This window comes from Pungitius pungitius, chromosome 17 (assembly GCF_949316345.1).
Source record: "Pungitius pungitius chromosome 17, fPunPun2.1, whole genome shotgun sequence".
Taxonomy (NCBI): domain Eukaryota; kingdom Metazoa; phylum Chordata; class Actinopteri; order Perciformes; family Gasterosteidae; genus Pungitius; species Pungitius pungitius.
The window spans coordinates 7,335,385-7,479,228 of record NC_084916.1 but is presented as its reverse complement, the minus strand read 5'-3'; the positions used below and the strand labels follow the sequence as shown (position 1 = coordinate 7,479,228).

Sequence of the window (143,844 nt, the reverse complement as noted above, 5' to 3'; positions counted from 1 at the left end):
TATTGAAGATAGAGACACAAAAAGAAATACAGAAGTTGAACGGTAATCTATCAACATGGCGGTAAGTGTAAAAAAAAAAAAGCCAGGAGGTGACACAGCCCTCAGAATTCCATTCATTGCTGTCCGCAGAGATCACTTAGACAGGAATGTACAGGCCAACTCCGAGCTAGTTTGCCCCAAAGCAGTGAGAGGTTATGTTCAACGCAACTGTACCCGTCTGACAACTTGTGTATGTAAATGCCGCAGAGCAAACAGCAGTTCGTACTGGTGAGAAAAACACACTCTAGATAGGGATAGAGTATTTGCTTGGGTGAGTATCATAAGTGCATATGACACACTCCAGACAAGCAAAATGTTGCAAGCACATTCGGGAAATTAGGCCATGTTGTCTCATCATACCAGGAGAGCTCAGAACCTGTAAAGCACGTCCATTAATGAATTCATCCTCTCTCAGAATTTACTCCCCAACCTAATGACCTCCAACGGCTTCCTCTGACCGGTTCCCAATACAACCCATATGTCGTAGCAGTAGAGTAATCAGAGCACATGGGATTGATTGATTTGTCTAACTGATATCAGCCTATAGGCGACTTCTTCCTTCACCGGTGACACACCTTCCTCAGCCAGAGTAAACAAGGGCCTTAACGGCTCTCGGTGAGTCCTGTCCATAAATACACTGCAAAGGCTTCTCTTCTATTCTTAGATGAACGTTTCTCACATTCATTATTTATCTATGTGCCCATTCTCAAGGAGGGGTTACCCTAACCGGGACAGAGTCCCCACGTCCCCACACGCACCCTCATTCCGACCAATGAATTGCATCATCCGTGCCACCGAACGGTGACACGCTAATCCCAGTTATTTGTTTTAGAAGGGCCCCAAATAACATAATTAAATATACAGGCCTACAACCACAGGTTTCCCATTTCCCAACCAGAGCACAACCGAGATGGGTGTATTGCGTTTCCAAATGGGCGAATTTGATACGGTATGCGCGCAGAGTAATGACAATGCTGCCGCTCGTGTGCGGCATAAAATATTAACAGAGGAACAATTTAGGTTATGGCTGTAAATTGCGCTACTGCATAGTCAAATAGAAAACACTGTACAATTGGACGCTGAACGTTGCGCAACACCATCCACAAAGTGTGCTCACGTCAGGGCTCATCAGCGTCAATACTATGTGGGGTTATACATATTTAACGGTGAAATCCTCGCAAACGGCACAGCGCCAAGAAAAGAAACCTGGACAAGACAAGCTGACAAGTCCGTTGGGTTTTCTATGCATCAAAGCCCCATTGCGGGCGAACAACTGTTGATTTGGCGCACACCCGCGCTCTTGCGCGCAAACCCGGATGCTCACTGGATAGACCACGTAAGCTCGATACTCGCTCACCTCGAGTCACTGCAAGTTTTCATGAGCTGTTCTGCAATTGATCGGCCACCTGACAACTGATCTAGCATCAAAATATCAAATATCTTTCCGATAGACACGCAGAGAGCGGCTGCCAATCAAACAGCGCCAATAAAAGCGTCTCTAGGAGCAGAATAACCAGCGGCCGTCGCCGCATAATCTACTTTGAAAGAAGAAAAAAATAGCACAACGTGAGCCTAAAGGTCTGCGGGCTGGAGTCATTGAATCCGTCCTGCCAAGTTTCATTAGAGGGCTCATTGCAAGAGTACCGAAACGTGGCAAAAGGCGACGCACAAGCACGATGCGTCCATGGAAGAGAAACTTAGAAGAATCCAAAAAAAAGTCGCATTTAACTCACCGTGTAAAGGACAACTGAAGTGTGTAAATGTGCGCAAACTTTCTGCTCTTTTCTCCTGCCTTTTCTACGCCTCTCTGAGCCCAGGGAACTTGGTCAAACTAGTAGGACAGCACAATCTCTTCCGTGATTTTTTTTTCTTTCTCTCTCCCTAAAACTTTTCCCCCCTGACAAGTCAAAGGGCGTGTACCTGGAAGAGTGAGATGGAGTAGTGCGAACGTGGAAGAGCGCGCGGCGCTAAGGCTCAGCAACAAGGGAACCAAAGTGTGTCAAAGCACGTATACGCTCAGATTTCATCGGAATTATCTTTGGTCCTGTGGGATTTGCACAGTTTCACGCCAGCCAAGCCGGGTTGTGGTTTAAGAGAGGCTTCATCCGCGAGGGACGAGGAGACGGGGCGGGGGATTACTTCATCTGAAAGGCTCGGTGGTATTTTACTAATAAAGAGTCCACGCAGAAACAAAGGGAAAAAAAGAAGTTTATGTTCATCGTCCACACAATTCCGGAAAGTTGTTTTCGGGCCCAGTTTCTCCCAATTTAAACTTTCTGAGAGCTCTCAAGAGTAAAAGAAAGAAAGGGAGTAAAACAATAGTGAAAATACTAAAGCCAGTGGCAAAGGTACTGCAAGAGGTGAATCATTAAAAGACTTTCAGGTTTAATTGAATAGTTTCACCACTGGCGCTTCCTTCTGTAAATAAGTGAGATAAAACGCCTAAGGTATCTTGGAAAACTCTTGACATGGCCACTAAAAATACTTCCCAGCACAGACACAATATACGCCTTCACTCGTGGATGACCTGCTTTCATTGTCTCTCACTTTAATGCCGCTGACTCATTTCCCCATCAGCACTCCACCCACACCGGCACCTGAGCAATGTGTAGTTTGGATACAAAGGTCACATTGTCTTATCTGTAGAAAGATCTGTGTTTCTAAAATTGAGTGTGGGGCATCGCCACTCATTTGCAGCTTTAAAACGTCTGTGTGGGCTTCTACGATCCAGCACAACTCTATCTGTAACATTACAAATAGACAAGGACAACACTAATTAAACTTCTTAGCTCCACACGTTCCCCATGTAATTGGTCCACAAATCCCCAATACACACTCGACTGAGGCCTCAGGGACAGACAGTGAAAACCTTAGATGGTGTATTTGGGCCCGCAGTAACACAGGCCACCTAAATAAAGGCTGTAATATATTCCCTTTGCTCAAATTTGGGGGCCTGGACATATAACGTGGTGAATAAATGACAGAAGACAGTGTCGGTGGCTGTGGGTTGGAGACAATGAAGCCTTTAATTCAAGCACTAGTGGGGCGATGAAAGCATTCAAATACATTTGATTTTACAGTTTGACAGCTTCAATGTGGGCTTCGTCGGTGTTGCACAATCCTCCCAAAGCCCACACTCAACGGACGGAGGCGGGCTCACTACTGACTGAAGCCGCCCTGTTTGCTCGCCAGCTTTCCAATCAGCTGCCAGAACTCTGAGAAACTCAGCTCTCCGTCGTTGTTTTCGTCCAGCGAGCCCATGAGCTGCTCGATGGCCCCGGGGTCGCTGGCGTTCTGCGGGTGAGAGGAAGAGCCAGATCACAGTGAGATCCCTGTGAGCTGCAACATCCACCAGCCTGCTCTGCCAATACTGTTCTGCCATCTAATGGTTGAATATAGTAATCAATATAACTAAATTACAAACTTAATTACAGACTTACCTAGTTGATGATGAATGTACATGTTTTTTTTGTATGGTTGTACATGTACATTTTTGTATGGTTACATTTATACTGTATTATACTGTATATTAGGGGACAACACTGGAGTAATCTCAATTTGTTAAACTGTAAAAATGTGAAACTGTATTATTTTGCATTGGGTCTATCTTATTATTTCCATTGCACTTACATAGAGGTGCAAGCAGACATTATGCTGATATTTATTCGTGATTAATGTGATGTTCAGTTAATCATTTAAGTGATTAGTCTAGTAAAACTATTAAAGGTTTGTCACTTATAGCACATTAAATATTTATGGCTCATTGAATAGCTAATCAAATATGTTTATTACATTAACTAAATAATGGAAAATAATACCTAGTTGATCAACATAGACATTAGACATTGAGCTGCAGCCCTAGCACACAGTTTTAAAGTAGTGACGTAGCATTGGACCTTATGATGACATGTCATGCATTAACAAACAGCGTAAAAACGAGCCACTGAATCAAACACAGGGTGAATAAATGATATACTTTACATGAGGAGGATGTTGTTAAGAGAAAGTAGCCAATGAAACTGCTAAGGAGGAGGAGGAGCCATCTGTCCGACATGTGTGAACCACAGAGCGGTGGCATCTGAAGAGCTTGACTACAATGTCTTATCTACTGCATATGAAGTGGTGGATGGAAAACACATAGGAATCTGCAGGAAGACCGGCTCAGAAGAACTTTTCAGATCTACCTTGACATAGTTTGGCAACTGGGAGATGACCAGGTGTTGGAATTCGTCTTTGCTCAGGGTGCTGGTGGACCCATCCTTCCCGGCGTACGTCTTGAACTGGGTGACAATGGTGCAGATGGCAGCTTCCATGGTGGTTTTTGCTGAGACCTGGAGAGTAAAACAAGAAACGAAAGCCTCATCAAGCACATTTCAAGCTAGATATGACATGAAAACCAGTGGCTGTGGTCATTTACCTCTTGAGTTGAGATGTCGGGTTGTTTCACAGCTGGTTCCGAGAGCTTTGTCCCTAAACTCTGATCCTCCCCGAATATATAGGCTTCATCTCCCTTCTCTGATGCACACATCAGCGGAAAACACTCAACCGGACCTCTTCTCCCCCATCCAGCGGGCTGGCCTTATCTCCGCCTGATTTCCACTCAAATCTGCACACACACACGCACACGGCTCCCCTACCCCCCCTCCCCCTCCCCACACACACACATTCATATGAAATAGAAAGACTGCCACTCTGTTCTGTCAAGGGCAAATTTGTACTGATGATAGCAAAAAAAACCTCCCAGGTCTGTTTGCAGTGCAAGGATCTCTGTCAGGCCGTTTTAATCAAGTGACTGAATCATGCACGCTTTAGCAGTTATCAGTTTATACAAAACATGACTCCAATAATATGGCATTCAGGACAGAACACATCTCTGCCCAATTGCAGGACTCAATATGTGTGGAATGTGTGTTTGAATGTTCTATGTTCCTCACGATTGTCCATCTATTTTGAAAGATCCCTCTATCTGCACCGTCACACGATTTTCTTGGGAACCAGTTCTCACGTTGATACAGAAATCCTTAAGATAAAAATCACTGAAACCAAGAGCAGAGCAGAGCTTGTACGTGGAGTAGTAGATTTCGGGGAAGGATAATCTCTCTGTCACAGTGGCTGATTGTTCTCAATCATTGCTTACATTCTCGCTCATCAGCGCATGGGGGCGGTGACTCACGTTGTGTATCTCAAGCAGTCTGACGGAGAGTATTTAATCTAGATGTAAATATTTCACTTTAGCATAGCTGTGGAAAAAGATGCCTGACATACCAGCACTTCCTCTTTCTGTCAGAGTCAGTCAGACACGGCTGGGTATCATTGCAATTGTGACTTAAAATAGTTGCATTAATATTCCATTGGGAAGCGGGCAAAAAATTCTGTGATACTGTTTTTTTGTCTGCATATAATAAATGAACCACATGGAGTTTCAATAAAAACAAACTAGAGACCTTTATTGTTGAAGATTTATTGAACGTAATGTTGGATGAAATTTAAAAAAAACATTACTCCAAGGATCGATTACGTGCACATCTTAGCTCATAAGAAAGTCGTACTGTCGTCCCACAAAGGCAGAAATAGTCCTCAAATATTAAACGTTCATAATGTGATTTGTTTAAGGATTCACCTGTTGAGATTGAGCCTTCTTCCAATAGCTTTGGTCTAAAAAAAGTTCAAAATAAAATCAGCAGAGAACAAAAACCCTTCATGTGTAAACCCTCTTACATTCAGTCTGTCCCAGAAACAGCTGTCAAGTTTAAAGCTGTGTACATGTTTTTCTTCGTCTTGATCTAGCAAAAGCAAGTTTAATCCCAGACCTCCAAGATATTCCTAACAATAATAAAGGCACACAAGCAGTAGGTTGCTAATTCAATTTCAGAAAACAAAAAAAACGTTGCCATTTCCACATTAGACAGGAAAAGAGTTGCAGTGTACTGACAAAATAAATAAACATGAAACACTACAAAGCTTCTCTCAATAAGTGAAAGATGAGAACCAACAATCCCATTCTGTCGACTTTAACTTCACATCCACTGGAAGGGGCCAAACTGCATGATCGGATGCTACGAGATCACCCAAACAAAACAAGAATAACTCAAGTGCAGAGCTACTCTGCAATACTTTGCTTTTTCTTTTGTACCTTTTGCCATTCAATTTAAAACTCAATGGAAAAACTAAATGTGGTGGCTTCCTAGCTTGTGCACTTTTACTAAATTACTTGTGCACAAGAAAAATGTAAGATAAATTATGTTCCGGTTTGTTTGCCAATCTCACATAAGGTGTCTTAAACCTAACTTTTTGCTCTGGCATACCCAGCATATGCCGATCATGTGTTAGAGGTCCCAGTGGCTACGCTACAAAAAATACTAAAAGATAAGTAAGGTCTAAAAAAACACAACACAGGAATACTGTTTTGTCCTAAATGTGAATGTTTTCGAAAAGTGCTAAAGAGGTTTAGCCGTCTGATAGATTTAGCTACTAGTCCCACTGCTTTACTTTCTTAAGCAGCTCTGACGTTCCCCAAACCAGTTTTTGGTTGATCAGCAGATCTGCTGCGAACCGACATTCGGGAGTGAGGGGGTTGAAACGCCTGTCACATCCAGACGCACAGCGCTCAAGGCTCTCAAACAGCACTCGCTGTGTGTTTTTCCCAAACATAGTAAAGAGCTGCGGGCGCAAAAAAAACGGTCGGACCTGATGTGAATCTCGTCGTTTGGGAAAATGGTACGTTTGCAAAGTGGTTCTCTGCATTGGCTTTAACCTGCTCGAAGCGGCAGGTTGACTTCACACAGTCCAGTGACAGAGGAGTATTTAACATCATATATGACTCAACCATTGCTCAACAGTGTCATTTGTGCCAATACCATGTCCCTAAAGCAATGTTTTTTGTGTGTCCTCTAAAATCGGTCTGAATTGAAACATGCACTACATCTTGACCATACACTTTACAGCAGTGAAAAAAACACACACAACACATTACTGAAGGACTTTGCATTGGCATAGGCATGACCTGACAGAGGTAGGTAACGACAGCAAAGTCCTAAATGACAAGTACCAGTCTAGCTTATAATTAAAGACTCGGAGGGACACGTTCATGGGAGGCACGACCACTGTGTGCCAGAAGCTACTATAATTACAGCTCTAAAGAGAGAATGTAGGCAAGAAATGGGTTTTGTGCTGTGTTTCCTAGCGTCTTATTTCACTCCTTCTCCCTCGGCGTCTTTTCAAACTGCGAACTTCCACAGGGCTTCTCTTTCAAACTCCTCCATCTCCTCCTCCAGGGAGTCGTCGTCCTTGTGCCCGCCCTCTTGCAAGGCGTCCGCCATGTCCTCCAGGATGTCCGCCACGTCCTCGGCAAAGTCACTGAACAGAACCCTGTCGTGAATGAAGCCGCCGTCCTCAAAGAACTCCGCCGTCAGCTTCCGGATCTTGTCTTTGCTCTCGGACGAGGATCCTTGGAGCTTGCTCAGATAGCCCTCCAGCAGCTCCTCAAACTCGGGCAGCTCCACCAGGTAGAGCCCCTCCCGGCTGGCGCAGTCCTCCACGGAGCTGCAGCCCAGCTGGGGCCGGACGTTGCTCCTGAGCTTTTGCTCCTGGTGCCTCCAGAAGTTGTTGTGTTTGTACTGATGAGGCTGACGGGGCTGCTGCTGCTGCTGCTGGTGGTTGTGGGAGTCCTTACCAGGCCGGCTGTGCCACGGTTTCTCCTTCCTCCTCTCGTCTCTGTCCATTCTGCGCTCGTCCTTCTTCCTCTCCCACTCGTCCTGGTGTTTCCTCCACGCCTCTTTGTGAGAGTTTTCCTTGGGAGTCTTCCGCTCATTCTCTTTCTTCTCTTCCTTCTCTCTCCTTTCTCCCTCTTTGCTGTGCTTCCAGACTTTCTCCCCTCTCACCTCTTTCTTTTCCTCTTTTTTCCAGTGGTCCCGCTCATTGTTTTTGCCCTTGTTCCCTTGCCTTTTGGACTCCTGCTTCTTCTTACCCCACCTCGCAACTTGTTCAGAAAGCCTCTTCTGGATGTCCTCCAAGCTATCCCTCACTTTCCCGTCGCCTCCATCTTTCTTCATCCCTTGCAGTCTCCTCTTGCTCTCCTCCAGAAGACCTTTCTGCCTCTGGAGTTCTTCCTTCAACCTTCCTCCCTCATTTGTGTCCTTCCTCCTTTCAAGTCCAGCAGCTTTCTCATCGCTCGGACCTCTGTCATTCCTGTCACCCGGCTGAGGGGTAGAGCTTGTGGTAGCAGGGGGAATTTCTTGATCGGCTGTGAAGGATTTAAAATATCAAGTTATAATGGGTTTGGTAGTCCGTTATATAGGAAAGCTCAAAAGATCAGCACTCTACGGAATCCATTTATATATCACAATGCCGATCTATGTGCATTTTAATTTTCTAGCACAGATTTCATTCAATTTGAAATGATCCGATTCACTTTATATTTATCTCATCCCACCTGACAGCTGGCTGAGTTCGATCACCCTGGACCTCAGGCTCTCCAGCTCCTTCTTCAGCTCGGGCAGAGACAACAGCTCCTCCTTCAGCTTGACGTTTTCTTTTTCAAGATCTGCTTTGCCCTGTTCATCACCGCTTGCTGCTACGGCCGTCAGCGCTGAGTCGAGTTCTTCTTTCTGAGACTAAGAGATAAATGACGTGAGTTTTCCATTGCAGACAAGCGTTCCAGTCAGAGCCAGATAGTGCACATCTTGGGACAGGAATCCATGACATCTGTAAAATAAATGCTGTGTATCTATTGCAGTGCATTAAAACATCATGGAAGGGAGAAACAACCTCATTACCATCAGTATAACTGGACCACTGACCTGTAGTTGAGCCTCTAGCTGAGCGATCTGCTGGTTTTCTTGCGTCAGTTTATCCAATAGTTCTTTCATATCCTGTGGATCAGTGCTAAGCCAGTCCTGGATCGCAAATGATTGGCAAATGACTAAAACACATTTTCAAGTAATCCTATCTCAAACACGTGTCTTCAAAGTTTCAAGACTTCAAATTTCTTAAATACTACACTGTAGACACAAAACACAGAGATTGAGAGATGGCCGGAACAGACCTGGATTTGTCCTCCATCACTGAGTTCAGAGGCGTCAAAGTCACCTGTCAGAGAAGAAAACAACACCTTTCACAACAGGAACTCCTATTGACACACTGCTGAAAAGCTGTCTTACATCTGTGACACATGCTTTTGTTGTTAAGTACCCTCAATGTCAATCACTGTAAACAACAACTATTCATTCAACAAAAAAGTGAGAGATATTTAACCTAACCCAAGGAGGTTTTCCTTCCTCCTCTGAAGCACCCAGTGAGTCCTTTTGAGTCATGATGACTAGTGTTATTGTACAATTTAGAACGCAGTTTATCTGCCACTTTCTGCTGGCCCTGCAGGAAGTGTCAGGCCAGATGAGTGCTTGGACGAGCTATTGAGTGTTAGACAGCTATCCAGGTCAGGGAGGAAACCTGTTGACATCGTACAGCTTAGTCGACAAGCTCTAAAAACAGACACTCATCTACTGCAGACAGCTGCCAATATAAACGCTCATGCCATTTGTAAATACTGGCAATGTCAAATGAGCAATCATGTAATCATGACAATAATGACAGTGCCTCCAACCGTATTGAGCGAAGAAAAGCAGAGGCAGGCCAGCAGGCTTAGTGACGTGTGAGAGGAACTCACCTGAGAGGAAAAGGGAACCTAAGAAGAGCAAGATCAGAGAACCCACAATGCATTTGTTCAATGATAACCAGGGCTTTTCCTCCTTCTTCTCTGCCAACTTGAACTCTGACTCCTCTTCGTCGTCGTCATCGGATGTTCTTGGCCTCGGTGACTCGAAGGACGGGGCATTCCTCCTCCGCAGTCCATCCTCAAAGCCGCCTGCGTCGCCCAGATCGAAACAGCTGGACGGTTCTACAGGAGGGAGAATAAATGCGAGGGGAAAAAGACACCATCTTATAATGTATCTTTGAGAATGGTGATGACACAGAGACAAAGGTTAAAGCAAATACCAAAACATAAGCAGAGACACAAACTGTACCACACAACGGTTTGTGAAAAACACTAAAGAAAGTTGGTGCTACTTGTGGAAATAAATGACATTTTCTCTCTAAATTAACACAACAGCACTTTCATGCATGGGCGGGTTTTCTCAACGGGACTTACGCCTCCCTGTCGTATTGATGAATCGTTTTCCAGATGCGCGCCTGACACAGATGAGACACATGCTAAACAAATCTTCTCCTCCAATTTTCTCTTTCTGCTGACTGGTGTTAACAGCAAAGAGCACATGCTTTTGCTCAAAGCTGCGTTACGAGCACGGCGTAAGATCTCAGAGGGCCCCACAAAACCACCGTGTTCAGGTTGGTTTATGGTGATACAACCAAGTCACACTTTGCTTAATGGGGTCAACAGGCCCTGCTTGATCACTTCTAATCTATATTCAGCCAATATTGTGCTTGTATGGTGAATATTCTTAAATCAGTTTGTGTTTATCGACACACAGTACAAATCTATTTTACTTCAGAACATGGCTTTTACAATAACAATGACATAAATAATTATTTTTTGTTGTCTAAAGTGGGTGATGTGAAGCTCACTCCAGCTCCAATGCAACAGCTTACATATGCATGTAGATTTATCACATACCTTCTTCTTCTCCCTCATGTTGGTTCACTGTCTCAGACAGCTCCAGCTCTTTCTTTTTTTCTTCCTTTTTGTCTTCTAGCTCTTCTTCCTTCTCCTCTTCCTCCCCCGAACCAACGGTCTGTGGTGCAGGACTCTCATCGATTGGGCTCTCCGTCCCCAGGCTCTTCGTCCCCCGGCTCGCTGTCCCCAGGCTCTCTGTCCCTAGGCTCTCTGTCCCCAGGCTCTCCGTCCCCAGGCTCGCTGTCCCCAGGCTCTCCGTCCCCAGGCTCTCTGTCCCCAGGCTCTCCGTTCCCAGGCTCTCCGTCAGCAGGCTCGCTGTCCCCTCTGGTACGGAGCAGATATCAGCATCGACACGAGAGGCAGGGTCAGTGGTTGTAAGGGTCTCTGTGGGGATATGGACCTCAGGCTCAGTAGCGTATATAGGACTTGGCGCAATGTCAGCATCCTGCTCGAGCTCTTGCTCTGTATCGCCGTGCATCTCCGTCAGAGGAGGAGCGGAGCAGGACTCCTCAGCCTCCTCCGTCATGAGATCATCGGCAGGACTGTCGAACCGAGCCCCAGAATCAATGTTGGTGACAAAGGGCGTGGCTTCGAGGTGCTCGTTGTCACTCGGGGAGCTGGTTACGATGTCGTGGATGACTGGAGGCTGACTCTCCACGTCCGGGTCTGGAGGATCCCGGAGGTTGGGTGAGAGGAGGGTCATTGTGGTTGGACTAGACGGGATGAGAACCTCACTGGACTCCGGGGCGGTCTCTTGACAGACCTATAAATAAGAGCAGTGAACATGGAGGTTATCTGTGAATACCTCGAATCATCTTTTTTTGTGACTTTAATCACAATCAAGGTGTTAAAGAGTCATGACGTCCATTTTACCCTCAGTCTGTATTGTCTACAGAACTTCTCTATCTTCTAATCACTTCCTATGTTTGCCAGTGTGGTGTTTTCAGGAGAATAAGTCTCTGCTGCTTAAATAATATTAGGGTATATTGGTGTAACGAGACTGAGGCAGTTTTCCGGTAGACTATGATATAAACCCGTCATAGTCTACCAAGGTTACTTTCAGTGTCTCTCCAATGGTCACATGACACATTTCCTAACCTGGGTGTAAAGGGCTAGGTGTAGATGGAGCATAGTGGACGTAGTTATGAGAAGTACAATACGCAACATAAAAAAAAACATTCCCAAAACCTGGCAATAACATTGTAAATATGAGGTGGTGGAATTTTGACGTTGTTTGATGGTCTAATTTATGCCTTGACTGGTTTATTTCATAGTTTGTTATGTACCAACCTGATGGCCTTCTTCAGACAGGACAGTCTCTACTGGAATGTCACTTGCAGCAGCTCCTGAAACAACATTCACGGAACGTCAACGCTAAAATATCAACCCGAAGAATAGGTTTACAAGTATATCTTTCGTTACCTTAAATGTATATTTATGTCACAACCCGAGCCGAATGCTAAAGATCTTAACTCGTCAATACCTGTCACGTCCTCAGAGAGACTCGGGGCGTCGCCCAGGCTCTCAGTGCCGTCGTCTATGGGTCCGACATTCTCAACAGCAGTCTCCTGTGGAGCCAGAAGATCCAGAGACATCAAGCTTCCTCCTATCAAGCCCCATACAGGGGTGCAAAGAAATTGCCACACACTACAACCTACCTTGATAAAGGTACAATGTGTGGGTGTTGCATAAAATTAATTGTTGGGTGTATTTTAGATAACTCGGAGGATCATCTTCCTTTTACAATAAAAGTATTTGGTCTTAAATGTGGTGTCTTAACAGACATACAGCTATGCATAAATACCTGCACATACAGTTAAGATACATCGCCACACATGTATCGTTGAGGCAGGCTTCAAGGGGCCAAGTGCAGACATGCCATGTCTTAAACTTGTATACACAAGCAGAGAAAATAACTGTCCTCCAAATAATAACCGGTCATGCAGAGCTTCGTGTTTCAGTTTCCTGTGTCATACCTCGGGGGAGAGGAGGGTCCAGCTGTTGGTTGAGGAGCCACTGCTGCCTGTGCTGCTGCTGCTGTCAGACATCGCCCTCGTCTGGGCTTAATTTGGCACAGCTCGGTGCAGACTCAGCTGTTGGGATTTTCTGCAGACGACGACAGAAATTAAGTGTGTTTATTGAGCATGCCTGATGGATTCTCAATGCATGCCTGGTGATACGTTTCCATCATCGTCATCACCATTTGTTTGTTTATATGGGTCGGCTAAGTCAAAACGAAAAGTATGTACGTGAATGGGACATGAAATGATAGCAAAACGACAATTTGGGGTTTATTGTGTGTCATATTTTGATGGCGATCATACAAATTCTGGCCTGAGGGGATTTAAGTATGCATTCATGTTGGAGTTAGGGTTGGGACCTAAATTCCCTGCAAAGATGTACGGGTTAAACCCCAGACGGTCGCTGAGACGGGTTACGTAACCGCGTGTTGGCGTCCACAAAACACGCAGTTTAAAAGAGGGCTCGCGGAAAACAAACAGGGACCAGCGGATTGTCTTCATCGCCGCTGTTATTTTGGGCCGTTCATTCGGATCGTCCGTCCGGTGAATCCGCGAGGCGGTTCAATTACCCAAAAATGGTCAAATCCCAGGCACGAGCCGTTCATTGATCCACACGCGCACATACCACGGTTAATACTCACGTGTGCGCGAAGCTTCTGTTTAAGCACACGTGGAAAACACAATAAAGGGGCTCGAGTATCTGACGCGACCACATAGAGAGTTCGGACGTAATGGTAAACAAAGGATGGTCGGCTGACTATTCCCACTCCCACTCTTCCGCGTCCTCAAAGGCCGAGCTCTGTCGCGAGCGCTTCGACTGCGTCACAAAGAACACAAAGAAGACGTTTCATTTACCCAACTGGTTTACACCTCAGTCGCTCGCTGTTTTTTCCTTTCAAAACGTTTTGCTTAACGGAATAACAACGCTGCTCTCTTCCTGTGAACTTGGGAACTTTGGGAATTCCAAGCTGCGTCACGTCACTCACGGCACTTTTCGTCCAATGGAATTTCAGCACATGCTACCGAGGTCCCGCCCCTGGACCAAGGCTGGACCAATTGGAGAGAAGGCTGAAGTCTGGAAAACGACGCGCAGCCCAGCGTGATTGACGCTCGCAGGTGAGAGTGGCAGGTGATGAGTAGACCCTTCTCCAAGTCTTTAATAATACAACTTCACGTGTGAACCGAACCCTTCAGATGCATGCGTGTGGATCTATATATATGTGTGTGTGTGCAGAAGGGAGCGGCAGCCAGGACCAGCCGCACACTGACACGTCTGCACAGTTATATTTGAACGGCGGTACTTACCAGAGTGGACTTCCCCTCCACTCCGATTGCTCCTGTTCAGCAATCATTTTCATCATCCTGCTTCCGTTTTGCTATGTAATATGTAACATTTTAATATATAAACGAGACATTCTCACACTGGTGTATATGTGAAATCAGAAGGACAAGAAAATATGGAGTCTGTAATTCCAGATTATTGCATATGTAAATTACAGTATAAAAGAAAGATTTAACTTCTTCAGTAAAATAATAAACACCGTTCATAACATTAAATGGATATAAAATGTATCGCCTCTACATATACAATAAAGTATTGTCTTAATTTGATGCATTAATGTGTAAGTAGAATTTTCGATAGTTGGCTGTTATTAGCTAAATAACTATTTCCTTGTAATGCAACATACTGTCAATGAATTATTTATTTATATGGTTATACGGGTGAAATGCATTTATGCCAAACATGTATATCTGTTTGATTTTTCTTATGATTATGGCAGATTAATCTATAAAATGAGTTAGAACAAATGTTGATGTCTTATAATACATTGAGAGTCTATAAAGACATGTTAACATGGCAATACAGTAAAAAACTATGGGTCAGTGATCATGTAATGACTATCGTATGTCATGTGTGGATTTATGTTCCATGTTCCATGTGCTCTTTTTTTGCTATTATGGTGACCAATTAGAAAACCGATAAGGGCCGACGTAATATTCATGCGACAAATGGAACAGACCAATGGCAAGAGAGTTAACCGGTTGGCTCGACCAATAGGATGGGGCGAGGTCTATTTGAACGGTAGAAAGCGGGCTAGCAAACATTCGAGAGGGAAACAAAGAGGGACGAACATCCTGCAACTGCTGGGCGTATAAAGAACTGGAATAATAGGCCATTTCTACTCAGGATTCTTTGGCAATCACACAAGGTAATTTTGAAGCCGCATCCATTGTGTCACCCGTTGGTAGGAAGTAGTTTGGCCTTTACGTAACTTATCAAAGATAAACGCTTGTTCTCGGCTAACTCCGGACACGTTAGCTTAACTGTTAGCCACACTCACTTAGCGAGGCAAACTCAAACTGGCTGTCACGTTGTCCACTAAATATTTTGTCTGATTTGACTTGGTGTTTTTTAACTGAATGTCCACTAATGCTAACATCTTTCCAACAGGGCTGCGCCATGTCTCACAAACAGATCTACTACTCTGATAAATATGACGATGAAAAATACGAGTACAGGTGTGTAAGACTCGTGGTTATTCTGCTTTTATTTGACATTACCTTGTTGTTAACGTTATTTTGTAACCTCCTTCGCCAGCTGACATGTTTACAAAACTTTTGGCAGTTCATAACTCGTCACGTCATGGTCATTTTTGATCTCCCCACTCATCATTTAATCCACTCTTCGACAGGCATGTAATGCTTCCTAAGGACATAGCAAAGCGTGTACCCAAGACCCATCTGATGTCTGAGACCGAGTGGAGGAACCTGGGTGTCCAGCAGAGCCAGGGATGGGTGCATTACATGATCCACCAGCCAGGTATTAATGTCATGTCACAATGAAGAGGCAAAGCGTCGGTTTTGATCAAATGGGAATTCGGGATTCCGACGTAGAGCACTAACGTATGTAGACGTTCTTCTGACTGGTGTAAAGTGTAACGTTATATTCGTTTAAATCGGACTTTGCCAGCAATTTATTTTGCTGCCGTACATACAAACTGAACAACTTGTTTTACTTTTTTAGTTGTCACATGTTCAACACAAACAAAATGATTCAAAGTTAAAGCTACGTTGGAAATGGGTCGAGTTGCAGCTTTTATTATGAAGCTGTGTCACCCCAATCCACGGCCTTTAAATGGTATATATAAAAATATGGGAGGGGTTTCCTCAAAGCATCTCAATACCACAGTCTTCCCCCATCCTGCAGTCCCACGGACACTTTTTTTATTTTCAAATCCCTTCTGCGCTTTATATAATATGATCCACTTTTTAAAGAAACGAATATGCAATGAATGGAGCTGAAGTATGATTTTTATATGCTGTTCACTTTCTTTCAGAGCCTCACATTTTGCTGTTCCGTCGCCCTCTTCCTAGCCAAAAAGCATAAAGGGAGAGAAATTTAGAGTCCTTGGAAAGGTCAGTCCTACTTGCCACAGCTGTACTCATCGAACCAGAGGATTTTGCTGTCATTCCCAAACTTTTGTGTGGTAGGTGACTTGTGATTTGGGCTGATCATGTTGGACCTGAAGAAGGACAGAGACATTTCTGAACACTGGTTGTGGACTTGGAGTATGCGTTGAAGGAAAAAAATCCATCACCCGTCTCTTCAGGGAAAGACTTTTTCATGTGATAACAGCGATGCGTCGTTTGCCAGGAAACCTTCACATCAGTTTACGGTCTTTTGAAAACTGTCAAACTGGCTCAACCTGCTTGGATATTCCAGCTTTTTAGAACAATTGTTAAAAGATATGGGGAGTGAAACCTGTACAAACATTTCAGTTACTCTTACTGAGTGTTTCCTGGGTCAGGCTCAGGTCAAAGGCCAGACAGGCTGGATCCTAAATGAAGTTTGACTCTGAAACATCACAGTGCGGCTTTGAGTGACATGTTGCTGCTTAGGTTAAATGATACTGTACATCTGCGTTTAACACTTTTTCTTTTTTGTCATGTGCATGAAAAGCTGCGTAAGAGTCATTTATTAACTAGTCCATTTTAATCCAGTTCCTTTCCCATAAGAGCTTACTTTGATGGCTTTGCCTTACTTTAACACAAATCATTTGACTGGCTCTTATTGCAGCAGTGAGCTGCTCTGTATTGATGAATGTGTTGCCCCTGTATGAGCTAAATGGAAACTTTTAAATCTTTGCCTTATGGGGGCAATATACAGAGCCAAGTGACACATTATTAAAATCAAAGTTTAAAAAAAAAAAAGGGGTGTGGGGTTGTAGACGGTGGTGGTTAGCAGACCTCACTCAAAGCTCTTATGGAAAAACATCAGTACCATTGAATGGGGGGGGGGGGTTGAAAGCCAATAGCGGTTGTTTCCGATTGTCATGTTGAAATATTATTGCTTTACGGCACTCTCCTTCACTGTCCTTGTTCTGAATACTTGCACCAACTGTGATGTGTCTGTGTATCGTCTGTCTCCTTTTTTTTCCTTTTACTACCACATATGAGCTGCTCTGCTGTCACTGAGGCTAACACTTTGCCTTGAATAATTGATCTTTGAACTTGTGCCTTGTGTGTATGGTGTACTTTTGTTCTACTATTTGATGGAATTAGTTTTAATGATGTGTAGGCTTAGTGCTGTTCTGCCCAATAGTTATTAAAATAATCAGTTAGAGTTTAAATGAAGCAAAATAAACATGAAATCTGTTGGATGATATTTCTGTACTTTTTGTAATCTGGAAGATAATAGCATATCAGCTCAGGGTGTGTATAAAATTATCTAGCTGCATCAAAATGAAAGTACTAAATTGTTATACCGCACTAGCAAATGTACCAAAATGTATTTTTATAACTAGTGTTTCTCCCATCATGTAGTGTGGTGGAAACACACAGCCACCAGGTAGCAGCATAACATTTGTTAATACACCTTTACTCTGCACTGTTTCCTATCTGTCAACTTTTAAAATAAAAGGAAACTGGCAAATAAATGCGCATAGGATAAGTGAATCACTGCATGCTTTCCTGTGTTTGGTTGATCACTTTTGGAAAGAAAAGAACCCTTCTCATGCTGCATTCCATTATCCATATGCACTAAATGTGTGCAATCCTGTGGCTGTATCTTTTATTTTCTCTAAGTGTACATACAGAGTAACGTTGCATTTAATGATCTGCTGATGGAGGTGCTTTCCCAATCATCCCAAAATGTTAAGCATTGCTTTAGATAATTGTGCTTTTTGCAGACAGTGTCATGTGAACCCTTCCTGTACTTAATGGTTCTTTCCCATTTCATCTGCCAGACCCCCCCCCCCCCGCCCCTCCCCTTCCTTAATGAAGCCATTCCTGGGAAATAAAACCGCTGCAGAGTTTTCACTGTACACGTTGGCTCTTTGGCGTTCGTACAGCTGCTGTGATTTATTCACAGCTTTGTTGCTGCTCCACATGCCTGTGAGCCTCAACCGCGCTGTAAAGTTGCCATGTGTATGATGATCATCAGCAGTAGGAGCTTATCACCTCCCCTTGCGTAGTGTGATGTAATGAGTCCTGCTGGGATCATCTGACAACATGTGCAGGGATGTATGCCAGGCATCTGTGATGTACCCACACGCCGTTGTTTTCCATCCAGTGGCTCAGTGATGCTGCATCTGCTGCCTGGCACTGCGACTGGACCCGTGTGTTTCTTGTTAGTCGCCCATAACATTGCCAATCTAACTGCATGTGTAAAAAGGCTCCCCTCTACCGGCCCATGTCCCTGTGGGCTTATTGGGCAAAATGCTTCACTATGCGGGCATGTCGTTAAAATGCTGTACGTGCAGCATCTGCCACACATTTAAAAGTTGTCTGGTGTAAGCAATCAGTCTTATTGCTCTACACCAGTTTTAATGAGGATGCAGTAACAAAAAACATGGGTTATTTAGAGGTGGTTGATTCAGCCATCTGTAAATTTAGGTTAAGTTTTTAAAAATGCATCAAATCAAATCTGAAGTTGCACCGTCACAAGGTAGAAGGGGCTTGAATGTGGTAATATTACTCCTTCATCTCCTACCAGTTTGGTTTTGTTCAGTATCTAATGTACTGATTATTTTCTTGGTGAATCTTTTGACCTCTTTACACCATATATATATGGTATTCGTTGACTTTCTACAAGGTAAATTAATGTCATCATAAATTTACTGCATAAATGTAGTGTATAGAGATTCTTGTCTTTTCTCTGCGTGTGGTTGTTTGAAAAGACCTTATCGAATAATTTAATTAGTCAATTAGAGAACATATGAATACAATCTGAAGAGTAGGATTTTTATCGAAAGAATGTTGATGTCAGAAATCTATAAAGCATTTGCTGGTTCAGGGCTTCATGTCTTATTGACCTGTCTAGCTCAAAGCTACTAATTGTCAAATATATTTTCCAAAAAAAAGCAAGATTTGAATAGAGAAGGATATCAAGGACATAGACCACATACGAAGGCCTCTGCTGTGACAAGCCACTCTTAGAGTTTCACACTTTGTACTGCGGAGGGCAGTGCAACACAACTATGAAAAAGGAAGACAATCTATTTCTTTTGCTTTAATGCTGCATGGATCACAAAATGTGAAAATGATGTGCATGACTCATTGTTGCATTTAGACTGAAACTGCACTTTCTCTTCACAGCACATTTTTCAAAGCATTTCTATAATGTGTCGCTGCTCTGATCTAACAGAAACCCACCTTGTGTCGCACCACCTTGTGTGTGCGCGCGCGCGCGCCAGCAAACGGGGCTCACGACGACCCTCGGACAACGTGGGGAGAAACTGCACACCTCTGGAAGTCGGCGGTAATGGAGGCAGGAAACTGTTTTGTGAGTCACACGGATATTTCACAACAATTTCGGTAGAAACGATTCCGAGGTAATCGCTGGGCTGTGGCGGTCAGCATTCTGAACCTCCTGCTGAGAGCCGGAGTTGTGTGGTGGACAGAAAAAGATTTTTGATGCCTTAAGGTGGAAAAAAACTTCAGTGATGAATCTTGCTGACAATGAGTTGCTGTTGGAATCTTGAAGGTAAACGATAAGTTAAATCTGTGACTGTATTTACAGAATAGCTTTAGGTGCAAGTAATAGGCCAGTTTATCAGGCTAATGACCCATTATTGAAAATCCACCAGCTGGTATTATTCACTTATGGAATTATCACTAATACTGTGATTTCAGTGATATTCAGAGGAATAACAAACTATGGGCACAACTAACAGCTGGTTTCCTTATTGATTAAGCACCTGATTATCGTATCAATTGAATAATTAATGGTTTTGACATTTTCTAATATTTTCTGAACGAGTCACAGTCATGTCAAATCGTACAAATAAAAATAAAAACCTTGCATTTTCTTCATCAGAGATGGCTCACTGAAATGAATAAATACAACATAATTTATAGAAATGAAACCGTGGACTTGAAACGAGCGATTGAGAAAATATATTTGTGTATTACAATGTTTACTGAGTAAATGATGGTCTTTGTACAGTCAGACATCATTTGCACCCAGAGGAGTCGCCCCCTGCTGGCTACAAATAGCAGGTTTAGGGCACTTCCGCGTTGGCTCCAATTTCAGACTCCGAGGTCACCACCTGAATCGAAATTAATTAATTACTCCGCACGTGACGCATTACCCCCCCCCCCCCCTCCCAATGCTAACAGGTACATGCGCGGACCTGCTAACGTGTTAAATAATGCTAACAGGCTAATAATAGTGGAGCCTCCATTCGCGACTTCTGACTATTAAGCGACTAAGTTAGACAGAGAGGCGCAGCGGTCTCAACTGATGGAGAAGGAGGAGGCCTTGGTGGTGCTCAAGACATTCAGACAGGTGGGTAACTCCATGACAACACGCTCATGGTTGTAACACTACGTGCGCGCGCGTGCGGTTGATGGCATGGCCGCTCTCTTCACGCTGTCACAACAGGTGTGTTGCGTCACTTCTCGGTTGCTCTTGATGTTCTATTCTGCTGTTGATGCGGCTTGGTACATATAATCTTTATCTAGCACAATCCTCTTTTGGTTCCTGTTATCTCTCATTAGGCTTGTGCCAAAAGCCCAGGGTTGTATTTATAATTGGTAATAATCAGTTAATATGCCCAGGCCTCAAAGCGCCATCTATAGCAATTATAGGTTTATAAAATTATAGGTGGGTAAAGCTAACTTGATGTGTCACTGGTTACAAAGGCTTGAACCATACTCTACTTTAAAAAAAACAACAAAACAAATATTTTCTTAATGCAAATACTGCATATTGATATTAACAACATTCTTTCACTTTTGTTTTAAATGGAGTATTGTATGTACTTCTTTTAAAATGCTCTTTCCACAGTATTCCAAGCTAGAGGTCACAATGATTGCAATCTAAAGATAACTCGGCGTAATGTCTACTCGGAGAGAACGAAACGGCTCTTCCTCTTTGTGTTGTAATCAGAGCTTTTCTTTGCTTTTGTTCACTGAACCAGGCTGGCTGCCCGGTTCTTTTCGTGCACAGGATTTTGCCCAAACTGACTAGCTCACACTCTCTCACGCGGCGGTCAGCTCTGCAGTGGAACCGGAGCGGTTACCCTCTGTCCCGTTTCCCTTCAGGTAAACACGCTTAGCGCTGTTAACACCGTTGGCTGCAAAACGCCTTTTTTAAACAAACCTGAAAGACATTTCACTTTACATTTTGGAGGCTGTGCATTCAAAAGAAACCTCCACAAGCTAATAGTATTGAGTTTGAACACTAATTCCAGAACATGAATCATGAACAGCATGACAAAATGATCACAATTATGATCAAGGAAATTAATTTATCTTCAAGCAGCCGTGTTTAACACAATATTTAATATTGTTGAACCATGGTTGTATAGGCTAAACAAAAATGAGTGAAAGTAGGAAGAGAATAGAAATGAACACAGAACTCTTTATTCATAATGGCAAACATTTCCAATACACCATCAGTTTTATTTTGGTATTGGGATTTTTACATTGCGCCTTCCATTCAATAAATACAACATGATAAGTGTTTGGCCAGGTATATGAATAATTTAAAGCAAAAATGAAAAGTGTTGAGAGGAAAGTGTGATTGAGGATGATGGGGTGTGAAGATGTGGCTCCGTTAAGAAACAGAGGTGGGAGCGGCAGAGGAGAATCTTTCACTGAAAAAAGGAGGTGAGACATAAAGAGACAAAGACAAAAGGGGCAAAAGGTAACTCTTTACAGCAGCAGGAAGGAGAGAGATGTGAATGGGAAGGAAATACAAAAAGGGAGAGTCAAAGAGAAAGACATCGGGGGAGCGAGACGGGAGAAAGAAGGTCAGACGGGAGGGAGATGGGAAGTGCTCTGGCGAAAAGAGGTATTTATGTCTGGGTGTCACCGGCGCAGCGGGACCCCTTCTAAAAGGAAGCCAAGTTTGATACAGAGTGCGAGAGAAGTGGGAGCTGCTGCTGCTTGAAGGACGGCTGATGGAACAAAGAGCTCCAAATTGCTCCATTAGTCCGTCCGGAGAATCATTTTCTAAAAATGAATTTTAGAACGGCAAGAAATAATTTATAAGACTAATCTATCAAAGTATACAAAGAAAATGGAAACTCATTCTAAGGTTAATATTCCGTGAAACAACAAACTGTCTGTGATGAATTAATCTTTGAATAATACATTTAACAAAATGTATTATTTAGTTAATGTAATTTACTGATTTGCCTCAGACTGATACTGTCAGGGAAACTGGAAATTTGAACCATCCCCCCCCCCCCCCCCTTCCCAACGTCTAAGACACATGACACAGGACCTTGAGGCCAGAAGGGTGATTCTGGTGAAAATGAGTATCATATATTAAATGAATGCTTCTGGTGGGATCTTTTCAGAGGTGAAGGCAAACTGCTCTGTACATTTTAGAGGAGCAAAATAAGTAGTCTTTCATGTCTTAACACAACATCGGGAAAAGCCCCACTGTTGGCTTTTGAAAAAGTGAACAGCGCTTACCGTGAATGCTTGGCTCCCCCCTTAAAGTGTCACACACAAGTTCCTTTTCAAAGGAGTCTTCGATACTGTGTGACTACAATGCTTGCTTGATGTTTACACACATGCACACGTCAGTTTTGACAAGCATTGACAAAAGTTCAGTATTGAAGCCACAGGACCAAGTGATTGCACATAAACGCAATCATATTTCAACCTTAATACTTTTCGGTTTAAATGTCATTTAAAATGAAGAAATTAGGACATGAATTATTATTCCAAGGAGCCGTGTTTAACACACCATTAATGTGCTCTACATTGCATCTGAAACAGCAATAAATCCTGGCATGGCAGATTTTATTAAAAGGTTTTATGAACCAAACTTGACCTCTTTCACAGCCACTTATACCACAGCAATAGAAATGTCTCTTTATCTTATCTCACCTCCAGCTGACCCGAGAATATTTCCTCTTTGATTAGATGTAGACATGCAGTACTCTGCACAAAGGGATACACCGGCTATGCATCAAACCTGCCAATGGTCTGTATTTTGCACCAGTCAATCATTAAGTTATTTATCAATCAGGCATCTGGACCTCGTTACAACGTGCTCCTCAAACAACAACATCAGATACTCAAATTAGTCGCGGGTTGACTGATTCGTGGTTAACATGGGGTTTAATCTGCACAGCGCCTGGCCAGCTTAATGCAGCCTTTTTGGATGCACTGCATGCTCAGCGTGTCCTCGTCTCGCCCTTGTTTTCACTGGAAGCTCTTGAAATCGGTGTCACGCAGTCAACAAGCAAAGAGTTCCACCAAAATCTCAAAGCAAAGTAATCCACTTGAGTGCAATTTAAAAACCCTGCAGCACGAGGTTGAAGCTTGCTCCAACTCCTCCTCCTCCACCCGTCACTCTTGTTGATGAAAAGCCCTTCTAATGGAGTCAGCTGGTCAAGCATTGATCCAGTCTGAGGAGCGACTCTGGCACCTCTGGTGATACCAATTTTGAAGATGTTTGGTCCTGGCGACGTTGGCGGTCGGCTGTATTGACTTGACTTCGCAGACTCGGACAGTCTGCGTGGAGTTGTTCTATGAGTTGGTCTGATTGAACAGGATTTTAGGATAGTCACTGGGAGTCGAAGTATTTCCTGAGCTGACTTGTTGGGATTCATACAGCAGACAGATAAGTATTGTCGGTCGATACGAGCAGCATGGGGTCAAGCTGCCTGTCCTCTCAGTATCGTGCCGCACTGTAAACACACGACTCGGCGCCTCAGGTTCTCTTCCTCTCCATCATGCACCCGGAGCTAGCTTTAAAGATGACAGAAATATCATCCCACCGTCCTTTTGGATTGCTTCCTGAGTCTCATTCAGAGGGAATAACAATAGGAATGAAATCCGCCTTAAACACTGCGGCACAAGCTCATGTATTTCTAACGGCTCTTTGTGAATGCAAGGTTTTAAATCAATTTTGAGGATTGACCAAGCACATTATCTTGATCTTTTTTTAACCTTGACAGATCCTTCAGGGGTCTTTTAAACATTAGTATATTCCTTGCACTGTGGGTCGAATTCCAACTGCTCCCTTTTATGTAGAACACGGCGACTCAATCTGTGCTGCTGCAGCGACTCACTAAAAATGGGGCCATTAAACTACACCTGTTGACGGGATGTTCGAAGCAAATGGAAGGCGCGTGAGCACGAACGCCACATCGATCCAGCTGGAGGAGAGCTAGGGAGGACTTCCACATGGCCTCGATGTGTGAGATGCCGTCAGGACCTGGGGACTGCACTATTGATCAGCTTGTCGAGTCTTAAGTAGCCCCTCCATTCAAGCCCCTCGACGGCAACAGACTTGACGGTAATCAATGGAAATGGTGAAAATGACCTCACACAAGTCAAAAGTTATGAATGGCCTCGGCAACACAGATTTATCATGGCGGATTATAGGGCACTGTCCGATTTATCGACCACTCGTGAGGCTACTTGTCCTCCCCAGACATTGTGTCAAACTACAGCTTTGTGTTTATGAACTCGACTCCCAGGGTGCATGTTTACTCTTCTTCCTTTGCTGCTTCGAAACTCCCTCTTTGCACAATAGATAGGCAATATATGAGCACCCCCCCCTCCTTTCACTCCTCTCTGCCTGTAATCCAAACACATTTGAGTGTGATGCTTGTCAAATGGTAGCGGGTAATCAGACACAGACAAAAATGAATAATGCATCTCAATATGTCTGGCTATCATTGTGTTGATGATTGTTAGAGCGAGCCAGAGCACTGTTAATAAATTGAAAAAGACATCCAGCGAGGTCCTGGCTCTTCATCCAACAAAGTACAACACGTCGGTGTCTCTTTAGCATACGGTGAGAATGCACTGCAGCGCAACATCAGAAAGTTATGAAAAGCCACAACTGCAATTGTCAGTTCTTACCCCATATATTGTAAGCTCAGGAGGCGAGGAGCCAGTCAGGTCGTCCATCACTTCCCTTCGCCCCAGTGGTGTAGACACATTGACAAACAGTGTAACGCAGACAATTGTGATTGATACAACCTCAGAGACGCACAGAAAGCTGTGGACACAACAAAGCAGACCACAGCAGTAGCACCGTCCTCTCACATCACAACCATCACAGACAGCCGGGTTCAGCCTCTCACCAGGCCGTGGAAACACCAGAACACGCATCCCGAAAGAGTGGAATACCAATCGCAAAGTGCAAATGGACACAGCGGGAACGCCAGCATTTTCTCCTCTTTTGATCTAGACAACTACGTAGCATGGTGTAAAGCTCAGCGGCGATTTGTGAGGAGCGTTCCAGAGTGAGGGCGGTGTTTTACAGGAGGCCACCTCATGTCAGCAAGGGTGACAAAGACAGAGAGAGGAGACAAGGTGTGTTAACTAATTGTGAAGATGGCAGTAGCATTGACTTTAACACCAGAACAGAAAGGGGCCTTTCCTGGGTCCTCGAACATCAGAGAGCAAGGAGAGACGTCCACACTCTGTGCTATTAGTGACATATCTCAAAATGAAAGTGAACCTCCACAAATAAGAGCTGCAATGTCATTAAAACCAGGGGGAAGAATGGACATGTGTGATAAAGTGGCATCAATGTCCACAGCGTGCATAAAAAAAACCTAATCTTTTCTGACAAGAGCCTGGCATTTCACCAGCGCTATTGCAGTCTCGCCGAGCATTACATGATGACAAGCCCTCTCAATTTTTATCTAGGCTTTAATGCTTTTAGCCCCACTTTCTGAATTAGCTGTCAGCCGCTGTGGTCTTCTTCTGCATGCTTCTTTGGGAGCTCAAATGACTGAATTAGGCTCCACCTTTTAAAGATAATTGCTTAATTGGGGTCTTTTCATATGCTGTCGGCAGCTGAGGACCTGAGAAAGGCTCTGATAACTCTGTAATTATGCGGCTACAACAGACACGCACATTTGTGGAGGAGCTGTGGAGAATGAGCTGACAGCCTCATGCTCTCTCAGCGTCCACTCTCCCTCAGAGGACTTTGAGATGCAGCTAAAATGGCAGGCCCTCTTTCAGTACAAATACATTAGTATTTGTGTGTGTGTGTGTGTGTACAGACTTACGGCTGTATCTCAGCAGGTGAACGAGACGTCAGAGTGTGTCTGAATCCAGCTGGGCTGCAGGTGTCTCTGGGTAGAAATCTTTTACACGTGCTGCTCTGCCGCCGTCTCCTATTTGAAAGGTGGAGGAACAGCATCATGCGGTACATCTTCTTCCTTCTAGTACAGCTATTGGATACAAAGTGTCAGGTGAAGTCTATTTGTGTAAGCTGTTTTTGGGAAGGCACTTCACAGAGCTGGCTGCAGCTCCCGTCGGCGCCCCCTTGCAAAGGCCTTGCTGTCAATACAACGTTGCCCGTGGATAAAAAGAAATGTACAGCGGTGGAGAGAGGGCGAATACAGTGGTGCTCCCAGGTGAATAACAGGAGGGTGTCAAAAGGAAGAAGTGGGAGCCAGAGCGGGCAGAAGGGAGGGAGGATAAGAGGCAGTCTGGAGCCACCGCAGAAAGAGAAGGAGGGGAGGGAGATTAGTTTTGCACCGGTACCGACAGATCATAAAAACACAAAGGGGAGGAAAGAGGAAAGGAAAAGGAAGAAGGGGGAGGGAGGATTAGTGCCACTTCAGGAATGACAGAACATGAGGGGGTGAGAGAATGGGGAGTGGGACGGGAGATGGGAGGGATCCTGGGAGTTTAGTTAGGATTAGTTTTGCTCCAGGGACCGAGGATTGAATGAGGGAGACTAAGAGTTGGGTGATCTGGGTGGCGTCAGTAAAACAAAACGTCTTATCAATCAACTGTTGACAAAGTGAGACCCAGAACCATCTCTCTCTACCCCTCACCCTGCACTCGCAGCCCCCTGGGATGTGTATATTTACTGGACGTCGCCGGCAGCACACTTTTAGAATTAATGATGCAGTGATAAGTCAAAGTGTTGAACTGCAGTCAGTGGCCATATCAGATCATATCTCCATATATTATATTTCTACATGTGCTATACATTTTTGATACCTTACATTTGAACCATGCTTGCAGCATTCTAACATTAGCTTTTAGCTCAAAGAACTTTCTTTGGTCCATTGTAGCAATAGTCTTCTTCCACGTGGAGTTGCAGTTTCATCAACATTAGTCGCCATTGTCTACTTTATTTATTTATTCTGCACTGCTGGGTGATTACAAGCGTGCTGTTTTTAGTTGGTACCTCGCCACAGTGGTTCAGCACGGCAAATGCAAGGGCTTTCATCAGTGGAATGTGGGCTCAATCATCATTGTGTTTCTGCATTCAACAGACATTCATTTAGATGAAAATCAAACATTGTCAGATTGTTATTCGTAACCAGAGAAATAGCAGAACTCCCTTGTAGCTCACAAAAAAGCAAAGTTAAAACATCTGAGAATTATTACCCCATTATATTCAGCAGACATGAGTATTGCTGCTGCTGCAGCTGCTGGTATGCATTCATTTAGTTTCCTCTTGTATAACAGTGGGAAAACAGAGTAAGACCGTCCAGAAGATAAAATGCATCACTTCATCAGTAGATTCATATTTGTCTTTTCTGGAGGTAGCCAATCTCTTGGAATCACTACTAATTACCTCCATCAGTCTAGAACAAGACAGACTAGTTTTCTGCACGTGAAAGGGACTGATCTTCCACAGCTGTTCCTTTTTTGGTTGTCAGGAGTCTCTTGCCTTTTGTCCCTTGGAAATGAAAGATTCGCTTGTGAGATATTCTCTCCTTTTATTGAGTCCATCGGCAGAGCCTTAAACACAGAAATGGAGCTCGTCGGGGCGTTCTCAGCTGTGATAGAGAGCAGGGGTATTATGCAATAATAAAACGTTCAGGGGTGTCTGAAGTTTTCTTCAAAGTTGCATGCTTATACGGTAACAGACGGTAACAAAGGCGAGAATAAGAAAGATAGTGAACTAGGTCCCAGGTTTGAGACTTTGCATAGCAGCCAAAAACAAACAACAACAACAAATAGCCGTGCTTCTTTGACAAATTCTTTAGATGAAACCCATGACATGAAAGCGGTGGAGAGATGTCTTTATTTGCCATGCCAACGTTCCCTGGGATCGTCAGAACGGACTGACATGTTGCCAACTGAACGCTCTCTATGAAGCCGCACACGGTACATTTACTGCATGCTGTGCCCTGACAGTGAAGTGATGGAGGGGAGGGTTGGGAGGGGAGGGGGGGGGGGGGGGAAGGGGAGAATAGAAAATAGGGAGACAGAGGGAGAAATCATTCCAGCGGGGTAACTACGACTGACCCATTACCTGCACATTGCTGTCAGCTGCACATTGCCGGCTGAGCTGTGGACAGTGGGCAGCGGTAGTCACCGAGGAACATTGTTAAAAAGGTGCAGCGCCGTCAGATCTGGACATTCTCCTAAAGTGTACACGGCTGAGGTCACATGGTGAATGGTTAACACCGGCAGAAGAGAATAATCAGTCTGGTGCTTTGTACAGATTGACTCTGAAGATGTCCCAATGTGAATATCAAACCTCTACCGTGACAAATAGGCAAAGAGGGCGAGGGATGATGAGCCAGGCGAGGGGTGTGAAAAGAGAGGAGCATGAGTGGAATGATGGAAAGAGGTTGCTGGGAGGGGGGTGGGGGGGTGGGGGGGTAGTGGGGCAAGCAAGAGGATATGAGGCAGATGGAGAGAGGTGACAGTGCAGTGGGAGAGAGGGAGAGAGAGGGAGGAAGACTGAAAAGGGGGAAGGTTTGTGTTTAATTAGCGGCCCTGGAGAGTCTCGGTTGAGCCAAGAAAGAACATGGGATGTTCTCTAATTGGCCCTGCCTTGAGAAAAGGGAGGGAGGGAGGGGGGCAAAGCGAGCGAGAGGAGACGCAGGCAGGAGAAGAAAAGGAGGAGGAATGACTGGACTTTTGTCTGCTTGGCTGCACGTCTCTATGAGCAACTGTTGTGCTTTGGTCCACCGAGATGGGAGAGCTTTGTTAATACTCGCGCAACTCATTCTCACCCGTCAAATGCTGCGTCTCGGCCAGTGACCCTACGCTTCAGACAGCGAGGCTCCAGTGTTTACCATGGTGTACAGCCGGGGGGGAAGGGGCGGATTGCAGATTGCTCTGTCCGCTGGTGGGAGTGTGCAGAAAGCAGTGGAGAATGGTTAATGTAAAAAAACCTATGAGACTTCCTCAGGGGTCCCGGGGGCCCTTGGCACCCCCTCTTATATAATGGGAGGGGAAACTCTGCGCTCTATTTACCCCTGTAGCGTGGGTTTTGCTCGTGCCAGTTTTCCACGTTTCACTTCCTCCTTAAATCCCTCCGAGAAGAGGGGGATTTGATGTGTAGAGCCGCTGAGTAAGCCTGCTGTTTTTGACAAGTTGGGGGTGAGAACATTTGACTCATTGCATCTGCTTACATTTACTTTACTGATTTGTGCTGTTTAACTAAACTGTGCAATAACCTTTTTAAATGAATTTGAGTTTGGCTTTATTGGAAATAGACCCATTTTCTCTTTTGCTGAGAAATCCCTCCATTAACTACGGGGATGGCTTAGTTTAGCATGAAGACCGGAAATAACCCCAAGGAATATTCAGTAACTCGAAGGCAACCTGCAACCTGCATAGAAGGAGATACGTAGTGAGCTTCAGAAGCTGGTTGGCACATTTGTTTACCTTTTGGACAGAGCCAAGCGAGCTGTCCCCCACTGCTTTTAGTCCTCAGGCTGAGCTGAGGGACAGTATGCTAACCTCCTGTTGGTGCCAAAGCCTCATTATTTCCACACAAACATGAGAACAGTATTGATCATCTCATCCCACTCAAAAAAGCGGATAGGTGAATTTTGAAAAAAATGTGGTTGCGCCTCATTTTGTCATTTTTATATCCTATTTGAGGTTTTCATGGGGGTGTGTGTAAGAAACGAGTTGAGTGTCTGCCGTGAAGCACCATGAGGGTGCCAATGGGTGTTCACTGACTTGCTAAGTTGGTGATGATGCTTCCAATCAACGATTTGTGGTTGCATATCGACTATATGGTCAAAAGACACTTTCCACATACCTTTTTTTGTAAGTCTAGTCCTGGATTCAACATTTAGCTAAACTTGCAAAGTAAGCAACACATTGACTCTGCATAAGGGTCAGTTATGTGTCACAAGTTGGAATTCTCCCCAGGGGAGTGGAAGCTGTCGGCTATAGATAAAGCATTAGGTAAGTCATAAAAAAACCTAACTAGAATTGATACACTCACGTATTGACGTAATTCATTGCTTAGTCTTTGCATTCGTGCTTTTGCTGCACGAGGTCAAGGAGAAACTTAGTTGCCATGACACGCAACAAAGAGGAGAGGGGAGAAAGCTCAGAGGATATGAATAAGGTAGCAGGAGAGATGGATGAGCGGAGTGTGGGGAGGCAGGAGAGCGACAGAGATGGATGGAGGGGAGAGACTGGCTGTACAGGGGCACAGCCACGGAGAGAGACAATTCACAGATGCACAGAGGAGATCTGGGAGAGGCTCTGGAAAGATGACAAGTCAAGAAGTTGGGGAAGCAGGGCTAATAAGCAAAGACAGAGAGGAAAGAGTGTGTTTGTGTGCGAGACCAAGGCAGAGAGGGAGTTGTGGAGAGAGAAAATAAGGTAAGTTTATCGGTGAGAAAGTGAAGAGACGAGAAAGAGGCGCCGCTCAGACAGATGCAAAAAAAAAAGTTTGCGAGAGAGAAGTAAAAAAGAAACCGACTCCTGTGGGAGAAAGAGACCGGTCCAAGAAACACATGAAACCAGTTCAACACGTTCTTCTTCATCTATGCCCATTCAACATTGGGGCATTATTCTAACCATAGCCCTAATCAATACTTGTGACAGCATATTGGTGATCAATCAAAGTGCCAGGGCAGAATTGATCATGCTCAGTCACATGTGACATAAACAAGGCCTCGCAATCGATACAGTGTTAGTGTATTCAGTCCAAGACAAACACTCTGTATCTCAATTAACTGGTCATCGCTCCACAGTATGCTTTGATAAAGAGAGTCATTTATGCACGGCTAAAAAGCAGCAGAGTGAACGATGATGTGTTGGAGCAGCTGCTTGGAGAAATGGATCTAAGTAGTACCTTATTGTTTACATCAGTGGATTACATTGGCCATATCTTTTTATATCTTCCATTTATCTTTTATTCACACACAGAAAAAAAAATGCTCTTAAGTGTTTGCTTTTAACACTTTGTTGTTTCCTTGACGTGTGCACAGGGGAAAAAATGTAATTACCTGTTAAAACTAACATGAAAGAAATGCAAAAACATATTCACTGGAAGCATTTAGGTTTTAACTGAGCATTTCTTACCGAAGAGACATTTCGGTACAGAAATGCGGAAAATAGAAATGTGTGTTTCTTCCCCCCCCGTGCACTGCACACCACGGATAACAACCAGCAGCCACGAGAGGTGCCTCAATCACAGGCAGGAGCTAATTGTCTTGGACTGAAGTAAAGCTTGCTGCACCGGTGTCACCATATAATGAGACAAAGACGCGGCGTGGACCACACAACTCAGGCCAGACCGGATCCACATTCAAAATCTTCATTAAGGCTCTAATAACCGTGCAACCTATCAAATGCAAATGAGGCTGCAGGATTGATACCCGGCCGCTCGGCCCAGCCTAATGTAGGAAGCAGCGTCAGTGATACATGGTTATAACTACGCTGTCCCGCATTACGACTAACCCTGGCTGACCCTATGCGCCCGCTACACCTGCAATTAAACGCTAATGCCTTCGGGAGAGGGAGCGGGCAGAGAGGCCCGCCGCTCAAAGCACAGATGCTTCTGTCAAAGCTAAATGATGCTCCCTTTGACCTCGGGTGGAGATATCCGCAACACAGAGGGAGCTCTCTGAGCTGTAATGCGCCATTAAGAAATCGAACGGCCGGTAGCTTTGCCCACTTCTTCCCTCACCTCCCCCACCGGGTTCCACACAAACCCCTCTGCTCCTCCACCTCGTCCTTCCAGCCCATCCCATGCAGAGGCAACCAATGGGAGAGCGGGAGTGAGATTTCCAGGAGTTTAAAACCCAGAGGGGAAAGAGAAGAAGGGCGAAATTGAGCAGATTACTGAGTCTAATTGGTCCGGTCCGGGAGAACTGGCTCATTAAGGTGTGTGAGGAGATAACTAAGCATGCTACGGGGATATGTGAATAACAAGCATGCAAACAACATGCAAAGTACATTGGTGGAAAAAACACAAACTCACACACTACTTGGTTTCAGATTGTTACTTACAGTGTGGCACAGCATGTATTAATGCACATGTGTCAAACTCATGGCCCGCGGGCCACATCCAGCCCGTGAATGAATTATCTTTGGCCCGCATGATCAAATTTATTTACTATTAGACCTGGCCCGCCGTTATATCGCACGCATCACCATAATACTACAAATCCCACAGTGCACTCTCCGTGTGTCATCGCGCATTCGCGGGCCCGCCAACAACTTTTTACGCGTTCATTTTTTTGTGGTTTTTCTCATAAAATGAAAATACGAAGCGTAGCCGCTAAACCGGAAGTACGTCGATTTTCACAGTAAGAATCGACGCAACCGTCTGTAATGACAGCGACAAGAGGAGAAAAGTTCATTAACGGATATAAATAAATAATCTTGGTCTGACGGGATGTGTTAGCAGCAGTAGTTGACTACACTCGCTGCTCTTGGCTCTGATATTTATTGTCCACGTATTGTTTTGCTTCAGTGAGCAGAGCAGAGACAGTTTAAGGAGATCGCAGAGTAAACGGTCCGCCACTAGAGTGCATACGTCTCGCCCCCCCATGATTCTGGAGCTATGTATATTCGATAAAGTAATGGGAATGTTATAAAACCACTGTAATTTTGAAACGGTAATCAATAGAATAATATCAATGTACAGTTATGATTGTATTCAATGTAATGTAATCTACCGAAATACATTCATGTAATACTAGATAGCACTACAACTGATATTATATATATTGACTGAGAGGCCTTAGAAGGCTGAGTGTCACAATCGGGCTGGGGCAGGTTGCAGGGAGGACTCAAGCGCAGAGTTTCTCGAACCAAGTGCTCTTTATTCGAAACAAAACCAAAGACGTGCTCCAACGACGAGGGACATTAGACAATGACGCGACAAAGGACAACAGGCACACAGGGCTTAAATACACAAGGGAGGTGCAGGTGATTGGACACAGGTGAGGAGACAATCACGCAATCACAAGACAAGGCAGGAAGTGAAGTTAACCCAGGACCACAAGGAACATGAAACTTCAAACTAAAACAGGAAGAGGGACCAAACCGTGACACTGAGCTACATTGAACTCACCAGGAGACCACTCCCAGGGGGCGTGGCCACCGACTTTCACACCTTTACTGATCAGTATAAATACTTGTAGGCAGCCATTGTTCTCGAGTTCGCTGGTTGAAGACAACAGACAGGGTCTAGGGATGGTCGAGAGACTGCCCTGTGGCCTGTTGGTGGCAGAGACCAGCGGCTCCTCAGCTGAGATGTTCTTTTTAGCACAACACTAAAAGCCATGTTATGTCGCTGTTAAAAATGATGAGCTTAATTGACATATGGCAAGTTGATACAAATCAGTTAAATGTATATCTACGTCTTTCAATTTTCCTAAACAACATCCTCTCCCAACAACAAGGGTTTGATAAAACTTGGTTATATTTAGTAACTGCTATCACTTGGTTAACGATTGTGCTCCTGGTTCACTATTGAAAAATGTAACTTGTGTAATTGTGTACTTTTATTACGATTCCACTGAACCACAGCCTTTTCCAAACCTAACACACACCTTGACCTCCTCTGCGTCAGCTCTGAGTTGTGTTTCTCTTACCAGTAGCTGTAAGCCATTGATTACTGTCTGATAATACTACTGATAATAAACCATTTACCTCTACAGAGGTAGTAATCTCGGATGCTAATTTCGGTTAGGTATCCACTAAAGGTAAAAGAGAAAATGGCTTGTTTTTTGTTTTTTTTGTAATTTGGGTGAACTTTAACCACTGCTGTTCTGAGGGTTGACTCACAGCCAATAACCGACTAATCAGAATGATGGTCAGGGGAAGCAGAAGGTGGTGGTCGGGGGAAGGGAGAAAGTGTTTCCCTGTGCCGAAGACCTCCATCGCTCCATCGCTCCCTTCACTCCACGAGCCTTCCCTCCATCACAGAGTGAGAGGGGGGAACGGACAGCGTGGCCTGAAGCTAACAGAGCAGCACGAGCGAGCAGCAGAGAGCAGAAGAGAAACACAAAACAAAGGAGGCCTGGGTTGGGGAAGCCAGAGCCAGGACTGGTGGAGAGAAATACAGAGGCACGGAGCATGAGAGACACAAACGCAGTATTCCTACCCTCTGGTTATCCTCCGTCACCCTGCCTGTGTTTTCTCTATCCCGGCGACTCTCTTCATGGGCCTTTGGCTCTGTGACCCCTGTGTCGGCTGCCATTTCTCAGCCTGGCCTTGTCACTCTACCCCCCCCGTCCCGCATGCAGCCTACACCGGAGGGTCGAGTGTCGTCAGCAGAGCTTGAACCTCACACCAACGTTTGTAAGACAGAGCAGGTGCTGCGGCGGAACAAATGTGACAGTTGAGATGCTGACCTGTTGGTCCGGAGACGACCGATCGGAGCAACAACTGTACTTTGTAAATGGAAACAAAACCGAAGAAACTCACACACTGACGCTCTTCGATGGAGCAATCTGTGTGTTTGATGAACATACATTGGTAACATATTGGTTCGAATGAGGCACTATACACACACACACCTATTCTTTTCTAATAGATGGATTAGGGTAAATGCACAAGGTGTAACAATGCAGTGTGAAATAGTGTGCATGGGGGGGGGTTATTTCTTACATTTAAAGCCTTGCGCTTCTTATACACCACACAGTGCAAGTCAGTTTTACTTAGTGCTTTAAATGTATTTAGAGTATATCATTAAAAAAGATGTTGAAATTATCTTTGAAATAAAGTCAACTTCCTACAAAACAAAAATATCCCTTTACTAATTAGTTCTTTATTTGTCTTTTTAAATGTACATTTAATTTCATTAGCTTTGCTGCTCACTAAAGCTGATATTTTTATCAAGACAGGTCTCAAATGAAATATATTAATCATGAAGAATGGTTTACTTAACGTGTATTATATGATCATATGTGTGTATAACTAAACTCGCCCCGTAGCGCTCCGTGCCAACACCGGTGAGGTGACGGTTGCCAGGATTTGACGTTGACGTTTATTGTTATTATTGTCACCGCAACGTCATGTGAGTAAAGGATGACGCCGCCCCTGAGGCCCCTTCACCCCCCCCCCTCTCCCCGGCAGCCATCGTCTCTGTTTCTGTTGATTCACTCTGTCACTTTTTCACTATTTTCTCTGCGTTTCGCCGCCTTTAATGCCAGCCACATTTCCCCTTCATTGCCTCCATCCATTTAAAACACTCCACTTCAGAGTCCAATTCTACGGCCTGGTTCGTAATCTGGCTCTTTATCTATTTTTGAATTATTTTTTGTGGTGACACGCACCATCTACCTCACATTCTTCACCCCTTTGTATGTCTCCCAATGTTTCTATTTCTTCTTTTTCCTCCTTACTTAAAATATAGCCTGCGTCCACTCTTTTCTTTCTTTTTTTGCTTTGTGTCTCTGGGGCTCCAATCGCTCACCCCCCCCCCCTCTCCTCCCTCCATTGCCTCCTGCTCTCTTGCACTGTTTATTTAAGCAGTTTCACAGTCACTGCATCCTGCTCCAACTGTGTCGACCCACCAGCCCCCCCCTCTCCCCATCTTACACACTTTGTCTCTATCTCTGAATCTCCGTACTCCTACCTCAATTCTTATTTTTACGCCTGTACCTTTCTCCTTCCTAGTGCTGCTTTCCTCTTAAGACATTTTGAGTTGCTTTAAAGCCCCCCCCCCTCCCCTCTGTCGAAGGAGGTCTTTAGATCTGAGAGGAGCAGGCCGCAAAAATTTGGGTCGGATAGAACTGGGCATGTGCAAGAGAAATACATCTTTACACTTTAGAATATCTCAGACATTTCATAGTTAAATAAAAGGAAGATCTTTTCAGGCAGTGTGTAATTACCAGAGGAGATTAACGCCCTCAATGGGCAATTTAATAACCTGGAGAGGTCAGGGACTGTCGGATCCAACTAATGTCTAAAAAGAGCAACATTAAGACACTAATCCCATTCATCTCAAGTTCTATATTCATTTTTCATGTGTTAATAATAGCTGCACAACGACATATGAGCACTTCAGGAGCTCCATCTCTTTCATCTTTTTAGTTTAAAAATGAGTTTGTAAAGAAATTATGTATATCATATCTCAAATTCCTGCTGAGAGTAATAACGTTTATAAGGAAACTCTCCTAGACCGTGTTGGCTGCAGCCAGATGCTTTCATCGGTAGGTTGGCATGTGGCTTGGCTGTTTAGGAGTGTAACTGCACACTGTTGTGCCCCAAAGCATACATTTCATCTGCTCCCTGCGGTATGAACATTAATGTGTCAATCACAGTCAGCGTGCAGGGTTAATGAAGGGGGAATTGCATTTCACACTTGGAAATCCGGTTACGGGTCTTGGTGGAGTACTACTACATATAAAATGGGGATTTAAAGTATTTTGTGGCTCCAGGATGAATCGATAAATTGATGTGTTGGTTGAAGCAAGGGAACAAGAACATGTGGAATAAAACTATAATGTCTCTTGACCTCTATCTTGAGTGTACGCTGAGTGTGACAGTAGGAGTGTAGCTACATTTAACATTTTACATTCTATTTTAAGAAATGTACATAATAGAGTAAACTTAATAAAATGCATCTTCCAGCACTTTAAATGCTCTTTGATTAAAAGGCAATCCCAAGTGTTGTTTTAATCCCGAGAAAAGCTCCGCCAGAGCTTGTACAGATTCAAACTTTTGCTCAATGACCCCTTAGCATGACAGAGGTTACTGTTTCTACGTCCCACTGTTGCTCCATAAGACATCAGTATCTTTAGACTCATGCTTTAGAAATGAGGCAGGCACTCTTAAATAAAAGCTATTCATATTTTTTTTCTTCAAAAGAACACCCCCAACATCTTTTAGGGCTCCATTGACAGGACACTTTGTAGTTCTATAGAATTGGTTGTGTTGTGCATGCCCCTCGCTCTCCACTCCTGTGAGTCTGGGGAACAGTGCCGTCGGTGACAGTAATGTATACCCCTCTCCCCCTGTGGGTCTCCTTGGACCTGACTTCCGTCCTCTCCTTTCCCTCCTGGGACTACCTTGATGTTGTAGGAGCGGAGGCCTGTTGACTACCTCCCCACCCATCCTTTTATTATATGGCAAACTCAGATATATGAGAGAGAGAGAGAGAGAAAGAGAGAGAGAGATTTGATTTTGATTTTGAAAAAAACTTTATTTTTACATTAAATAATAGCAATATGTATACAAATTAGACAGGTATATAATATAAAAGTTACCCAGTATAATCAGTTTGGACGATCTGGACTCCGCCGCACTCCTCCAGCATCCAGTTGTCCGCGGGTCACCCCGCACACGATCCTCCTCAGAGCCCCACCCCGAAGAGGGGTTGGACTCCCCACCCCCCGCCTCCCCTTTGCTCGACGCCCCCCCCCTCTCCTCTCTTTGCCTGAGAGCCACCTCTACTGCCTCTGGTTTTCCTTTTCAGGTGGGGGACCTTAAAGCCCACCCCCCCCTCTTCCATCTCCTCCTCGCTGTCAGAGACGCCCCTCTCACGAACGTGCGCCCCCCCAAACTCCTTCACCGGGGTTCTCCCGACTCAGCCCACTCGTCCCCTCTTTCATACAGTCACACACGAGACTTGCCCACTGGGCTGCATTCACCTCCCCATCCACACCTACACTCACCCCTTCCCTCCCGTGATCGATCAGCTCCCCTCCCCCGATCAATCCCCTCCCCCACCTGACTGACCAGTTGGGCCCCACTCACCCCTTCACCTGACTCCCCACCGACCTTCTGATACCGACAGAAAACAAAAATCACACATACACATTCACACCATAAAGACTCGTAAATAAACGAAATTCCAGCTCAAACGATCACAATCAAACAATTCACCTCACGCTCCGTTCACAAGTTTTTTTTTTGATTTTTAAAAAAAACGCTTTAATTACATCTTTATAGTTTTTTCATATTCAGACGTGCTAAAAGTTCACATTGTTTTGTTTTCCTTTAAAAAGTACACAATTCATTTTATAAAAACTGGAGCAAACACCAATTCATTATTAATAACTGAGCAAACAATATCATTAAAACACCAGCGTTGTTTAAAAGCGTCTACGTCTCCACTGTGCTTATAAAAACTGAACTCGAGCCCGAGTCTGGCCCTGATGTTCACCAGCCACACTGCCCAGGCCTCCTGCCCCTCTCCGTTCTTTAACTTGGCTTTCCGGCTTAAAAAGATGGCCATTTTTGCTTCTCCTGAGAGATAGTTGAGGAGCTGCCACTTTTCTTTTTCTGTTTTCTTGTAGGCAGCTCCCATGATAAAAAAATTCTCTGTAAAAACCACATTAAAAAGACTAAAAACCAATGTTAAAAGAGAGAAGAAACTCACAAGTCTCTTGCACTCTGTAAAAACATGATAAATAGTCTCTCGGAGGTCACAGATGGGGCACTTGCTCAGGACAGTGGGGTTGATGACAGAAATAAAAGCGTTGGGGGCGACAGCACCATGTAAAATTCTCCACTGGAGGTCGGCAGTCCGTTTTTTTTAGGGGAGGTTTGTATAAAATCCTCCACTGTGGGCCAGGTCCATTTTGTCCTAGTCTGTTTGACCACACAGTGGGGAGCCTGTTGCATAGTCCAGCCCGGTTTATGCCCTTGACACAGTTAAAATACAGAGTCTTCTTATCTGCTTCGTGTAATGTCAGCGCCTCCGGGCGTGTTGTAGCGAGCAGGGGGCCGGTGAGGTCCCCCACCCCCGGGCTCAAGTAGATCTCGGGGAAAGGGTCTGCAGGGTCCGGCTCCACTTGGCTCTAGCTGTAGTTTTTGAGGAGGGTCCTTTCCTCTCCCGTCAGCCTCTGGTTCCACAGCTCAAGGACCCTCCTTGCCACTCGGATGGAATGCAGTCCCAGTAGAGAGCCCAGGGCCGGGGCGTCGTTCAGCGTCGGCCCCACTGCGTCCACCAGCTGCTGCATGCACAGGACTTGTGCCCTCAGCAGCGCCCCCGATTACGATTAAAAAGGGCCCAAGACTTAAAAACACCCTGATAAAACGGAGGTAGCCCATTTAGCTTTAAAACATTAGAATCAATTAAAAACAGAGCAGTATCCAGCCCCATGTTGTTTGCACGCCTGAAAATGCAGCTGGCCACGTCTCTCCACACTAAATCATCTGGACCTGTGAGGTATTTTTGTATAAACTGGAGTCTAAAAGTGGCCGTCCGGCTGGCCAGGTGGACGAGGCCCTGTCCCCCCTCCTCCCTGGCTAAAAACAGCACCCCTTGTGGCACCCAGTGTAGACCCCCCCAAAAGAAATCTACCATTTTTTTTGTATGTGGGCCAGGAAGCCCAAGGGAGGGTCTAAACAAGTGAGTCGGTGCCACAACTGAGATGCAATCAAGTTGTTTAAAACCAGAATTCTACCTTTAAAAGACATTTGAGGGAGCAGCCATTTCCATTTAGAAAGTTTCCCCTCAATTCTTCTGGACTATGTTCTCTTGTCCGAGATATATTCCCAGGTATCTGAAGCCGTCTTTCTTCCACACTATGTTCTGGGGAATAACTGGGAGGCCGTCACGCCATTCACCGACAGCGAGGGCTTCACTTTTCTTCCAGTTCACCCTCGCTGCCGATGTCTTGCTAAAATTCTTCACAATGTCAGTTAAAAGGTCTGCATCCCTCTGTTTTTTTATAAAAACAACGGCATCGTCGGCATACGCCGATAAAATCATTCTTCTACTAAAAGCGTACTAAGAGCGTATTTTTCCGAGGAGGGGTTCCAGGGAGAGTGCATAGAGCATCCCGGACAGGGCACAACCCTGGCGGATCCCTCTACACACTCTAAAAGGTGCACACAGACTTCCGTTTATCTTCAGCACACTCTCAACGTCCTTGTACAACACTTTGATCTTAGCTATGAAACCAGCGCTGAACCCAAACTTTCCCATGACTTTCCAGAGGAAGTTGTGCTCAACGCTGTCAAAAGCCTTTTCCTGGTCTAGAGTAATCAGGCCAGTATTAATGCCCAACGAGCTGGAGACCTCCAAAACATCTTGAATAAGGTAGACATTGTCCACCATGGACCTGCCAGGGACACAGTAGGTCTGGTCCCGATGGATGACTTTCTCCAAAGCTTCTCTCAGCCTGCAGGCAAAAACCTTGGACAGGAGCTTGTAATCCACACACAGCAGGGACACAGGGCGCCAGTTGCCGATGTCCTGCAGGTTTCCTTTTTTTGGCAGCAGAGCTATTACAGCTCTGCAGCAGGACATCGGCATGGAACCAGAGGCCAGACTCTCGTTTAGCACTTTGAGGATGTCCTCCTCAAAGATGTCCCAGAAGGCCTTATAAAACCCGGCAGGGAGGCCATCGATGCCGGGAGCACGATGTCCCTGCATGCTTTTCAGGGCAGCCCTCAGCTCCTGCACATCTATGGACCTGTTGAGCTGCTGGTTGGTCTCCTCAGACACTTGAGGTAGCTCATTGCAGAGCGCCTCCATCAGTGGTTCCTCCTCCCTGTACTCACTGGGATACAGGGAGGAGAAGAAGCCCACAGCTCGCCTTTGAATCTGGCATGGTTCCACCACCGGCTGCCCTGCGTCACCTAGCAGTGAGTGGGTCACCCTCCCCTGCCCACTCTTCCTCTCCAGGCCGAAGAAGAAGCTAGAGGGAGTGTCCATCTCCGTGATGGTCTGAAATCGGGACCTGACCAGTGCGCCCTGTACTTTAACGTCAAACAGGTCGGCCAGAGCCATTTTTTTTCCCTTTGAGGACTTCAATATGTCCTTGATCTCCTGTGGACTCGCTTAAACGCTCTAGTTCCACTATATCAGTTTCCAGGTCCTTCATAGATCTGGTGATGTCTCTGATGACGTTGAAGGTGTGCTGTTGACAGAGGAGCCTAATCTCAATCTTACCATGGTCCCACCATTGCCTAAGATTGCTAAAATCGCTCTTCCTCAGCCTAAAAACACCCCAGAAATGTAAAAGGACCTCTCTAAAATTCTTATCGAAAGTTTAAACTGAGTTAAAATGCACTTTTAGGTGAACAATTTCCAATGAAAAGATTACATAGAAGCAACGAATGATCGGTAAAACCAGCAGGGAAAATATTGCACATCTTAAAAATATTAAAATGCTGCTTAAAAACATAAAAACGATCTAATCTGGCTGAGGAGATTCTACGTTCTCTAAAATGGGACCACGTGTACTGCCGACAGTCATGCCGTGTTTTCTCCACACATCCACCAGGCCGTGAGAGTGGACCAGCTGCCTCAGAGCGTGCTGTGAAGCTGGATGTGGCTCTGCGTGATTACGGTCTTTTAATTCATTTTCCGTGCAGTTAAAATCCCCCCCCAAAAATAAAAAATCCTCCGAGGCACAGCTATTTAAAACATCATCAATTCTTTGTAAAAACAGCTTCCTTTCTGCACCGTTTGTTGGAGCATACACATTGATAAAAACAACAGTAAAAAGGTCGAACCGCGCCTTGACTAAAAACAACCTCCCCTCGATGATGTGTTTGACCTCCAGTGACAAAGGATTAAAAGACCTGGAGAAGAGGAAGCCTACTCTTCCACTGAGGTTGGTGTTGTGGTTAAGGAGGACTTCCCCTTCCCACTCCTTCATCCAGTCGGCCTCGTTGGTGCTGTCGCTATGAGTTTCTTGTAAGAAGAGAACATCAATACATTTTTTTAAATTCATAAATAGATGCTCTCTTCTTTTCATCTCTGGCTCCATTCACATTTAAACTCCCAACTTTAAAAGTATTCATTGTGAGTAGGTATGCAGAAAAAATTAAAACCAATAAATTAATCAAAACACACATTGGAGATTTCAACATTACCCTTGTTCAATGCTCTGCGTACTTTGGATAACAGTTTTTTTAATCTAAAACCCTCCTGCTCAGTGAGGCCAGCCTCCTTCCTCCGACTCGTGGTCCCCGCCCCCCCCCCCCACCCCCCCACTGCCCTGGACACCATCACCATCACCACTCATACTCACCCCGTGCAGGTCAGGCACAGCAGCACTTGGCACAGGAACGGGCGCCGCGGTCGCCACGTCCCCCGCCGGAGACGCGACCGCCGGGGGCCCGACCGGAGACGCGTCCACCGCACCCCCCGCCGGAGACTCGTCCGCGGCCACACCCAGCCAGGTGGAGCAGGGACCCCGCGCCTCGGACAGGCTCTCACGGAGTGCCCCTCCTCACCGCAACCGAAGCATTTCATCAACAAGGATGTTGCAAAAATCACGTATTCATAATCACCTTAACATGGAAGCGGAGGTTGAGCTCTACATTCCGGTTGTTAAGGATCATATACAGGTGTCTGCGGCGAGACACTACGTGCTTCAGCAACGGAGACTTCGGGGATCTTTTTGATCGGTGAAACCACCTTTCCGTGTCTGGAGAGCTCTCTGCTGAGGAACTTGGTAATAAATTGGACAAAACAATTCTTGTTGCCGGTTGCGTTAGCGGCAAGACCTGTACAAGCAAATCATTCACCGTGAGGCCTGTCTCGACGACACGGTTCACCTTCTCCACCTGGTCCAGGAAGATGACCACGGCGCCGTTCATGCGGAAGGCCGATTTAACGCTGCCGTGCCCGACCTTCTCCACCACAGCCAACCCGATGTCCTCTACGCTACGGCGATCTTGATGCCGTGCTTCCTCGTGAGCTTGGACAACGTGTCTCCATTTACCATGGCGTCTAGAGACGCCGACCGACGAGACACCGGCAGGAGAAAAAGAAAAACCAAATAAAAAACCCAAAGACTAAACCCTCAACTAAGGTGAAAACCAAACCATAAACCACATTAAATTAAATATATATAACTAAGAAGAAAAACAATGCAAGAAAATTGCTCAATCAGCCACTCGCTCACACACACTCACTCCCAGCATGCACAGAGAGAGAGAGAGAGAGAGAGAGGCAATATAGTCTCATAAAACTGAACCAGACATTATGGGAACTGACTAATGGCAAGATTATATTCCGTTGCCAAAAAATGTAATTTGATTATTTGACATTGGCATGATTACAAATCGGATGAGTCATTTTATTTTATGTCTCATGTAATGCTGGATTCAAGTGTGTCAGTGAAACATTTAGAGCTTTTATTTGTTTTTTGTTAGTGTGTCACCCAACCTGATGAACACCTCTGGTTGCTTGGTCGTTGGAGTGAGGTGTCAATACTCCAGCCAAGCTGCTGAAGTCACCACCTTTTGTCTGGAGCGCTCAGCGTTGCCATGGCTACTGCACTTAATCACAGCTCCGGCATTATTCATCGGTTAAGGGGGCTAACTGCGTTTACCTGTTCACACGGACCCAGTGCTCGTTTTGTTTCTGCTCTGCCGTGCACCGCAAATTGAAATTCCCTCTCGTTAGGGGAAAGCGCGCCAATCGTTTCACTCTGGACGCGTGAAAGCAGACGCCCAGCGGGGTCGAGGCTACGAGGGAAAATGGAACAGGAATCACGCGATGTAGCGTTGTGGAGACTCTGAAGCAAATCGAATTCATCCTTCTGTCTGCCAGTCATTATGTTGGGCCTCGTCTGCTGTGACATGATCAGATGACAGTTTGGCGTGCACAAAGAGAGAGCAGGGCGGTTCCTCGCTGCTGGCCGCAGAATGGCCTGTTTATAACGATGTTAAAGAATAAACGTTTCCATAGAAGAGACATCAGAAGAGTAATGGTTTCTTTTTCTATTGTTTTATGTTTGTCATATCTCTTTTTAACCTATCTGCTTTGTCCCTGTGTTTGTCCTCTAAATGGAATGATGACGTTAATCCAAATAAGTAATTTTTACCTCTGATTCAAAAAACACATACACGGCACAGTCACAGTTCACACATTCTTGTTCTGTATGGTACAGGTTAAGTGAAGTCTGGCCAATACAGAGTACAGATACTGATCAGTTGGACATTAAAAACACATCTACATGCACTGCAAACTAAAGACACACCCCTTCAGACTATACCTTAAATAAAAAGAACAACAAATTGTAGCACTTAAATTGTACTCATAATGGCTCTTATCTATAGAAAGTTGTAAATCGGCTTATTTGATGAAATTGCACATTTTTGTTTCTTGTCTTCTGGGTTTGTATCCTTATGGTTGAAATGCACTTATTGTACGTCGCTTTGGATAAAAGAGTCAGCTAAATGACATGTAGTGTAATGATTAACTGGTCAGATTTCCAAAATACTTGCTTAGCACCTGCACCGATTGTGAAGGATGTGTGGATGCATTTCCAATGCCGGTATTTGAAAACAACTCTATTATCCAAAGAAGTGTCCCATTCCGAGATTTGTAGAGTAACGGCATGCACCCAACAGTACACATACACACAGATACAATCACATTCCCACTGACATGGGAATCCTTACTGAGTTTTGGGTAAATCTGTCTGGCAGAAGTTGAAATTTGGCAGAGCTCTTCCTCCCTGACGAATAAAACTGAAACTAATGAGTTCATGTCATCCGCTCCTCTTTTCTCTTCGTCTCCCTCTTGCTCCCCTTTTGCACTCTTGTTCTCTCTCCTCTCTCGCCCTCTTGATCTGCCTCCCTCTACACTCTCCGTTCCTCTGCTTGTCGCATCGTTTTTCTTTCTCTCTTGGACATCCTCTCTGTACCTGCACAGATGGTGTCAGTGACTCCTTTGAGTCTTAATTATTCCGTCAATTACTGTGGGAAAATGTGCAATTAAAGTGGACAGTTATTTTGTGCCGCGTTGCTCTGTATTTATTAGAGTTCCACCTGACATCAGAGTTTTCTGATGCACAATGCCATCTTGCTGTTGCCTCTAAGTGTGTGTAAGGGATGTCTTGGGGGAGTTAATACATTTTATTTCCCTAATCTGTGGGGATGCCCACTAATGGATGGAGTTCTGTGAGCATATGGCCTATGAAAAATTAGATGACACGGCACAGTATCAAATATCTTCCTGGATGCTTGGCAGCCTATTTTATCGTTGAAATATCAAACCATATGAATTATGCGCACGTTCAGATTTGGTTTCTCTGTAATGGCATTGATCTGTTTTCTTGCTGTGCCAATCCCACTCAGGTCCACTGTGCTGATTGCTGGCTTTTGCAGAAACCCATTGAGGGCATTTCCCTGGGAGTGAGTTTGTCAAATAACGCACTGTGGTGCAACCAAACACTTATGTGCTGCGTTAATCCATCGAAGTACTGCTGTAGCTCAACCTTTGGGTCCGCCGCTCTCCCTCAGCTCTTCATTACGAGGCCTTAATCCTGACAGCGATACTCGACACACAGGGCAGCGAGAAGACAGACGTACAACAGAAGACATGCTTAGAAAGCCCAAAGCAAACCGCTAGAAACAGGTGTGGGTACGCACGTGTGTGTGTGTGTTTATTTACATATAATGTGCACGTGTGTAAATCTGCATGCAAGTTTGACGAGCAGTAGGACGATCTAGATTAACATCCAGCGTCGCATCACCCACAGGAAGAGACTGTGAGAGGAAAAGGAAGATTTGATGGAGTTGCTCGCTGATGCGCAGAGGCAGCAGTGTTGTGTGAGGAGAACTCAGAGGAGGAAGCTGAAGAGAACAGCAAATGGCAAAAAGAAAGGGAAGTGGGAGGAAGAGGAATAAAGGGAGGGAATACGAGTGAAAGATTAAGAGGGAGAGATTGAGGCGCAGGAAGGCGGTGGAGGAGAGTGAATGGCTCATGGCGCCACTTTAAGTCATCCCAGCCAATGAGGACCTGGATACCGAGCGGCCTCGTTCACAGGCAGCTGCTAGCACATCATTTTGAAACCTCCATCACTCCCCTGCCCCACCCTTCACACCCTCCCCACCCTTCATTCCTGCTCTCCTGCTGCCACATGGATTGCACGTCACTTATTTTTTCATTTTACCGTTGTATTTTAAACAACTCAGTGTGAAGCTGCTGTCTTGGCTCGTAAATGCAGTCCTGTATCATAATAAGAGTAACTTGAAAAAAGGTTAATTAAAATGAGAAATAACATGAAGGAAAAGATCTCTGCGTCCTCTCTCTCCATCGGTAGACTGGCAGTAAACATAAAGTGTACCTGGGCAGGAGCCTCCTACTGCTGTTCACTAATGAAAAGTTGTAAAAAATAACACAACATGATTAGCAAATATATATTTCTCTCTCTTACTTTTAGGCTGAAGTTAACGTTAAGGAGCATTGAGCTGATGGAAAACAAGCCGGATAAGGTGGCCATTGGGTGTAGATTTACCATGACATGTTTTTTTCTTCAGTCTCATCACATTGATTGACAGCAGCCACGTTGTCCTTTCACTGTAGTGTCCAACATACAATACAAGCTCCATTGAAGTTCAGCAGTGAAGTACAGAGAGGAAATTCAATCGCTCGCTGATAATTCACAGTTAATGGGAAGCAAGAAGACCAGCGGGGGAACTTATCAGCCGCGTGATGTAATGTTTACCGGCTTTTTAATTAATTATGAAAATTAGCCGAGGCGGTAGGCATGCTGAGAAGTGAAATCAGATCTTTACGCTTATCGCATCCTCGCAGCACTCTCAACGCGTTATTTGAATGACATCTGGGGTGGAACGCATCCACAAGCTCACACACGTACTTTCACAAACACACCTTTTGTCCACGGAGACACATCTCGAAATACACGTGTACGAGCGCACAGAGGCTTATAAAGTTCACAGATTGACATTAATGTATGCAAACGTAAGGAAAAGACACAATGCCCCAGAAACAAACAAAAGCTGTTTATTGGATTAATATTCTTCAAGGTGAGAATAAAATCAGATTTTGCTCTTTTGATCCCTGAATCATGACAGAGTTTTCCTCATTATATTCACCTGTCAGAATGTGAGCTCGCCTGATCTATATTTGAAAGCATTGATCTGGAAAGAAATAGGTGAACCAAATATGCACAGAGTAACACAAACAAGCAATTACTCCAGTGGCTGACATGACATTTCTTCAGCATTGGATTATTCAGAACACATTTTCTTTGTGACTCCAATGGGCAAAAATCCATTGGTTACCTCAGTGTTTAGTCTTGGAGAAGAGATTTTCTTTGTCTGTGGAAGTGGAAAAAAAACGCTCCAATCTGTTAAGAATATGTGGGCCGTACGTGACAGTGTAATAGTATCACTGCCATGGTGTTTTGTCATTAACTGTGCAGTGCGGTAGCAGGAAATCCCCTCCCTGTTTTCTCTCGATTACTCATCACACTAAGTTGGTCCCCGCAGGATGGGAATGGGCAACAGGCAGAATCCAATATTCCACCTTGGAAGACGACCTGCTCGGTTCCCGTCATCTCTCGCCGGATTAGGGAGCATGTATTTTCAGAAAACAGAGAAGGGGAGAGGGGGCAGGGGGAAGCTGCCAAGTTGCCTCTTCCCTTCCCCCTCTTCCTCCAAATGTATTTTGTTTGCGAAGTAGAACTGCAAAGACAGGTCGGCAGGCTTTTTTTTCCTCCTGTAACTTTGGCTCAAAAGAGGGGAGCCGAGAGACGGGAGCCGTCCGCGGGGAGAGGTGGGATTAGCTGGATTAGCCCGAAACACACCAGTGATAGGACTGGGCCCTGCTGGACAGACCAGCAGGCTCCGGCCAGCTGGGCCTGTTCGCAGGGGTCGGATTGAAGGGGCCCCAGCATTCTCTCAGTGGAACATTGCTCAGTACCGAGAGCCATAGGCAGTGCAAGTAGGGGGTGGGGCTCGTCTGATATGATATTCGGACAAACCGAAACCTGAATTGTGTCTGATTTTTGCCAAAACTTGTATTTGAGCTGAAACAATATCGGTCATCGACACCCGGTTTGACACGTCTGCTGCTGTCCGTGGTGCTGAAACGGAGCAAATGGATAAACAGAAGGAACACGTCACAGAGTTTGGGTTCTTAGCTTGTTGCTGAATCTTTTGTAAATTAAACTATATTTAGCACTTTGATAGTGTCACATCCTTACGTGCTCTGATTAACATGCTTATTAAACAGTAGCCCCATTTCACTATTATTATTTTTTCCAGGGCTATTGCACTGTTGCCTTGATACATGTTGCAATGTGAAAATAATTGCCCCTCCCATCTTTTAGACAGCCGGCCTCGGGCATTTCATCCAGCGCTCGGCCTGATGTGCAGTAACGTTGATCAATACTTCTACATCGCTCCCCCATGCTGAGCTCAAACAGAAGCCGGCATCTATTGTTTTCCTCCCTGCTGTGTTTTCTTTTGCTGTCAGGTTCAATGATTTCTAGTTTGGGTCCATAAGTAGGTCTTTCACATCCCCTTTTTTAGAGAGTTCCCTTTTTTCAGCTTTGGAGCTTTCAAAGGGTTATGAATTAGCATTGCATAATCTTGTTCTGAACTGGCGGTCCAGATATTAAGAAGAAGCCAGCTATTAATCACAGAATTATAAGAACTTAATGCAAGGATGAATAATAAATGAATAGATAAAGTTGGTGGCCTCTCCAGAAACCAGTACTTCCTTTGTTTGATCGGTCTTGTGAGACTGTATTAATGACACACTGTCATTGCACCGCACTCTCCTCTGATTTAACACAATGTTACCCTCGAAGGATATTCCATTTTTCTTTTTGCTTCTCTGTGCAATATGTATATTTTTTACGCAGACATTTACACTGCAGGTGCTTCGTCGCAGGCATAATCCCCATAAGTCCTCTATAGCAGCCCGGACTGCACGCTGCTTAACATAAGTACTGCATATCTATACGCATCTTGTGTGATATGGTCTTGGCATTCCTTTCTCTGCATGTTGCCTCTAGGGCTCCCTGCGGAACAGCTTTCCCGCAGCCTATCTAAAACAGAAATCACTGCACAGAGGAACAAAACAGAGAGCAGCAAAGAGGAAGAGAGCAGTGAAAGGATGGAAGGGGAGCAATTAAACAAATGTGAGCCAAAAAAGAAAAAAGCCAGATAGAAAGAGCTGTGGAACTGTGAAGAAGGGAGGAGGCGGGGGTGTTGCATGTTATTAGCGATGCCGGGCTCACGTTAAAGCAAAACAGACTTTGTAAAGTGGCGAGATAACTCCCCCCTGAGGCCGTGCGCCGCTGCCATCACTCAAGAGGACAACCATGCGGCGGGACTAATGCCGCTGGGGCCGCTCGCGCCCCTGTGCCTCGCACGTGTTTGCGTAGCTGCATCTGACTTTGTGTGGACCGATCTCTGAGTGGGAGTTAATGAATGTGGCGTGTGCCGAGCACCACGGCTGTAGGAGCGGGCGCTGAGGCCTGCTCCGCGGGACGCCGAGGAGCGGCTGACCGATTCTCTGGTTTTGCCCGTTGGTGGACTCCCCCCCCCCCCCCCCCCCCTTCAGGCTGCATGAGACAGGGCCCCCGTGGTCGTTCACCACTGCCTTATCTGCACTCTTGTGAGAGAGCTTTCCCCGGATCGTCTTTGCTCCAGCTTTACAAAGAGATTGGAGGTAAAGAATACTGGCCGATCCCTGGGCTCAAACACTAATGGAAGCTGTCATAAATCTGAATGTAGATTACGTGCGTTTTTTTCCCCCCTCTCTCTGTCTGGGATGACACCCAAATAAAACGGTATATCACATACTCCAAATGTAACCCTCTGCTGTATGCACGGAGGGGGCGGCTCATGTAGATTTCATGTGGTCATATTATTGGAATTTACTAGTGGAAATGGGTGTGAAGGCTCATCCTGCTGCTTAATCCTCACGCATGCATTCATGTTGTTTGTATGTGTGTTTGTTATTCAGGTAGACAAAAAAGGATCCGCGCGGGGAGGAGAAAAGAGGCGTGTGGTAGTAGAGAAAGGCTGTTTCTTACCATACATTAAGGAACATTCTGGCTCGGGTAGCTCAGCCTCGACGATGAAAGAACAACAGGAAAGGACACGAACACTTGTGCTCACACACACACACACACACACCCGTCATTCCTGCGTGCGGACACACAGCTAAAGGGTAATTGCACATGCTAGGAGAAGTGCTGCAGCTTTTTACGGTATGTGCAGCACGTACTGATACAGGAAAAATGACCTCTACGTTCCATGTTCCGTCTCACCTTTTTTTGTCTTTACTCTGCCAACATTATCACCTACCTGCCGTGGTAAAGGTGGGCTGTAACTGCGTGTGATTTTACACAGCGCGGCTCAGAGCACACTGGAAGCTGCTCACAGTTAAAGGAAAGGATGGAATCACTCCCCCAGCGGGGTAAAACTACCGACCAATCACAGAATTATGGAGCCCAAGGGAGCGCGACCTGTTTTCTCCTCGCATAAAATAGAAGGCGTGAGACAGGGCCCCCGTCGCTTGAATTCTTAGCTATTTTTTTTTCCTCCTTTTATATTTAATGCCGAGCGTCATTTCTTTGTTAGCACACTTATTCTGGTGATGCTGGTAAACGCAGGTCCAGTTTGTGCCCCCTCTTCTTCCCCCGCACTGCCTCTAGTGAAATTACCAGCTGGTTTCTATAGAGACGTGTTTATAAATGCAGTTTATGAGTCCCTTTCTGCCCTTTCTCTCGCTGTGTTTACCACCTCATTCTCAATCTTCCCGTCTCCTCTAAAATCACATTCTTTTATCGCCTTAGATTCTGTTTCCTGTCTCTCTGTCTCACTGCTCCCTCCTACATCTGTCCCTTCCATCGGGTTCCCTTGCCTTTTTCTCTCAACCCTGTTTGTGGAAATCTCATTATTTTGTTAATTTCGTCGGGCCAGCCGTTGTACCCGTGACTTGCTGTGCAAGTCCCATTGCACAGAATATGATACCTAATTTACCTTGATACTCAAATGGGCTGCACTCCTGCAGCTTCCCCAATTGAGGTGTTTACAATACCGCAGGGCTTCCTTCTTTCCCCGGCTTGGTGGCTCTGTGCTCCCGCGATGAGCAGATGTAGAGCGGCTCTTCTTTATGATAATGCATCTGTGAGGGTATGGGCCATATATCATCGTTTGCAAAGCACCTTTCTACCTTTTGTGACCAGAGAGGCAAATGTAAAAGAAATCAAAAGCAGTGGGTTGTCTTTCTGCTCCTTTATGAAAGTCTAATGGAGTGCTGATTCATTCTTGCATCTACCAAAGAAGACAATGAACATATAGGTGTGTTTAGACCACTCAAAGCAAAGTGCTGCTGAGGCTACAGTTTTACTCCCACTGGGTTCAGGTGTGGAGGGGAGCTAATGCACAACAAAGGTTACGCTGATGTAATTATGTAATAACCAACCTACCTCCGCTGGCTGCGAGCGAAACACTTATCTCCAGTTTGATTTTTCCACAGATTATAAGTGCTTGTTTAAAAACACATTTACTTGTCTTGCAGTGTTGGCGTCCTCCACTATGTGTGTTTCTGGGATTCACCACTTTTTTTCAGTCATGACTGACTATGCTTAATAATTTTAAATAAATTATTTTCTCTGCAGGAGATAAAATGCTTCCTTCTGTCTTTTAAGCTTTAGTACACATTTCATTCATTGTTAATATTGTGATATACTAATCTCTCTGTTGTAAAAGGTAAAGCGTTCAGACATCTTATAATGGCATCAAAAGGAAAAGACAACCGTTTCAAAAATGAAATGCATTATGTGTTATTTACTTTTATGCTAGGTTTTGACTCTCGGCTTTTGTCCACAATTGTTTTTCAATGAAACATTGTAAATTACCGTTATGGGGAATCTGCTTTCCACACAGGAGCCTCCCTGCGCTTCTATTTCGTGGGCAGATTTCAGTTTCTCAGTGAGATTGCAGGCATTTAGCTGCACATTTCTTGGACATCATTTCCTGGTTTGTTTGTTTTAAACGCATGTGTGACTGTAGAAATCCATCTGGGACAAATGTGAATTCTTCCTCTCGATCATAAGATATTATGTCACCACATTGGATTCTGGTCTTTTAAAACAATTGTAGATTATTGTACCATATCTGGATTCTTATCCGCATAACTTACATCAGAACATCAGAAATGGCAAATGACTGTCTGTAAAACTGTGTGATGTCTGCGAAGTTTGACTAAACCCACCTATAACTGCATGTAGGGCGTTAAGGAGTGCATGCCTGATTATGTCGGTTTGTGCGTCTGCCTGCATCATGTCCCTTGTTTTTGTCTGCCTTGTCACTGCAGTTCTGTTCCAAGGAGCCATGTTTTCTGCCACGGCTCCGAGGAGCCCGGGCTGGTTAGATTATACCGTACGAGACAGCGGGACGTCGATGACATGACGCGTGTCACCCGTCCGCCGTCTCTCTGCCGTTTAGCGGTGTGGCACTCGGTGTGGGGCCCTCGCTGTAATTCTTTCCCCCTCTCTCTTTCTGGGGATGTGATGAGGTGCGGTAATATATAAGAAATGACTTGGTGGCAACTCATCTAATATGATTTGTGTAGGAGCTCATAAAACCTCACCAAGCGTAACTTTAAAAGAATGAAATGGAAGGGCCGTGTTGATTGGACTCCCTCTGTCGCATTGCAGGGATCATAAATGTGTTCAGAAATCGAACTGTGGGACGAGCTTTTTCTGGGAATTTCTATCACAGCTAATGACAACCATATCATTTTATCATTAAATGTGTAAGTGCACGATGTTTGTCATCGACATGCCATTTTGATTACAGAGACCTCTGCGTGGGTAACTCTCCCTCAGTCTGTGTGCAAGACGACTGATTGCACCCCCCCGACTCCCCCCACTCCCCATCCCTCCCTGCTTACCTCCTGCAATGACTCTGGAAATAAATAATAAACAGATTTAATTAAAATGAAAATGCGCTGCATTTCTGGGTTAATCCTAATTTATTCGCCTTAATTGAGCTTCCATTTGCTTTGCCGATGGTTGGCAGAAGTGTTAATAAATAAGCCATTGTCTAGATGCCATGAAGCATTTAGCCGAGCAAATCCTAATACACTGTAGCACTTCACCTGTCTAATAAGCAGGAGGAAAACTCCTCAATGTCAGAAACTTCCTGACGAACAGGCTTAAGCGTGTCTAGGAAACGTCTATGTGCACACGCGCACACACCCGCCCGGGCAATTTTTCTTCAATAATTACATCCTTTTCATATTGAAGTCCCACCCCAACATTAATTATAACCGTATAATGCAATCTTAGCAAACTGTGTGTTGTATAATGTGCTGTGATAATATTTCCTGGCTCGTTTATCTTCTTCCTCGCCCAACGTTGGGTGTGTGGTTGGACAATCTTTCTGTTTGTCCCTGTGTTCCTCAGATCTCTTGGGTGCTTGTTGGTGTCATTTGGGAAAAGGATATCGCTCTGATGGCAGTCTTTACTCCCCACTCATCAACTCCCAACACCTCGTCTCCCCACTTTCCTCTTTGTGATTAAAAGCTATGGCTTTCTTTTTCTCAAGGCTAGAATAATCATTTTTCCAAAGTGGGGATTTAATTGCATGTTACAAGTCCTCCTCAGAATCTTTCACTGTTCTTGAACTGTGCTCCTTTGACTGACACCGAACCAGGCTGGAAGTAAACTTTCTCTCTCTCTCTCTCTCTCCTTCTCATTAGCAAAGTTTTCCCTTCATTACCCTAATGTCACAATTTTTGTCTTTCTTGGTTTTTTCAGAATATGTAATTGGGCCTTTGCGTGTGGGTGATTGTGTCTGTATCTGCTCTACACAAAATCACCAAGAGTGAAAACTCCACCCCGGGCTCTTAACCTTCCTCTCGGCTTCCTTGGACTCCTGTTGGGAAACGATGAATAATTTTTGGTAGAGCCATAAAGTCAGAGAGCGTGAAAGAAAAAAAGTTCAATATGGGCGAATATCTATCGGTCCCTTCCTCTGCCCCCTCGGCTTCCCCTCTAAATGTTTCTCAATCAAATACGGGCAGGCCGGCAAAATTCACCTCATGCATTCAAATGAGTGTTTATCCGGTGCACCTGATTACAGTCCATGTGTTTTTCTAGGGGCGTAGCAAATATCTGTTGTATATATATATCAAGTGGCATGGTCCACCTCAATGTGGCTGCAGGCGCAGCATCTGCACACATCTGCAGAGTGCAGAGTATCCCCCGTTGCCTCCTTATCTCCTCCAGAGCTTCGTAGTGATTTATTTACCTGCTCACCACATGCCGCTCAGGCAAAAAGGACAGGGGGAATAAGGGGAGAAAATTAAGGGAAAGCAGGGAGGGATGGGGGGGGGTGACTGGTTGAGGACAGGTGATGGGAGACAGTGGAGAGGGGAGAGAAAGGAGGCAATGAGCGAGAAAGAGTGTTCAGGCATCGATAACACGCTGATGATGAGAGGAGCAGGTGGGGAGATGCATTCAGACGTTGTTTACGGCCCGACAGAGCCAATGACGGACCGGGCGAGAGGAGGGAGGAGAAAATGAAACCAGGATTCTGTTAATTGTGTTCAGGAGATTTGGTTTGAAGAATATCAAATCCATGCAAACCTCGAGAATGCCATTTCATATTAGTCCGTGGACCCCGTCATCCAGAGGAAGACATCGCCAACAGCTGAGACACCAGGTGGTGGCAGACAAAAGGTATTAGTCAGTAAACTGTAGTAGACTGGTTTGTTTGTATGTGTAAACATAGCTGTGTACATAATTACATCCCACAGACAATTTCCAGTATAAATGGATATTTCAAAAGCTGCAGAAAGGTGCAACCTCACATCTAAATGTAAACAATATCCTAAATGCAAAACTAGTTTTTATTCCGTATTCATTGATTCTGTTAATTACTTTTTCATATATGTACATTTTTGGAATCATTGGTGTATAATAAATTATCAGTAGACTAAAAAACTAAATATAGTTTCTATTAAAAACCCAACTCTTTAATCTCAATTTGGCTCAAATATGATTTAAAAAAAAGACTGTAACCATTGACTATAAAATATGGATGTATATGATGTCACCAATAGATTTCTGATGAGCCGGGAAGTTGGAAAGTTGGTGGCTCCTAGTGATGAGCAGTCAGCTAGCTGCTAGCGATGTCAGACCAGCCTGTGACTCCAAGCAGACGGGCCCTGAATATAATAAATATATTAATGCCTCTTTTACGTTCTTGATATAGTCACACTTGTTGCTAAATCTTCAGTATTCAGTATCTTGAACATGAAATATTCCAGATATGATAAAGCAAAAATGAAAGGTTAAAGTTCAGAGAGAAACATTTTTGTAGTGTTTGAAAGCTAAACAAGCCACCGACTGCCACCATTTCCTGATTCCAGTGCTGCTGAATCCTAATTCACTGCCCGGACTTACAAAGAAAAACTGTTCTTTTGGACTGATCCTTAAACCTGTGCACTGTTCCTTAGATATTTATCTCCTCCTGCAGTATCCTGTGACAATACTATTGTTTTGATATTTTGTAGGTATGATTTTTTTCATAAAACAAACAAGCAAAAGGTATAACGGCCCTAGCCGTTACATCTCTGTAAGCAGCAGATGGGCTGGCAGCGAGTGCGGCTTGCCAAGGTCAACCCCGGGGTTCTCCGAGATATCGCCGTCTGCGAGGCGGCCACTTTCATCCACAGCCAAGACTCGCGCTGCACCCCGGCGCTCTGCCTCTGCTCCCCCGCGCCACCCCTCTGTCCCCTCTGGATCTGCCGGCTTAGTCAACTCAACCGTGTAAGCACATCTCCCCCGCCGCCGGAAGCGCGCCTCCCAGAGCAACGCACCGGGCGCGCGCAGCCAGTTTTTCCCAGCTGGAAGCCAGACAGACGTTTTCTGGAAAATTCCCCCACAGCCGCCCTCCCGTGATCTCAGCCCTTTCCCAGCCCAGCGTGCTGGTTTTATCCCCAGAGGTTCGGTGTCAGTCATGTCACAGCCGAAGCCCTGAACCGTCTGGGGCTCTTAGATCCTGCTCCCTCTTCCCACTCGTTCCTGTCTCCTGCTGCTCTAGGAGGAGAGGAGAGGGGGGAAGGGGGGGTTGTTGAGCCCAATCAGGGTTTTTGGTGCTGCGGTGGTAAATGACCCTCTTAATGTCAGTGGGGAGAAAAATGGGCAATCTCTCAATTTGGCATGAGCCGGTCCGTGGCAGCGAGGCAAGAACTTGATAGAGTGTGGAGGTTTTAAGCGGTGGAAAACCTGGTGACCTTTCCCTGTTGTCTGACGCGCTGACTCGATTGCCCTTTTGAAAATGCTAATACGGAATGGTTCTCTACGAGTCCACCGAGAAGGCCCTCGGCGTGTCAAATGAAAGGGTGGAAGACGACCACATGCATCGTGTGCTCAGAGGGCACCGTGTCAAGTTTTGGGGGTTAAGATGTGAAACTGGCTGCATTCATGTTGTTTCTTTTGGCAGAAGAACGTCTTGCCCGGATCGAAATAACTTCAAACACTCAATTAATTTCATGCACAAAACAGAACTTAATTGCTCTCCGAAAAAAATGTCCACATCTGCCAATTTGGAAATGTTCTAAAATCACCATGAGCCTGCAATAGATGAAAAAGCCTCCACTGAGAGAGTATCTGCTGCTTTACTTGTAACACTTGAGCAGCCTCGTACATGGCTGCGTTTGTGATCCCTGCAAAAAACGCAGAAAGAGCAACTTAATTATTTGAGATTTTATTCATTCAACTGGCCACAGAGGTGCGCAAAAGGCAATAGAAAGCATAATTATCTTAATGGAAGACTGAGATGCATGCCCTTTGTAACACAAGCACCTCTTAACAGCCAAATCAATAGCACACTACGGCTGTGCCCTCAGCCCAGGAGTGGATCACCTCCATCTCCGCTATCGAGCGCTGATGATCATAATAAGCTGCTTTGATGCGATTCACATCAACACAAATAATGAGGCATTCTCAATCCAGAGAGCGCCATTACCTTTTCCATCCCTCTCTCTCTTGTTCAGCAGAGTTCAACATTAATGTGGCTAAACAAGGTTCCCTTCAAACCTCCCCGGGGCTTTAAATCCCACTCGATCATTTGCTTTCTCTCTACCTCTTCCCGTCTTTTGCAGTTTGAGTGGCATTTTTTGACATTTTTTTGACATTTGGGCAAATCATGCAGTCAAGGGAAACTCTTTCTGGTACAACAATGGTATCAGATGACCCCCCACACACACACATTCCCCTCGATGTCTATTGCCTCATCAGAAAGCAAAGACAAAGATGGCCTCCACGCAGCCACGTCTGCGCTCCGAGTCCCACGTGATGCTTGTGTAACCACACACTGTACGTGATCCCGTCCAGTCACATGATCGCTCGGTCCATTGCTTCTCCTCACTGGACTGCTGACTAACAATGCTCCTCTGAGGCATTGCACTTGGCCTTTGCACAAGTGCATACAGCAGAGGGGACTGGGCGGCACGCTGAAATAGCTCTCTGAGCATCAGCTGATCTCCCCTCTGGCTAACGCCGACGTTCAGGACAACAGGAAAAAAAAACAAGGTGGGAAGAGGTAAGAACAGGGATGGAGAATTGGAGAATTTTTGCTTTGTGACTCCCAGTTGGGAAATGGTGCCAAAGAGGTCAGTCAGCGAAGAGCTATCCTGACATGTTTTTAGGAGCAGAACTAAAAGTGAGACAATGTGTGGGTTGATGGGGGACCCCCTGTGTCCAGATGAATGGCTGATTCGTGTGGTAAACGTTGCATTCACACGGATATTTGTGCAGCGGTATTTGGGTTAATCGCCCGCTATGAAGAAGCTACATTGAAGTCTGCGTTCATCTCAAAAACACTGATTAATCACTAAATTGGTTAGGATACAAGCTTTGGGAAAAACTATATCAAACATCCCCTGTGTGTTTATTTGAAAGTGCTGTGTGGAACAACTGGCTAATTAAACCCAGCAGGGATGACTCACTAGCTAATGATTTCAATCGTCAAGCTCCATAATTTTGTGCGTTGTGATCCGAGGAAGATGCCTGATTCCATTGGACGTGTGATGTCGTAAAAGCGGAATTGCGGGCGGGAAACAACATGGGTTGCAGAAGATAGCGTGAAGGTGTGCACTTAGTATGCGGTGTGTCTGTCTTTAGCAGCACCTGGTTGGCTCGGAATGCGAGCGTTTAATCAAGAGAATTCTCAAAGTGGAGCAAAGGGTTATGGTTTCAACCTTCTGTTTGATTTTTTCTGAAATTCAAGTGGGTTTTTGGAGCTGCTAATTACAATTCAGAAGAGCAAAGAGGTGTAGCGGTCTCATTAAACTGGACTACATTTTGTGGAAAGCAATTCTAACCCTTATTTTAATATTAATTGATTTCAGCATGCAACATGTTCTGCAGCCGATCTCGGACAGACGTCCTGGTGAAGTCCTTGACGGGCACATACTTATGGTGAGTGTCGCATGTGTGTTCACAAGTGAGCGGCTTGTCTACTGTTGCCCTTAACCTGGATTTGTCAATAGCAATAAATGAAACCACTGAAACACTCACACATACATCCGCATCAGCCACATGCCAAGAAGTAGGGTAATTATTCAAACGGCTAATTGGGTCAGTCAACTCCTACGGCCCTGCGGGCGGAGGCTTTTGCAAGATGGTCTGCCCGACATAGTGACCTCATGACGGCTAGCCTGGGCATCGCACACTGTGATTGGTCCAAAGCCAAAGGGATGAGTGAACCGAGCGACGGTGGGGCTCATGATTGAAATCCCGAGGATGGAATACAGGCGTCTGGGCTTTCTGCCACGGGTCGCTGTGATGTGAGACGAACAGGAGTGAAGCCCCTTTGTTGACAGTTGGACGGGTTTTGGTTTTTTTCACACAGTAGACAAGCACTTGAATCAGGATTTCAAGAGATAAACGCAGTTTTGTGGAGGAATTTGCTTCGGCTAAATTCTATTTAACAATTACTAGCATTTATTCAAACCAGCATTTAGTGTTTGATGGAGTTTGCAATCTTTGTGCAATACGATGAGCAAGACAAAAAATAGGGAAACGATCCTAATACCCTAAGCTTTACCCTTCAGCTCATAGACTTAGTTTTTTTGATTTCTGAATCAAATTTGGTCTTTGGAAGCCACAGTTAACAAATCAATCTCAGCTTAAGGTCCACTCCCTGTTGGGTTAAGTAGCACATCACTTTTTCAAACACAGTTGCCGTGTTCCCTGTTCAGTTAAGTTGTCTGATTAACAGACGCACATACAGTGGTCTGGTGCTGGTGACATGCCAAAGCAGGGCATCGCATTACCACTTCCTGTGACTCGTTGCATGCAGGGTGAATACAGAATGAACATAGTAAGAGCCTTTAACTGGTGTGTGTGTGTACTGTAAATTAAAACATATAATTAATCAAAGCAGTTATTACCATGAGAAATATTGAGCCCACTGTATCATCACGCGCCATAATTACCTTGTCTTCTTCTCGACAGTCATTAACATGAAGCCATAATCCAGCGTGTGAGTTTTTTTCTGATACACGGAAAGGCTGACGTCCACACCAGGCCTTGCTCCGGTAGTGATTGTGACATTTTCCCCTTCTCCCTGTGGGCTCTGCCCCCACCCCCCTCTACCCACTCCCTACACACCCTCTACACACCCTGTCATCCAAAATGCTCCAGTTCCTCCAGAGCAATGTCTCCTGCTCTCTCAGAAAAAGGTCACATGCTCCATTATTTCAAAGTGAACTTTCGACCTAACATTTACAGGAGGCAAAAAATAGCTGTCGATGCGAAGACGCGGCTGGTTCAATCTTCATGTATATTTTCAGAGAACGGACGGATGAGCGGAGGCGCCGCATATTGATTATCGGTGTTTGACGACACGAAGCCGAGTGTCTGCGCGGCGACGAGGGATAAGAAGGCTGAGCGGTCACACGTTGGTCCCCGCCACGCACACCCCACGAGCTGTTGCAGCACGCCGAGGGTCGTTTCTCTGCTAATTATACCTGTTGGACTTGAGGGGTAATGGAGCCTGTACAGGCAGGATGTGGCCCGCCCCCCCTGAAGGCTGCGATGGCAAAGACTCCCCCTGCCTTTGGACTCTGGTTTCACGCTGCCAGTCAGTAGTCTCTGTCAGTGCTGTTCCACTTCCATAGCGTAGCTCATTAGACCAGTGGGCGAGCACGCCGACGGGACGCAAATTGACTTTTTTTTAAAATGCCATTTTTAGCCTTACAGGGTGCGACATCAAGTGTTTACTGACGACGCCCTCCCTCGGGCCAATTACTTGTCATTAAAAGATCCGCAAGACGCCAGCTTTACTCATGCACGGCAGTAAGGGCGAGGAGAGAAACGATCCTGCGCCAATGCATTGAGACGCATACTTAATTGCTTCCTCGATCGATGCTCGTCCTAGTCAGTCCAGGCTGGCTGCTTCTAGCCTGGTTATTGACCAAGTTGTTGTTTGCTTTATCGTACAAAACTAACAACAGGAGCTTCAGTAAGAACAGACCTAAGTGAGAGAAAAACAACTACATTTAGCCACAACACTGTCGTCTTGTTATTGCGTAAGGCGCACGGAGGCATTTTCAATGCTTTGTGCCCAGTAACGAAGGGCGTTGACTAATTTCCAAGACACCGACACATTAAACAAACGTGTGTCAACAACATTTCTCATTACTCGTATTGATTTATTGACAATGTGGAAGATGCGGAGAGATATTTCTCCCTGTGCTTTTACAGCAACAATATCAGTCAGATCTATATACGGCTATTATATTTTTTAGTTCACGTATTCAAACATTAATTCGGCTGTCGGTTCTGTGGATTGAACACCTGGTTACATGGATTTTCTTTACTGCAGATAAATTCACAACAATATTGAATTCCACCAGTTTCTATCAACAATGTAACATTATGATAAAATGCCAGCTACAAACTTTCAGATTCTTGTCTCAATCAAAATGAATTATCTCCTTTGATAATTTGTCTAATTCAAGACTTTCTTCCCCTCTTTGTTTTGCATAATGTTACATTAAATCAACCTATTTTGTTTTGGATTTTTCGTTTATCAATTTCGAGCAGTCACAAAAACTCCAATGTTCTACTTGAACCTTCCGACGCTTCTCCTGTTGTTGTGCTGCTAATGATTCTCTGCTCTTTTTCTTTTGTCTTTCAGTCACAAGCTACTCTGCTCTTGTTTTTCTTTCTCCTCTCCTCAATATTTCATGGCATTGTAAGTGCATCTTTTCTGGATGTTGCTGTGCTATACCACCTGCCGACTTGCACAACACTACATTGTGCCTTGACTCCGCTCCAGTGCTTTCAACCCTGAGAGTGTGGTCTTAAAATAACAGGCTTTGAATTCAACATCTGCTGGAAAATCAAAAGTTTTGACCGAAGAAAACATCTCACAGTCGATATTCCAAGAGGCGACTCGGCCGTGTCCGTGTCCACTGGTGACTTTCAGCTGAATATGTCTTGTGGTTGCTCGTAGTAACTTGCCTAAACGGTATAGGTGCAGATAATAAACCCAGATCAGTGTCATTAAAACTAATTGAAAGCTTTCACACTTTTACAAGGACATCCTCTCGTTCTGTTGGTGTGCCGTCGTTGCTCGTAGACTCGTTTGGAGGAGAGTCACCAGTTAACACTGTAACTCGTTAAACCAACACACCGCGGCGGTTGCCAATGCATTGCACTCACTTACTAAGCAGATGGATCTGGGTCAATCAGAGTCAATTTGTTTAGGTTGAAACTGTGATCTTTGTGGTTAATACTCGTTCACAGCACAGCCGGTCGCTGTTATTTATCATGTTGTCCATTGTCTCATTGTCTTGCTGTCCAATGTTATGCAACAACCGCCATGTCAAATTCCTTTTATGTCTAACATATTTTGGAAATAAATGTTCCTGATTCCGGGCAGTTTTCTCAGTCTCGGAACATCCATTTAATATCTTACACAAATGATTCTAATTTTACATGTTAAAATCCATACAAGGGGCACCTTGAGGACAGAAATGGACGGACTGTGGCAATTTCTGAACTTCTTTTGCTATCCCAAACCAACGATCCAATACTACAACCGTAGTGTGTACGCAGGTGAGAGATAAAGCGATAAACTTGTCTCTTAGTTCTTTTTTCATGTATTTCTTTGCATGCGTACTGTTGTAGGCACAATTTATTTGGGATGTTCACCTCATCTTTCAGTGATGTTGCTATAGCACCAGCCCTGTGTGCTTGAACAACTTGCCGCATGAACTGGTTTGTTTTTGTTATAATCAAGTATTTTAGACCAGTGACATTTTTTTGTGTACCCTATAATGCATACACTGACTTTAAAAGGTCTCAAAGCAACTCTTGCACACAATCCTGCTGCACTGTGGTTATTATTCTGCTGATTTTCCAAGCCCTCATGTGAGGATCATATTAGTTTCCTGAAGAGGTAATGTGCCCTTAATCCATGACAGTTTACTCCAAACACCATTCTGCTGTTTCATTTCTATCTGTGCCTCTAAACAGATTGTCCTCAGAGTTCATCTCCTCGCTCTCGTGGCACCTTTATGACAGTTTGCTAACACTTCCCCGGAGGCTCAGCCCTTCATCGCATCCATTTCCGGGAGCGCTCCCTTTTCATCACTGCCCGGCGCAGAGGAACATTGTGCTTGATTGCATGGCAGATGCCATTTTCCTGGGCTTATATCTTAGCAATCACGTTAGCTATTTGCACAGCTGGGTACTCACTGAAGCGAGGCAGGTTAAGCGCCACACTCGGGCGGGGGGGGGGCAGAACGATGGAGGCCCAACTGGAGCTTGGGCAGGACTTTCCTCAGCACCATCCTATTACCAACAGCACTCTTGGGCTTTCTTCCATTTAGCTAATGCCTCCACATGCCCCGTCCCTACACGCCTCAGGTCCCCATACACTTCAGTCTTCTTTAACCTTATGCACCTCCTTTGATTCCTCCTCTGTAATGTCATCCTTCCTCCAGCCTCGATCAATCCGTGACCCCCCGGGGCTCTCTCTTTCTTCTTCTTTTACTTTTTCACTTTCTAAAACATATTATCCCTTACAGTTTTCATACATCCCACACTTTATCACTTGTATGGTAGTGGAGTTATGGCACTGCAAAATGCAAAATCAAAATGAAATAAGCAAACAAAGGAGCCTGATGGTAGAGTTATCTCGATGCTGAGCTTGTGCAGCAGGCGAGATGCATCTTTTAACACACTGTTACTTCCACACACATATGTTTATTTGTCCGGTTCTCCCAGTTCAAAGGCCTGTTGTTATTTTTGTCACACCCACTTTATATTCACGTTTTGACATTTCAGTAGATTAACTAATTAATCAAATAAAAAGTGGTTTACTGACACCGCCACCGGACATAAAACTCAATCAAGACAACCTAATTTTACACCATTAACATTAAAGCTGAGATTAGTCTGGAGTGAGACATGGGGAGAAGGGGAACAGATGGGTTTAGGAAATTAGAGATTGCGCAGATAGAAGCCAAGAGGAAGAAAAAAAAAATCCCACTGAGGAAGAAAAGCAGCACATTTTCTTGTGGAATATTGCTTACGCCACTAATGAAGTCAGTTAGGAAATCAATATGAAGTCAACAAGGATATATGAAAGAGTTGAGGTTGATTGATGAAGGCAAATTATCTGAATAATCAATATGCCCATCGCTGCTGTTCATGAATTAATCTCAAACGGAGCCTGTGTGGAGGTAACGAGCCGTGGTTACCGTTAGAATAGTCCGGTGAAAAAAACGGTTCTGTTGCAGGCGCATAAACAGTGCAGCACATGGTGCAAAGAACAACTGTGTTCAATTACTCATGACACTGGGAAGCCTCATTCAGTCGCATGTTACAAGTGCACACACAGTACACACAAAGCACGTCATAAATATGCATGTGCGCCTCTGTCGGTTGAGACGAGCAGCAGAAAACGTATTAACTGTCACTCTCTTTTTTTTTCTGTTGCCCGGTGTGCGGTGGGTGCATGCAACAGGAAGCAAGAGATCATCCGATGATGAATAAAAGGGAGAAAAGGCTCCTTATGTGCAGCACTTCCCTTCTGAGTGTGAGGCGACAAAAGGATGACAAATGTTAGCGGATGGAGGCGAGTGAGTCCACTGGAGCCGCACACAAAGGTGGTGGGACAGAGAGAGACGAAGAGAGTTGGGAAGGGAAAGACTGGAAGGGAAAAAAAAGTGATGGTACCCGTTCTTTTATCCGCGCCTTTACTCCAGTCGCCACGGCAACATGCCTGCAGGGCACTCAAGAGAGGCGTCATCACTGACAAAAACAACAGAGGCAGGGAGTGTGCATGAACAGAGAACGAGGGAGGAGGAAGCACGGCGGGAGATCCACAGCTGACTCCGGCTACCCCCCCCTCACTCAGGAAAGTGTAGGCATGACCTTCACTTCACTCGGCTGAGAAGTGTAATGAACACTCGTTCATCACTGGAGGTCATTCAGATTAATGTTTGGATCGCTCGGCTAAAGTTTCACCAACACCGCCACGTTCACGGGTGTGAATATCACTGATATCCCCTCTAAAAAGGACGCTATGACGAGATATGAAATTGGCAGAGTTAATCAAACCGAGGCTAATGCTTAATATTTGGAATTAACTGGGCCATTAATACTGCAGGCTGCCGTTAGGCTAGATAGAGTGGTTAAACCACCACAGGCGAAATTAAACAGGTTAATTAAAGTCTCCAAATACTCATGCTCTCTCCCTCAGTCTGTGTTAAGTGAGACACACACGCACACACACACACACACACGCACACACACACACACACACACACACACACACACACACACACACACACAGACATACAAACATACAATCACTCACACGTGTGTTGTTACTATACTCATAATGACTTTCTATGGGCCGACCGTATTCATTTCCTAATATTAATCTGAATCCTAGCTCTAACTTTAACCCCTGCTGAATCGCAAAAAATAATTTCTCCGAAATCTTTACTCCAGCAACCTAAAAATGACGTCTTGCGTAAAAAGAAAAAGGGAATCTCATACCAGTACATGAAAAACAAAATTGGTAACATTTTATTATGCTACCTCTGACTAACGTTAGCATAGCATCTGCCCATGTATCGGCACGTGTTGTTGTTGTGTGCTTCATGATGATTTGATATTGGATCGGTGCATATCGACTAGATGCCAATTCCAGTTCCAGCATTTTAGGGTGCATCCAGTGGCATCAATATCAGAAAACAACTTTAATTAAAAGGCCTGAGTAAGCTGAACAAAGTAGATTATCGATTAGCGCATTCTCCTCCCTGTGATTAGGCCTGCTGGACCTCACGATGGGCCCTGACCAATAGCTCCCTGTCTTTCATGATCCCAAATTGGGCCATTATTAAGTTATCATGTAATCTGATCCCAGCGCTCTTCACCACCACGGAGTGGTTGTTTTTCCTTAAATTTGTCTTTTCTACATCAAACAGCTTCCCCTTTCTTAGTTGTTGACAAAAATATGAACACTGGGCTTGTAATTAACTACGCTCATGATTAAACGGGGATATTGAGATTTGAGTCTTTTTAGTTTGTTCCCAGTAAAATCCCAGAGTAAACCCTGAACTTTATAGATTAAAAAATGTGTCCTGCGCAGTTTTATTTAAATAATGATACCCTACTTAATCCCACCTCAAACAAAACATTAAACTGCATGCGGTTTGTAATTATCATGATAATCTCAAACCCAAACCCTCACCTTTATGACTCTGATGATTTTTTTTTGTGTGCACATTTTGAGGGGGCGGGGCCGCGGCAGAGACCGACCCGCGAGCGCATCTCGACCATCAGAGGGCGGGTTTGTAGAGTTTGTGTGCGCGGCGTGTTGCTGCTGCTGCTGCTGCTGCTGGTGCTGATGCTGAGGGGAGCGCACGGTGCACCCAATCCTTCCAGCGGCTTCAAAGCAGACACGCGGGGCTCAGCTGCGGACGCGGTAGACGTCGCACGTGTGGTTTCCCTGCGATGCCCAGCGAGAAGCGGCGAACAAAACCAGGAGAGATTTCAGTCCAGTGTTGGATTCGGCGCAAGTGAAGATGCCCAAATGGCTCTCAGCGCAATGGGATTCGAGTTGAGGAACACGTAAGAATCTCCCCACAAACCCACCCATCATACTCCTCGTTAACGTAACCGGGAACTTTTTTTTCTTTTTTTGTCGACTGCTGGGATGTTGTGAGCGACCGCGTGCATCCCGGGCCACAAGGAGACGGGGAAGAGAGCGGTGGAAGCAGGGCGGCGGAGGCGCACCGGACGGGGATTATGGCTCTCGCAGCGCTTTCTCTCAGCCTCGTCACGCTGGCGCTCACCAACTCGCACCTGACGACAGCCAACGACCGACACGGCGTGTACTGGAACAGCTCGAACCTACAGTGAGTGGATCTGCGGAGAGTTACCGCCCCCCCTTCCCTCTTTGTTCACCCAGGCACTTGTGCTGATAACTTGTTTACTAGACGGGGGGGAGAACCTATTTCCCCAGCATTAAGATAATCAACGTTAGTCCTGGGCTGTCTCATTCAATATTGTTCATCTGTATTACGATTTCTCTTCTCCATTTAATCAGAGTACAGTAATCACCAGAGGGGGAGAGGGGGAGAAGAGGGGGGGGGCGTTGTTATCGCTGCGCCCTGAATGCAGAGTGGTTAGTTTAGAAATATTTTATTTTCTTTACAGCTCGAGATTTGACCACATTCTGCTTCAAAGAAGGCAGCATGTCATCTCTTTATTTGACCCGCTTTCACTTTAGCATCACCTTAGCTGCAGCACAAATACATAATTCACATGCTCGCACAAAAACTTCCATACATCTGTATATGGGCGCTCACTAACGACTGCCCGCCAGACGGACAGGCATCCATGTAATCACAGAGCGCCCCCCCGCCCCCTTACGAAAGGGAGGTTGCTTACCTCAGGTAAGCTCCCCCAGGCTCTCCCTTCTCCCTCCACCTGCGGGATGTGAAGCCAGCCTGCAGTGGGGGGCAGAGATCGATGTGGATTCTGCTCCCTTTGTCTTCTCATTAGCCAACAGTGAATCCATCTTTCTCACATTCTTTTATCTCTTCTCCTCACCCAACCTAGCCTCAAACCCCCCCCCCCCCCCCCATCCTTCCCCCAATCTGTGTTCCTCCCCTGTCCATTTGTATGCACCTCATACACAGGGTCTCTCCTATCGCCTCTCTCTATCTCATAGTTGGTTATTTTCTTTCCTCTCCTATTTTTCTCACCAGCCGGCCTGTCCCCCTCAATTCCCCTTTTTGCCCCCACTGCATCTCATTACCACTCCCCCTCACATCTGTTCCTGTACCCTCATTCACCTATACCAGGCTCTCAGACGATAGTACAAATATACAGTAGAAGCATCAAATGGTCAAGGGGCCGCTGCAGCACAGCCTCATCCTCATTAATGTGTGAATGTATGAGTCACATTCTAAACTATTCTAGATGTATAACTGTAGCTAGTCCTGACACTGGGACTTGGAAATGCAGGAGTTAACTGATGATGCTTTTGAGCTGTGTTTAAGTGGCCAGGATTTTGAGCGTCACCACCAGTATTAGTCCTAACTATCCATTTCAATTAGTCCTTCGCTGTGATCTCTGTCACTCTCTGTCAATATTATTTTCGGAGCGTGGATAAGGTTGCTCCCTGTCGTTGCTCGTCGCAGTGTTAGCGCATTTTGTGGCTTCGAATTGACATTTATGTGTAAATGTGACAAATATTCAGTATAATGTGTGTGTGTATGTGTGTGAGAGTGAGAGGGAGGAAAAGAGAAGGGGAATTGAGAAGGAAACAAAGTGCAGGTGTGGGTCGCCATGCCTGCATGTGCAAAACCTCTTCTTTTCCCCACAGCGAGGTACGCATCTCTAAAATGATAATGCAAAAATTGACCCAGTTTGCAGGTAGCAGACGAATCCTCCGAGGCTGTGGCGAGAACACTGTCGGCCATCAAGATTTAAAAGGCTGCGGGCTCAGACCCACTTCTCCAACGCGCCGTCCACACTCGGTATAGACCCTGGCGGTTCTAGAGACGGGCTCAGGGAGGAGCTCACAGGCCTTCAGGGCCCAACTGTGGTTGGGATCATAATGTTTTAACCTTTAGCGGTTTAGCAGATGGTTACATTTGCAGCTGAGAGAAATTGCATCGCTTTGAAGCCGAGAGAAATTGTGACCAAAAGCCATGAAAATGTATTTTTGCGATAATGCACGGCGAGAAATGTCCCGCTCCGGTGTATTGAGCGTCTAGCAGGGGATTGTTTGATTCTTTGCAGCCTGTCTGAAGTACACAGCATGCAAGGCTTTTTAAAGCTCTTTTCCTCTAGCTCGGAAAATTTAAGGCGAGATGTCTCGATTATCATAACCCAAAGCAATAACTCTGAGTGCTTTGATTACCTCACTGGTCCGTCACAATCACACAGCACCCGCCCCTTTAGAAAAGTGTTGCTCTCAGCTTCCGATCGCAGCAGTGTACCTGGCCAACTCATTACAGATGTCCCCGCTAATGGCTGACCGAGGCAGGAAAAAACACACACACACACACACACACACACACGCAGCCCATTAAATCATCCCGCATCTGAGGCCATCTGCCAATTAGAGGGGGGAGATGTGGAACATCTTGGGAGCACGCGGGAGCAGCGGTGCACTGCGGTAGCCTCGCCTACCCACACGCGGCGCCCCGCGCTCCCGCCACTTCCTCCCATCAGGTGTTTGGCCTCGCCGGTTAGACGGGGTCCGCCCGTCCATAATTAGGAACCCCATGTCGACATGATCAAAACGACAGCGCCGCTTTCCCACTTCTTCCACACAAGTCACCCACTGTGTGTCCAGTGAGTTTGTGAACGCGGCACACAGCGCTTTGCCAAATTGCCGTCATCCCAAGACGAAAGTCCTCTTTGACTGTCGGTTTACACATCTGCCTTCTTCCTGCTACACATCGGCGCCCTGATTTGGAGCCGACGCAGTGTTTTGTCAGACCACCTACACCGCGGGACGGAAAATAAACGACCCGATCCTCTGCGCTGTAAAATAAATGATCTCCTTGACGAATAGGCGACCCCGAGACCCCCCCCCCCCATCCCGCTTGATCAACGTCGAGGTCATTGGGCCTTTCTCGCTCAGCAGGCTCGTTAACCGCCAGGTCGGTCCGTGTGGGCGGGTAAGAGCCGGCTGCAGGGGACAGCGGAACCCTGACGCACCCTGCGTGATAGGTTTGTAGATGTTTAATTGCTGTTTAGGGGAATTGTTACTGAGAGAAGAAAATGGGAGAGGGAGAGACAGATGAGCGATGGAGAGGGAGAAGTCAGAAAACTGAGGGAGGGGGAAGAGGAGGATGCAAAGTGTGAAGGATATTACTGCAGTGGAAGAGGTGGGCGTAATGGAGAGATTGGAAGGAGAACATGTCGGAGAGGTGGAAAGCGGAGCGGCCTTTCTGAGGAGGAAAGTGAAGGGAAAAGGTTGATTGAGTTGGCCTGAAGTCAGGAGGGGTGAAAGAGAGCACAGGTTCCTCCGGATGTGGAAAGTCAGGTTATTTGGCCGAGTGTGTTGCAGCTGCCGTTTTCTGACGAGATGATACCCAAAGGAGTTGATCCGTGCTAATGCGAACGCGGGCCGGGTCTCCCGTGTGGACCGATGCTCTGAGAAAATAGCGGCCGCCACCTGCCCCCTCTGCCCCCTCTGCCTCCTCTGCCCCGCTAACCCGACGGGGCCTACGGGAGGCGTTTGATACCTGATCACACGCATGTCCGCCCGCCTGCAGCCCCATCTGCACACAAATGCATTTTATTCACTGGCATTCAATTTGTTATTGCACATTCATTGGATAGCGAGTATTTTTTCTTTTTTTTCTTTGATTGGTGTGGAATGAGAATGTGGAAACATCTTTCTTTTTTCTATACGATATTGAATACTGAAGTGCGCCTCTTTCGAATAACCCAAAACATTGGAACGCTTTGAATTGTTGGTCAGCCCCGGACATCTAGAAGATACGTTTGATGATCAGCGCTCTTATATTGATAGTTAACTTGACATCATCACCTGGCTTCATTTTGCCGTAATGGCGACTCAAAGCGGGTCGCTCCGCGGCGTGTCGGCCATTTTTAGCTCACCAGAGTCTGCTATGAGTGGCATAAATGGATGGAGAAACACTGAAAGGGTGGTTAATGGATCCAAGAGTGGGTGAGCGGATCAATACATTTATATGCTATGGAGAGGTGAGTGGACCGTGGCTTAACAAAAAACACTACACAGTGGCTTTTTGAGCAGCAATCAATACGAGTGCATCAGGTGATCAATGTCCAAATGTATTTCTAATTGCATTTCACGGTGGGACAGTAAATTTCCATGAGGAATTCTCATGGAGCTCTGGAGGCTTAGATGAAGTATTGCCCTGGAACGGCCTTCTTGGGGATTGATTATCGCGGCCTTGTCAGTCGGTGCTCTGGGGGTTCACGCTCCACGGAGGCCCCATCCATGTCAGCGCCAAGCCTGGTCTTGTAGCGTGGGGCCGCCCGCTTCAGAAGGCAAGGTTTAAAAAAAGCACGAGGCTGAGCACAGATTAGACCCAAAGATGTTCTTGAGTACCTCTGTTGGAGTTAAATAAACTGTAAGGCAGAAATTAAAAAGGCTTTCATCCTTGCATGCATTTAGAATCTGCCTGCTTCACAGATTCAAAGGTTGGGGGAGAACAACGGAAGGCATCATCTGTTTTCTACTTCTAAGCAAAGTAAAAGTACACAGAGTATCCCTTCTCTGTACATGTGTTGTTCAAGCTGCACGGTTAAGAATTCTCTGCACTTACAGTCAGACAAAACAAGTGAGCACCCAGGTATTGATGTTCATTCAAAGAGCTGTTGCTCTTAGAAAGCTGTGATTCTACTTTGAATGTGGGTTAAATTGAAATGTTGGCGGGGATACAGATAAAACCTCAGGAGGAAACGCTTAATCAGCCCCGAGTTTAATAGATGCGAACCGGAGGGTAATGGTGCAAACCGTCACAATAAAATCACACATCTCTGGGGTTTTCTTCTATCTTCTCTGGTGCCAGTTGATCTCAGCCAGGGGTCCGGGGACTCACAGGGGTCCTCGAGGGAGCTTGAGGAGGTTGACAGAAAAAACATTAATGACTAATCTCCCCATAGGTTTTTACTTGGATCCCTTCTGTGGCCAGTTCATGGCTCCGACTGAAAAACCGAATAATGTTTAAGGGTGTTCCCCAAAGGAATCGGCGTCTGTTTATGAGTCGTGAGGCATTATAAATCCTCTTTCAGAGGAGGAGGAGTTTACTGGTGAGCTTGGCTCGGTTAAACGAAGCAGTCTGTTAGTTAGGTATTTCTCTGATAGCAGGAAATTCTTCAAGCCTTAGTTTCCTCGTCAATCTTTTAAAGTGAAGTAATTCATCAAACAGACTTTACAATTGACTGAGTTCTTTTCAATGTAATTTTGTCATGTTTCACAAAGCAAATCTTTGATTGAATGAAGATGACAAAATAGAGTTTGAAAGGTAACCTTAACGTTTATTTAACAACTTGGAGAACTTGAAGTTGAATGTCAGTCGACAGAAGAAGCCTTTATTTAAGTGATGCTTTCTAATAAGTTAAGTGAGCATCGTGTATGTAACTGGGGTTCCTACATCTGTTCTAGCACATGTTAACAGAGTCTGCAAAGCAGTAAGGCCGGCTTGTGGTTTTCTGGAACATCGCCCTGCAGTCAGCGGCGATGTTCACAATCATATAGATCAATGCTGCTAGGCTATTGTAGCTCTAATAGAAGTACAGATGGTTCTACACACTGGCTATAGCCCAAGCTCGCAATGGCCCCACAATGGAATAGGGGAGCTAACCATGGGGTGGAAAGTGCTACTATGAAAAAACATAGTTAGGTCCTTCATACGCCATCAAAACAGATTAGCATTCCATGCCGTCCAAGGTTATGAAAGCTGCCCTTAACTGGCAGTGGGAACCCACAGGAGATAGTCCTTATCCCAGCCAGGTAGAACCAATTTCAGACTCAATGATTTGAATGCAAATGCTTTCTACAAAAAGAACTTTCCAACTTAGAATAGGAGCTCCACAGTACATTACACTGGGAGTCTTCACGGCAGAGCCCGTTACCCAGTGGGAAATTACACTGCCACTATGATGGAAATGGCTGCCACGTAGGAAAAAGATCAAAGCTGTTGATGGGTGGATGGTCACTGGCTGGGGTTTGATTATTTGGGAAATTGGCCTTGTTATGCCACATGGCCTGGAAAATGATATGGTGGCCAAAGCAGTTGGTCAAAATCATTTGTTTTGTTATTGGAGCAGAAGGCCTCTTCTGAGGTGTTGCAATCGGGGTGATATTCTGCACCGACTTATCGGTGTCCCTTCATAAAAAGGCAGCGAGTGAGGTGACTGACCCGAGCTCTGTCATATCTTGTTCTCTGTTCATTCCCTTCAGGTCTTGAGCCGTGACGGGTCTTCCCTCTAATGCTCTCGGGTGCTTAACAGTAGCGGCGTTACGAGGAGTGGAATCTGTCCTCAAAGCTTAGTGCATGATACGGCTTCAGCTTTCCTTTCACGCGAGAGCAATTTCGGATACGAGCAGCGTAATAATTAGGTATTCTGATATAATTGAGATTTTTCTCTTTGAGGATATAATTATATGAACGTTTGAGACCCTTTGGCGGGCATCATCCATGTAATGAGAATATTTGAAGAAAATGCTGTGCATCTAGAATGACGACAGGTAATTTGACCCTTTAGCAGCAGTCACGTGACAATAACGCCCTGTGAGTATGTCAAAATGGCATTGAAATTGCATTACACATATTCTATAATACATATTACTAATTTATTTTTTGATTATAAAGAGGAAATATTGTAATATCCTTTGGATGGAAAATAATCATCAAGAAAATGGGACCAACCTTTCGTAGCTCACGTTCATCGATTATAGCTACATTCCTGGAATTGAATTTGTCACAGACGTCTGATCACTTTTTAACTATTTGAGTCAGTATCGGCCTGGTGTTGGCTCTCTTTACTGCTGATAAAATGTATTTCCCTGACTTTCATTTTTGTCTTTTTTTGCTGCTTTTTCCATCCGCTAGCTGTTGCGCTGCCTTTTTTTTTTAAATGATGAAGTAACTAAATATTAATACAACTGCAATGTGAAGTCTGCTCTGACTCCGCCCTTGATTTTATGGGAAAATTGGATACAGGACAGTCGTGGTGCCAGGACGTTTTGTGTTGTAAAAGGGGCCGTTCCGTCAATGGGCCGCTCAAACTCTGAATATTTAATATAAACACAGCCAGATCAGAGCACAGCTCAGTCATCGGCGCCACACTCCTTTCTTTCCCTCCCTGTTTCCATATCTTCACCTCATCATTTAATCAGGTCTCGTGTTGGCCTGCATCAAAAATCTATTTGGAATTCATTTGCCGCCTTGATGTGTAAATTCAGTTATGGTTAATACATGAGCTACAGCACATGCATAATCATGTCTCTCTCTAGTCACACACATTCATTTTTATTTCTTCCTGCGTGGCGTTCCCACCCATTGATTTAAATTAACAATACGTGACTCATCTGGCACTTGTGGCATCCTCCATCAATGGGGAGGTTTCCTTTCCCCTGCCTCATCTCTCTGTGGAGCAGTGAGTAGTGCAGGAAACACTATTCATTTGCATTTGTTACAGCAGAGGGGGCTCACTTGAGGAGGGGTGGTGGCCCGCTTGTTGCCACTACATTTGGAAGGCTTCGCTATACATGACCAGATGATCGAGGACGCTGTTTGCCCTACTACCCCCGGTGCAGATCCTCTTCTCTCTTTGTACCTATCCGCTTTGTTACTTATTACGGTATTTGTTTGGTTGCTTCTGCTACTCTTTGTCCGCCGTGGGCCACGTCCGATCGGTGTGTGAGATGCTCCCGTGGACTTTGTAGCCACATCTCTAAAAGAACATCGCCGCGTGTTGCCTTGCAGTGTCAGAAATCTGCTTCTATCATGACTTCTCTCTGAGGTTAGCAGCCCTTCATAGTGCTGCATGGGGACTGTTTCTACACCAGCGTATAGTTTGTAAAAGTAGCAGGCACACGGAGACCGGTCCAGATCTTCACCATGCTGTGTGTGGGTGTATAGAATATTAATGTCCTGCTGCGCTATCTCACTCTTGTTGTGTCTGTCTGTGTGTGTGTGTTTGAGTGTGCGGGGCTGCTATTAAGTGCCACTTGAGGTCCGTCTGGGCTATCTGTGGAGTGTCTCGTTGTCTCGGCCCTCCTTGTGTCTTACTGTCTGTCCCTTTGGCCTGAGCTTCCTTTTCCCGCGTGGCGTTGGCCTCCCGATCCGGCTCGCCTCGCGCCTTGTGTGGAGTCGATGGGAAGTCCCCCCGAAGGGCCGCTTGGCTAAACCGCATTGCCGTGCGTGGGAGGAAAGCTGGCACAACCGGCCATTTACCTACCTTTTAATTTATTACTCTGCTGCCATTTGAGAGTGAATTGCACACATTGTGTCATTATTCAGAAATCCTGTTTGCCCGCAGCGCGTGCACTTTCCTCCGGCACAGTGCAGGTGCATACCCACGGGCCTCGCATACATTATAATGTACAGTAGGAAATAGATGATTTATGATAAATAGATTTGCTTTGGCAGCACTTAAAGGGATTCTGTGCGACTTTCCAGCAGCAAGTGAGAGTGATAGAAAAGGTTACAACAAAAATACAACCAAAAGGAAGAGAAGCATGGTTGGGGGAGGGAAGTGTAAAAAAAAAAAAAACATGAGATGGAGGAGGGAGATATAAGGCAGTGCAGAGAGTAAAAGGCAGAGAGAGGAGTGGATGTGGTGGTATTGGAGGGGGAGCAGGAAGGGGGGTTTCGTGTATAGAGGAGATGAAGAGCCTGTTTGGAGAATATGAATGGAGTGTCAGATAATGGAGTATCTTTAAAGGCCTCAACCTTTTCTTCTTCATCTTGTGTCGAACCAAGCAGCTCGGAGGCACAGCTGTAAAACCAGGAAAGAGCGGCAGAATACGGATCTGCATCAATAGCAAACCCCCCCCCCCCCCCCTCCTCCGGCTTTCATTAAACCAACGGTATCACATTTAGTGGATTGTTTGTTTCACCCCTTTAGTCCAGCATTAGGAGCATGTGTTTGGCCTAATAAAACCTGTTTGTTAGAGGTGACTCGTTTGTTTTCCCCCGCTAGCTGATTTCGTAAACATTTACTCTAATTCATGGATCTACTGTATCCATCCATCCGTTCTCTTCTCTGCCTGGCCCATTCACTCTGTGCCTCTTCCTCTCCATACTACACGCACATACTTAAACACGCCCGCCAATTTTTCGAGTTGCAGCTGTGCCTTTAATCCTGCCCAACCCCCTGTCAACTGCGATGAAGAATGCCGTTGTGCGTGCACAGACATGAGAGGAAAGGAATCAAGAGTAAGGGAAGGAGGGCGATAAGGACGCTCTTGTGCCTCATGATTGGAGGAAGGAAAGGCACGAAAGGCTTTTGTCATAGGTGACGTTCAGGGAGAGGGAACGGGCGGCCACATGGTAGCCACATACATGCAAGAGGCATGCACACAGCGCGCTGGCAGGGAAAGTAACAGCTGAGCACATTGTTAAGAGTTAAATGATGTACTGGGGAGAACAACGCGTACGGGCCGAGGTCGTTGTTTATGATGTGCAAAGCAAGTGTGACACACGGCGACTGCAAGAGATGGATTCCTCCCGTGGAAATTGGTTTAATACCAGGAGATTTATTCCCTGCGAGCCCTGACTGATGTTGAAAACATTGTTGGTCGGGATATGAAAAAAATGGACTGCGGATAATCAAATTCAAATCTCTGGCGCTTACTTTTTCATTTGATCCCGAGTAGTGTAAATGTAATGTTGGGACATCCGACCCCCTGCAGTTGTCTCTGTCATCATAAATCTGTCAGCAAAAATGTACTCGTAGCATTGTCACAACTCCCAAATATTCTGATTTAGCATTTGCAATTCATGAAGCAGGCTGTAATCCCTAATTAGCAGGCTTTAATTTCCCTAACGGGAAGGAACTTTTGGTCAAATTAGAGGTTCCATCAAGTTTTGATTCTAGCCCCCAGCGACTTCCTTATAGGGCTAAATGAGAGCCAGTGAGACCATATCTCCAGTTGATGTGCATTGCCAGGAAGATAACAGCAGTTTCAAAAATGCCAGCAACATTAGCATTCCTGCAACTTGCTGTGTGTGCGAGCTCACTTTTAAAAACCTCAAAAAAAAAGAAAATTAAAAATAATTGCTGTTCGTCAGCAAAAACCTGGCTTCCCCTCCCCCTCTTTGCTTCATCTTTATTAGACAATTCATCAGCAATCTATCATCATATGTATTATTTATGAGCAGTTCATTGTGAACACGCAGCACGAGTTGCTTTAGTTATTTTGCTATTTTTTTCAAACTAGTGTCAGCCCTATTGTGTGTATATATGAGGAAAGGAAAGGAGGACTACAAGCTTCAGAAAACGATGCTTTTCTTCTAATGAGGACTTGTTCCCCCCCAGCGTTAAACCCCACCAGCCTAAGTGGAGAGCCAGCCCCCGCTCAGTGCCCCCATATGCAAATACCCATTCTTCAAATCAACCTAGCGGTTCATTTTGGGGCGCTCGATATCGGTCTGGCCTTCTGCGAGGTGCTTTACACAGAATTCCTTTGACCTCCAAGGTCACGTGGTGGAATGACACCTTTAATCACTAACCTCCAGTCGGTGTTCCCGGCCTCCAGAGGGACGGACGAGGTCAGGAAGTAAACTGCCTGTGAGGTTGTATTAAGGGAACTGTATAGAGAGCTGATGGGGTTGTGATAGCGCTGACTGGGCTTTAGCCCCACTGAATTCTGGTTAATAAGGAAACATTAGGAGCCAGATGCCTGTGCTGCATTGTATACCATTAGCCCTGACCTAGAGTTGTTGTTGATTCACTCGAGAGGTGACGAGGAGTCCTGCAGGTGTCAAAGAAACTAAAAACCCAGAGCACATATTTAATGTTTGCAACAAGATTCTGCCCAAATTGGCAGCTGCTCTAAAAAAAGTTAACAGATTACAGTAAATAATGTAGCACATCAGTATTTTCAACATTAGCTTTAAAAATGTTTTTATAATTGCATACCTGTCAAAAGACACATTTTCTCATTTAACTCAATGGGAAATTGTATCCAAACTCTTGACTAGCTGTTGGCCTCAGGAACAGTGACATTAGAAATGTCTATTAATATAATGTTTTAATATTTTAAATCACCAATGTTTTTCTTTGGTACATTAAAGAGCCTGATGAGAAAGAAACGATTACTTCATGATAACTGTTTGGTACACGGGAAAGAAACTTATTAAAATTAAATAATATATATATAATTAAAATATTTTAAAATTTAATTAAAATTATTCCGTTTATTATGGACATATTTGAACATTCATTTGAACAAGATGTAGTTTGCCTTCACAACAGACATGCAATTACTGCTAATGTAATTAATAGTTTATTTGCTATGACCACACTCTTTATCTAGTCAGACATTGCAGAAGTGATGGGGGTAAAGTATTGTGTTGTATTTCATAGGTTGACACCTCAGCCTCTTTCAGCACTGACTGTCAAGGTGCCCCTGACCAAGGCCATAAACCTGTAATTCCTTGATTAATGCTGTTTAATGGCCCAGGGCATAGGCCTGGTTTTACTGTGAGTGTAACCCTCCACCCCTGAGTTGTACTCTGTGTAAACAAAAGGTTTTGACACAGCAGGGTGTGTGTGTGTGTGTATTACCCGTACTCTGTAGCGTACACAGGACGTGATGTCATTCAGATATCTTTTAATCTTTTCATACGACTTTAGATATTGGAATCAGTATCGGTTGTAACTGCTGAGATGTTTTGAACAGGCTGACGTTAAATTCTAGTATAGTGCCGCCACACACACACACACACACACACACACACTTAGCACTTCAATATTCACTAAGATACGCTGTAAATCTACCAGAACATTCTTTACAGCGTCCATGCAGGCCTCCAGACGCGGTAAAGATACACAGCACAAGATTCTTAATTGAGGAGTAATTGTAAAAATTTCATTGAGTATGTAGACATTATGCAAATGTTCATGTTCCGACGTTTTATCGAGATGCACATGAAGTAATCATGGCAAACTGATTACAGTTTTGATTGGGAAAGAATTTGTCACTGCTCTTGAGGTATTAGCGATGTGCTTTTATAAAAGGCTACACCACAGAAAAACTCATTGTTATTTTTGAATTGCATAATGTCTCACTAATCAAGGAAGAAGGAACACACACACACACACACACACAGAGGCAGGGAAGCTGCTAACTCTGATTCCACGCTGTAAAGCCCTGCAGGTGTGGTCCACCCCTCCTGCGCCGGCTATTAGCACAGCCTATCATTGGTATTCATTTCCCGCTCCTAATTCCCCCACAGTATTTTTTTTCCCCCCTCTCACTTGACAGAGGACCGTGGGTTAAACGCCGGGGGGAGCGCTCCATCACGACTAGATCTGATCCAATTAAATATAGATTTAATCAGCCCCGCGGTCGGCGAGTGAATACGCGATGTGATCGGGCCGACGGTGACTGGAGGCCCAGCGGCGTGGGAGCTGGTTTCCATCCGCGGACCGGAGGATCGGCTTAGCGGGGGGGGGGCCCACCTCGATCCTGCCTCGTCAAATGGAGCGCATCCATGTACGTGCAGATGGGCGCGCGGAAAGCTGCTCCTTACTTCTCTTCACTCCTCTCCTCTCAAACCTTTGGTCCGCCAACAAACACACACACACACTAACACGCTGATTTAGAGTTGTGGCATGCTGAGGAGGCGAAGCGCCAGAGGCCCCCGTGGAAGATCTGCAAGATTTACTGTAGATGCAAACACACAATTAATGAATGATTTAGGCATTGTGGCAGGTGGGAGCGACCTGGAGGAGGTTCATCCTATCGACGGTTGCAGAGGAAGCGGGGGAGGAAACCAGAAAAAAAGAGGAAACTTTTCCGTCCTTCCTCCCAAAAGGCTGCCGCTGCCGATTGTTAGAACCTTTTACTCTGCAGAGGAAGCAGTCCTGTGATATGAAGTACGGCTCCCCTGTGCCTCATCAAAGTCCACTGTAACTGCTGTGTCACCTTCAGAGTTCCGAGGGAGGATTGTACTTGTGGAGCTGCTGCAGCGCCTGCTAATGAGAAGTCATTGGGGAAAGGGGGTCCTTTTTAACATAGCCCGACGTCCGGGGTCATTTCAGTTACGACCCGAGACTTAATTACAAATCCTGTTGTTTGCCGTGTGCCGAGTCAGTGGCCAGATATTTTTGTGAAAAAAAGAGGGATTCTGGCTGTCACTCAAACATGTAGCTGTGCACAAGTAGCGCCTGCCTGCGTTAAGCTTGTGGCGCACAATGCAAACATAACACACAGTGGCATTAAGTTGACTGTTTAGCGTCTGAAGCGAATGGAAAGTAGATCCCTGTGATTGGCCAATCTAACAAGCACGTCAGTCATTTATGCTAATGCACACAACCCCCCCCTCATGCTTCTGTCTCTTTAATGTTTACAGCTAGGAATTATGTGCTATCAGATCGTCGCCCGACAACCTAAGTGTCATTGGCATTCAAAGCACTCCTGCAACCTTTATTGAAAAGCCCACAGAAGACAGGTGCCTCCAATTCTTTATTTATTTTTTGCATTATTCAGAAAAGCTTATCTCAGTCTATTGTGTGGAGGGAAAAAATAACCGCAATTAATACAGCAATGACTTCAGAAAAACTCACGGCGTTTCCCAATGAAAGGTCCAAAGTGTATTTGCTAATTACACCGTGAGATGATTCCAATATTTAGTGAAAGCAGCGGAGCTACGTCCGCCCCCCTGGGGAGGCGCATCCCTCTTTGCGCTTCCACCTCACATCGCTTCCCTTTAATTGCCTCTTGTGTTCGGAGAAAAGCCCGCCTCACTTGTCATCTGCAGGTGTAAATGAGTTAAGGAGAGAAAAGTTACTCTTGGCCCCACAAGACCACACAGTCCTTCAGGGTGGTCCCCCCCCCGCCCCATTTCAAACAGAGCTGTGTTTGAAGTGCTTGGTTGGGTGCCTCTGCGTTCTGCACTGTGAGAGTTGCGGTGCTTGTTTGACTCCGTCAGCCCCGCTGTAAGTTCCTTTGGTTTTTTATTTTTTATTTGCATAACGAACAAACAGGAAATTGTGTTCATTTGTATGCAAATGTGTTTGTCCCCAAGGCTGGGATTTTGAATTAAAAGTTTTACCGTCCCATTAATTCCGAATTACACACAGGCACCGACACGGGCTCCTCCGCCCGGCAGGGGGGCATCCGACCTGCCATCCTAACGCATCTCTGTCAGTTTAGGCTGTTTATTTTGCCATCTGTGATGAGGAGTCAGAATTTGGATTTAACGTGGTCCACTGATTTGCAGATTGATCGATTGCACCACGTTGCAATCTCCTCTTAATTATCTCACGGAGCTATGCAGACATTTGGATGTGATTGATATTGGAGAATACGGCGAGAGACGGACGGACGGGCGGAGGCCTTGGAGTGGTTGACTGACGGCTTGTGAACGTGGTGAATGGGCGGAGGTGGTGAAGGCCGTGCACTCTGCCGATGCAGCACACCTCATCAGCCCCGCTCATTAAAATACATGTAAAACCTTATGAAAAATGTATGACCCCGTCAATGACGTGTGGCATGTATAGCCTTTTGCTGACAGTCAAGGTAATCTGAAAAATCAGGCTTCTTTAAAGGGATTTGGAGAAAAAAAAGACTTTGGCACAGTATTGCAGGTCAGGAACTAATATTGGTTTAATTCAGCGGAAATGAATGGTTTTCATATTGATGGACAGGGATCTGCCTGAAAGGTTTCTGATCTAAATCACACGCTCTCCAGTTTTCTCCAGTGCAAAAAAAGGCAACGTTGCAACATCCAGCTTTTTAATGGGTTGTTTGTTGTTTCAATTTTGACTTGTAGAGATACCATTAAGTGATAAAGACATTTTATTGGGCTGTTCTTCCAGTGTAAGCGGTAGTGTTCTCTTCCTCTCGTGCTCTTTAGTTTTACTGCAATAGTTGTAAATTATTTATTGTGATTCATTCACAGTATTTGTACCGTTGCGCATCTCCTTCTTCATTTGCGCTAGTTCAGAAAAATAGAAATTAAACCTGATTTTCACACAGCTGTTGATGCTGCTTGATGCAAATCCCCGTCTATGAATGTGTAAAAATGATTAAATTGTGCTCACAGAGAAAGACACACACACACACACACACACACAGAGCACTGTTCACCCATTAATAATGCATAGAGCACATCTTGTACACATGCAGAGTTTTGGCAGGCATCTGATGTCTCTGTGTGATGAGCCAAGGGGGACACATCATTTCTAACTCTCCAGTCAGCAAGTGATGGTGGGGAGTGTGTGGATGCCAGGTTTGCTAATGAAAGGGTGAATTTGGCTGCAATGACTCTAAAATGCCTGGTGTCCTTTAGAGGTGGTACAGGACCTAACCCGGAAGGAACTGATGCTAAAGAAAGCATTCGGACAAAAGAGACAGATTTGCAATTCAGGAATGTCAGCTCAAATGGGAATTAAAAAATTGCTACAAATACTCAAAAAAGCAGCATTTAATGATCCGGACTAGTGGTTTTAAAAAACATTACACTATTGGAAAAGATCTTATCAGATCTTAAATTTGGTTTATTGTTGTTCAAGATGATTTGACAACCTTTTATATGGTTAGAATAAACACATTTAAGTAAAAAGTAAAGCAAACAAAGCAACCTCTTGACAATAAGATACAGAAATAAATGTTCTGAATGAAATATAACAGACATTAAGCTTTCATTCTGTATATGAAAATCTGTTTTCTGGAATGCTGCTAATACAATCACGAAACAATATCCACGTTTGAACGTTTATTCAAAGAAGTGGGTTTGCTCATTCGTGCAGTTGTCCTGTTGTATTTGTTACTTCGAAAATCAGTGTGAGATTTATCAACAGATGGAATGGCGGTTATTTTTGCGCCTGAGCAAGAATCATTTTTCAACGCTCGCCAGGCAGGTTTGGGTTTTCATTAGCAGAACTGGCAACCGCACTCTCCCACTGCTCAGCCTGCCTCACATCACTCTGATTGCAAAAAGGAGGCGAAATCCCTGGTGGTTGTTTGTTGTCATGTCAGTCACCCTCCTCTGTGTAAAATGTCCATTTAAATACAAATTGCATTGATTTGCTGTTATTTCTGTATGTACGAAAACACTTTCATCATTTTGAACTCAAATTGCCTTTTGCTTTTACAAATGTTTTCCATCCAACAAAAGGTGCCAGAAAAAACGCTCTTAAAGCGTCCGCGGATGGATGTACGAGTCCATGTCCAATGGTAGCTGCTGGTCTGGAATAGATATGCAGCGAATTTACATTCAGGTAATTGGAGCAAATATTGAACGTAGATGTGATTGCTTCGTTGCCCTTTTTCGGACTTTTTTTCAAAAGGGCGCGCTGCTTTTGTACCGTGTGTGACAGAACGTATTGCTTTGTAATGAGAGCTGTTGCTACGTTTCTGCACCAATGCCACTGAGACAAATTAGAGTGTTTATTGTACTTAGTGGACAAGGTGAATCATAGAGTGGGAGAGGGGAAATAGAGAAAACAGTGTGTCACGATGGGTTTAGGCTGAATCTCCACAATACAACATAAAGCTGGAGAAGAAAAGTTATTTTTTATAATGTCATGAAATGGCAAACCTTTGCTGACGTAGAATAAATGTGTCCAATATCCTCTGTTTTAGAGCAAATGCATTCATAGAATAAAAAAGCTTTAATCAATCACAAGAGAAGCAAGTGGAGCACGACTCAACTCAATGCAGAGACAGCACACTTCCGCTGCAGCTATTGAGTCGAACTGCTCGTGTGCCCCCTTGCTGTTTTTAATACCCTCACTATTGTGCTGTTTTTAAAATGAACCATGTCACGGAGAACACGCTGGCACACGTCAATACGAGTCCTTTTCTCATTAGAGCTGACTCGGACTGGAGGAGACCTGCAGGAGGCGTCTGCGGGGGCCTGAAGGAAAATAGTTGGTAAAAGAAGACTCAAGGTCAAAGGAGGCGGCAGAAGAAAGTGACAGCGCCATTATGGCAGCCCCCAACTCGGACTCGCCATCCACCAGATATTAGCGGCGAATTGGGTGAATTGAATCGGACTGACTTGTCTTTAAAGGCTCCTGGAATCTATCTGCCAAAGCCTTTCTGCCTTCTTGCCCGAGAGCCAGCAGCGGGTCAGCGGGGGCGCCTGAGTGGGCAACGACCACCAGTCACAGCCACTCAGAGACGCCCTGGAGGAAGTGGGGAGGAGAGGGGGGGGAGAGACGACCACAGCTTGGCTACTCCACTGGAGTCTGATAAGCTTTAATGGCACCGCCACAATGATTCACACCATGTGACACGCACACACGCGTGCACAGAAACACAATCTCGCACCTCTAGCAGGCTTGTGAGGAGTGATTTTTGGACCCTGGATGAATTTGCAGTAGCAGGGAGTCTCTATTTAGCAGTAATTGCATTTTTCTGCCCTCTTTCAGGCCTGCCTTCAAAAATGTTCGGTGGAAGTTGAAGGTGTCTGTGGGGGAAAGCAACCGAACGCGGCGTCGACCTCACGCGGCGCCTCGCCACAAGTTATAGGCCAATCTGCACCATACATGAATACAAGCTGTGTACGGTGCTCGACCTGCCAGACAGACAGGTAGCATCATCTGCATTTCCCCAAAGCCCGCTCAACCGAAGCTGAATACATTGGACCGCAGTGCGTGTGTGTGTGCGTGTGTGTGTGCACCGTACAATGACTTAATTGATTCATTTACTCTCCATCAGCAGACCTTCATCCCAGCAAACAGGTTGTTGTCTGTCTGTGGGTGTAGAGCAGCGGTGCCCAACAGGTCGATTACCAGTCGATCGCGTGCCATCGTTTAAAAAAAAATGACGTCGCGCATGCCTGTTCGCCGGGGGAGATGACTGAAACTAATGCTAATGCTAAGGAGCGATCCTTGCTTACTAATAAACGGTCGCATTGAATTTCATCCCAAAAGCAACCCAGGCGGACTCCAATAAGGTAATGACCAAGAATGTGTGGAATGGTTGTGACGGTTCCCTCCTCCTGACAGATGAGAGGCTCGTTGTTTTCTTCATATCGACTCATCTAGCGCTATTCTTCCGTTTGGCTACCGCTACTACCCCCACACCCTCAAAACCTAAACCTAATCCATTATACACTGTAATGTGCAATGTACAAAACATGATTTCCGATCATCTGGGGAGAGCCACATGTAAAGTTGTACATGTGCGCTTGCCATGCACACACCTGATTACATGTAGGCGGAGGACAGGGCCATAAGGGCTGCAGGTTGGAGCGGGTCATCCTTCAATCAGAGGTTGTGGAGTTCGATCCCCGGCTCTGCTAATCCATGTCGATGTGTTAATGCAGCATTTGCAAAACACTTAACCCCCAAAAGCTGTGTGAATGAATGTCGGAGTCCGGATAGGTAGATGGACCCTTGCATGCAGCCGTGCCATCAGTGGATGAACAGGTGAATGACATGTTGTGTCAATGCACTTTGAGTGGTGATGTATAAAAGCGCCATACAATTACAGGCCCATTTACTATTCATCCTGAATCACCAAATTGCCTCTAATTTGTGCACTAAGAAAGAGAAAACTCCTTTGTTAAAAGCTTCTAAATGAAGTGCAAAAAAATCAACAAATAAATTAGTTGACAGTGAGTGCAATCTTGCAAAGTTGTGCTTTTAATAATGTCAGGCAATTCACTTAAACAACAACGGAGAGAGAAATGCACCAGCCTTGGCAGACATCAAGTTAACGAGTGTCTCCTGACTGATCAAAGGGAGTGTGTGTGTGTGTGTGTGTGTGTGTGTGTGTGTGTGTGTGTGTGTGTGTGTGTGTGTGTGTGTGTGTGTGTGTGTGTGGGAGGTTGGTACGAAGACGCACGCTGCTACTGCAGATGACTGATGGAGTGGAGGACCGGCAACAAAGTAGTGCCTCCGTTTAATCTACACACGGCTGAATTGGAGACAAACGGGGAAACACCACATGGACAAAAAATATAAATCAATACCCTGAAACAATTACTTCTTTTTATTAATGTCAATTAATCCCCAACTCTGAACAGCTGACTTCTGTTTTGGATTCTTCACCCTCCACAAGACTAAGAAAGGATCTGCTCCTTGTTAGCAGGAAGTCACTACAATGCAATAATGTGCTTGGCAGCTTACCCTGCAGTGACTGATTGCTGGGCAGACTGCCCCCAAATGGAACAGCTTGCAGTACTGCAGTTGACTCAAAATGTCCCATCTGCCCCTATTATGTGTGCAGCCCCCCCTCTCATTTTTTATTTTATTTGCTGCTTTCAGCATTGTGCTGTTGGTGTGTCCCATCTCTCTGCCTCTGGGAGTTCAGTTTGGTTTATTTATTTAATTGAACATGCAGGGGAAGTACTTAAACACAAACTCGCAGACAGCCTCTGTACAACAGGTGATTATTTGCAAAGAATGGAGCGTGGGGGCGCAAAATTGCGTTATGCGATGGCTCTGCGGGAGTGAAAGCTGTCAATTGTAGAGGCCGCCATTTTTATTCACAATTCACCCATTGTTCCCGGTGTTGAATTGCAGGGTCACTGTATTCGCATGTACCTCTCATGGCGTGGGTGTATTTGTTTGTCTCTGTCAGAGAGGATGATTTGCCCCTCGCTGGAGAACACTCGCTGTGCACAAACAGTCGGTAAATGGGAACACGAGTTTACCAATCATTTTGATCCCCTCTCGAGAGCGACGCCGAGTTTCCAGCAAGCCTGTTGCCACCTGTCATGACCCTCAAAACAGCAGGTAGGGCAGAAGAAAACCACCTGCCTGTCAGATCTCTCTCCTCTCTAATTGTCCGACGCACATTCACACGGCCGCTGCTTAATCCTGCCTTTTAATTTTTTTTTAAAATGCTGCTCATTGTTCTCGCTTATTGTTTCCGTGCTCAATTTGTTTGTTTGTGTTCACACTGTGGCAACACAATTGTTCTTTTGTCATTTCAACCAAGCGATGCATGCAATTTGATTTGATTTAATTTAAGAGGAGAAGAGAGGATGATCGGGATAAAGGGATGGGGAAATGAAGAGGCAGGCACCTGCTGATGTAAACAGGTCCAGCAAATTATGGTACGGTAAAGCGGTAAATAGTTTTTAGTAATTATTTCAGGATTCATGGACACTGTTTTAGGCGACATACCGGACAGCAAATGAGGGATTATTTGTTTCAAGCGTTAAGTGGTTGGGCGGTTCATAACTCATGAATCATGCGTCTGTATGTGGTGCCCATTCGTCTGGCGATGCAATACTGTAAGAACCAAGCGGCCTCATCACTTTTGGCCCCCAGGCTTGTGCGCAGAGAGACGTTAGTTAATCGCAGGTCGATGCCGTACTCTTACCCGTTGAGATCACGCTTCGGGATCCAGTGACCCTTGATATGATTTCCAATTCATCACAGCTGCTATGCCTAAGAGTGTGTCTTCATTTTCCAGCTGCAAACAGAAGATAGAATACGTTTAAGCACTTCAGATGCTACGGTGAGCAGGACGGGACGATTGCTCTTTCAACATCAGGTTTGTGGAAATGTATAATACATCTAACTTTGTGATCAAAGGATAAGACTATCGCTGCGAGGATGACCCCTCTGCGACAGCTAGTACTGCTTATGGTGGCGTGCGCTTTACACAGTTTTAGTAGTGGGCTGCGCGGCGGGTGTTTCCTGAAGTGTGACACTTTACCGACTGGAACATGTCCAGCTCGCTCTCGGCTCTGGAGTCGGGTGGTTCAAAGCCCTTTTCCCGGCACCAAGTCGTGCCCAGGGACAGCAGGACGGGGGACGGATCGAATTGGTTTTACACCGGGGTTGTCGGAGGTCTCCTAACTTCCTCGCAAATCAATACTGGTCTTAAACTGCAGCCAACCGGCTGAAACTGGCCGTCATTTCTTCCCAAGCTGGAGATCCGTCCACGTTCCCTCGTCAACGATGAGTGAGCAGTTTGAACTGAGCCCCTGTGGGCCGAGAGAGACTGACTCGCGTTGTTCGCACACATTAATTTTGCATTATAGCATGTAGCACAGGATAATGAACTCTGCCGCTAATTACGAGCTCAGTCCAAAGTGCCATTCTTCCAGGATGCCATTTTCCCAGAGAGAGAACCCGCGGGGTGATGATGACTGAGTCTTCCATCTTTGTTGTGAACGATTACAGGCTTTACACATTTTTTTTTTCCGGGGGGTTTGCATTTTGTTTCATCATTATGTCAACAAGAAGTGCTACAATTAGATGGATATTAATCAGCTTCATGTGTGTGATGTGACTTTTTCAAGTGCATCTTACATTCTTTCCAAACCCCATCTTCTAGAGGCAGATGTTTGACGTGGTTTAAAGCTAAAAGGTGCACTGTGAGTTGAGGTTTGACTTTTGTGAAGCTGCTCTTGTCATTGTCTTAACATGTAGGAACGTCCTAAACAAAAGCAAAAAAGTATTTTATTAACTTTAAAGGATAACTAACCTGAATGAAGTAAAAAGACAGTTAATGTCTGTTGAACATAAATAAGTTGTTCTCAGATTGCCACCAACCATTTAATGCTAATGTCTTATTTTGGTCGATTCTGGAAAAGATTCACAGCACTGTGCCTCTTTATAAGGAATACAACTTTTCCTCAGCACACAGATTGACCCGTTATGCTGTATTCTACTTGATGGGAAACCCTGTCTCTCTCTCTCTACCAGCTGCATCTTTAGTTAAGGCCTTCCATTGGCTGCACAACACAAATGGACTGATTCTGAGTGTGGTTTGCGTCCTGCCATCTCTAATCTAACCAATGTGATAATCAAGTTGATCACTTAAGTGTAAATGGAATCATTTGAAGCTCGACACTCAAATCCATGTTCGCCTCGCTTCATTCCCCTCTAACACTGCCTTTTATTTTCTCCCCTCTCGATCCCTCTCTGCTGCTCTGCCCCAGTGGTTCTGGTCCACTGCTCTCCCTCCATCTCCCTGGCTCTTTATTGACTGGTGAGCGTAAGGCGATGTTGGACCAGCATTGATGTAATGGTGCGCATTGCCCTTTTGAACTGCCCTTAATTTCACTGTAATAAGCCCACATTTATTTCAGTGTCAACGTTTCTTTTTTCTCTCTCCGACGTACGCTTACATAAATGTTTGCGTGGAGATTTCAATGTGTGCGCGAAGGAGTTGCACAAATGGCCACCGCCATGGGGACGTCGTACCCAGTGCTAAAGCCTGTGGAGCTGGGCGGCGGCGCGCTGCACTGCAGCCGCATTTGCGACTCTCCTTTAATTGGAATGTAATTGGAGAAGCAACATTGATCGTGAATCACTTTCAGCTCTTTCTACCTCCACTCTGAACTATAAGGGCTGCTCTATTTTCTACCACCTCACTCCGACCTCTCTCTCTCTCCTTCCACCCCTCCTCCCATGAGCAGAACGTCAGTCATGTGCATTGGAGCGACGCGCAGGAACAAGGCCCCCTACCGGGTGCAGAGCGTGCAGGTCACTGTGTGTCTGGGCCACAAACGGCGATAAACCGGGGGGGGGGGGAAAGTCAGGGGAGAAAAGAGGAGATTAAGAGGAAACCAGAGAGGGAGGGAGCAATGAGATGGAGCGCACGAGTGGAATCGTTTGTAATAGCCTGCGCGCTCTATTGCGCCATTTCATCCAGCATTTAGTTAAGGGAGATTTGTTGTGTTTTGCCTTTGTTGTGCAGAATGCTCGGAGAAGTCAATTTGTTGGTTCATTTGTCAAACGGTGGACTGAGTCAGTGGCACCTCAGCGGTGTCCTGGAGCGGAGAAAAGCTCTCACACCCAGCAGATGGGAATCAGGCTTGTGGAGATTGCCTGTGTACCATTTTAAAATGTGGACTGGAAAACAATGAAAACTTAAGGCCACCGTCAGAGCACCTGTCTCACATTGATTCCTGAGTGGAGAAGATTCCTAATGAGCAAAGAAGTGGGAGGCAGCTAAATAGAGGGGAAAACATTGTAAGACACTGTAGTTAGGGAGCAGAGCCGAGCCGCTAATGGTTCTTCAAGTGCAATTTGAGGGAGTGATTTTAGATTCAAAGTATAACCTCACATAAACAACGTCCTCCTAACAAGCTGTAGGGGTAATGGTTTTACTTGGCAGCCATTAACTCCCCAAACAATCACAACTGGTGATGGCCAAGTCATTCAGCTGGAACTACCTGACGTCAATGGGCCGGCTATTCTTGGCAGCATTACGTGTCCAAAGGAAGAAAAACGCCACTCTGTTTCATTTCGATGTCGGGAGAAAAATATAGAGTTGGCAACTTGAACGGGATAAACATTTTCACTGATCACCCCGTGTCAGTTTGAGACAGGAAGCTCTAGCGGTTAGCTTGTTAGTCATCGGGTGTAAACGACGGACAGCTGGCGGAGTTATAGAAACCATACATTCCATTTATAGGTCTTTTTCTTTTTGTGCTGAAGGCATTTTGACATGTTGCTGTGGAAAAATGGATGGTTCCATTTAGCTGGCTGGGTTTCCGGGTTTTGTACACGCTGGTTGACTGTTAATTGGCTGTTGAATGCAAACGAGCCCTCGTTAATGTCATCAGTCACACCTGTACTATGACGAGTCAACATCGGTGCAATAACAACGGGTTTAATATGACAGAAATATGAGGTTTTCTATTTTTGACTCAGAGGTAAAACATCCTTAATAATCTTCAATTTAAGAGGCATCCATGCAATACATTGACTCTAAATGAATCTACTAATCGAGCAGACTTAATGTTAGCTCAGTCAATATCTAAATGATGCCTATGCTGTATCTTTATAAATGTCAGCCAAATTGGTCTTTTTCAATATATAAACTTAGTCAATGCTGAACAAATATAATAACTAGTATAGGAGTTTTCAACTCTGCTTGACTCATGTTTGAAAGCACATACACAATGGTGTATATTTAGATTATTAGATTATTGTAATTATGATACAAATCCATCTATTCTACATAAATGCATGCTTGGTGTTTCATTTAATTGAAGTATTGCTGCAGTTCAGGAAGCTGAAGAGAGCTGTGCCATAAACCAGAGTGGGGACTGCTATGGAAGTAAATCTGTGTCATTGGGGGTTGAAATAAAAAGGTGATTGAATTTCTAGCACTGAATATTTATGCATTGAAATAATGTATCTGAATGTTTTTCAACATTAAAATACTGCAAGACATTAAACCAAAAAAAAAGCTGCAAAAAAAATCATGGTTACAATATTCAGCCGCAAAAGAAATCATGGTTACAATATTGAGCCCAAAGAATTTAGCCTTGAGACACCAACATCCGGGACACTAAGGTAGAGCAATCGATTCTAGATTCAAGATCAGGAGCGTGCGTCAAGCTAAAGAACCGAGCACCCAATACACCTTTCGGCTTTGGATTGTAGCCATGTCCAATAATAACGGGGCTTTAACTCTTCTTTATGCCATCAGTGTGGCAACGTATGAAGAAATACATAAAAGAACATATAATGTTCACCCTGAACCAAAACATTTCCTTGCCACTGACGATATACAACTTTATCATAAGTATACAAATCAGCAGATCATCCTACGAGCTCGGTTGGCTGAGTGTGTAATGCAGCAGCTCTGTGACACAATGTAATTTTGCGCGACACGGTTCGAATCCAGGTTGTGGCGAACTTTTAATAAATGTTCTTTTATGTATTTCTTCATATGTGGCAGTGACGTAGTGCTCACTTATACAATCGTAAACGCTGCAATGGATATGGGATGCATTTTTTAACATTTTCAACAATATGTTTGCAAATGTGTGATGACTCAAGTGACGGAGGCAGACAACACCTGCCTGTCGGGGTAAAACAAACACGCACGCGTAGCCATACCAGTAGTTCAAAAAGCAGTAGGTTCAAAAACCAGTAGGCATGTAACACCGTCACTGAAAAATGGGTTCTCGTTTCAGACTTTATGAGCAAATACAGGATTTTTTTTTAGGTTTAATTTTTTGCAGTATTTTAATGTTGAAAAACATTCAGATACATTTCAATGCATAAATATTCAGTGCTAGAAATTCAATCACCTTTTTATTTCAACCCCCGATGACACAGATTTACTTCCATAGACTGCGATCTTTCTTTGGTATTTATGAGACTTAAAGAGGGAGGTGAAAATGTGATCAAATGGATGGGACAGTGAGGGATGAGTGTTTGGTAGAGCGATTACTGATGAGGAGCTGCACTGAGAACAAAGGCAAATCATAAACCAACACCAACAAACAGACCAACAGAAAAGGGAGTTGCAGATGAAAATGACTGGGAAATGAGGAAATTAAGGAGGAGGGAGGAGACAAGGAGGAAGGCCATGAGGAAGGTTTAAATGGAAGGAATGATGGAGGCAGGGGGAGAGTGAACAGGAGAGCGAGCAAAGGGAGGTTGTTGTTTTAAGATCAGTACGGATGAGTGCTCCCCCCTCTCTGGGGAGGCGGGACCTTTGTCGCTCGCTGTCTGTCACTCCTTCCGTTTATGCCTCTCTCCAAGGGAGAGAAAGAGGCCTCTAAGGCGACGCCGTGTGCGCATCCGAGGTGCCTCCTGCGAGAATGGGGGCAATTTGGAAAAAAAGGACTGTACTGCTCTTTTCATCACTGAATGAGTCGTCTTTTCATTAGGTTGTTTTTCTCCCTGTGTCTCCTGTCCTGTTCTTCCTTAACAAATACAGAATGTGCCGTTCTTCCTTTTTGTGTAGTCGCTTAGTAGCTCGTATTCTTGAGAACATAACGTACACTTTCATAACCCTTTAGGAAACGGGCTTTGAGGTTTGGATGACCACTGGTTTGCATTGTTTTAATAAACTGTACATTTAAGTTAATATATTTAATTGTTGCCAATAGTCACTGAATTAACTTTTTCTGGCTAAACCACAATCTAACAAACAAACAAAATATTTAGTTTATCGTTATGTAAAATCGAGAAATGTATCAAATCCCCACATTTGAGAAGCTGTAACCAGTAAAAGATTCACTGGTTCCAATTTTCTGCTTCAAGACTTCTGCGTGATAATTGAATTTGATAATCACCATTGTTTTCAATTAAAAACGAATCAATTAATCTGTGTTTGTTTTGGTACCGGTTTGGTTGCTCTGTGAGGATTTCTGAAAATGAAACTGTTCATGTGTCTTAATAATGTCATTGTCATTTAACCTGTGTCATGCTCAATTGGAAAGCAGTGAGTCGGTTGATGGTTCTTGCTGAAAGCTCCACTGTACTTTTCATTCCATTCTTCTAACCGTGGGATATTTCAGTGATTTGATACCATGCTTTTCAACTACTAATAGAGCAGAGGTGACAAGAGTACAAAAAGCTTTAACACAAGTCGAGGCAAAATCATTGTTTTGTTTCACAAAGTGAATTTGCTGCACTGCAGATTATTAATTGCAATTAGTCACTTTGCCCCCCTGCTGCTTAAAAGTGAATATAATCAGCTAATGAACATGATTTAGAACTGACAGGACTCTCAATCTCAAGAACATGAGCAGGACTCGGATAGATACTGCTAAATAACGAACAAATCCTCCAAATAATAAAACCACAAGAAGGTATTAAATAAATGTCATTACCGGTTTTACAGTCTGTTTTTTGTGTCCATGGAGGAAAAAGATCCCATTGTTTAATTTTACGACACAGACCGGCTGACATCTGATTTTTAATTAAAGGCCAGTATCAGTCTAAATATATTAGCCAGCCGATTTCTCCCTCCAACCCATAATATAAGTAATATCCTCCCTGACGTGAAATTAAAACTAAAATATGGCTCTGTTTCAACGTGATAACGCTCATTTGGCTTAAATTACAACGCGTCAAACTCTCCATTTTCGGTGCTAATAATTGGATCAGTATTGTAACGGTCTGGCAGCAGCCCCTAAAGTCCCCCCCCCACACACACACACACAAAGTTATCATTGTTTTTGCAGGTAGGCAGACCTGTCACCCCGAGTGTGTGTTTAGCCCAGTTGCCATGAAGGTTATCAGACCAGCGCACATACTAGACTAGAGGTGGAGGGGAGGGGGAGGAGGGGCCTCCCCACAGGTTAGGAGGCATAAGTATGCAGCACCAGGTAGCTGCATATTCTTTACGTGTGTGTGTGTGTGTTTACTGAGCTGTCTGTCCATGTGTCGGTTTGTCCGCCCTCCTCTTTTGTGTGTGTGTGTGTGTGTGTGTGTGTGTGTGTGTGCGTGCAGAACCTCCCAGCAGGAGCAGCCAAAGTGCGTTCTTCTAATGTCATCCTGTGGCCGTCCTCCAGCTAAAAGCCAGCGGCTCGCTCCCCTCCACACTTCTCCCCCAATGTCACCTTTCCTCCCTCCACTTTTCACTTTCTCCTTCTCGCTCTCCCTCTCTCTCTCTCTGTTTGTCATTTTTCATCATCTGTCCATGTTTGCTAATCTCCGTCCTTTCTCTGCTCTCCGTCTCAATTCATCATCTCCACTTGGGTTTTGTGCTGAAGGTTACCGAGTCGCTGATGGAGAGAAGACGCCGAATAGACGATCATAAAGACTGACAGGGAAGGAATTGAGGGAGGGAGGGAGGAGTTATTCTCTTATCCTTACCTCTTTTCCTCTCCGTCCCTTGTTCTGTTTTCTCCATCTCTGCGTGCCTCTCTTTCTTTCCCTCTCCCCCCTCTCTGTACCACCCCTCCTGATCTCTGCCCCCTCCATCTGCTTCGTCCTGTCATCTCTGCCCGGGCAAACACCCCCCCCCCCCCCCCTACACCGTCTCCCGCCTACTGACAGCCGTCAGCTTCAGACAGATGGACACGCTTCAGGGAAACAGCATGTGAAGTGTGAGTCAGTTGTGTGTTTGTCCTTAATGTGATGTGAAGCCTATGAGCGTGACCCCTGCACTGGGTCAACACCTAATCCATGTGTTTGCTTTGCTGCTCTGAGGAGCCTTTTATTTTGATTTTTTTGTTAAATTTGGTCGGATCGCCATGCGAAGCTGCACAGACGCACAGAGCTCTGCACATTCATCGTGTAAAGAGTATCTTCACACGCATATGGTCACATCCAGAGCTCCTGTATGCCCGGCCTTAGGCCGAGAACGGCAGCCATGCGGCCTGCCGGTTGTATATATCTGAAATTCTAATCACCGCTCGCAGACATTACTATTCAGTCTGTTCCCCCGCCGGCTGCGAGCGCAGCGGCTAAGCTTTGCACAGAAGTTTTGGTTGAACCGTGAAGGCCAAAGCCCATTTCCTAACACCCACATTTGTATTACATATTGATAAACACAATCTGTGTGTTACTTTTTGCCCCCAATCTGCCGTGTCCGTCCGTCCTCCCAGCCCGGACTCCCGTCACCTTGGCCCCAACTTCAAAACAATGTCTTGCCCCCCCCCCCCCCCCCCCCCCCCCACCTCCACCTCGACATTCACAACTCATTCAGGATCCTTTCCCTTTGTGACAAGCTATTAATGCATTTCCCATCTTTTCTTAATAATCTCTCCTCTCATCTTTCAATTTTCCTCCCTTTGCCGCCCTCGGTCTCTGCATCTCTTTCTTCTGCCCGGCTTAGAGCGCTTCACCTCTCTGCTATCTGTGCCGCCCTCCCCCTCCCCGCCTGAACTCTTATCTCCACCTCTGTATTCCTTCATCTCTTCTTTTCATATCCCTTTTCTCAATCTGTCTGCCCAGCTACCGCTTGCATCCTCACTTCCCTGTGCTGTGCCCTCCCCCCCCCCCCCTTCCCCCGGTTAGAAATGAAACCCCGTTGGCGTGAGACTGTCCCGGGCACATCTCCCACCGGGGCCCCGGCCACACGGACCCATGAAACAGACCTTGAAAAACAAGATAAAGTACATCAAAATGCCACGGGTTCAGCGCTCCATGGGCAGTGTATATTTTTGGATACCATTTCACATTTGTGTACCCCGCCCCCCCCGCCTTTCTCCACCCGGTCTGTCTGTCTCTGCTCCTCGTCCTCCGACTGTTTTGCGTCGTCTGTCCCTCCCGTCCCTTCTCTCTCAGACAGACGCAGTCGCCGTCTTGACAGTGAGGCCAGTCTGCAGTGATTAACATTGATTAAAGTGGCTAACGAGTCTCCTTTTCATTCTGTCGGTTTGATGTTGTGTGTGTGTGTGTGTGTGACTTTGTCTTTAATTTGTGTGTTTCTGTGAGTGTGTTGGTGTGTACAGAACATCTTCATAAAGCTGTCACTCATCTGGTGTGTGTGAGGAAAGAGAAGCCCAGCTGTGACTGCTCTGCAGTTAAGGTGTCTGTGCGTTTAATGTGATTGTACACAGGCAAGTACATGTGTTAATTTGTGTGTGTGTGTCTGTGTGTGCTTGTGTGTGTGTGAATGTGTGTTAATGGTATACAGAGCCATTTTACCCACAAATCCTCACAGCGTGAACCTGCAGCTTAATTACGCTTCCAATCAAGTGACCGATGAAATGTCTCGTTTTACTTTCATTATCTGAAACATCAGCACTTTGCATTACTGCTTGGTTTACACTTCCTCCATTTGGTACAAATAAAGACAGTATTGGTTAGGTAGGTTTTGAATATTTTAACACTGATTTGTCAATGTTTTAGATTACACTGATGCTTATGACGTTGCATTGTTTTTTGCAAGGAGGCTAGAAAAGACGCACAGTGCTCTACAATGCGCAGCACCACATGGCAGACAAAGCGGTTCACCGGTTGTTAACATTGAGCATTTCAATCCGGAGAGACTTGTTGAAGTTTGAACAGTGCTTTATTATAACATGCATTAATTTTGTTATTGCAATGTGTTTGGGGCTTGGACTCCATCCAGCCGTAGGAAAGACCAGGGGCCAGGATGCTGAGCCGAGCTATATCCCCCCCTTCGGGAGTCCAGACACTGGTGATGGTGGTAGAGAATAAGTTGCTCCAATTTCCTGATGTGCCAGGTACTGCTGTAGATTGGAGGTGTCAGGGGTGGTGGCGGGTCGCCTTTGGTGCGCGCTGAAATGACAACTGACAGCAGAGAGAGAGAACAGTCTTTTAACGTTTGCCAGCCCTGATGCAATTGGTTTCCGGTAACATCACCCACATCTGGTTGGCTGGTACTACCTGACCCCGCCCCTAATCAGCTGGCCGTGTGCCCCCATGGAGAGAGGAAGCCTACCGAGAATGGCAACGCCTGTCCAGTCTTCCTGACTGAATTTTCGCCTAAGCTTCATTTAGCAGCACACAAAGAAAGGGGTCTCTAAAGAGATGGTGTTGACCAAAACGTTGAGATAAAACGAGAATTGCCACACTGCCAGAAATGTCAAATTCTGTTTCTCTGTACCAGCCACAGTAGGCCAAGACATGTAGTGGGTGACAATACATTAGTATAGTGTTGATACACGGTTAGTTAGATATTCAATAAAATGTAAATATCATAATACAGTGATATGTGTTGAATATAAACTGCATTTATATTTTTGGGATTTAAAATGACAACGGGCACAATGTGAAACAAGACATGAAAGGATTGAATCTGTTCCCACTCGGTTGCATTTAAGAACACCAATTTGACAAGAAAGATAGCCTGGCTGGTGGAGTCGAACCAAAGCAGAATTTCCATGTGCTCTGCGCGCTGTATGACCACGGCGGGATTGAGCGTGTGGATTTATTGTTGTATGGTACCTGAACACAGTATCCTGAGCTGCAACCACCCCGGCGGAGGCCGTGCAGGCTGGGTGAGCCTTTGAGACACACCGATTCACATTCGACATGGCTGCCTGAGCCATAAGAACAACTCCATGAATTATGAAAGGCCACAAGCCCATCGCTGGGCCGCGCCGAGAGGAGAGGAGATGGAGGGAGAGATAACTGCACGCTGAATGGGGATAGCGAGATAGTGTAGACTGAGGCAAAGCGGAGGAGGAAAAACAAATGGAGAAAAAGAGAGCGAGATGGGTAGAAGTGTGCGTGTGTGGCGGAGTGAGAGGGTGTTTGTTTTGAAGTGGGGAGAGAAGTGCGCGTGGTCGTCTTTGTGTAAATCTCTGCCTTGTCGGCCTGTGCGTGTCAGTGCGATTGACGCTGCATTGTTCATACGTCTAACCGGCTGCGCAACTATGCCATTGGATTTAGGCTCATCACTCTGTCCACAAAGGCAACGTTTTCACACACAAGCACAACACGCATTTGTGTTGTGCTTGTGTTGTGCCCGCGTGGGCTTTGTTCCAGCGCCTTCACACCGTTTCCACGGCAGAGGTGTGACGGCGCGCCAGGCGGGGATCTGTTGCCCACCGTCTCTAAACCCCTGCAGAAAAAAAACAGACGAGAGACTAGGCCTTTTTTTTTTTTTTTTACACTAATTATCTAATGTGTGATCTGGGGCCTTCGCTGCCTCTCATGCGCAGCATCTGCCTTATTCTGTCTTTTAATCTTTCTCGTAATCTTTTCGCCACTGCTGAGCCGGTGTCACGGGAGTGAACTCCGAGACGAGGCAATTCCATTAGGAGATGGCATGAGGCGGCATTCATTAACGGCCACGGGCAGATGCTGCGCCGCATCGAACGGAGGCAGTTGGGGCGAGGTGGGTTGGGAGAGAGGGGGGGGGGGGGGCGTTTGAAATTGATTTGACTCCTCGGGATAATGTCTTGTGCCTCATCACAGTTGTCACAGAAAAGGAGGTTTCCTTACTCAGGAGGAGGCGAGAGGATTTACTCGCGTATCATTGTGTGGTGAAACAACCTCTCTCTGTTCCAGGGATTTCTCATCGGAGCTTCATCAGCGTCCAATGGTCTCAGCTGTCCACTCAAATCCTCTCTCAATCCATCGGAGGAGCGTAAAAAACACAACGCGGTGCATTGCAGCGCCGCAGTCCTCCCTGCTGTGGTGCTAGAAATTGTACCAAAAACTAGCAAACCGGCTGACGGATACCTCGCGTGAGCCGGTGACGTTTCGCATGGAGCGCTGCCAGAATGAGAAAGACACAAAAGACAGAGGAAGCTAAGAGGGCAGAGAAGGGGGGTGGGGACAAAAGAAAGAGAAGAACTATGGCGGTTGATGCAGAGGAGACGGAGAGAAGTGAGCGAAGGCAGGCCGGGGTAGTTCAATTATTCAGATAGAAAGGCTCGTCGTACCTAGGGAGCCGCTTTGAACATGCCAGCCTAGCATCACCCGCTAATGGGCCACGGATTGACATGCTACCTGAGCAGACACCCTTCGCTCCCTCCACATTGTCCTCTGGAAGCTATCCCTCTCTTTGTGCACGGGCTCTTATCAGAGCTCTGGAACGTGTAAATAATTACACCGTGACCACTCTGCCATACGAGCTGTTGGGTGGTTCTACACAAAGATAGGAGGATGTATTGTAAAAGGACAACGAGTTATTTTAAGAAAGTGGGTGAATTATTCACGCCTGGGCTGAAGTGTTTGAACATTTTGTGCTCCGGTATGATCAGTGTATTCGTGGAGATCACCAGCTGGGAAATGACGGCGTACCAGAGCACTTGTTTTTTTAAGCGATGTGTGCAAGTTGATTGTTTTTGTCCTCAGTCCGTAGGGAGTGTGTTCCTTAAGCCTGGACGTTCCTCAAAGTGCATGAGCGAGTGTTGTTCGGTGGTCCTCAGAGCGGCCGTGTACCTGTGGTTGCCATGGCAGAGAGAATAGCAGATTATTCTACCTGGGGGTATCGTCCCATCTAAATGACCCAGAACCACTTTCCTTCATCTTTTCCCTCCCTGCCTCCCTGTGCTCTTGGTTCTCTTTTCTCCCATCGTTGGGACTGAGAGAGGGATCTCTGTGCCGGTCCAGACCAGGGGCTTGGACCCCCTTTTTTTTGCAAAGTGAACATCCCCCTGTGGCCGACTCCCTGTGGGAGCAGCTGAACCGCACAGCGCTCTGCACAGACATAATAGGGCCCAAGCATCTCTGTGGATTTACATTGTTGTCATATTTCATTGGTGGTTATTATTATTGTGGTTATTTTCCTGTTCAGATACTGACTTCGTCCATTTACTCTTTAAGTCCATGAATACTACCTGGGCGCCATCCTTGTCAATGGCCACAGTTGGAGATGGGCGAGATTAGCACGTTGTTTATGGCCACGGCGGAGGACGCGCGCTGTGGAGAACTCATCTTGACGAGAGCTTCTTTTGTGTGTCGGGGCCCCTGTGCTGTCTCGCCCTCTGCCTCTGTGCCTGTGTGTCTGAGGCCGGCAGCCTGTACAGCACCCTGCAGGCCAAATACAAGCCGGGGTGTTCCCTCGGGTGACATGTCCGGTCTGTGATAAAAAAAGGGGGCTGCATTTGGCTTTGACTGCGACTATGTTTCCACACCTGGGCACAGACGTGTTTTTTTTCCCGGTATTTTTGGGAAGGCATAAATGTAGAAGTTACATTCTGCCCTTTAGTGTTTACATTATTGTTTATAATAACTAATTCATTTTGTACAATCTTATGCAGTTTTAATTAGCATCGATCGAGATTTTGAATGAAATAACTGAATTAATACTGATTTCATTAGTTTTCAATCATTCAAAATTTAAGACATATAGGAAAACGTCTGTATACTGTATAATTTAGGAAATCCCACTTGCGAGAGCACGTCAAATTCAATCTTTTTCGGTCGGTACAATCCATTGTCCATGTGTGAATTCAGCCTTTTCAGTAGAACAGGCTGTGTGGAATGAAGCACAGAGGAGACCGAGTTGTGCTTCTCAGGATCTTTGTAAGCTGGATAAATAGTGAACAAGAGGAGGCTGCATGTGAGGCAGGACAGGAGCAGCGTGCTCCCCGACAGAGCAGATGTGGGCCTTTCATATCAGGTACAATTAGAACCTCACCTTGAGAGAGGTGGACCCCTTGTTATCACGGCTTGTCGCGGGATAAAAGCCTCATCGCACCGCGACCTCAATGAGGGCCCGTGACCGCGTTGTGACATCGCCTCATAATACCTCTGAAGAAGGCCGGTTCCCATTCAGTCTGCCCTCCTTGTGTGTGTGTGTGTGTGTGTGTGGCACCCTTCCTGTTTTTATAATTCCAATCTCCACTTGTCTATTATTTTGGAGATTGCAGAGGCCATAGATGTTTCAGCCGTTCCAAATCCCAGCTCCATGGAGTTACATTGCTGGATACGAGTGCTGAGCAAAGTGTGAGCTGTACGGCTGCCAGTCCGAGTTGCCACATCGATGCACAGCCCGAAGAACGGGGGCCAACTACAGCGAGTGAAGCATCCTCAAGTGCTCCTTGGAAAAGATTCACTGTAATAAAATGGGGGGGCGTCTATTACATCTATTTTATGCAGTCTGTTTAGATGAGAGCCACAGTTTAATATTCACATTGTCATCCATATATCTGTTTGATTTAAACTTCCTCTGTGGATATCTAGAAAGCAAAGAGAAGTTTAAGCAATATAGATTAATCAATGGAATTCATGCTGGATCATATTTCCTCTGAATGAGCTGGCACCAACCAAAAATGCTTTGCAAGTGATTTAATCAGCGGTTGGCGCGGTGGCGATGGTGTGATAATGTTGATCACGATCAGTTTGGTTTCCCTCATTGACAAGGGCTCCCAACGAGCCGATGAGCGAAGTCTCCAGACTCCTCGGGAACCGCTCGGCGCCTGTTTGAAACGCGCCATGCCAGAGCCATTCAACCACGCTTCCTTTAGTGTTTGTTAAGGGTCAACCCTCCAGTATTTGCACAAGAAAAAAAATGAAACATGTGGTGTATCAATGTTTATTCAACGTATCCAAAAAAAATAATTGCCAAAGCGATTTGAAGGAAATTTGTGAGATATTGTGATCGAGATATTTTATATGAAAAAAGATTAACGAATTAACAAAAAATGTAAACGGAAAGATGATTCGCTTGTACGAGCCTTTTTCTCAAATTTCTGAATTGGTGTCTTGTTCTTCCCCTTGTGACCCCCGGCCTGTAAACCCTCAGCTTGGGATCACTGTGTGCTTTTGTGTTCAATGCTGATCTCCCCCCACCAGCTTGGCCTGTCAATCTTTGGGGCGCTGCCAGAGATGCTGTGTTCCGTAATATGGGACACAGCATGGTCCTCTCATGCATCTGCCTGAGATAAGTTGGCTAATACTTTTACACATTTCTGAACAGGCCCCTCCACCCCCCCGCTCCGCTAAAGGCATCAAAGCAGCTGAGCCGCAGGGTGGAATAGTGGGCGGGTAGTTTGTCCCTTCACCTAAAGACCTGGATGCTGTCCTTCAGCTGACCACCCAAAAAGACTTTGCACCCTTTTCAAAGCTAAAATCTGTAACTTTATGTTCAAACAACAGTCACAGAGACTTTAAGTGTTCCACCTTTGTGGTTTTTGCAGTGATGAAGGTCACGGCGTCAACACAAATTAGTCACTGAAGCGATTCCTTTGTTTGAAAACGTCGGCGTAGAGGGCGCAGCACACCGTAGTGAGGACCGAGGTTCATTTTTTGAACAATTGTACTTTTCCACTGTTTTTTGATGAGCCTCACTCTGCTGTAAAGGTGAGATCCTTGAGAAGTTAATTATTTTCAAGGTGTCCTTGAGCAAGACTTGTTATGTCGGCGGCGGAACCGCCTGCTGCAGCCGATGTAGGCGCTCGGGATGGCTCCCGAGGCGCAGGCGTCTGTAAATGTTGAAAACCGTTATTGCAAAGCTTCCCTGAATTATAAAGGCCAGGAAAGGAACGAGCTAAGGTGCAAGGCCGGGGAAATAGCCGTAGGGAGGTTTATACAGCAACGGGTAAATATAAAAAGGTAATGTTCCTCAATTTCTCTGAGGTTAGAGTGGACAGTGGTTGCCGAGGGAACTGGAGGACGACTCCCAATGGTCTAATAGTGACAGAAGAGAGTTGCAGCGTTTGCCTCTTCACACAGACTGCCTCAGCACTTGTTTCCCCTTCAAGCCTCCATTTTGGATCGAAACATTGTAACCAGGCCGTTAATTGCGGCGTTAACTCAATCAGTGACGACTCGCAGGAGATGTTGTGATTGTGTGTGTGTGTGTGTGAGATTGCATGCATATCTGATGCTTGTCTGCGCATGTGTGTGTGTGTGTGTGTGCACAAGTAATGAGTTTCGGTGCTGAGGTGCAGAGAAAAACAGCAGAGCCCAGCTCGTCCCTGCCAGGGGACCGGATGGGACGAGTCCTGCCGCCGGTGAACAGACGAGTGGTGAATGGCTTTTTTAAGTCCCGGCTCTTTGCGCATCAGTAGTTTACTCTCCTGACGGGGCTGGTGTTGATTACCCCAGAGAGTGTGTCTTAAAGGTTTGTCAATGATGACTTCATGTGTGCTGAGAGCAGCGTTCTACAACTCTGCAGACATCTTCGGGCAGCGATTCGGTGATTGCATCAATGAAAAGTTGATTGAACAAATTTGTCATGGCGGCCATTTTGGAAAGCGGTAATGACGGACAACCCTGACATGAAAAACAACAACAGCCATTATTGGTAATTGGACTGTAATGGCTTACCGTTGCTGCGGTTTATGTGTTAGTTTGTGCGGGCACAAGACCGTTCATGCCAATGACGATTCTTTAAAATGAGCCGTGACTCGCAGCACGTAGAGAAAGTCGGTGGACAAATGTATCGTTGGAGGGAAAATCCAGGCAAATTAAAGTTTTTAAAAAGTGTGAGGTAATAAACGTGCGTTTCTAGTTTTTATTTCCCATGAGGCAGCTCTGATGTTATTCCATAAAAGCAGGCCTGTAATAGCTGCTGATGTGTGCATTTGCAAAGGAAACTACCGGAGTGATTTGATTATTTACAGCATGCACAGTAGCTATTGCCACAGACTTAATATTTAAAACAACCTTGACACGAACACATGTGAGCGAGTCAGCACGCCTGCCCGCTGGAGTGTAAAAGCATGTTTGGGGAGTCGTCTGTGGATGACTGGAATAACCAGACTCAGCTTCACGGGTGGAGTTTGTCAACGAATGTCTTGAAGTAGCTTTTTTTGTTACTGCGATTCCTCCACTCTTTTCTCTTTCCCTGTATTGTCTGTCCACCCTGGAGTTATGGGAGGAAAACCAAATTGTCTTTAAGAACTTTCATATATCCGAATCATCCGTTTAGGGGTGAAGCGTTCCCTTTAATGCCAGAGCAGTTGAAACCTTCAAGTGTTTTTTCATGTCAGGCGGCATTACCGTCTTTTCTACTGTGAGGTCGCACCATGTTTGGCAAAAGCAACAACTTGTCTCTTCCAGCTGTTTTTAATGGATTTTTTGGAAACAGTCGAAGCCTCTGGCAGTAATGTAGGGCGAAGCCACGGCAGATCAAACACTACCTTCAGACTGTGAAGAATACCTTGGTGGGTTCAGACTTTTCGTATCCATTCACGTCAGTGAGAAAAACTAAATACAATTCCACTGCTATTATTTTCCTTGCAGATAAATTAGTATTCCCGAAAAGGACACAGGACATGAATTTGTCTTTGCATAAAGCTCAGCAAAGCAAAACAAAAGCAGACTGACACCACTCATATCAGTGAAAGGGAGGGAAGCATTTCCTCCTAATGCCTCACTTTTGTTACTTATAGACTTATAGATTTCCTGTAGCTGCTTCTGTCCACTATATGCTTCTAAGTGTCCTTTAGCTGCAGCGCTACCTCGCCATTGTTATTTATTGATAGCGCCGGTATTCTCCAAAGAACTCTTTTTAGCGCAGATGTGAAAGGTGCAGTGGTGCTATCTTTGTCGCACCCTCCCTCCCTCCTTCCTCCCCCAAGCTGCCTGCCTCCCTCCTCTGGCAGTCTTCACCAGCTCTTTGCAGACTTTACTAACTAGCTGTGCACTTCCACTCACGGGAAAAGGATGATGAGACAGCGAAACCGGCGCAGAGACAATGCAACGATGGAAAGAGGGGAGCTGGCTGCAGAGAACCAGGAGAGAGAGAGAGAGAGAATGAGAGGCATCGCTCTTTTTTTCTTTGTATGCACTTTTAGCACATACATGTTCATCCCTGGAGGGGGGTGGGGGGGGGCACTATGTCTCTGTCATTGCCTCTGCCTCCCTTTCCCTTTCTGCCTCTCTTGTTGTTGTCATCATTCAATGCATTCCCCCCCCCCACCCCCATACCCCACCAGTTATTAAATCTCCCCTCACCCCCTTCCATTGTTTCCGCTATCTGCCCGGCAACCTTTCTGTCTTCTGCCACTAAGTGGACTGCTTATATAACGGCCTCCACCTAGAGGGACTCCTCTCACCCAGCCAGCCTGCTCTTCTCACTTTACGCTTTTAGTCTCCAGCGCGCTCTCTCTCTCTCTCTCTCCTCTGCACCACCTTACTTTCTCTTTCTCCTCCGGAGTTGTTTTTTTCCCCTCCCCCCCCTTCCTTTCTTCCCTTACTTCTTTCAAGGCTGACTTTACAATGAGACCGAACGAGCTCCTGTGTGCATCCGTCTGCGGGTTCTACGCAAACCCACACAGTACGAAGTAACATGGTTGCATCTTCATCCCGGGTTGAAACAGCTGGTGACAACAATTTTGACAGTTTTGATGATTGCTGTTTATTTAACAAACAAAAGTGTCAAAAAAACCCCAAATGTCATACTCAGAAGATTTGCTTCTTTTTTTCAATACTTACACAATGAATATCGTGGGGTCTCCCCCACTATGTGAAGAGGTCACTGGTGGCTCTGCGAGACAAGAATTAACAATCTATATATTTTATCAAAATGAAGAGGAGGCTCAAGGCAAATGAATGCAATCCATTTCAGTAGCCTATTATGTACACTTATTTCACATCACTTAACTGCAATTCCTATCTCAGTAGTATCTATGGATGAAGAGCTGCTGGGTGCTATTGAGTGCTCAAACACAGTCTTCCTCCTACTCTTGTTTTCTTGTGTTCAGCTCTTCTCGTTCACCGGCGTCCTGTTTCTCAATGACTGCATCACTCTCCCACTTTTTACAACGCCACCTGCATCCGGGATTCTCCTCACGGCGTGTTTTCATATTCAACGCAGCCCCTTTCTCCCACTTTCATCTTCGGCCCATCTGCTTACCATTCTCTCAATCCCACACCCATTGTAGCGCTTTATCTATCCCCCCCCACCCCAAACTTCCTCCCCTGCTCCACCACTAAACCCCCCTCTCTAAATATAGTCCCTTTGAAGCACGGCTGTGTTGTCTCTTCCCGCAACACTGCGAGACAAAAGTCTGTCATCCTCACATCTGAGCAGCGGGGAAAGACAGCGCCGATAAGATTGATGGCCCCAAAAAGAACAGTGGTTAAGAGAACTGATATTCATCTGCCTGTGTAAACGAAGGGGAAGGGGTGGGGATGGGAAGGAGGATGAGAGTGGAGGAGAGGATCCAGGGAAAAAGAAAAATGAAAAGAAAGATGGTGAGACGCTGAAAGAGGGAGAGGAAGAGAGGTGTTACGACATTTGTGATCCACATTTTGTAGTTGAATAATAATTTCTCTGAAGGGCCTGACCTACAAGGTACGGCGCATCAGTGTGTGAGCCGCTTTGAGTTTGTATGTGTGTGCTCGTGTGTGTTAGCGAAAGTAGACAACCATGGAGGGGGGCACACAGTGCAGAAAAGGTTTTCTCTATTCAAACGAAAGGCGGCACAATACCTCCACCTAGTGGGGAACCCGCGCCTTTACAGCGGCATGTTACACATCACTGCAGCCAGCGACAATTCCCACCTCATCAGCTCACCTGCAGGAGCCCTTCTAACGACTTCTACTTTGTCTAATTAAAGATTGTGTAATTTACATAATAAGTATATACTTAGTATTACAAACAGTGAAGATCCCAGCGTGACAGCTGAATGCTAAATCACACCACATCATCGTCTCAGTGGTTCAGGGATGAGTCTTGGATCAAGGTAACTGTACTGTCATGTACCTCGCACACACAGACACACTCATGCACACGCTCAAACTCAGAGTAGCCTTCCTCACACGGCTAGTTGTCCATCAGCTACGGTTGTCAGGGGAACGGCATCATACAGGTCGGTCCCCTGCCGTCGGCGCATACATCGCCACTGACAGCAGCAGTGACCCGGCTAGTTTGTGGCTCAGGGGGGACAAGAGTGCAGATAATCATTCTCAGCACTTGCCACAAGGCGTTCAGCGACAAAATGTTGATATTAAAATAATAGATTTGGGGAATTACAGCCGGGAGACAATCGCATAGACCCGCCTGTGTTAGGGATCTCAATGGGGAGAAGGGTTAGGTCTACAATATGGCTTATGGTCATCGGATTCATTTTAAATGTAGTTTGGCAGCGTGTCGAGTTTTTCTAGTTATAAATGAAGGTCTCTAGTTTGTGCTAGTAAAGTTTTATGAGGCTGTCATATCCCAGAGGTAATAACAGGTCATTTGATACATGCACTGGGAAGTTTAAAAAAATGGTCTCACTATGTAAGACGGCTGGTATGGCTATGGTAAACAGCATCATTACATGTGAATACAAATGGGCTCGTTGGATTCACACAAGCCTCAGTTTTCCAGTCAACCCCAATGTATGCAACTCCACTACTGTTTAGGAATCTGAGAATGCAGAAATATTTGATTAACCTATTCTTAGGATATTTGTAAATAACACATTTTTACAGCAAACAAGCAACTGCATCTTTTTTTGCCCAAAATGGCATAATAATGTCTGTAAAGGGGAGCCATAATCACCTTCATTGTGCCCAGGTTTGGAGTCCCTTTTCTACAAACAAGACGTATTTGGTATAAGACATATGTATGATAACCACCTATTCACACTGTCTCTGAGGCAGCTACAGCCTGCGACACCTCGCGGGTCTCAGAGGGTCCACAACGCGTTGCAGTTTCATCGGATTTACTGATGCCTGGCAACCTCAGGCCAATGACAAGGCTCAAAAACCTGTTGTCATTTGCGGCCCTATAGTCACTCATCCACATCTCCGTCCTTTCTCCACTCAGGCTGCGGAGGGAAGGATACACGGTGCAGGTCAGCGTCAATGACTACCTGGACATCTACTGCCCGCACTACAACACCAGCCAGCGGGGCACGTTGGAGCGCGCCGTGGCCGAGCAGTACATCCTCTACATGGTCAGCTACCGCGGCTACCGCACCTGCGACCCCAAGCTGGGCTTCAAGCGCTGGGAGTGCAACCGGCCCCACGCGCCCAACGCCCCCATCAAGTTCTCTGAGAAGTTCCAGCGCTTCAGCGCCTTCTCGCTGGGCTACGAGTTCAACGTGGGCCAGGAGTACTACTACATCTGTGAGTCAGGCCCGTAGACGCTGGCTCACCCTGATGGAGTGGGAAAAGTCCCAAATGTGCCCCCAGTGTTTTAATATCCTCTCCTGAGCTGCTGTAACCCACATGTATCGATGGCATGTGGGTGTTGCTAATAGATTCTGGGAGTTGAGCTGAGGACAGGCGGTCGCTCAGCTGCACATCTGCGTTTGCCCGGCCTACAGAGGGAACAAGGTTGACGTGTGTGTGTGTTTGCTCTCTGTTTTTAGCCACGCCCACCCACCACCACGGCCACAGCTGCCTGAGACTGAGGGTCTACGTCTGCTGCTCCACCGGTGAGATGGAAACGGCTCTGTGCTTACCTCGCTTCCCCACTTCTCCCTGCGTCACGTCACCTCACACTTTATTCTGCACTCGTATCTCTTTGTCTCGCCCAACACACACAGAGAAGCAGGCAGAGAGACAGCAGGAGTGAGATCTGGCAGTCCGACTTCTCAGAGACGGGCTTTTACAGCACGGTGTTTTCATGACGCCGTCTTTTCCCCTCGAAGCGCCGCTTCCAGAGAGATGGCTTAATGCTATTCTGCCTCGGTGCTACTACTATAGTGCTCTCCCTCTGTGAGAACGGCCAGCTCCCATGAAGCCATACAAAAGATGTAAGGGGGAGGGGGGGGGACAGGTTCAGCTGCAAGATTCAGCTCTCTGCTCTCTCTTCCAGCTCTCTTGACCACCACCCCCCCCGTCTCTTCTCCCCACCTGGCTCTCCGATGCTTGCTGCCCTGTATAGTGGGAGTGTTATTTTTACCCTGGAAGGCTGCTCTCTCCCCTGCAGGCCTTTGATCAGAGGGCCCGGTGCCGAAAGCCTCCCCCTCTCCTCTAACCTTGTCAGCACAAATACATCCCACACTCAGGCCAGTGTCAGCCCCTGTGTACACATCACCTTAACACCCTCCCTCCCCACCCCGGTGTCGCGGCTAATCTATTGATGTGTCCCCCACGCCTCCGTTGGCTTCTGTGTGTGTGTGTGTGTGTGTGTGCATCGCCGGCGTTTTATCACGTGCACGTGTGTGTCTGCACATGGTCGTTTGCTGGCCTTAAATCTTTTTAATGTGTGCCTGTGTGCATTGGTAGATTTAGTTTACAATCCACGACCTTTACTCTGAAAGGTCATTTTAACGGCTTGCCAGAAAAAATCTGTTGATTTCAGCCGCCTCCAGGGAGGTTTTATTTTATTTCTCTCTGAGTGTCTCCCTCCTTAACCCTTCCAAGACTTCAAGATCAGGAAGAGATGTGAATATTCATGACATGTGCTTTACATCTGCAAAGAGCTGTAACTTGATTGCCCCCCGCTTTTAAATGTAAATTCTCCACAAATGCTATTTCCTCCTTCTAACTGTCCATCGGAATCACAGACCCACAGAAACACACGAGTTTGAAAATACAAAAAACACGCGCACACATGGACAAACCCACACATCTTTCATTCATGGATGATTTGGCGATGCGGTCTGAATGTGATTCTGTGTCTAGACGAGAAAATGATTTCCCTTGTCTGGTTCCAAATGCTTTGATTCTCCAGATGGAGCTCTGGATCCTCAGTCTAGGAGGTCTTCGTTCTGTTGTATCCATATACAATTTTAGTGGTGCCTTAAAATGCACATTTCACCTTGTCACCTTCAGTCTTGTCATTTTAATGACGTGATTTCTCTCCCTGTGTGTCCTCCCTCTGTCTCTCCATCCTCTGCTTTGTATCCCTCCTTCTTCTTCTTCGTCTTTTCTGTCTTGTGAACATGTGGTGTGTCTCTCAGTTTCCCAGGCAGATGATGACTCCAGTCAGACCTCTCCCGACTACACAGTCAGGCCAAATATCAAAATACACAACATCGGTGAGTGATTCTGAGTTTCTGGAAATACAACAGCAGCCAATTGGCAGATGCTGGTCAATATTTGTCCGTGACTGCAAAGCTTGATTTGTGTCCCAGTCATTGGGGGAAGGCCCCAACCATTATTGTTGGTTGATGTTTAACAAAAGAATATCCACACAAACCCTTTCATTTTCTGTGGAAGAACACAAGCATGTAAACGAATGACGACAATTAACCCGACAGCAGAGCCTTGATCTGTTGAGCAGCATCAAAGGTTAGATACAGTTTGTTTCAATTTGGTTCTTGTTTTCTATTCTATTGGTAATGATAATCACCAAATAAGCACCAAGTAAGCACCAGTCCGGGTGCAAACACATAAGCACCCGGACTGTATGTTGAAATTATACTGATGTCATTATACAGTTAATTTGTCAGTGTCGTTTTAAAATTCCGCATTTACGATGTTGCATGAATTCAGTGATGACAGGCTGATTAGTTTTTATCCCCAATCAACAGCCTTGTGTTGCCCTGAGTGAGGAAGGGGAGAACTAGAAGAGACGAGCTTGAGTTTTGGATTGATTTGATTCTCAGCATAGCAGACACACAAAGCTAAATTTGGATTTACCCGGAATAACAACAACCTTTATCTCTTTAATTGCCCCACACACTACACAGAAAAACCGCCACAAGATCAGTAGACATCTGCTTAGGAAGAAAAGGCCCATGTTTGCCGAAAGAGAAAGCATGTCAGCGAGCAAGTCAATTGTGCAGCTCAGTGGTTACATAAACCCTCTATTTCTCTTTCTCACAAAAGCCTCCTACCAGGGAGTGATTTAGTGCGCTTGTTTGTGGGAGCTGTGGGCCGTCTGTGACGAGGGCTAAGAGAGTGTGACCTGCCTGGGATGCAAGCGGAGACCAGCAGAGACACAGCGAGGAGAGTTCCTTCAGAGAGAGAGAGTGAGAGGGAGAGACCGGGGGGGGGTGGGCAGAGAAAGTCAGTGGGATGAAAGCCAGGAAGGAGGAAGCAAAAGAGAAATGAGGCGGGAGAAAGCCTGACAGATAAGGCAGAAAGAGTGAGAGATAAAGAGAGAGAAACCGACAGAAAAAGAGATAAAACCAGAGTGGGGGCAGAGAATCAGGAGGGGGGGGGCAGATAGAAGGGGCAGAAGAAGAAAGAAGTGGTGGGCGACTTGCTCAGCAGTAACTCCGGCTCGAGCTAACGTAGAATTTTATATAAAAGAAACACACACACACTGGCAGGGAATCATAGAAATGATCGCTTCTAGCATGATGATACATTTTTCTGAATACATTTAGAGAAATAACAAAAATCCGGACACGCAGATTTGTGCACAGACACACTCGTACTCGTACCCTGACGGCCCTGGCCGCTGGACACCCACTCTCTGACTCACCCTCAGGACCAGAACGGCCCACAGCTCAGCAGCGTCACATTCACCTCTCCTTCCACATATGTTCAGACCTGCTGTCAGCCTCTCTGCTTTATTCTTAGCTTTGCCTCTGCGTCACGTTCCTTATTCATTTAGGGGCTCTATTTTTTTAGTTGCCAGTATCCATGGGTTGAAGCTGCTTTTCTTTGAACTGGTAATGAAACTGTCTTAGTTCAAAACTAACGTCTCTAGCACAAGTAAACAAGACCACCACAGAGAGGATTGTTCTATGTAGTTATTCTTGCTGCTTGTACGCAATGCTTACAGGTCAGATGCCGCGCAGAATCAAAATAAATCATGCAGGTTCACTAGAAACTGGGTCAGTCTGATTGTGAAGACCCGCCGTTAATCACAATGACCCAGACCCGACTTATCTCGCCGCCTTCGACCTGCATTCAGGGCTCAGCAGAGGTTACTAGCGTCCTTCCTGGCAGCAGCATCTCCTCCTCCGGGCTGGGGGCAGAGCTTTGCAGGGGCCAACCCACACTGCTGAAGACCGAGGCCGGAGGGAAGGGAGGTCCCGGGGAACCGGAACAGGACTGTCTGTATATAGACTATATATCAAAGTTCCTCATGGAAGCTTTAGGTTGGTCGCTGACATCTTGATACATTGATTAGGTCCGACGGAGGAAGGAACATGAGTGCTAAATTGATTTAAACAAGTCCTCGGATCAGCCTAAACCCACCTGGAAGTGAAAGCCAAATGTAAAAATATCTCTCAAGTTCTCCTTCGTAATCGCCACTGTTCATCATTCATGAAACGAGACGCTGCCTCCACTGTGCCAACAGGGCTCGTGAATCACTTTGGTGAACTGTTAGCTTGTTTACAACCTGATCACATGACCTGCTCGTTTTTGTTGTTCCATAGGAAAGTGTTTCTATGTCGTAATTCTGAGCACACTATGCAAGATAAAACCCGGGTTTCAATAAACCAAAATCCTCCTTTCAATGTGAATTTAGTTGATTTACCTTTTTTTTCAACCCCAATTCTCTGGACCTTTTGAAACACACATCTGTTGTGTGTAAAGCAGAGATTTGGTGGAGCCTGGCTGCTTGCTGCTTGAGTGAATCATAACCTTATAGTTTCCTGCTGCAAAGCTTAGTACACTCTGTGGAGTCTTCCAACTGTGACTGGGCCCCTATGTAAAGTGTCTGCAGCAGTGGAAGGGCTAAAGCCTGCCACATAAATAAAGGCAGTGGACCAGAAAATACAACAATGAAAAGATCATCTCAAGAAACGGGAACCAATTGGTTCAGAGAGGCTCGTGATGTGCATATATTCTCAAAATCAGTGGTAAAATGTTGATGCTCTATGCAAACTAAAACACAAACATCTGCAGTCTGTGGACAAAGCAAGTGATGGCATCATCTGCAATTGCAATCTGCCCTGTGATGGTTAAAGTATCAGGTATGTACATACAATACATGACAGAGCAAACAAAGTTTTACACTTCGCTGAATTTCACAGAAATTGCCTTTGCGCCAAGAACACAGTTGGCAGAAGAATGTCAGAGACAAAAATATAAAGGACAGGTCCTGACTGACGAGGTGCAGAGGCGTCCCTCAAACCTTCAGGCAAACAATTTAAACGGGACTGAGAGAAATCATTTGTCAATTTGTCAGGTGCTGTTGGTGCTTTCAAATGCACGCCTTCAGGCTGCGAAATAATCACAATAATAGGGATATTTATTCATAAAGCACCTTGCAAGCCATAAGCACAATGAGCTTTCCAAGGTGAGGAAATTCAAAACCATAAGTAGGGATAATTGCAAGAGATGAATTCATTATTCACTAAAAGAAAACTGTTAATAAATGTGCTTTAGTTTGTTAGCACCAACTCTCCAAGGAGGCTAATCATGAAATCACTCTCTGAGCCGTTTGGGGTTTTGGGTTTCCGGGATTATTTAAGGAATGTTTCCTTTGACACGAAAGCAACCGTAGCAGTTGGCAGGTGGCATTAAGTTTAGTCTTTAGCCAGACATTTAATTACATTTCCCCAGCAAACAGTTGTTACTTCTTGAGTAGCCCCCCCCCCTATGACAACACCCCCCTCTCCACTGACTCGCACAGCTGTAACCAAACATGATGGCTCCATCGCCTCATGTAGTTCGCTCATCCCTGCGAGTCCCCCCACCCCCCCGTCATGGTGGCAGACTTATCAGACCAGACAGCCTCTCCCCCCCCCTACTCATCGACTCTCTCGAGCTGATGTGTCTTATCTCCCTGTGAATGCCTGGGGCCGTTCACCGCAGTGTCGTACCCCACACGGGCGAGATTGTGCGCACGGATATTGATTGCTGTGTCTTACAATCGGGCCGTTGTGTTCGGCCGTGGTTCTGTGGACCTTTTTTGATAACTCGTTCTGGCCCAGTGGCGCCCCGAACGTCCCCCAACATTCATCATCCAAGGGCGGCCATGCTTAGACAGCGAGGGCTTTTTGAAGGAGTGCACCCTGTGCAGCCGTCTGATTGCTGCGGCTCTCGGATCTCACAAAAAAAAGTCTGCGGGATCTCATAAACGTGAGAAAGGGGTTGCTTTTCGGCCGCGTGTCCTCGTTCATGTGAAAATGCAAAAGGGAGCTCACTGCTTCTGCTCTGACGGGGGGGGGGGGGGGTCTCTTCTTCTGGTGGCTTGGTTTTTACATTTAGTTTCCCCTGGTGGGGTCAGTTTTTGGAGAGACAGAGCGGGCCGTGCAAAAGCCTCTCGGTGACCCGTGGCTGTTGTCGCGTGCCGCGGGTTCCTGAATGTCAGCGCTGTGTGTGTCATCGGCACAGACCGAGGCCGCCTCGTGCTCCTTGAGAGCTCTGACGTGGGCTCCGAGTTTCACTCAGCCATGACAAACCGGAGCGGCCGGGTGGCTCCGTCTCAGACAGAGGCTGCAAACAACAGAAATTCTGTACGTTCATCAAACACCAAGCTGTCATGTGACTGCTGTCACTGGTATCTCTTATCGCATCCCGGGCTTCTTTCTTGTAGACAATTACTGTCGACCATTATATTCAGCAAACGCCATGCAAGGCTTTCACGTCACAGCGAAGCGGCTGTCTGAAGGCGCCCTGCCTCCTCAACTTGATGTATTTCCTTTTGGAGAGTTTGTTTTGTTGGAAAAGGATGTGCCAGCTACAACTTAAACACACTGGGACATTATGATGACAGCATAATAAAGTGAAAGTAATGGGGTTTTGATAGAGGAACACAAGATTGTTGTCAGTGTCTGGGTGCAATTTGTCAAAGTGCTGCTTTCTTCTGCACTTAGTTGGATTACTTTATTGGAAAAACATCTCAGTTTCTAACATCTCAATTCAGCCAGCACTGGTTGTTTCAGCAGTTGTGTAAGCAACAGCAATTTGGTTCCATTTGCTTTGCTTTGGCGTGTAATAACCCCTTTAGATATAATAGGAAACATTATGTAGAGACGGAGCATAATGACTCAGTTTAATCCACTTTTTACCAAATATTAGAAAATGTGTTCTCCTAGCCTTTTCCCCGTTTCTCCCCTGCAGTTAATGTGTATGTTGTGTCTAATCAATGGCAAGGCCACAGTAATTTGGTCTGATTGAAATCCCACATCATTAGTGTGAAAAAGAGAATGTGACAAAAAAAGCTAGATAGGAAATAAAAGTGGTTTTAGTTTTTCATCTCACAGGGGAAATGGCCATATGTAGCAGTGCTGATGATAATTGCTGGTTTGTTAATTTTGTCATGTCTTTTTCCTCTGAATATGTTAAAGCACAATTAGCATGCATCACACAGTGCCCTTAGATTGATGAATTAATAATGTAGTAATGGTTCGTTTCCCTCTGTCTGGCGCCCTCAATCTCTCTCGCTCTCTCACACTCACGTTCCTCTCTTTTCTCACTTTCTCATTTTCTCTTTCTGTGACTTTTTCTCCAGATGAATTTAACCCTGAAGTTCCCAAACTGGAGAAAAGCGTCAGTGGCAGCAGCCCGTCAAGGGACCGCCTTCTCCTCTCCATGGCGATGCTGTTCGTGTCTACCGTCCTCTTGTCCTAGCGACTCGTCCCGCCCGCAAGTGACCCTTCTAAGGAGCTGGGGCCGCCTCGACCAAAGGGCTTTGTGTCCACCGAGTTGTGGTTGTTGTGAGAGTAGTCAGGAACACAGACGGAGATCAAATAGAGGTGCAGTTATACCACAATTAATAGGACGCAGAAAGAGCAAACCTTGAACTTCACTTGACTTAAAAAAAAAGGAGAGGCCTTTTTTTCTGTCATATTTACACTCCGTGTGTTGTTGGACGTCATCGTCATGTTGATAACACGGCATTTCATGCAGGTGCGTCTGCCCCCGACATGGGGACCACCAGCGAAATTTAGAATTAGACTTTCGTGCTGCTGTCAAGCCTATCCGCCAACAGGCAAGTGAGAAACTTCTAAAGAGTTCTAAAGAAATATTGTAGCATGGACATAAAAAACAACACCCGAGAATTTGATTTTAAATATACGCTTTGAAGATATGTGGATTTTTTTAAGGCCTTGGACCACGGACCTGATGGATATGACTCAATTCAGATCTCTTACAGAGCAGGATGAACCCTGGAGCTGTACTGATCTTACCTGGGCTATACAGGATATTGATGTAATCGGTCAGTGATGAGAACACCTGCCATTATCCTGGACATTGAAGAATGTTTTCACACCAGTGCGTTGGAGCTGCTGCTTCTCAGAGCCCAAATGTTTTTTTTATCAAGAAAAAGGGAAAGACTTTGTGACAAGACCCACGGGCCTTTGAAGAATCCATTTTCAGCTGACATCAAAAATACCCGTGGCTTTTGTGAGATACAGACGCAAAGCCCGCTATTCCTGGAGGACAGCGAGTGCCCTCTTAGAACTAGTCCTTTGTCTGCGTTTCCTGCCTTCACACAGAAACAACCCTAGAAAAGTACGGACTCCGGACTAGTGATTCGACGGCACTTAGGCGAGGTAGTCGTGTCTTTTGTTCCAATGGGTTTACCTTCAGCACTTGGCATAGATTTTTCCCTTTCCCGGATGTCAGACCTTTCTCCTTTGCAGCAATCAGCAGTCATTCAGCGTCCCACTAATTTACAATTCTTAAAAAGCTCTCTCCGTAGCAAGTTCCCATTTAATCCGGGAGAACGCCATCCATTCTGTTTCCACTTCAGAGGTTGCCAGCCAATCAGTGCTGATGGCCATTAAAGCAGTCACGGTCACCATGGAAACAACCCTAAACAGCCGCCAGAGTGCGGCAGGTGCCTGAGGAGAAATTGTGCTTTGAGTCTCAAAGTAACGCTGCCGTCATTTTCGTTAGAACAAAAAATAAAAAAAAACACATGTGAATGTGCAAATAAAGAGAAGTTCACTTTTTTATATTGTAACACAGGACAACGTAGGATGGAATAATCACATTACAATGTTGTGCTTTTTAAATTGATTTACATTTCAAATGTATTTATTTTAATATATTATTTACCTTACCATTATCTAATTTATCAACGTGCATTTGTAGGCCTTTGCTCAATAAGCTAATGTGCCATTTTTTTGTATTGCATTTTTGTTTTTTTTAAACAGTGGAATTTTTACTGCAGCATTTTGCTTGTGTAGATAGATAGGCAGATGTAATTCAGCCTGACAAAAAAGAGACGGTTATTGGTCGTGACTGATCAGTAGGGACATACACTTAGTAACCCTACTCCAATGTAACAGACACTGCTATAACCAGATTGTGTAACAGGCGCTTGTCACGGACGACGCAGCTGATGGAAGGACGGCATTCCTCACTAGCGAAGACGGAGGAGTCTACGTTGTAAAGTATATTTATAATACATGCCGGTTATTGAATGTGGGTGCATGTGCAGAAGTGAGTACGAGTGCGTGTATGTGTGGGGAGTGGGCAAGGGGAGAAAAAAAACCAACGTGTTCACATGTGTGCAAGTATGTAGAATGTGTTTGTCCGCGCTTCTCGAGTATGTTGCATTTAGAAATTCCGTACCCGTTAAGGACTCGTTCGTAGGATCTGAATATGCAAGTGTGTATGAGAGAGTGTGCTCTTCTGTACTGTTGGTTTACGTTACAGGCTTTGGGAAGCGGGGCGAAAAGCATTTACCGGGGGGGAGGGGGGGTTGAAGACGACCACAAGAAATGTGTTTACCTTTGACGAGAACGAATAGATAAAAAGAAAAAAAAACTGTAAATTGATCCAAGAATGATTAAAAACAATGCCTATTAAAATCCTTTTGCAAATTTACTCATGAGTGTTTCTTTGCACAAAGATATCATGCGAGGCTTCTCCTTCACCTCTGCCCTCTCCTCAACTCAACAGTGACTCCTCCACCTGCGGTCACGCAGCACTCACCACTGTTTGTTTTTCCTGGAGCACCACTTGTGGGCAATGCTCTCCCTCCTTCCATTGCACTCTGCCTGTCGCCTGCTGGGTGGTGAGCAGGCACCCATCTCAGGGCGGGACAGCCACGGCACGGCCCATCCGGGCAGCACGGCGCTTCTGCCAAGAAACAGAACGGGCCGGGGAGGGGTGGAAGGGGGGAGTCGGGCCTCCGCATGGCCCACTCTGTCCGTGTCTGAGGATTCAAAGAAACGAGAAAGAAAGAAAAACACCTGCAAGCCATTCATGCCTCCACCAATCTGTCGCTCCACCTTGCTCTCCTTTTTTTGGACTTTTGCAGGAGAACAGAAGAAGCTGCCAATGGGGAGGGACACTTCTCCCAAATGCATTGATGTCCATGTCAAACGGGACACAGGGGGACAGATACGATTTTCGCCTTTGATGTTGGTGGTCGGGCCATAAAATCACGTTAGATAGAAAGAAGCAGAGCCCGTTCTGCTCTCTTCTGTCAACTTGTCACCTCCAGTCCTGTGTCAAAGACAACCTACATGTGTGGGTGTGTGTGTGTGTGTGTGCGTGTGCGTGTGTGTGTGTGTAGGGCGAGTGCCAACAAGCTATTTGCATTCATCTGGTATTCTTCATGTTATTGAAGTGAAAAATGTGAATCATATTCAACTTATCAAGCAGGTTAGGAGGAAGTAATTGCGACTATCGCTAAATGTTTCACAGCTGTTGGACTCTCATGTGAGGGAGCAGCTTCTGATGCGGACTGACGTTTGTGCATTTAGCTGACGAGCTGATAATTGTTGAATATTACTGTGGGACTCGGCTTACAGTCCCTTGCCTGCTTATGGGTTTGGATTTGCACAGGAATGCTTCAGTGTTTGGACACTGGGAGAATAGGGAAAGGGTTTTAGCTCCTGCTCCAGGCTCCGAGTTGACAACTTAAACCAGGATTTTTGCAGAAAATTGGCCTGCTTGGTTTTTTAGCTGCAAGGCCGTCTCTGGTTAGTTATGTAAGGGAATTAAGGCTGTCATATTTACACCTTAAATTCCCGCCTGGAAGGGCTTATGTTTCCTCTGCCTAAATGAAACATTAATTGATGCGTTTACTATTTCAACGGCAGAACCGGGAGTGTTGCGAGTGAACACAGAGCCTCACGTTTACATTGTGAGATAGAAATCTACAAAGTGCTCCGTCCATTAGCAAAAGGGCACGACCTCTCGGAGGCATGTTATCGTTTTCTGAATCATTTACTGTGAGATAAGCCATCTGCAGCACAGGCAGGCCTCGTGCCCTCGAGAAGTATTTCTGCACCGTCTGACCCAAACAATGAAACGCTGGGCCTCCTCCTCGGAGAACTTAAAGCTCAGGACACCAGGGAGACAACCACGGGGACTGGAGCCGCCTTCAAGTGATTTGAAGAGAGAGGGGTGGACCCCTCTGGCCACAAAAATAATGTCATTGAAATAGTAAAGGGGTATTTTTTTCAAATCATGTAACACAAGAAAGAAATTTGGCAGATGCTTTGGACCAAAGCAACACATTTTCCTCATCCAAAGCACATGTCAGGGGAGCTAAATGAATGGGAGGAGGAGGAACTCTACAATGTTTGGCCAGCAGGTCTGCAGCTACACATTTGTCAGCTTTTTACTCCTCTCAGCTTGTATGAGTGGGATTTAACTCATGAAATGTTTTACCTCTTTCTGTGAACGTATTGCCATTTGGTGAATTCATTTAATTGATGGATTCCTGATTATTGACAAGCAAAGTATACTGCATGTGCAACTATGTGTTTATTCCACAGTACTAACAGGTATCCGCTCCCACAGTACAAAATGTTTGACAAATCTCCACTTAGTGTGACCACCTAGTCCACTTTCCTCCTACAGGTGTCGCCAAAGCTTTCTTTCAGTCTGTGTCTCTGCTATGGAAGCTGCCAGTGTGATCAACGACATCTGAAAAACATTATGCAACAGATTCACAGTAAGTATGTTTCTACAGGAGTAAATCATTAGTACGGACAAATAATGACGAGTTGGTTTACGAATAATATGACCTGTGTACCCTGAACTGATTTTGTTATCTTTATTCATCTAAGCTGGTCTGAATACATGTTAAACTGCTCAAGTCTCTAATAATAATATCTCCTCCTACTCATTCTGGGAGTTTATTGTGCCATCGTTCAAGGCTGCCAGTGTGGCTGCTCAGGGACATCCTGTGTTGATGAATGATGAGTCAGTGAAGAAAGGCCATCAAAGGAACATTTGCTAAACATTTCTGTTATGTAACTGTTGAAAGGATTAGCTGACACACTGACCATTTCTTTCAACCTTAAGGATTATATCAGTTTGAGGACATAATAAACTTACATTTCCATGTAAAAGAGATGAATATGTTTTTCAGGGAAATTCCAGTTTGTTAATGACTTAATCTGTCCTCACTTGTGTACGGATCAAAGAAATACACCACAACATAGAAATTGATGAAGTGCCATATTCTTTTTTCATAGTTTACCCATGCATCCAGTATTCTGATTGAAGCTGTATCCCTGAGTGAAACCCAACATCGATGATGATAATCTCGGTTCCTTAGGTGCGGTGTGTATCTTTTCACCTGGTCACAGCGCTGAATGTGTCCTGATGGGATCTCCTCAAGTCTCCTCCAGCTTCAGGTCAGTGTGAGTCAACCCTCTTCCTTTGCAGATGGAGACAAACTCAGGTGGGCGTTTGCGCGGAAATGAGGTGAGCAGACATTTCGGAATCCGAAAAGGCATCGTCTGGACCCCTGGGAAATACGATGCCGGCTCATGCCACTAAGATGCTTGGCAGGAAAGGGACGGATGACGTGACAGTCCGTTAGTGACGTACAAGCCAGCTCTCAGGGCCGGTAAGAAGTGTCATGTGTCTGTTTTTATTTGATCAGATTTCACTACTGAAGTGATACGGTCCCTTTTGAGCCAATAATTGTCCCTCAGGGGAACAAAGGTCAGGTTAAATTCAAACATGGGAATCCGCAAGTGGGAACAACTCGCCTTCCTTGAAATTGGCACGAGCTTGCATTTAGTGATTTAATAATGGCCCCCAAATAGCAACTAAAATCTGTAATTTTTCAAGGACAGCCCACTGATTCTAGGTTTCATCAGGCAGACTTTTTTGGACACGTTGTGAAGTGAGGCAGGAAAATGTGAATGTGCATCTTAATTAGAGCGGCGTTAAGCTTCCTAGAGGGCTTTGCTTTTGCACACATTAATTTGGGCTCTTGCCAATCCTTTCCAGATCAGTTGACTAATGTGTTGACAAGTGGAGGAAAGTTATCACAGAATATCAAATACACCGCGTTCGCCGTCTGCAGCAGCCTCCGGTACGACCTGCGGTTGCGCGTGTGAAGACGTGTCGAATATTAAACAGGGCAGGATCCTGACTGTAACCCTGAGCTACTAATGAAAATAGAGGTAGATATCAGGCTGCTAAAGGAACAAGATTTTATTCCCAGAGTGGAGGTTTTTGCGATGTATTCACATTTACAAACAAATCAGTGAAGTCAGTCGTAAACTGTTTTCATTGAAGAAGCTAAAGCGTCTTATGAATTATAGAAAACACATCTTATCCCTTCTGAAAAGCAAAAATACCCCCATGTGTGAGCATATTATTGGATGTTAGATTTAAGATGCTTTAACTGCAGTTTCTTCGTTGAAGAAATTAATGAATATGTAATCAAATGAAGAAAATAGGGAATGTGCTTCGGCTCCCCAGAGTCCCTCCATAGAAAAGTTTTTTTACATTTTTTATTTACACCCTCCAGCATTCACTTTTTAAATTCTCCTCTCGTCTTCCTTTCCCTGTTTTTTCTCTTCCTCTAATTTCCGCGATTGTACATGCACCCCGCAAGCTGCCTGCGGCTTCTTATCATTTGTGTTTAATCTCTCTACCATCAACTTGTATTTCATCTGACCCCTCTTAACCCCTGTGTTCATTTTAGACCGTCGTACCCAACCTCCAGTCACCACATTGTTCCCTAATCACCCCACCCTCCTCCTCTTCCCCCCAGCCTCCGGATTTAGCTGTAATCCCTCATTTCTGGTTACTACATCTGCACAGCAGCCAACAGCTGGGGACCCACTCACACAAACAGCTATAGACCAAGTGCAGTGTCTCTGTGTGTGGGTGGAGGGTGACAGGGGGGGGGGGGGGGGGGGGGGGGCAAATATGTACATGTGCCCACGCTTTGGACATCTGGTCCAAATCTTAAACCCAGGAATAGCTAAATGCTTGTTTCCAAAAAAAGATGCTATTACGGTACAATCTATCACATACAAAGCTGCAAGTACAGTATGTCTAGTGTGGTGTGTAAACATATCTGACAATGGAAAACAGGCCTAGAGATGAAAACCAGCAAGCAGGTACAACATTAGCGCTGTGTGCTGGGATGCTAATTAGCAGTAAAGCCAAAGCTCAGCTGGCTGTTGGGACTTTGTGATTATTAGTTTTGCAAATGTTTGTTGTAACTAGTATTGAACAAATTAGAAATGCTACCGGATGAAAAGCCTGAAGACGTTAGGTTAATCCTCTGGGGACCATCAAAGTTTGTAAAAGATGTCATGCTAATCCCATATTACATCTACGCGCTTTATGTGTATAAATATGAATCAAATTGCATAAGATCTGGAAACATGAATACTGCATAGGGGACATTTCCACACAGGGAGTATGTTGAAATCCATTTAGAACATTCTGTCTGCGGAACTTCAGTCTGATGACAAATAACTGATAGCAAGGGGCAATTTATTAAAAGACAAAACTTGTTGCACTTCATAGCTCTATTTTGTACCTTGGGTGGGCATCTGTCAGATCCACTCACTTCAACAGACTGCTTCAGATGTCAAAATGTATCTTGGCTCACTTCCCTTAGGGGAATGTTTCCCCTAACTGTCATATTGACAAACTCATTTTGCAAATGCCTTTCTATATCAGTATTCCTTCTGCTTTCCCTTCAGACTTTGATGCAAACTTTGATCGACATGCTGTGTGACTTAAATATTTGAATTTAAAAAAGAAATATGGAAACCGCTGTCACATTCATGATTTCACAAACGATCCGTGTGCATGAATTGTTGGTGTTTTTATGTTCTTTCATCAACAGCTATGTATTAGCCTCAACAGAAATCTGTTTCTTATTCTGGAGCATAAATAATCTTTGAGGCTGAAGCCAAATACCCGTTCACAGCACATAAGATTCGCGTGAGCGCCACAGTACACCAGCAAGCTGCAGAGTGTTAATGGCCACAGTGATAGATGAGATGTTAACACGGAGGGGTGAAGCATTCAAATGAAGTGAAAGAACAGAGCGACATCCTCCCGTCTTAGAAACATGTTTTGGGAAATGCTCATTGCAATGTTTTTCGAATAATCTTTAATCATCACTATAGTCAGTAGAGTGGAGTTATTTATTCTTTTTACAGTAGCTATGACAGTTATTTTAAAGCTTGACTGGCAATATCGTGTTCGCATGTTTTACCTACAGTTTAACTTTGCTTTTCTGACAGCTCAGTGTTCTGGAAGCCAGCCCAACATGACATGAACGCAGCGTGAATGTTGGTAGGAGGCCAGCTGAGGTGAGGCCTTTAACAAGCAGCACCTGGGCCTAATCAAACCTGTCGCCTTTATATATGTGAGTGTCAGTAAAAAACTGAGGGAGGCTGGGACTTGTACTTTATAGACGCAGCACAAGTAAAACTGTGACAGGTTCGCTTGGTTTATCCGCTCCACAGTGGGTTAGGAATTTTACCACGAGCCCTCACGCTGACAATAAACCAGTAGAACCAAAGCAAACATTTAACTATCGCAGGGAATTAGTTCCTTAACTGCTATATATCCTCTGACCAACTTTTACTTTAATCTATTAATTAGATACATTGTATCAAGGAAGAGGTGGTAAACTGTATCTTAAATTCAAAATGAAGGCTACACTCAACACTTCCCACTCTAGTGGATACTTGTGTGTTTTTGTTCCCTTATCACTTGCCTTTCACTTCAAACTTCAAACACATCTTATTTCACTTTTATTAAGAAGGATTAGAGAAGGTTATTAGGAAGGATAAGGATTTCCAAGTATTTCTCATCCGTTACATTTTTGTGCAATCTAAAGAAAATAAACTTAACAGAGAGCAATGGACATCCAACTTCGTCTCCCTTCAAATGACCCGAAACAAACCGCACTTCGTCCATGACAACGAGGTCCCAGAATGGACACCAGACAGACTGATAGCGTCCAGGCACAGCTTGAGTTTAATGCTGTTATCCCCAACGACACCCTGATAGCAAGGGCTTCAGATCGGTTTTATTTTGTTATTTGAATAGAATCCTGGATGTGGCGATAGAGGGATTAAATTACCTCAGCTGGCCTTCTAACCGTTTATCAACAGGCATACGAGGGAAGTGACCTCTGCCCAGACACGCGTAGGACTAAGCCCTCTTAGGCCGTCGGCACGAGTTCTAACGTACTGTTGCTTTCACTGAGTGGGATAAAACGCGGGTCAGACTTAGACACAGACACATCTGCAGGATTTGTGTTTAAATCTATAAATGGATATTGAAAGAGCAACGGAAGTGGATGCTGGATGAGTAAAGAAAAAACATGACGTGCGGTGACGTGTGTCTGTGTCAGCGGGGTCAAGGCACGTGCTCAAGGCAATACTGACTCCACAGAACAATACAAGTCACAACATGGTTACACGGTTCACCTGTCCTGGCAGAGCTGTTACACAATCCCTGTTCAAAACACATCACAGTGAAGCAGAATAACACACAACAGCTTTCTGCTCATTTCTGCCCTGAAATTATTGGGCTTTTTCATAATTTCCACTTGAATTATTGTGGATATTTTTTTTTAGCTTCTCGTAACAGATGCCCCTCCTTGCGTTGTACTCTGTCATAGATTATTTGTCTTTTTTGAGGGTTTATTTGTAGTACATAGCCCCCACACACAGAGGGAGCAGATGATATGTTATGATGCAAGGATTTAAATGACTCATTGACGTGGTTTTCACAATTTTGTAAGTGCAAATTTTCTGATCGCTCCAAGCTGTGACACATGTTCGTGTCAGATGGCAATGGTATTTATTTTCTTACATCCTCTTTTGTGTTGTTAATTTACACTGTTTTCCCCAAAGTTGGTGACAAAACACAAAGAACATGAAACCATTTATTTATTGTGAATGAAATGTGAACTTGACCTCACATGTTAAGTTGGATGCATTAAATTTGAAAGTAGCGAGACTACAGATTTAGATACGAAGTAACATTCCCAACAACGTGTACAGGTTCAACATCTTTCAGGGCTGGCTCGCAGTGGATTCAACATCAGCAAGAACACAAAAAATGTAAACTTCTCCAATAACTTGACTTGACTGTATACCAGTTTAACAACTGTAAAACTATATATTACAGCCATCGCAGGCAACAGAGTGAATTTAAGGCAAAAATGCAAAATTTGTCTGTCCCCCATATCCCACAAATAGTCACTGAGTAACCAAGCCTTGGGCACCACCTATTTATTTCACGAGCACACACAAATTCATTCTGCCGGGCAACTTTCAGATGTTACTTGGCGCTTTCTCTGCACCCTGCTGCTCCAGACAACAGGCTGTGCTGCAGTGAGAGCACCAATCCATTTATAGCCGATCACCAGCAAGGAAGGTCTATCAAAGTTTCATAGTACCCACTACCCCACTGGCCAATATGAACACTCCAATTAATCCTTCACTAATATGATTTCTTTCACTGGAATTGTAAAAATTGCCGATAGCAACGGGATGATTACGAGCACCCAACTGGGCTGAGCCCCTCACATCCAGTGAGATGAACATAGCTTACTGTGCATCCACTAATGCCTCCTTGAAGCTCATTGGTGGAAATCCAAACGAGGGCACATCACCCCTGACGGTATCCGTATGTATGGGCCAACCGAGAGGTCCAGGAGAGGCCACAAACAGACCATCCAGCTGTTGTGCCAGTTGTGTGGTAAACACAGCAAGGATTAGCCCTTGCTCCTAAATTTAGCAATCCTAATTTGAAATAGCCCAAGGTCAAAGGTCGATGGCATGTGTCTTGTTCTGTGGGTAGCATCATATTCTCCCTGTATCGGGTCTGCATTCAGAAATAAAAAGACCTCTGGTCCGGGTCGCGCCCGAGCATCCGCCGTCACACCACAACTGCCGATACAAGCAGAAGATTATAATCCAATGACTATGGTGCAAATCCTATGCACAAACAAGCACACACACTGGCACAAACACACGCACACAAACTGACATTTGCACAATACACAGAACATGATTTACACCTTTTCTCCATCCTGGCGAGCGTTAAAAGTAGAGCAACCACACATGCACTCTGGAGGAAGTGTGTCATTTTCATCAAGTCACAAGAGGTGGTCACTGCCACAAAGAAGGTTAATGAGTGGTCTACTGCATAATTACAGCACAGCCCATAAAGGTCAATTGATGAATCTGATCTTAAATATTAAATACCGTTATACAATGCAAAGAGAGTGACCCCTCCCTGCAGCAGCTGGAGTTATTAGTAGAAATCCCCTGTAGAGCTCAAAGAAGTGCATGCAGGGGAAAAGGCACTTTTTGGTGATGTTCATGTACTCTTTCAATGGCACACTCTCTGTCATTCTCTGTCATCTCTGTTGGTGCACAAAATGAACTGTTGCCTGACCACATCTGGATAGTATAACGATGTTTGATCAGTGCTGCGTTACTCTACATCACATCGTCACTGACAGGATTCGCTGCAATCCATCCCTCGAGCTCATCAGCAACATGTGATTGCTTCTGTGAATTTGACATTTTCCTCGTGGTTGAGGTGCTTCAATGCAGATATCTACCGATTCAGCACTCTCGGTTCAACAAAGGGTTTGTTGGTTTTGAACACCTTTAGACTACTAAGCAGGGTCAATTATCTCTTCCTGAAACCATTCCAGGTCCACCTACCGCCTTTTCCTTTCCTAGACAAAGTGCCCCTGGTTGTCATGGAGACAGATGTGTTTTCAATCAAAGTAATGGATAAAATCCATTCATCCTCCAGATGATCTCCATCATATTGAGGGTCATGTCATGGTCAAAATGAATTTTCTAAAAATAAATTACGTTTGTTTGTACATTTTACATTTTACAAAATCAGGATATCAGCATCTTACTATCATGTTAGCATGGTAGTGCCATCTCACAATAACTACAAAAGAAAATACACTGACAGAAAAAGGACAAAAATATTATTAAATAAGAATAACTTAAGCAATATTAATTGTAAATCAGTAATACTAAGTCCAGACATATACAAAAAAAATTCTTCTCTTGATCCATCTGAATGTTAATCCTATTTACTCCTTTTTTTACAAATATATTACTATCTGTTTACTACATTTATGGACCAGTGGAAGGAAGATTAACAATTGCATTTACAGAATCAAATCCTACACACAATATATGAGTTATTCAATTCTCAAATCAGGCCATGTTTGTTTTCAAAAGGTGTACTACATATATGCATGACACCTCTTCAACAGTGATGACAAATAGCAGAACAGATGATCTCTTTGTCAACTCTCTCATGTCGAGGCATTTTCCACAGAGAAACCTGTTAGTCAGACAGGACTCGTCTCGCACTCTGCTCACACAAACAGCTTTCCCTGAACAAACTTGTTTCTTCTTGTTCTCCGCCTACTCCTCCGAGGACGCGGTGAGTGAGCGTGCATGTATTGTCAAGTTACAGCCATGTACCTTCTAACCCTACATGCTAACAAGTGCAACGCACAGGAGGCCATGCCGGAAGAGAGATTTCCTCCAGAATGCAGCCTTAAAAAGTATAGCTGGGATAGCTGGAAGCCTGGCCATTTAAGGGAAGGGGGTGGAGGGGCAACACCTGCCTGCTTATACAGGAGAGAACTCCCACCCACACAACTTCCATAAGAGCGCACACACACACACACTCAGACATAGCATGCAGGGCCAGCGGAGGCTGTTGGTGCGAGGTGCGGAGTGGGGCCCCCTCTTAGGCAGAAGGGTCTTTGTTCCTCTTTCATGGGCTCTGCTTCCCTCTGATGATGGGCCCATTGTCCCTGCCTCCAGTGGACCTGCACCATTCAGGCCTGCTGATAAAGCCCCCTTTCACATAACCGAAGCAGGGGAAAGGGGGAGACAGGGGAGAGAAAGCCAGTGATGGAAGTGTGGAAAGGCAAAGGAGATGGGAAGGAGGAATGCAGAGGGAGAAGCAGAGAGGCTTTTGATGGAGGAGAGTGTTCTGGAAGGGTGAGCAGGACTGGTGAGATTTTTAGAGGATAGTCTCCAAAACTAATCGGAGTTAGAAAAAGAACAAAAAGGATAACTGGATTGGAGTGGAGTATGGGATGCTGGATGGAAACAGGCTTCTCATCTGCTGATCTGAGATTAGCCATCAGGCAAACAGAAGCCCTTGTCTCTCCAGTTGTTTCCAGCCTGTTAGATCAAACACTGTGCAGTCAAACCAAGCCCATGCCCAGCAAGCGTTGCATAACCCTAAATGTTTTTCCATCGTTGATCTATTTTTATTCTTTTTTTTTCTGAACTTTGAGGGGAGCATTCTACTGACCCTAATGACAGCAAACATCAACGCTTGACCCGCAATTCTCTTGGCAAAGCAACAATTACGTAAATATGTAAATTTGTTTGTTTATTTTTGTGTAACCATGCGACTAAACCAAACCCGGACTTATTTTGCCCCGAAAGGAAGAGGGGGGAGAAAAGTGACCGCTGTCGCTGTCATGCGCAGCCGGAGGGGATGCTGCTGAGAATGTCACACAGCGTTGGGTCACAGCGGCCGGGCTTGGCCTTGAGGCAGCTACTCCCCCTTTTTCTCCCCCACAGGACTGGAGGGGTGAGCGGTGAGCACTCATCGCGGTCATGCGTTTTTCGCCAGCTTGGTACACCAGCACGCGCGGGGGGGAAAACGCACAACGCCAACAACCGTCAGAGGTAGGGCACGGTGGCCAGATGCTTAATGATCCAGTTGCCCTTTCACTCAGGGTGAAAAACGAACACTACAGACTTGAGAGATTTAAAGGCAGATTTGTCCCAAAAATTGCAGAGATCTCTTTTTTTCCATCGGATTTTCATTTTGCAATTGTCTGTTTTTTCCATCAGAAGCCCATTCATGTGTCCTGGAAGCACTCGTCTAAAAATAGTTCCCATAACGATGAGCATGTGTCAGACCGGTTCTGCGTACTGTTTTTGGTTAAATCCTCGTGGCGTGATGCGTGGCTGCGGAGGTGGTCATCGTAACATAATCTGTACTGAGCCCGTCCACATCGCTCCGAGTCAAAGTGCAACAGCCTGAACTGAGGCATCACGCTTTGATGCTCATGTCCGGCATTGTAAACACACTCTTTATGTGTAGTGTAAAGTAGGAGAAGGAGGAGAGTCGTGTGAGGGCACGCTGGCCTTTGCCAACACACATGATGAAGATGCCCTTACACATAGAGAAGAAAAAAAAAAAAACACATCAATGCTGACAAGTCGAGCACTCTCATTTGGGCTTTTTAAAGCCAGAATGTTCCCCCACATCTGTGACAGAAAACTAACAAATTGCTTTGCCCGTCCTGACCAGAGGAACGTCAAAGCCGGCCTGGTACTTCATGGCATTCAAGGGGGAAACTTTCTGAAAATTTAAAAATATTTAGTGCTGATTACAAAGGACCGCCAAAGGCCTCAGAGGGCGTATTCCTGTGCCACGGCAATGAGCCAATGCAGAGGTGTAGTGTCCGTAGAGTTTGTACTTATTTTCATTCTGTCCTTTTAATCCAGCGAATGCAGCATGTGCGATATCTCAGAGACTCATTTGTGTGTGCTGTGGTCATTCAGGAGGCCAGAATAGATCAAACATGTATCCGAATAGAGCTGAGAAAATCATATCAGCAAAGCGGCCCGCTAAATAACATTTGCATAAATCCTGACACAAATAGACATCCTCTGCAAAAAAATAGAAAAACTCTCGCTCCGACTCGGACAAAAATAACCGTTTTGTGAATGGAGAGGGGAATGCAAATCCATAGGTTACGATGATAATTACAGTCGGTCTGAAAGGGGGAGACAGGAAACGCTGAAACTGAGCGGCGAGTGTGGCCGCAGGGAGGGTACGTTTTTTAGAGACGTGCATGTGCTCGGGACTTCCATTTGCACAGCAACGGGCACTGGGACAAATAAACAAGGGGAGAAAACAAGAAATGTGGAGGGAGGTGAGGAAAAAAGAGAAGAAGGGAGGGTGTGAGACGGAGGGGAGCACGGAGGAGCTTGTGTCTTGTGACTGCAATGTGTCACCCTGATGGTTGCGGTTCTTTTGGCTGCTTGGATTTAAACTAAATCACAATAAACAAATAAAACTCATCTCAAAGTACATTCAGATTAATGTGACAAAAAAACAAGATGAGGAATGTAAAGTAGAGAGACAGAGAGGTTAATGTTTTTTTGCGCGAGGGAGGTATAGAGCAGAGAGAGGGACGGAGCAGGAGGTTAAGTACAAATTTGGAACCACATAAGCCAACCACACGTTGAAAGACTGTAATTTGGATTTCCCCAGAATAGCCAGTAAACGATTGAGAGAGGAGGGACGGGATAACATAAACTCTTTAGCAGCACGCAACACGCAAACAACAACACACTAGGGACGGCCATCATATCTCACGTATGGAGGCCTACGCACTAAACTAAAACAAACTATTGCTTTTATCCGGATTACACGGAACACAAGTAAATGTGCCTCTACATTAGGCTTTGTCTCAAGGAAGTGATTTCCTCGTTGAAGGAAGGGATCACAAACTGGAAACACCTTTTGACAGCAAGCACATAGTCAGTCTGATAGTACAAAAAATTGTACAAAACAAGACCCTTTAAATAATCTAACTTAATGGGACATACCTTGTTAAATAGTGATGCTTTTTCATTTTCCTCAACCTTTGGACAGCATTTAGTGTGCAGTAGTGTAGTATACATAATTTTGTCATGAAATTGAATACACATATTTCTCAAAATGTGAAACTAAATCTTTAGTGTTAAGGCGTTTTCTCTTTTCTGTTTTAAACCCCCGTCAGGAATCGGAACAACTAAATGATATGCTCAGCTCCTCTCCACCACCATAATTCCAGCCTTTGACTTTCCAATGGTGGTTGCCCTAAAACTAACAACACAACTGATTTAGTATTTTTTTTCTCCTGTTTTTTGTAGTTCTTTCTAGCAGTGGTCATTGTTGTTCTTTACTGTCACAAACGTCTCTGTAAGCAATCAGGGTTCCCCAACAAGTAATTAATACTCCTTGTCCCGCCAAAAAAACAGCTGAAAGCAATGATCTCATCAGCAGCAGTAGTGTCATGGCTGATTTATGACTCTGCCTTTAACACTTCCACGCAGGCCTGCAAAGCGCAGCACACAGTGAACCTAAGCTATCCATCTCTGTGGAGGTTATGTCCTCGGCCAGAAGCCTCTCAGCTGCACGTCACTTACACAGACAATGCACAGGCATGCGTTGCGTCCAGCAGCTGTCTATCAAACCGACCGATAGTTTGAAATCGCTTTTTGCATTGAGCATAACTAGACACAGATGTTGTGAAGGACTCTGCAGGACCTGACAAGCTGTCTGAAACACGAACGGCATGGATTGCAGAGAAGCATAAACAAAGTGTCCTTCACCACACGGCAATGAAATGAGCAGAGAAATCACTTCTAATATGTCAAGCCGTTCCCTGTTGGTTTTACTCGCAGCTTTCTTTCATTATCGTGTAGGGAGAGGATGTTATGATGATTATGATTTTGACTGGAAGATAGCCGGTTTCCATTCTTGCCACCGCTGGGAAAATCTTAATGGGGTAGAATAAAAACGTCTCACTTTAATTCAGTAACTGCTTCTATGGTTCCCTTGAGCAATGTATTAACAGTGGTATGCTGTTTGTGAATGAGGCAGCTGTCTACTTGAAGCAAGGCGGCGCACTAGTAGTGAGCTTTGTGGCCACTGATCAAAGGAGTAACACAAAAAGAAAGCTTTAGTGTTAGACTCCGCATTGTGAATTCTCTTTTTTGATTTATTCCCACGATGACTCCACAAGGTTTTACATGGACACAGGCGCCCATCGAAAAACAGAGTGACACGTGTAGTACTCACTTAAGTATCAGTGCATTTTCTTAAAAACATTTTATTTAGACAGATTAGTAAGCATAGGATTTTTAACAAAAAAAAACAAATAGTTGTGACATCCTGTTGTCATGCCAAGCATTGAGGTCCATCACCTTGAGTCCAAGGTTAAAACTGAAATTGAATGTATTTCCGATGGGTATCTCCACGCCCATGTGTTAGCCCACATTCACTAAGATTAAGCCTGCTTATCTACATTCAATGTTTGTTTTCTCATTCCAGCAGAAACGTGTGCACAGTGAACGCCGTGCTCTCGTTCTCTCTTTGCAGTGAAACCTTTTTGACTAACTGTGCATTGCATTAGTAGTTAAGTTTGGACGGAGGAGGAAAACGGTGAACAAAGCTCCTGATGGCTGTGGCTTCAGTCGCCTGCTTCTTGTTCTGTTACAGCCGGTCAAGCGGAATAAGTCGGTCAGCTGTTGATTGAAACTGGGTCGGGTCGGCCTATTGCAGACGGCCCGCTGGAGAGCCAATGTGGGCATTAAGTCAACGCCGGCCTCGTTGACAAACAATAATATTCACCCCAGGATTATCACACTGGGATCCTCCTTGATCAATGTGTTATTTAGATTTCCGGAATGAGACCCTTAGTCGAGGATGGAGAAAGATTACAGTTCATTTACATTTTTAGATTTGAAGCATTTAGCCAAAGCTCTGAAGTAGTTGAATACGCTTCAAAATCCTGAATCAGCTAAATGAAATGCAGCAAGTAGTATTTCCTCATAATATTCTTGGTTGTGCTGTATTTGTAATATATATACATATACATTAAGTGAGTGATCGAGTATTTGATACAGAGAAAGCAACAATGTTTTCGTACAGAATGAACAAATGAGAGAAACAGAGAGGTGACCTTTGGAGGTGTTTGTAAACCGATTCTACAGCTTACCCCTTTCCCGTCTTTATGCTAAGCTAACATGTTGATATCGACCAATTCATATTTACTCTACAAACGGGATTGATATCAACCTTCTTATCTTTTACTCTCACCAACAAAGCCAATGAGCTCATTTGTGTGACTACATTAACATGTATGTTCAAATAATGAAGAAACACCAGACGGACGGGAGACATCTTGGAATGAACATCAAAAGTAATTTTTTTGCAAAATCAAAAGTATTTAATAAAGGAAAAGGTGTGCTAAAAAGAACATCTCAGCTGAGGAGCCGCTGGTCTCCGCAACCAACAGGCCACAGGGCAGTCCATCAACCATCCCCAGACCCTGTCTGTTGTCTTCAACCAGTGAACTCGAGAACAATGGCTGCCTAAAAGTATTTATACCAATCAGTAAAGGTGTGAAAGTCCGTGACCACGCCCCCTGGGAGTGGTCTCCCGGTGAGTTCAATGTAGCTTGGCTTTCGAAGGCCTCTCAGTCAATATCAGTTGTGGTGTTATCCAGTATTACTTGAATGTATTTTGGTAGATTACATTACATTGAATACAATCATAACTGTACATTGGTATTATTCTATTCGATTACAGTTTCAAAGTTACATTGATTTTATAACCTTCTCATTACTATTGAATACATATCTCTAGAATCATGGTTGTTTTTTGGTGTGCACTAAATGCATTATATCTATAGTTAATTTATGAACGTCAATTTTTTTATTAATACCCTACAAACTCTGATTACTGAAGATACAGAGTGTTTTCAGACGTCCTTCTTCATTAGTGTATCCAACCACTGAGGAAAGCCTTCCTTCCTGTGGGACAGTATTCACTGGCTGAAACACATTTGTGATTTTATTGGCTCTGAGTGTGTTATTACCGCAATGTTCGTCTTCTCTATGTTTTCTGTAGAAAGAGCTCGAAGTGCTTGTCACAGCTGAGATGAGTCAGCCCGTCAGACAAAACCAGTATCACCACCAGCGATTTGTCATTATTCCCCAAGTTGTTCGTACGTCTCCGCGGCCGTCCTTCATGGTGTTTCCAGATTGTGAAAGACGTTTAACACATCGGTGATTTCCCTTCTTCGTGAAGCAAAAAAAAAAAAAACGAATGGCTTAGAGTACAAGAGTCACACTGCAAATATATGGCTTCACTTGCTTGATTTGATCAGACGCAAGATTGAATTTCCTCACAGCAGTAAACAAGCTGCGGGGCACAGTTGGAAAAATAAAAACTTGGTCGTTGTGACAAAGCCATCGAGGTGTGTTTATCGGCATTGTTTTCTTTGGCTTGGTTCTGCAATCCAGCAATGATCGCTCCTTCGCCGCGACGCGAAAATCCGTGAGGGGCTGCAGCGGCTGAGCTCAATAATCGCTCTGTTTCATGCAACATGGTACATTTAATAAGGGTGACATAAACCCTAATTGTCGCTGAGGACTCGTTGTTCTCATCATTTTCCTCATGTAGATTTGACCACATCATTTAGCTCTCTGTGAACACACTGTGACATTTTGTACTCCAGCTAATAGTACAAGTGCCCCATACGCAACCAATTATTTCAGTTCCCACGGTCATTTCATTCTCCAAACCAGAAATGAAGAAAGGTTTGGCAAGCTCTGGACCACGCTTGGATATGAATAAATGATTCTAATAGTGCGCACTGACAGTTGGGATATTTTAATGACTTTCCTGTAGCCTTAGGCCAGCTGTCCAAGCTAATTCTACTCATTGTAGGGATTTCCTCATCACACTTTCTCTTTTAAATAAAAAGTGAATGAGACTTGATGAGAGATTGTTATCACCAGGTGTGTTTGTTCATCGTGCTGCAGGCCATTATTAACATGCACGGCATAGCAAATTTGAATCACGCTAGATGCATACGTGTTCATACACATGCCTGTACGACCTTTGTCTGCATTACACATAGACACGTGTTATATCACCAATGCTCAAGATCATATCAATATATATGCTTTTCCGTTTCAAATAACCCTTTGTACTTTTTAACTTGGGGAATTTCCACGCCGTCACCAATAACTAAAGATGCTTATTGGCACAGAAACAGAACTCCGCTAATAGCACAAACTAAAGCATCATGGGTCCTGCCAGTCGCCTGTGTTTGGTCCAGTCCTGCGGCATGTAACCACATGTGATCGCACCCAACACACTCCCAGAATCAAAATTGACAGATGCATTGTACCGTCACTCATATCCACCCATTTTACTTTTCCGGACCCCCCGTCACAGGCCGTGCTGAGTACCTTTAATGGCATGGGTACCGTCTCTGTTGTGTCAATAAGGTTTTAATAGGTTTAAACAATAAATCACACGCCAGCATGCCTGGGGGGGACAACTGTGCCAGAACAAGATAAAGGCTTTAAATGATGTCTCATCAATAAAAATATTCAGTTCGGGGTATTGGTCCCGTTTTCCAGGACACTGACATTCCATTGGATTCAGTCTTTGGTTTTGTGTGACACAAGTCATTTAGTCCTGACCCATGACTATATTTAGATGAGTTGGTTTCCAGTGTGTCGTGGTCTTTAATGTTTGGTGCCAAACAGTCAGTGTTTGGTTGGAGCATTTGTAAAGTGGTCAGCACACACGAGAGAACTAGCTGCTGAACAACTTACTGAAAATATCTATATTTTCTTGTGTTTAGGTTTGTTCAAAATGTGTCTCAGTGTTTCTAAATACATGTGTCTCTGGAGTTCTAGGAACTCTCCTTCCTTCTGTCCTTCTCATTGTCTTTCTCAAAAATTTCCATCCGCGTGTGTTTGTATATGTGCATTGGGAGAAACCGGGGAAGGGCCAGCGTCTGGACAAACCGGGCAGACAGACGGATGAACGTGCCAAAAAATGACCGAGAGGGAGGAAGGCGAAGTTAAAAACAAGGGAGGACAAGAGGACGACAAGGCAGAGAAGAAGTTGGACGTTGGGGAAAGTGGAGAGAGACGGGGCCCCTGACCTGACCACACTGACACACTCGGGTCTCTCTCTCTTCGCCAGCTGTGCATTGTGGTCGACCCGGAGAGGAAACACTCGCACACCCACATATACTTATCTACGCATGCAGGCGATGAGAACATACTTGGCCAGAATGCATGTGTGCGTTTGGATATGACAGCCTATCCATGCATGCTAAAGAGAGTGTGGACGTTACCAACAAATCCTCCCGTCTGTGTTTGTTTTCCCTCCAAGTCCCCGAACCTGTATGCACATCTGTGTGGATATAGGTATATTTACACGAATGCTGGCGCTCATTTCCATCTGTTGTTGTTGCTCGGCAGCCTGAGCGGTCAGGACATTGGCGCGTAGAGCGTACCCCATGTACCACGCCATCATCTCCGCCTCTTGACTGTGCCTCCACATGTGTGTCACGTCTGCCAACCATTAGCGATGTCGAGCACAAACGAAGTCATTAGGAATAAGTGCTCAAAGGTGCCACAGTTACACCGCGCATACTCCCCCCCCCCTCTCCCACACGTCCAACTATCCCTACCCACAATCCTTTGCCGCATTCGCAGGCTGCCGTTCCCACCACTGGAGCCTGACTGTTACCCAACGCGTTACGTCTCTGCAAATAGAAACTGTGCAGCTAACAGGCGATGTGGGCACCCAGTGTTTTCAGAGCGGGCCCCGGCGAGTGCTGACTGGCCCTCGAAGGGGTTATTTTTACTGTGTGTGGAGCCCTGCAGGACTGGCAGACGGAGAGATGGAAATGCAGCATGGTCAAAGAGTCAGGGGAAAGTTCCCTCTTAACACAGCAGTTTGTCATGTATCTGTGTTGTGTTTCTGTGCATCTGTGGTTGTGTGTATGTTTTACTGTAACCAGATGCGGGTGGGATTTTACAGTGTGTGTGTGCGGGGTTTAGACAAGGAAAACTGCCCGTGAATTTGTTTATGCTAGTGTTGTATGCGTGTGTGTTTGACTCCCAAATTCTAGGAAACAGGCTTTGCTCTCCTTGGCAAAGCCAACAGATCCGCTGCAACCTCTGTAACCTCCACCCACCGCAACCATCACCACCACCACCACCCCCACCCTTCCTCGCCCTCCAGGAGAGGAGCCGGGAATCGATACTCCGCAATCCGAGGGAGTGAGCGTGCTAGCATCCGTAAGCTGAGGTTTTCGAGCATGGAACATCAGTCAGAAACGCGCACGTCAGCATCCAAACAATCGCACACAAACACACACACACACACACACACATGCATGCACTCAGGCACACATGTTGATGTGTGCCTGGATGTGGGGACTTCCCACACAGGCTCATCATGACATCTTAGTTCAGCGGGGCCAAGTGCAAAGTGGTGCACAGCGGAGGGGGGAACAGGGTGGAAACACTGCGTCGCTCCAACTGAGGTCAGTTCTGGAGACGAACCCCTTGATGAGCGAGCAAAGTGAAAACCTGAACTATGCTTTAATCCTTGTCCTCACTCTGCCCTCCGGCAGATACGTGCTTCTGCTGGAGTCAAACAAAGGGCGGAGAGGGAAATCAGCACAAATACATTTGCATATGCTCACAATTTACTCTTGGGTGGAGAATGGTTCCAAACAATCGCTGATGCAGTCAAATTATGATAACGTTTTGGGTTCTAAACAGTTGCACATATAAAGAAATCTGCATACTATGCATAGCTTTTATGGACAAACACATCCAGTGCTACGCAAACTCCCAGATACACACACACGTAAAACACACTGAGGCCACAGTAAATTACAGTCGTCCCACCTGGGAGCATTAAGAAGCTGTTAATGAATAGGGTGCTGGAGCAGCAGCCGCAAGTGGAGCAAGGCAGCTGGAGGAGGGAGGTGTGGTGAGGCTGGGAGGATGGGGAAGGGAGGCGGGGGGGAGGGGGGGGGGGTTGGGTAGCATCTGGCCAGCGGATATGTGTGTAGTCATGTAAAAAAAAAGTACGGCTTGCGGTAACATTGCACGTCTTTTGGGGAAGGAGGCGAATCACAAGATGTGTTTTGAAGCCAGTGCTCTGTGTGACTTGTCTGGTGCAGATCGCACTTTGAATGTAGAAAATGCAAATAACAACCCATAATTCAGAATGTTTCTTTGTAAAAATACATCCTGCCAAAGATCAAGCGTGAGTGCTCACATTTTAAACTGAAACATTTAACATAGTATGAAAAAGATCAAAAGTCCAGATAAACTCAGTAACCCGGCACACTGGCCCCCGTGTGAATGGGCTCATGCAGGGAAAGGGCCGCTCAGCTCCAGACTAATGACCACACCTTATCAATGGGAGGTGTCGGAGGAGGTGTGGCAACAGAAGGGCCGGTTATCCTAAGTGACCTTTTAATACCCTCTTCTCTTCACAATACCTCCACTGGCGGGCGTTGAAAGTGGACACATGGGTAATGTACAGAGCAGAAGTGTGCCTGCCTCCAAAGGAGACAAAAGACACCACCTGTATGCTAATGCGCTGCAAGGCTCTCGGAGAGGGCAGATGCAGAAGGATGAAGTATGCTGAGCCCAACATTTTTTTGACCCCTCTTTTTTTTAATAAGTAGGAGGGAAAGAAACAAGAAACATTGGAAGTGGGCCACTTCATGGGGCAGTAAAATGTATTTTCTCCTTCTTTAAGGTTGCAAAAGAGGGAGATAATAAGAGCAGTGTGGATGAGCGACGATAGGATGGTGCTGAGGAGAGAAGAAAGGGCATCGGCAGTAAAATTCATTTCCAATCTTTGTGTTAAGTAATGAGAAAGTGGGAGAGTGTGCCACTTCAGATGGGAGGCAAGACGGGGGTGGCTGCAGAGTGAGGGGACAGATAGGACCAAAGGCTGTAAAATTCATTTTCCCTTCTTTAAGTAATGGGAGAGCAGAAGTCGCTGAGGGTGACTGCTGCGTCTTTGTCAACAAGCAGAGGGAGGGAAATGGGGTAATAAAATTCATTTCCGTATTTTCTTAAGAAAGAGAGAGGTCTGGCGGATGGAGTGTGCCGTGGCAGAGGGGCGGCTGTTCATATGGAAAAAAGGAAGGGACGTCAGGGCTGTAAAAGTCACTTGTTCTCTCAAATAATAAGGCAGAGTGGCAGCATGTGCCAGTCTGAATGGAGGGTGGAGTAATTGCTATTAGGTAGATTTTGTTTTTATGGCACACATGGCAGCAGAGACAATCCCCCCCCCCCTCGGACCACATGTGCCTACTCTTTGCTCATTCATAAACAGACTTATGTAAACACATCTTCGGCATGCATACAAGGCAATGCATTTGTGTCAGTAGTATTTACCGCTATCTCTGTACTCCTCCAGACATCCGAGCGCATTATTTTCTTTCTTCACACTATCATATTCCTGCCGAAAATCCCAGAGCCATCTATTTACCACACTGTGTCTCAGTGTGTATACACCCAGACCTCTTCACTGCATCTTTTTTCACACCATCTCTTGCTATAGTTTCAACTGCAAAGCCCCAAAACAGCTTTGAATACATAACCCACATGATTTTTTCTTTCTCTGCAAAAACAACTCGCAAAAGTTCCACTAAAACTACTTCCATCCCATCCGCCAGCAGGCGTCATCTGCAATGCTGGAGCGAAGCCCCATGAGCTAACGCGTATGTTAACTTATCCTGTCGTTAGCGACGGTGCCACCGCGACGGTCAGGAGGGCGCCATGTGTCTCCGTCTCCCCCAATGCTCCCCACGGCCTCTCAGGGCATTTGATTTGGACATGTTTCAGGGGTCAATGATTAAACCTGGACGGCTTCGGGAGTCCTTGGGAGTGACAGCGCGAGAGGGCATGCTCTTGAAAACGTGGTTCTGTGGGTTCAGGTGCATCCCAAAAGCATGGTAACCGACTCAGTACAGTTCAGCTCCCCGTCCGTTCCCTCTGGAGAAAGGCGATCAGGTGGGCCCTGTGAGTGCGCTACGTGGCGCCGCCTCCGCTAGTCTTTGCGTGTACTGCAATGATGTCATAGTGCTTTGGTGCAGTTGTGGTGAATCGGCATGCAGGACGTCCACGCAGAGCCTCGTGTGCGATGGCAGGCTTGTTGTGTTGTTGTTTCAACGGAGGGCAGCCATGGTAAACAGAGCCTCTGGGTGGTCCCCTTTCTGCCTGGACACACTGTAAAGACGAGCTTGTCCTTTTCAACACAACCTGCGCTGCTGCTGCTGCTCTCCTCTCTGCTCGGCGGCCTTGTTTGTGGCTGCCGCCGTCTATGGAGCGGCCCTCATACATATTGAAGGGGATTTTGAGGAATCCACCAGTGTGCGTCTTTTTTTATGGTCATCCAGCAACACTCCTCTCCCCTATTTACATTGGAGTGTCAATCTCTCTCCTTCTTTTTCTCTATCTGGGTCTGTCTGTATTTTTCTTTTCTTTTTTAGAAGTGCTTTCACATTCTTCTATTCAATTTCAGTTTTTCTCACTCACGTCCACCTGCCCACTTCGACACAAGCCCCCACCCTCACTTTCTCACACCACTTAGCTCCAAATCTCTCTCTGCCTACATTTTTTTCCTGCTTTTGTTTTGTAGATCTTCTCCCTACCTTAACCAAGTATCCGTTTCATCGGTTTTCCTTTAATGTCTCACCAAATCTCTTTACTTCCTAAACTATATATTTTCTGCATCGTTCTCATCACTCAGTTATTTTTCTTTGACCGTCTTTAGCTTCAAATTTCCTGTGGTAAATACTGTAATAATCTATTTCTGATGATCATACTCCTCCCTGCTACTATCATTTTGTTCCATCTCTACAGCAACCTGCTTCCACTGATTACCCACAGTTCTGAACATCTTATTGCATGTTCTGGCTGTCCCACTTTCCATCTTGTTTGTTTCCTGTCTCCTATCTTTATCACTCTCTCCCCCCTCATCCATTTGGCATTGGTCGGTGCTTCCGCTTCTCCTGTGCACTCCCTGTCGCCTCGAATATATTTATGTTTACACATCAAGTCCCTTTTCAACTTTATTTCATATCATCCTCTTTCTTATCTCCTCTGCGTTATTACACTTCCTTTAGATTTCCAGCTCACCCACAAACATTTTGGTGTTTTTTAGGCTGCCCTGGACGGATGAGGCGGACTCTGCTTTTCTCTAGAGAAGGCACTCTTTGGTTCATTCCTTGTCTCTGAGTCGCCTGCAATATCTCAGAAAACACTTACTACATTATGACAGTGTAAGGGAAATTATCACTGTCAAAAATGAAAAAAATACATTTGCCCAAGGGACATAGACATAATTGCAGGTCGGTAACGGTAATATGCTTGCTTCATTTATAGGAAAACATGAAAACATGTTTATTGTTGCTTCATTGTGAATATCACGTTTGCACTTTCTCTCCTAGGACTTTTTTTACTTTGCATATTTTCCTCCTTAAGAGTTTCTTTTTTTTAAGCTCTTCACTCTCATCTCGCACGCCTCCTCACTTTGCTTTCATTCTTGGTCTTACACTCTCGTTATCTAACATTGTGTTTGCATTTCTCCTCAATCCTCCACCTCCTCATCCGCCTCCTTCTCAGCTGCTCTTTGTCTCTCAGTTTGTCCTGTATGGTGGATATGCGAGCGTGCATTTTTGTGTGTCGGAGCGTGCACAGTGACTGGCAGGGCCCCCTCACCACGATGTCATCCTAATATCTGTCACCCTACACGTTGATCGTTGGATACGGCGATGGAAAAAATCAACATCCTCTTTGTTTTTCCCTGGAAATGAACTACAGCTAATTAAGAACTGGCACTCACCACTTCCTCACTTTGCTGTAAAGGGTTACTCACTGATTGCTCCAGCTAATCATTAACTTTGCTTCCTTCTCAGCCTCAGGAGAATCAACAAGTGTGCCACAACAGGCTGAAGCAGAGCATGAACAAACCTGTTTTAAGCTGGATAGCCATATAGGGAAGGACAGGGATGCTATCTTTAAAGCGTCGGTATTTCATGGGAGGAGGTGGACCTGCTGTAGTAATTAAAGGAAACATTTCGCTTCCATTGTTCGCTAAGGAAGAACTCACATGTTCAGGAACTACTGCTGCAGAGGAGGCCGATGAGACGCACACTGCGCCGAGCACGGCTGGGCTGCTGCTCACTTCTCACTGACACAGTTCCCTTATGTAAATAGAACATGATGATAGTCTGTCATTAAACCTATCATTTGTGTTCACAGTGAAGGAGCCACGCACTTCTCCTTTAACGGCCATGCTGGAGAGCCAGAAGGGAGAAAGTGACAGCAAGCCGACTCAAGACGACCCGCTGCACATTAGAGATGGTCTGAGAATTCATCTCCACCAAGAGACCATCGCTCTGCCTTCCTAAACAAAAGAAGCATCTCATTAAATTTCCTTTCCGGCTTCCAACTCGGATGAGAAAAAGTGAGATTTATTTATCTTGTATTGTGGATCATAACATATCAAGTATAACATTAACCTGTAGATACTCAAAGTAAGGATGGCTGAAAATGAGACTAAATATTTCCGTGGATGTCCGTGTTGTAGCAAGGGTCAAAATGCGAGGCCCATGGCACCAGTACTATGTGGACAGTGGACAGACAGATAAACCCAATCACACACTCGCACTACTGCATCATTTTACAACACGCCTAAATCTGTCAGACTATTTGAAAGAATATGCCTGTATGTTGTTCCTTAACAGAGTACTACACATGGACATGTTCTTTATACTTTTCAGAGGTAATTAAGGGGAAAAATCTGTGTTTTGTTTTTCCCTTGTTAGGATCACAGAAAGTGCAACTTTATGACTTCATCTAATTACTCTTGTTAAAATGGATGGGGAAAAAAACTGATTATGGACAGTCAGTTCCCAGGCCCATTCCAACAGTCTCCCCAAACATTTTCCCAGATATTATTTCCATGCTTAAGGAACCTTCTCAGGTCAAATTCTGTCAGGATTTGAGGTGGCTAGCGTTGTATTTATACTAATGTGTTTGTGTCTCCGTGGACATTCTGTTACAATATGTGGTGGCGGACCCAAATGCGGACAGACCGGGGACTAGCAGGGGGAACCTATTTATTGCCTGGGTAACAGCGATGGAGACATAGTCAGGAATGGCAGGGAAATCCCGGCGGGGAAACGGCAGACAGACTGGAGAACCGAGAGGATGGATGACTGCAAGAACACAAAGACAGGGTCAGAGCAAAGGTAAAAACAGTTAAAGCTAAAACTAAAATAATTATAATAACTAAATAATTGTCAGCAGAGCAGCCAAGCACAGTCACTACCAGGATGGCTAAATCAGGGATCTGGCAACAAGTGGATGAAAAACAAGCTTAGATAACCTGCAGGGTTATTAGTGGATTGAAGGCAGCTTGGTTGCCTGAGAAGGTGAGGTGAAATGTAATCAGGGAGTCCGGAGGAGCTCGGTTTGGAGCCACGCCCCTACCACACACACACACACACACACAGCCTGGCTGTGACACGTACAAGCCTGCAGAGATCAATGTATCCAAGTTTTTGCGTCTCTCAGTAAAGTATATATATATATATATCAGGGCTGAGCCGCAGTTTTGTCCCACTTCATCTTTCTATTTACTCATTCAGTATTTCAGGTGGGTTTGAAATAAAAGGTTTACTCATTTGGCTCCTGATAGAGTTGTGACATAAATGTCTCTGGCGTGGCTAAAGCATTTCCATAACAAATTTTCCATTGCAATGCAAATGACAATTATGATGGCAGTCCCTCGCAACCTTTTATCTCTCCACCGAGCCAGAAGAAACAATTGGACTCTAAAAAAATTGATCCACTGGGATGAGCACTCTTCATGAATACAAAACACGTTATTTTGGACGACCTGCTTGACACTGAGAAGCACAGAATTAGCATATATATGTGCCTTTGTGCGTTTGTACTGTTGGATCCAGAATGGTTTGTGAGTTTGGACTGCATTTTTTTGATGCAGATTGCCTGAACTGTGACTACTCAGAACCACTGAACATGAAATATATTGCCTGTAGTATACAGAGGACTCCACTTGAGTCTGCATTAAGTAAACTAAAAGTAAAAGCCTTACGTAAAACACTTGACAAAATAGTGTGGGTGTGTTTGAGGTGATTATTCAAAGAGGACAACACGACCGCGTAAATAGACATTAGTTTATCTAATCTGCTCCGTGCATCAGATAAATGGTACGTAATTGCGCTGTGACAATTAAACTGTCAGATAAAATGTTGATTTGAGAGCACTAGTCTACCTGACAGTTTAATCGTCTTAGAAATCCCGCCAAACCGTGGGCCCACTGGGACGGCCGCTATCATCTCAAATGCCATGCACTGTCTCCTGTGACTGAGATGACTTTGACGAGTTCATAACGTCTCAAATGCTTCATCCCAGGGCTGCACACAGCCCCACACACTGTAAGAAAAGAGCAAACTGCTCTCTCTTCCTCCATGGCTTCCTTGAACATGAGGTTTTAATAAACGAAATGCTGAAACTCACTCGATGCTCCAAACTCTGGAGTTTTTAACCACAAGGGTTGCCTTTCTTATTATTTTGTTGTTTGCTGTTATACTTTGAAAGCTGCTGTTGGGTTAAGCAGGCATAGCTAATAAAGCGTCATGTCGAGCAGCAGCAGGCATGAAAACCCCCTCTGGCAATATGCCTCACTAGGCTGAACAAGCAGCTCGCGGTGCAGATTATCCATGTCAACGGAACAGAAAATGAGAATCAGGATTTGCAATGTATCTGACAGCATGGAGGTTATGAGTTTCCAGCTGAAGGTAGAGTCTTTCTATTTGACTATCTAGGTTTTTATCATTTCATGAGGCTTTTCAAAGGCTCAAACAGCTATTGGATTGAATTTGAAGGTGGAATTGCTTTAA

General features: G+C 45.2%; 6 protein-coding genes across 8 annotated transcripts in view; 2 read left to right on the top strand and 4 right to left on the bottom strand.

The window, feature by feature from the left end:
• Positions 1-1,888, bottom strand: part of s100s (S100 calcium binding protein S) — a 9,407-nt gene extending 7,519 nt beyond the window's left edge. Inside the window, exon 1 of the mRNA XM_037473564.2 lies at positions 1,773-1,888. The gene's annotated coding sequence lies outside the window, so the exon portion shown is untranslated. The remainder of the gene's footprint in view (positions 1-1,772) is intronic.
• Positions 1-1,913, bottom strand: part of s100u (S100 calcium binding protein U) — a 4,440-nt gene extending 2,527 nt beyond the window's left edge. The window contains exon 1 of the mRNA XM_037473540.2: positions 1,773-1,913. The gene's annotated coding sequence lies outside the window, so the exon portion shown is untranslated. The remainder of the gene's footprint in view (positions 1-1,772) is intronic.
• A 1,122-nt stretch (positions 1,914-3,035) lies between these two features.
• s100a11 (S100 calcium binding protein A11) lies at positions 3,036-4,590 on the bottom strand. Its single transcript, XM_037473560.2, has 3 exons — positions 4,457-4,590; positions 4,224-4,370; positions 3,036-3,333 (listed from the first exon to the last, which is right to left on the bottom strand). Exons 1-3 carry the CDS (start codon positions 4,565-4,567, stop codon positions 3,199-3,201), a joined length of 393 nt encoding a protein of 130 aa, XP_037329457.1. The 5' UTR covers positions 4,568-4,590; the 3' UTR covers positions 3,036-3,198.
• Positions 4,591-5,480: 890 nt separating this feature from the next.
• Positions 5,481-13,696, bottom strand: pbxip1a (pre-B-cell leukemia homeobox interacting protein 1a). 3 transcript variants are annotated; one of them, XM_062558321.1, is made up of 10 exons: positions 13,551-13,696; positions 12,646-12,775; positions 12,153-12,237; positions 11,960-12,015; positions 10,670-11,432; positions 9,704-9,934; positions 9,083-9,126; positions 8,838-8,933; positions 8,471-8,651; positions 5,481-8,281 (listed from the first exon to the last, which is right to left on the bottom strand). In XM_062558321.1, the coding sequence occupies exons 2-10, from the start codon at positions 12,715-12,717 to the stop codon at positions 7,257-7,259; spliced, it is 2,553 nt and encodes an 850-aa protein (XP_062414305.1). In that variant the 5' UTR covers positions 12,718-12,775; positions 13,551-13,696; the 3' UTR covers positions 5,481-7,256. The 3 variants fall into 3 exon arrangements, with proteins under 3 accessions (XP_062414305.1, XP_037329281.2, XP_062414304.1); XM_037473384.2 differs by having other exon boundaries at positions 13,546-13,695; XM_062558320.1 differs by lacking the exon at positions 13,551-13,696 and adding an exon at positions 13,332-13,519.
• Positions 13,697-14,757: 1,061 nt separating this feature from the next.
• Positions 14,758-16,932, top strand: cks1b (CDC28 protein kinase regulatory subunit 1B). The gene is made up of 4 exons (XM_037473573.2): positions 14,758-14,900; positions 15,143-15,210; positions 15,384-15,511; positions 16,029-16,932. The coding sequence occupies exons 2-4, from the start codon at positions 15,152-15,154 to the stop codon at positions 16,076-16,078; spliced, it is 237 nt and encodes a 78-aa protein (XP_037329470.1). The 5' UTR covers positions 14,758-14,900; positions 15,143-15,151; the 3' UTR covers positions 16,079-16,932.
• A 44,871-nt stretch (positions 16,933-61,803) lies between these two features.
• On the top strand, positions 61,804-116,846 carry efna3a (ephrin-A3a). Its single transcript, XM_037473546.2, has 5 exons — positions 61,804-66,451; positions 107,035-107,336; positions 107,582-107,647; positions 109,121-109,198; positions 114,523-116,846. The coding sequence occupies exons 1-5, from the start codon at positions 66,342-66,344 to the stop codon at positions 114,639-114,641; spliced, it is 675 nt and encodes a 224-aa protein (XP_037329443.1). The 5' UTR covers positions 61,804-66,341; the 3' UTR covers positions 114,642-116,846.
• The last annotated feature ends 26,998 nt before the right edge of the window (positions 116,847-143,844 follow it).

What these genes read in the sequence shown, in the direction of transcription:
- s100a11 (XM_037473560.2), bottom strand. Translation starts at nt 4,567, where the DNA reads ATGTGTGCATCAGAGAAGGGAGATGAAGCCTATATATTCGGGGAGGAT. An exon ending in CCGACATCTCAACTCAAGAG is followed by an intron (nt 4,371 to 4,456) that starts GTAAATGACCAC and finishes TTTACTCTCCAG; the next exon opens with GTCTCAGCAAAAACCACCAT. An exon ending in AGTTGCCAAACTATGTCAAG is followed by an intron (nt 3,334 to 4,223) that starts GTAGATCTGAAA and finishes TCTCACCCGCAG; the next exon opens with AACGCCAGCGACCCCGGGGC.
- efna3a (XM_037473546.2), top strand. Translation starts at nt 66,342, where the DNA reads ATGGCTCTCGCAGCGCTTTCTCTCAGCCTCGTCACGCTGGCGCTCACC. An exon ending in TGGAACAGCTCGAACCTACA is followed by an intron (nt 66,452 to 107,034) that starts GTGAGTGGATCT and finishes TTCTCCACTCAG; the next exon opens with GCTGCGGAGGGAAGGATACA. An exon ending in CTACGTCTGCTGCTCCACCG is followed by an intron (nt 107,648 to 109,120) that starts GTGAGATGGAAA and finishes TGTGTCTCTCAG; the next exon opens with TTTCCCAGGCAGATGATGAC.
- cks1b (XM_037473573.2), top strand. Translation starts at nt 15,152, where the DNA reads ATGTCTCACAAACAGATCTACTACTCTGATAAATATGACGATGAAAAA. An exon ending in GATGAAAAATACGAGTACAG is followed by an intron (nt 15,211 to 15,383) that starts GTGTGTAAGACT and finishes ACTCTTCGACAG; the next exon opens with GCATGTAATGCTTCCTAAGG. An exon ending in TTACATGATCCACCAGCCAG is followed by an intron (nt 15,512 to 16,028) that starts GTATTAATGTCA and finishes ACTTTCTTTCAG; the next exon opens with AGCCTCACATTTTGCTGTTC.
- pbxip1a (XM_062558321.1), bottom strand. Translation starts at nt 12,717, where the DNA reads ATGTCTGACAGCAGCAGCAGCACAGGCAGCAGTGGCTCCTCAACCAAC. An exon ending in TCTCTCTGAGGACGTGACAG is followed by an intron (nt 12,016 to 12,152) that starts GTATTGACGAGT and finishes ATGTTGTTTCAG; the next exon opens with GAGCTGCTGCAAGTGACATT. An exon ending in AGCTAGAGGCTCAACTACAG is followed by an intron (nt 8,652 to 8,837) that starts GTCAGTGGTCCA and finishes TTTATCTCTTAG; the next exon opens with TCTCAGAAAGAAGAACTCGA.